General features: G+C 44.9%; 1 protein-coding gene across 7 annotated transcripts; it reads right to left on the bottom strand.

The window, feature by feature from the left end:
• LOC102177047 (ankyrin repeat domain-containing protein 26) lies at positions 51,073–117,690 on the bottom strand. 7 transcript variants are annotated; one of them, XR_001919167.1, is made up of 14 exons: positions 117,587–117,690; positions 110,263–110,425; positions 79,907–79,972; positions 77,067–77,257; positions 76,287–76,439; positions 71,669–71,806; positions 69,333–69,397; positions 66,711–66,744; positions 65,528–65,597; positions 62,410–62,470; positions 62,121–62,320; positions 52,542–52,588; positions 52,132–52,292; positions 51,073–51,413 (listed from the first exon to the last, which is right to left on the bottom strand). XR_001919167.1 is itself a non-coding variant. In XM_018058601.1 (13 exons), the coding sequence occupies exons 5-13, from the start codon at positions 76,352–76,354 to the stop codon at positions 51,410–51,412; spliced, it is 687 nt and encodes a 228-aa protein (XP_017914090.1). In that variant the 5' UTR covers positions 76,355–76,439; positions 77,067–77,257; positions 79,907–79,972; positions 110,263–110,425; positions 117,587–117,690; the 3' UTR covers positions 51,073–51,409. The 7 variants fall into 7 exon arrangements, 2 of the variants coding, with proteins under 2 accessions (XP_017914090.1, XP_017914089.1); XR_001919164.1 differs by lacking the exon at positions 52,132–52,292 and adding an exon at positions 58,766–59,692; XR_001919163.1 differs by lacking the exon at positions 51,073–51,413 and adding an exon at positions 58,766–59,692 and having other exon boundaries at positions 52,250–52,292.

Raw genomic sequence — 121,896 nt, forward strand, 5'->3', positions numbered from 1 at the left:
GACTCATTGGAAAAGACTCTGATGCTGGGAGGGATTGGGGGCAGGAGGAGAAGGGGACGACCGAGGATGAGATGGCTGGATGGCATCATGGACTCGATGGACGTGAGTCTGAGTGAACTCCGGGAGTTGGTGATGGACAGGGAGGCCTGGTGTGCCGCAATTCATGGGGTCACAAAGAGTCGCACACGACTGAGCGACTGAACTGAACTGGAATGTACACTCATATTGTTTATTCTTACTTCAGTCCATTTCATCCCATTTCTATCTCATAGCATTCCAGTGTGTTAAACTAACAATAGTGTTTCAAACCTAAACAGGCTTCACTCTATCCTAGTCACTAATGACTTTCTACTGATGGTTTGAAAAAAATCCTGCCAAAGGCCGTGCCCATATATTTTGTGCACCTCCATCAGCATGAGAGATTGAACACAATCGCCAAGGGCTCCCTTCTAGCTCCACCCCCATTTTCAGAACCAATTGCCTCAGCTCTTAAGGGTTGTGACATATTTATAAGGTGCCGACAAAAAGCGACTGTTGAGCCTGAATCGCATTTAAGCATAGTTTACCTCCAACAATGACTAGTCACTACTTTCAGCATGATGAGCACAATGAGGACACAAACGGGTTGAGCACTGATTCTGCAGCGTCCTGTCTCTGGGGGAGCAAGGACAACTTCCTTCTTCTTTTTTAATTCAGCAGTGGATTTTCCAGACATATAATTATTCAGTCTCTACACTGTGCTTTCTGCCAGCAACTCTCAAAATGTGTTCTGTGGGACAGTAGTTCCCTGGCACATATATGTGTGTCATAAGACAGAAAGGTTTCTCAGCCAAACTGCCTTGAGAAATTCTGGGCCAAATAATGATACAGGAGCTTGCTACTGCAGAACCCCTTAGAGCTTTCAATACACTACATATGTATAGTTTACATGTAGAACTTTCAATAAGCTATATATGTAGTTTATTATTATAAATAGATTATATATAGATTATATATAATAAATAATATACTATGAATATATTATATATTATTTATATTATAAATTATATTATATATAATAAATTATATATAGTTTACAATTATTATATATAGAGAGATTTTAATAAACTATATATGTAATTTACTCTAGCATTTTATTATATATAATATACATTTATATAAAAAACATATATCTTCCTATAAATTCTTGATTCTGTATATAACTTTAACTATCTATTTTAATATATAAGAAGCATCTTCAACTTTAACTTGGACAAAACATACATTTTGAATCTTCTTTCCACAACGCTCAATCTTCTTCTTGAATTTTTCCTTACTGGCAATACCATTTTCCAGGTGCTTAGGTTAAAATCTTTAGTATTATCTTTGACTACCCTCTTTCTGAGATATAAACTCAAAAAATTAAATTTCTGCCATTTCATACATTCAAAATAAACCCCAAATCCACCCCATCTGAACTACACTAAATTACCATCATTCTAGCCTGTGCTAGTAAAATAACTTCTAAATGGTCCTGCTACTTCTAGAACTGATCTTCTTTTTTTGATTAATTTTTACTGGAATATAGTTGATTTTTTACTGGAGTACAGAGGAGAAGGGGGTGACAGAAAACAGGATGGTTGGATGGCTTCACCAACTCTATGGACATGAATCTGAGCAACCTCCAGAAGATAGTGAAGGACAGAGAAGCCTGGCACACTGCCATCCATAAGGTCACAGAGTCGGACACGACTGAGTGACTGAAAAACAGCAACAAGTTGCTTTGCAATGTTCTGTCAATTTCTGCTGTAGGATGAAGGGAATCAGCTGTATGTTTATGTATATCCCCTGTCTTTGGGGGCTCTGCTTCCCATTTAAGTCACCGCAGAGCATTGAGTAGGGATTGACACACATGCATTGCTGATACTATGGACAACACAGAACTGACTCACTTCCCTGTGTGCTCCATGTGGGACTCGGAGGGGAGTCCTTTCACGACGTAAGTCAGCCCATTTCTACTCCTCTCAAGGCTGTATATCGTCACCCTGCTTATTTAACTTCTATGCAGAGTACATCATGAGAAACGCTGGACTGGAAGAAACACAAGCTGGAATCAAGATTGCTGGGAGAAATATCAATAACCTCAGATACGCAGATGACCCCACCCTTATGGCAGAAAATGAAGAGGAGCTAAAAAGCCTCTTGATGGAAGTGAAAGAGGAGAGTGGAAAAAGTTGGCTTAAAGCTCAACATTCAGAAAACTAAGATCATGGCATCCGGTCCCATCACTTCATGGGAAATAGACGGGGAAAAGGTGAAAACAGTGTCAGACTTTATTTTGGGGGGCTCCAAAATCACCGCAGATGGTGACTTCAGCCATGAAGTTAAAAGATGCTTACTCCTTGGAAGAAAAGTTATGATCAACCTAGATAGCATATTCAAAAGCAGGGACATTACTTTGCTGACTAAGGTCCGTCTAGTCAAGGCTATGGTTTTCCCAGTGGTCATGTATGAATGTGAGAGTTGGACTGTGAAGAAGGCTGAGCACCAAAGAATTGCTGCTTTTGAACTGTGGTGTTGGAGAAGACTCTTGAGAGTCCCTTGGACTGCAAGGAGATCCAACCAGTCCATTCTGAAGGGGATCAACCCTGGGATTTCTTTGGAGGGAATGATACTGAAGCTGAAACTCCAGTACTTTGGCCACCTTATGCAAAGAGTTGACTCATTGGAAAAGACTCTGATGCTGGGAGGGATTGGTGGCAGGAAGAGAAGGGGACGACAGAGGATGAGATGGCTGGATGGCATCACGGACTCGATGGACATGAGTCTGAGTGAACTCTGGGAGATGAGGATGAACAGGGAAGCCTGGTGTGCTGCGATTCATGGGATCACAAAGAGTCAGACACGACTGAGTGACTGAACTGAACTGAACTGAATCATAATCTTTCATTTTTTTTTTTCATATTTGGGGTAAAATTCAAAACTGTGGCCATAGATTTCAAGGGCCAATATCATTTGGACCCTAGCTACCTCTCTCACCTGATTTCCTGCTAATTTTTTTTTTCCTTCCGTTGTTCCTCTCCTCTTTTCACACGTGCCAACGGCTCTGCTAAAACAAGGATTTTGTATCTGCTGTATTCTGGGCCTGTGATGTGCTTTTCCTTCCTATTTTTGTGTTTCACTCCCCTTCTTTATTCAAGGTTGCTTATTCACCAGTTTTCCCACCAAGCCTGTCTAGAATCTCATCTTTCCTTACTCTTTACCCCCTTTTACTGATTTAATTTTTCTTTCCTTCAGATTAACTCCTACCCTCCATTGTTATTTCTTGTACCTATGCCCAATTTTTGTTTGTTGTATCCTGCCAACTAGAATGTAAGCTCCATGAGAACAAGGACTTTTATGTGGTATTAACAGCCACATTCCAAGCTCCTAGAAGTAGACCAGAGACATAGTAGGCATTTAATAAATAAGTGCTGAAAAATAAACAAGCCCCATGTGATAATTTGAATTCTTTAACACAACATTTTCTCAGCAAGTTTGAAAGAAATGCCTGCCCTACCCCAGAAGAGCTCTCCCTCCCCCCGACCCCTGCAGAGATCCTTCTTTTTAATTCTTCTCTAAGTCCTCAGCCTCCGCTTCAAATAAAATTACAGGATGTGTGCTTTGCAGGGAAGCCAATTTTATTACTTTATCTAGAGTGACTGCCTTGGTCCAGCTTTATCTGTCCTACACTGACTTACACCACACATTTTAGGTCTATGTAATCACCAAATAAAGCATAGAATCTTGCTAAGAACAGTCGCAGTCCATTTGTTTTTGACGGTCCTTTGTAAGAATGTGATGAATATAAACCTTGAAGAAGGTTGTTAGGTGTACCTTCTTTCTTCTCAGGGAATACTTTAGATTACCAAGGGTTTTTTTTTTTTAAATCTCTTTTGAAATAAAGCATGGAAATAAATATGGAAATAAATCCATACCGATTCTGCTCTCTCTCAAATGATGGAGACAATCACAGGAAATGGTAATGTGTTAGAGGTTGAGGATTTGAAGAAGTGGAAAAGCAAGAGGCAGGGAAGGAAAAGGAACAGAAGGAGGAAGGAGGAAGCAAAGGAGAAGGAGAGAGAAGGAAGGAGGAAGGAAGAAAGGGAAGAAGGAGGGAAGAGACTAAGGTGAGCAGAAGAGAAAAACAGGAGGAAATCTTGAAGGAACTGTGAAGAGTGATGATGAAATAATAATTTTCTAACAATGACAAAAGGAAGAAGAAAGGAGTACATTACCTTGAGAGAGGAGATGATAAGACAAAAAACAGAGGAGAGGCAGAATCTCTTCTTATTCTACAAGGTCCCGCTTCCTACAAAATCATTACAATAGTCCTAACAGACTAACAGCAGTCTCTGAGGAGGGAAATGAAGAGCAGGAGAAGGGCATGTTTTGTGGAGGAGAAAGCTAGACTCGAGATGTTCCTCCCACAGTCTGTTGCAGCAGAAGGTGGTTTGAGATAGAATTTGAAGTCAGCTGCCCCCGTCTACAAAGCTCCTATTTTCAGTGCTGTATCTACCAGCTTCCTCTCATTTTCACACACAATAATTCACTTGAGTCTCCAGAAGCTGAATCTGTTATATAATTAATAGGAAAACAAACAAAAAACAACCACCTTCCAGTGGGAAAAACAGAAAGCGTTCATGGCTGATTTGTCAGAAGGAGGAGACAAAGGAGCCAATGAATCCAGAACCACTAGAGGAAGCGAACAGACAAAAGGGAGGAACCCCAGAGACTACACTGGCAGATGGGTTCATTAAGCAACCCTGCACTGTATGAAAAGGATGCTAATCACTGCAGTATTTCCACTCCGAACGAGGAGAGTGAGTTGCATACTAAGTCCGCTCCACGTGAGCTTTTAGAAAAGGCTGATTCTTCTTAGACACCATCAGAGCTGCCAGCACTCACCCTTTGGAAGCCACGGTCTTCTGCAAGGCAGCCCAAGTCCCAGCTCTGATGCCAGCTGTCACACCAGCGAGTCTGCTTCCTTTCTGGAAAGCTCAGAAAATGCTGGCTGTGCGTCCTGGAGGTGGAGGTGTGAAGAGGATTTTTTCTGCATGGTCGCAGCAAGAAATTGGAAGAGGAAGAAGACAAGGGTAAGAGGGAACCTTGTATCAATTGCGTTTAAAATATCTAGCACACATCGTACTATTTCCGAGTTGACATTTGTCTATTGCATAGGCAATAGACTGCCGGGAGCCAGTGTGAGGAACTCCGCCCGTGGCAAAGGTCATGAGAAAGGAGGCTCAGCATACGCAAAGGCAGAATCAAGCCTCAGGAGACCCCCTGTTACCGAGCATCTACCCCCAAAACCAGAGTCTGCCTGCTTTACTGTGTTATGCTTTCCACCTACTCTTCTAACACTAACAGGGGGCTGTTCCCCCACCACCTTTTTCTGGAAAAAGTTAATTTAGAGCTTTTAGATAATAAGTCTCCTGGGCATAATAAGAGTGTTTCAATGCAAAAACCCCTCTGATGGCTTTCTAGCCTGCCTGCTGGACTCTTACAGCTGCACATGTGATTGTTTGTGGCCTCCTGACCGCGAGAGGCACAGGAGGCTTAAAACATCCTAGGAATGTAGGGGCTTCCAAGGAGTCAAAATAATTAGAATAGGACTCATTAAGGGTTTCATTTGTTGAGCCAATACTTGCTGCCAAGTTTTACTATCTTTTATTTGTAGATATAGTTGGAATATAGAAAAAACAGGTGGTAGCCCTGGTATTAGCAACATTAGATCTTTGAGTTAAGTACTTTCTTTGTTATAACCCATTGCATCTTTATTCTATAGGAATTTAACTTTATTTAGTATTTTGAGGGTGATGACGATTAAGGAAAAACACTTCAGGGGGAAATGAGTTTTCTGGTTGATAGACATTTATCTAGGAAGAGAGCCATAAAAATTTTAACAGGCCTCTTGGCCAGAAGATAATGTAAACCACCTGAGACCTTTTGTATACGGGAAGGTATGCAAAAGGAAAGCCTGGTCTCAATAAGGGTCAGGACTGCTGCCCCTGCATAACTCTGCATATTCCATTATTTCTTTATGTACAACTTGGGGTATATAAGCTGCTTCTGAAAATAGGGTCTTGGGTCTGGCACCGATGCTTGGCTGCCCCATGTCGTTCTTTTCTCCCTTTTCTGGTTGAATTCCCATCTGGAGCGTGGAGGCTCATCGAGTATACTTATTTGCCCTGGCTTCTAAGACCCACGTGAGAGGGAGCCCAAGGCAGGGCACCCTCCACTATTCAAGCGGGCACTGGTGGCCTACGTAGATGGTGCAAGTTCCTTGTCTTGGAACTTTATTGGTTTTCCACATAAACCAACTTATTCAGCCTCTTTTCTCCACTAATTTTCCTACTACACTATTCTTCCCTAATCTCTCTTTATATTTCTAAATAAATGTTTTTCCTTGCCAACTCCATCCCCGCTTTGAATTCCCTGGATCCACCAGGGCTGGACCCCAGCAAATGTGGTAACAGATCTAGTACCTCTGTCAAGCAAACAAATGAGTAATATAAATATGAATAATCAACTACGTCCTTCGTCCTTCATAGTTATTACTGTCCGGTTTTTGCTTTGAGAGGAATTGAACTACTCATTGTTAAAGAGAAATGATCCTTTCCTCTCTGAAACGTTTGTGAACCATTCAGTTGGGTGTGGTGAATAAAATACTTAAGGATCTAATACATAAAAATGCAATAGGCAAAGCACATTATTTTTTCACTCCCTTTCTCAAAGGATGGTATATTTTGTATTTGCCCTGATTTTATGTCTTGACTTCATGTACAATTGTATATAGATATTTTTAGTTGAAATAGAGTAGGACTAAAAATATTGATATAATACTAATAAATCATGTTGGTATGTGTGGTTGTCTTCTGCTTCTGTTAGGTCCATACCATTTCTGTCCTTTATCGAGCCCATCTTTGCATGAAATGTTCCCTTGGTATCTCTAATTTTCTTGAAGAGATCTCTAGTCTTTCCCATTCTGTTGTTTTCCTCTATTTCTTTTTATTGATTGCTGAAGAAGGCTTTCTTCTTTCTCCTTGCGATTCTTTGGAACTCTGCATTCAGATGCTTATATCTTTCCTTTTCTGCTTTGCTTTTCCCCTCTCTTCTCTTCACAGCTATTTGTAAGGCCTCCCCAGACAGCCATTTTGCTTTTTTGCATTTCTTTTCCATGGGGATGGTCTTGATCCCTGTCTCCTGAAATGGTATGGACCTAACAGAAGCAGGAGATATTAGGAAGAGGTGGCAAGAATACACGGAAGAACTGTAAAAAGATCTTCACCACCCAGAGAGTCATGATGATGTGATCACTAAGCTAGAACCAGACATCTTGGAATGTGAAGTCAAGTGGGCCTTAGAAAGCATTACTACAAACAAAGCTAGTAGAGGTGATGGAATTCCAATTGAGCTGTTTCAAATCCTAAAAGATGATGCTGTGAAAGTGCTGCACTCAATATGCCAGCAAATTTGAAAACTCAGCAGTGGCCACAGGACTGGAAAAGGTCAGTTTTCATTCCAATTCCAAAGAAAGGCAATGCCAAAGAATGCTCCAACTACCACACAATTGCACTCATCTCACATGCTAGTAAAGTAATGCTCAAAATTCTTCAAGCCAGGCTTCAGCAATACATGAACCGTGAACTCCCTGATGTTCAAGCTGGTTTTAGAAAAGGCAGAGGAACCAGAGATCAAATTGCCAACATCTGCTGGATCACGGAAAAAGTAAGAGAGTTCCAGAAAAACATCTATTTCTGCTTTATTGACTATGCCAAAGCCTTTGACTGTGTGGATCACAATAAACTGTGGAAAATTCTGAAAGAGATGGGAATACTAGACCACGTGACCTGCCTCTTGAGAAATCTGTATGCAGGTCAGGAAGCAACAGTTAGAACTGGACATGGAACAACAGACTGGTTCCAAATAGGAAAAAGAGTATGTCAAGGCTGTATATTGTCACCCTGCTTATTTAACTTCTATGCAGAGTACATCATGAGAAATGCTGGACTGGAAGAAACACAAGCCAGAATGAAGATTGCCGGGAGAAATATCAATAACCTCAGATATGCAGATGACACCATCCTTATGGCAGAAAGTGAAGAGGAGCTAAAAAGCCTCTTGATGAAAGGGAAAGAGGAGAGCAAAAAAGTTGGCCTAAAGCTCAACATTCAGAAAACGAAGATCATGGCATCTGGTCCCATCACTTCATGGGAAATAGATGGGGAAACAGTGGAAACAGTGTCAGACTTTATTTTTTGGGGCTCCAGAATCACTGTATATGGTGACTGCAGCCATGAAATTAAGACGCTTACTCCTTGGAAGAAAAGTTATGATCAACCTAGATAGCATATTCAAAAGTAGAGACATTACTTTGCTGACTAAGGTCCGTCTAGTCAAGGCTATGGTTTTTCCTGTGGTCATGTATGGACGTGAGAGTTGGACTGTGAAGAAGGCTGAGCGCCAAAGAATTGATGCGTTTGAACTGTGGTGTTGGAGAAGACTCTTGAGAGTCCCTTGGACTGCAAGGAGATCCAACCAGTCCATTCTGAAGGAGATCAACCCTGGGATTTCTTTGGAGGGAATGATGCTGAAGCTAAAACTCCAGTACTTTGACCACCTCGTGCGAAGAGTTGACTCATTGGAAAAAACTCTGATGCTGGGAGGGATTGGGGACAGGAGGAGAAGGGGACGACAGAGGATGAGATGGCTGGATGGCCTCATGGATTCGATGGTCTGGGTGAATTCTGGGAGATGGTGATGGACAGGGAGGCCTGTTGTGCTACGATTCATGGGGTTGCAAAGAGTCGGACATGACTGAGCGACTGAACTGAACTGAACTGAACTGAACTGTGTGGTTGTCACATAGGATTCACAGGAGATTTAAATTCACCATTTGCAACGTAAAGGATTAATGCTATTTAGCTTCTTCATGAATCTATACCATGAATGAAGAGCTTGTCAACATATTTCACTGAGGGAACTACAAGGATGATAGGCATAATACTATGCTTCAACTCAGGGATTTCTAAGCATTGCTCACAATGCAGATCAGATTTTCAACATCAAGGTTTTTCCAGTGTCGTTGAACATCATTTGTTTTGCTGTTCAGTTCAATTCAGTTCAGTCGCTTGGTCATGTCCGGCTCTTTGTGACCCCATTGAACCACAGCACGCCAGGCCTCCCTGTCCATCACCAACTCCCAGAGTTTACCCAAACTCGTATCCATTGAGTCGGTGATGCCATCTAACCATCTCATCCTTTGTTGTCCCCTTCTCCTTCTGCCTTCAATCTTTCCCAACACCAGGGTCTTTTCAAATGAGTCAGCTCTTCGCATCAGGTGGCCAAAATGTTGGAGTTTCAGCTTCAACATCAGTCCTTCCAATGAACACTCAGGACTGATTTCCTTTAGGATGGACTGGTTGGATCTCCTTGCAGTCCAAGGGACTCTCAAGAGTCTTCTCCAACACCACAGTTCAAAAGTATCCATTCTTTTGTGCTCAGCTTTCTTTATAGTCCACCTATCTATTCTGTATACAGAAGAAAAACACTCATGAGTATAAAACTTGTTCACATAAAACGAGTGTATGAATTGTTATCTTCCCGATCCAGGCATCAAACCCGCATCACTTCCATCTCCTGCACTGGTAGGCAGATTATTTACCCACTGTGCCACCTAGGAATCGATATACATTTCAAGAACCACTGCCATCAGCTTCTCCTGTTCATGACCGAAGCAGGAGAAAGAACACTGGAAGAAGTACTCGTAAGTGTGTTATTTAGTCAAGGAACTGTTATGCCGGGTACTCCAGTTATTACTGGGACAAGTCAGTTCCTCCAATGATGATAGGTGTACCTGAAAAATTCTGACAAATCCATGGGATGCGATGTCTACATGATAAACGTGTTCATCTTATGCTACTGCTTCAGGTATGCTGCTTCAGCATGAAGGACTGCACTTAAATGGATGCCTACTATTCCAGCTCAAGCAACAGATACTCAAGTGCAGATCATTGTCCTTTGTTGAAAATGATCAGCGGTTTGTCAACATATTTAACATACCAGAGCAAGCCTTGGGATGCAACTCTAACAACAGGTCAGGCCCTCTTTTTGCCAAGCCCTGCAATAAAATACAAATCAAAAAAAGAAAAATAGCAACGATTTTGTCAGGACTTCCTCACGTTTTCTTTCTGGATGGCAGGAAGCAGACACTGAGGCCAGATGACAACAGCATTTAATTGTGAGCTAACATTGGTTGGGGTGGAAGCTCATCACTCTAGTAAGAACGTGGCTCAATTAAACCATCTGACTTTCATTCACTTCATGTACATAGAGTTCTATAATTCTTCATTACCTCAGCTTTGCTTAAAACTGTATCCACAGTACCTTAGTTTTGCTTATGAAATTTAACAAGCAAACAAAAACCCAAAACAAAAAACCCCACCAAATTCTATCCAAAAAAGGACATAAAATTTATAACATGAACTTTAAAAAATTATAAATTTAAACTGTGAAAAACCTTATTCACAAAACTTAAACACAAGCCACAGAAAAATATATTTACAAAATACATATTTGATAAAGGATTGTACTCCAACTATACCAAAAAATCTGGAACAAACAACCTCATTTAAAATGTATAAATCTGAATGCCTGGCCAAAGAAAAGATACAGATAGTAAGTTAGCATATCAAAAATACTCAAAATCATATATCGTTAGGAAATTACAAATTAAAACAACAGTGAAGTAGCACTGCACACCTATTAGACACAGTAAACTCAAAAACGCGGGGGTTGGGGAGAGTGGGGCTTCTCTGGTGGCTCAGTGGTAAAGAATCTGCCTGACTATGCAAGATCTCAAGATCGAACTCAAGTTCGATCCCTTACCCAGGAAGATCCCACATGCCAGAGAAACTTAGCTGGATTTTTCCACAGCTAAACAAGGCTCACCTGTGACCTGAATACTACATGTCCAGCACTTACTAAACAGCTTTGAAAAAGTGTCCAGACAAAAAGTATCACACAATTATACACAGCAGCTCTACTTGTAACAGCTAAAAACTTTCAAATATCAGGATGTCTTCGGTAGATGACTGTGTAAGCAAATTGGGATACATCCAAAGTGAAGGGGAGCAAATGCTACCCCCAAATATACCTCTTCAGCATGAGAATTAGTGGGACTTAATTAACTTTTTTAAGAGGACACATGATCATCTCTGACACCCAAGTCCAAGATGGCTCTTCTGTGAGTCACATTTACAAGAGAAATCTCATTTGAAGGGAATCCTCAGTATATACCAGACAGAAGGATGACAGTCTTGTGAAACTCTTTTTTTTAATCAATAGGGAACGCTAAGACGTAAATCTGTACAACAACCATACCCTTCCTTTCCTTTGGTTTAATTTTTAAAATATTTACTTGTTTTTTTATTTGGCTGCGCCAGGTCGACCTCAGTTGAGGCAAGCCAGATATTTAGTTAGCCACAGCATGCAAACTCTTCGTTGTGGCATGGGAGATCTAGTTCTCGGATCTCGGAAGGAGGCCAGGAACCTGGGCCTCCTTCTTTGGGAGTGTCCAGTCTTAGCCACTGGACCACCAGGAAGCCCGTGTTTTTTGTTTTTAGATGAAGATGGTATCTAAGGTGATATCTTGGGCCATTTCAGTCACTGACTCAGTTTCCTGAGTTTCTCTAAAGCACGCACAAGGTACACATTATTAAACTGGTTTGCAAAACATGTAAAGGTAGTTCATACTACAACACTGTATGCTTACAAATATTTAAATGGTAAATGGCATGTTATTTATTTTTAATTACTATGGGGAAAAAAAGAATGCAGGATTCATACATATTACAACATGAATAAACATTAAAACCATCTTTAGTGAAAAAAATCCATATAGAAAAGGCCACCCAGATCCAATATTCACCATGTCTGCTTTAAATCCACCAAGTTTGTCCAAATAACTGAGAATCTCAGTAACACTCTTTAAAAAAAAAAAACGGATGAGGAAAACCATGGGAAGAAAAGATATATTCATACAATTGAACAATTGCTGAAAGGGAAGTGGGGCTGTGGATTACATTATAATGTAAAAACCATATAATTTCCTGATTTTGGAGGTTATGTGCTGGTTCTGCAGGAGAAGGCGCCCATTTTGGATAAAACACATAGAGTATTTCAATCTGAAATGAAGATCCAATATGACTTGATTACTCAGAGCTTTTGTGTCATAAAGTTTTATTAAAGTATAAAAGAGATAGTGAAAGCTGCTGACACAGACTTCAGACAGGGGCAGTAAGAGTACCCCCTGCTGGTCTTTCAGTTCAGTTCAGGCGCTCAGTCGTGTCTGACTCTTTGCAACCCCATAAATCGCAGCACACCAGGCCTCCCTGTCCATCACCAACTCCCGGAGTTCACTCAGACTCACGTCCATCAAGTCAGTGATGCCATCCAGCCATCTCATCTTCTGTCATCCCCTTCTCCTCCTGCCCCCAATCCCTCCCAGCATCAGTCTTTTCCAATGAGTCAACTCTTCGCATGAGGTGGCCAAAGTACTGGAGTTTCAGCTTTAGCATCATTCCTTCCAAAGAAATCCCAGGGCTGATCTCCTTAGCCAGATGTTATACAGCCACTAGCAGTCTGCTAAGGAAAGAAAGGCAATGTCTCAGAGAATGGCACCAGGCCCCTCACCCACAACATGCATTGAGATAACATTGGCAGCGGGTGAGTCATCCCGGGCCATAAAATGATTGACATGAATCTTGAAGAAAGGCAGATTTCCAGGCAAATATATTGTTTCATTAACATAGATTAGGAGAACAAGGTATGAGTAAGACATACTGGTTTGTCAAGTCAGTTCTGAGCCTTTAGGGGGAACTGACCTGAAGAGAGAGTCTAGCGGAAATACACAGTAGTTAACATAGCTTAAGACAAACATTTCCTTATGAAACAATGCATCGCTTAGCTTAAGGTTTGAGAAAAGTTAAGTTTAGGCGGAGCCAGGAGTCATCTTGGCAACACAGAATTTTCAGAGAAACCTCCTTTTAAATTTGTATCGAGAAGGGGAAAAAATGTAACACTAGTTTGTTTCCTCCTCCTGCTTGAGAGAGAAAAAACGTCTGACACTTGCAGCCTATTCCCTCTGTCTGGAGAACCCCCAGCCTTCCTGCCTGTTACCCTCTCCGGGCCTTTAGGAAGCAATACACAAGCTGACCCTAACATACACGTGGAATGACAAGGGACTCCAAAGAGTCAGAACAATCACGTGAGTCTGCAGTTCTAAGGTCCTCTGGTGTGCTGTGTTAAGTCGCTTCAGTCATGTCTGACTGTCAGAGCCCGCCAGGCTCCTCTGTCCATGGGAATTTTCCAGGCAAGAACACTGGAGTGGGTTTCTGTGCCCTCCTCCAGTGGATCTTCCCAACCCAGGGATCGGATTCCTGCACTGGCAGGGAGGTTCTTTACTACTAGCACCACCTGGGGCAAAAATGCCTAAACGGAGATGAGGGAAACCCAGTTAGGAGAAGGGACTCAGAGGAAAGGAAGTGAGGGAAGGAGACTCAGTCACACTCAGAGAAGCCCGGCAGGGAGTTCTGCAGGTGGAAGAGGGGAGGGAGCAGGCTAGAGCTGTGTAGAAGATGAACGAGGGAGCTAAAGCAGGGGCCCCCAACCTCGAGGATCTAATGCCTGAGGATCTGAGGTGGAGCTGATGAAATCATACTAGAAATAAGTGTTCGGTCACTCAGCTGTGTCCAACCCTCTGTAGCCCACCAGGCTCCTCAGTCCTTTGAATTCTTCAGGCAAGAATACTGGAGTGGGCTGTCATTTCCTTCTCCAGGAGATCTTCCCCACCCAGGGACTGAACCTGGGTCTTCCGCACTGCAGGCAGACTCTTTACCAACAGAGCCACCAGGGAACAGAATTAGAAATAGAGGCACAATAAATGGACTGCACTGGAAACATCCCCAACGTTCCCCACCCGTCTGTCAAAAACTTGTCTTCCAAAACAACTCCCAAGGTCAAGGAAGGAACGTCAAGTGTACTAGACTGTCCCAGGTTGCTGGCTTAGGGAGATGCTGAAGCAGGGGTGTCCCAAGAGGTAGAACCTCCCTTGCGTGGGGTCCTCAGCAGACCTCCGATAGCCTTGGTGATGAAGGGAGAGATTTGTTTCATTTTTAAAAATACCCTTGTGAGATAAACTTAAAACTTAGCAATCCTCTTACAGTCTTCCTAATAAAATGTTTTCTTTCGTTACTGATCTGTGAAGTACCAACTGTGACAATCACTGTTCTAATACACCTCACAGTTTTGCTGATGCTATGGATATAATTATGTGGAATTGAACTTATTCAATAAGAATGATGAAGCATCTGCCCTGTGCCCAGCACTTTCCCAGGGTTGGGGAGCACAATGAAAATACTCCATAAGATGCACAGCTGGTAGGCACACTCTTTAAAAAAGCCTTTTACATTTCCACCAATAGTTTATTCTCAATGTCCACACTTGCCAATTAATGACCATGCTAGCTGGGAAGCTCATTAAAAACCCAGGAGCCAGGGTTCCTGGAAGGATATCCCATCCTCCCTTGGACAGTCCTCCACCCTCTGTGGCTCTCAGTTTCCTCATTGGCAAAATCATGGACAACTGACTGTAATTCATCCCTGGAACCCAAGCCTATTGAGAGGGAGGGGACATATTACTCCAAGGCCTGGATGAGAGACCAGATTGAAAGAAAAATAAGTCTTTGCTGGTTTTCAGTCAAACAGACAGACACAATGAAGGAAGGAGCCCCTGGCCCTGCAGGGTTTGCCCAGGGGTCTAGTCTGGGAAATTCTTACACACAAGGAGACGGCTCCGAGCTGGATTTCCACCAACAAGAACATCCATGCAAAAGACAAGCCTGCAGAGCTCTGTGCCCATCAGCCACATGAAGAGACTGCCTCCCGACAGCCAGCAGCATTTACAAGTGACCTCATAAGGCCTTCGCCAAACTACAGGGGCACCTCTGGGCTTTCTGTTTCCCTCACTTTTCTGACTCTTTTCTTAAAAAAAATGCACATTTCTTCATAGAATGCCACAGTGGAAGGAAAATGGGCCTTCAATTTTTAGACCTCAATTTGCAAAAAACTTGGAGCTTTTTTTTTTTTTAAATTAAAGCACCACATAATTTAAAATTTTTACACGTTCTAATTATTCAGTTCCAAAACACCAAACTTACTGCACAGGGTCCCCATGGAAAGGCCCCCTCTCAGCAGGACAGCCACAGATTCCACCATGAAAGGGCAGCAAGGTGCCCTCATCCCTTCTCTTCTGCCTGGGTGGCCACCAGGTGTTTAAATCCATGCACCCCACTATGTTTCTAGGGTGCAACTCATGGTGGTCAAGGGCCTGCTGGGCTGCACAGTGCCAGAAGCAGGGCTGGGCCAGCCGGCCAGAGTAAGGGTTATGAAGTCCCCGCAGGTGAAACCACCAGGCAGGATAAATCCCTTGGACTTCCAGCAGGCACTAGGCTGCTTGGGAAAACCTGCCCAGGTCTGAGCTTTATGCGAAGGGGTAAAGCGGTCAAGGCCTTGACCCCAAAGGCGAGGCCTTTCCGCGACCGCCACGTTAGGGGGCTCCGAGACTGTGCCAACAGAGAGGGCGGAAAACGTGGTTCCCTGCTCCACCCAGTCCCAGTTCCCTTACCTGAAGCCCGCACCCCTCCACTCCGCTCACTGCATGCCAATCCATAGAGACCCAGGAGCGCACGAAATGGGGGTTCCCAGCCGCAATAGCGACCCCTGAGAGCACTGCTGGGACGCCCCGCCTCTGAGGCGCTCCTCGTGCGTCCCCTGCCCGCCCCGCCCCCACGCCCACTTCCAGGAGAGGCCCACGGGCCTTGCTACAGACGCCAGGTGAAACACAAGGACGAGCAAATCCACCCCACAGAGAAAATCCAAGGTTTTTATCAGCTGATCTGTCTATGATTCAGGGATAAAACTATGACTACAGAAAGGAAAGATGACCTGACCTAGGACGGCCATGATATTCTATAGAGCCAGACAAAATTGGTTACAAGGAAACTTCTTTTTTTCTTGGAAACGGAAAAGCTGGGTTTTTTTGCATATGCAATTAAAAACAATTAGCTTGTTACAAAGACCTGCCTAGGGCAAGGCTTGAAGTTAATCCTTGCCACAGAATTCAACAATTTCCCTGGTGGCTCAGACAGTAAAGCGTCTGCCTACAATGCGGGAGACCTGGGTTTAATCCCTGGGTCAGGAAGATCTCCTGGAGAAGAGAATGGGAACCCACTCCAGTATTCCTGCCGCCACCTGCCTCCCCCCCACCTCAAAAAAAGCGGCTCAAAGAAATATTTTAAATCTCAGGCGGAAAACTAGAAGATCCCTTGTCTGTCTGTCTGGATTTATGTATGTCTCAGTGTGAGTCTTCTGTTTTTTTGATAATATTGCTCAAGTTCTGAGTTCCTATTTAAATGGTCTCAAGAAAAGGAAGCCCTTACAAATCAAACCGTTGGAAATACAAGAAAACATTGACCTAAATGAATTTCAGATTCATGTGAACTGGGAAATAGTCAATATTAAATATCTAGTTTTTTTTTGTTTGCTACTCTACTATAGACATGTGTAAGAGTCATTAACACTAAGCACAAAATTCTCATAGTGCCAAGGTTTATTATAAGTTAAAAATTGCTATAGTGTTATATCTGTCAAAAGCTTGTCAACAAGAAAGTGCCTCTGCTGCTGCTGCTAAGTCACTTCAGTCGTGTCTGACTCTGTGCGACCCCATAGACGGCAGCCCACCAGGCTCCCCTGTCCCTGGGATTCTCCAGGCAAAAATGTAAAGGTGATATGAGCTTTTAGATAAACTATTAACAATAATTATACTCTAAAATTTGTATTTTTATAAATATATTATTATTATATTCTAAAATTTTTTCTCAACATTGAAACTCTGGTGTCTAACACAGCAGCTGCCTCATGGCAGTCACTCAACAGTCACTTGCTAAAGACTGGACTCAACAGTTCTACAAAATGAGGTGTGTACTGATATAATGTCATACATGTCCACACTCCATGTAATATCCATGGACTGGAAACAGTGTAACTACCTATCCACAGGGGACTTGATTAAATACACAGGAAGGCATTAGGACAATGGAATACGACGCAGCTGTTTACACCAACTTACACGTCTAGATATAGCAACTGACATGTCTACTTACATGTACCCACTTGTGAACAAAGCAGGGCACAACCACGTGTGCACACTGCAGTGCCATTGGAACCAAAAGTGTGTGTTAGTCACACAGTCGTGTCCGACTCTTTGTGACCCCATGGACTGAAGCTTGCCAGGCTCCTCTGTCCATGGGATTCTCCAGGCAGGAATATAGGCGTGGGCTGCCATGCCCTTAAAGAAGACAGTGAATCTTGACTGGATTTTTTTTGGGGGAGAATACTCATTGGAAGCTTACAAAAAACTGTTAACAGTGGTTATTCGTTTGGACGGTAGGTGGGAACTGGGTGGATGGGTGTCAGAGGTGGGAGAAAAAAACTCTACCGACTACCATTTTATACTTTCAGATTTGGGAATCCACATGAACACGGTTTATAACTCAGTACGTGAATTTTTAAGTGCTCTGTGACCAGAACCCAGTAAAATCTGTTGAATGAATTACAACACACATGAGAGCGTCCCCATCATCTGTTCCCCTCTCCACCACCTACCCTGGCACCACTGCCCCCACCGCCACTGCCCTGGGAAGACACAGGAAGCTTTTTAAAAGCTGCATCTTTAAGTTTTAAAGCCACACTTTCTAACTATCCATTTATAGTCATAAACCCCTCCATCACTCTTTACAACTGACAAAGTGCTTTCAAACCTATGATCTAATTGGGTCCTTAGGACAACCTGAGACAGTTTATATGTTTTGAAAGTGAAAGTCGCTCACTGGTGTCCGACTCTTTGTGACCCCATGGACTATACAGTTCATGGAATTCTCCAGGCCAGGATACTGGAGAGGATAGCCTTTCCCTTCTCCAGGGGATTTGCCAACCCAAGGATCGAACCCAGGTCTCTTGCACTGCAGGGGGATTCTTTACTAGTTGAGCCACAAGGGAAGCCCAAGAATACTGGAGTGGGTAGCCTATCCCTTCTCCAGCAGATCTTCCTGACCCAGGAATCAAACCAGAGTCTCCTGCATTGTAGGCAGATTTTTTACCAACTGAGCTATCAGGGAAGGAGAAAACTGAAGTTTTGGGAAATTAAGGGTTCTGCCTGGGGTCACACCTCTGAAAATGGTACAGCCAATCCTGATTGCCTGATGAGGATGGCACTTCCCTCACCATCCTTCCCAACTCTAAAAAGGGAAAAAAGAAAGATGACAGGAGGTCCTTCACAGATTTTATGTCAGTCCCATGGCACTCTAGGTCGGATTGATATATGTGTGGGTCATTCTGGGTCGCAGTCCCGAGGGACAGGACTTGCTGAGAGAAGAAAATAGCCAACTTCTGTTTTGATTGTTACACTCACCCAGCAGGGAAGAAAAAAGGAAAAGAAAATGTTCTTGGCTGGCGTGGAGAGAACCCTGCCAGATAAGGGGATGCATGCTCTAACTTGCCAAAGACATCCCCGGAGGCCCCATTAACACCATGATACTGAACCAGAGAGATGCTGAACACTTAGGAGTGCTTCTGATTCCCTGGCAACTTTTGAAAGCAAGCTTATGTTTCCACTGACTGAAGCAAGGGGCGGGGTCGGGGTGGGGGAAGTGCAGTGGGTGGAGGCGGGAGGGGTGGGATGTCTAAGGATGGAATTAGAGAATGGAGGATTTGGCTGCTGAGGTCGGAGTTGCAGGTTGTCCTGGGTATGTATCGCAAAAAGTTTCCCTACATCAGATTTTCCTCTGGTTCCATTTCTTAACCTCCGGACTGACCCTAGAGTCCCAGATTCACGCGATGCTGCAAGAGAATGAGAAGGAGGAGATGCACCCTTCACGACCACGATGTAAACACACTGTTTGAGCCGACTGGGGACTTAGGGAAGAGCAGCAGCAACAGTGGAAATGATGAGAATTCATCAGTGTGCCCCCGGAAGTCATCGCCATCTAAGACACGGCATGTGATATAGGGAAACTGTGCAATGTGCGCCGTCCAGGGCCATTCATAATGGTCTCAGAACAAATGAAGGGGTCACATGTTCCCATTAGCAAGAGTCTAACTGGAGTAAAAAGGTGACCCAAACAAGCTCCTCTGACCCCGTCTCAGATGGAAGACCCATCACCTTAGGAAAAACGGACTGTGTCGTAACATGATTTATTTACCCTGCATAGGAGAGAAAGCAGGATACTCACCTTCACACAGAAAAAGCAGAGAGGACTTCCCTGGTGGCACAGTGGATAGGAATCCATCTGCCAAAGCAGGAACATTGGTTCAATCCCTGGTCCAGGAAGATTCCACAAGCTGCAGATCACCTAGGCCCGTGTGCCAAAACTAGTGAGCCCACAACCCACAACTACTGAAGCCCATGTGCTCAGAGCCTGTGCTCTGCCACGAGGGAAGCTACTGCAATAAGAAGCCTGTGCACAGCAGCAAAGAGGAGCCCTTGCTTGCCATTGCTAGAGAAGAGCCCTCATGGCAACAAAGATCCAGCACAACTGAACTTTTTTTTTTTTTTTAAGGCAGATAATTTTTAGTTTTAGTTTTGTTTTTTTTTTTCAAGAAAGGAGCAAGTAACTGTCCATAACTCTTCATCTAATTCTGACACCTTCAATTCACAACTATTTTAATCACTGCAGAGAAAGTAAAAATTTCTCAAGAAATATCATAAAATATAAATGCTAGCGCCTTAGTTTTATTTTAAACCTAAATTCTCAAATGAACTAGCTAATTTAACTCAGCTCTGATGTGGTACCTTTCAAAGTGGGCAGAAGAAGGAGCCAAAATGTATTACCGACATTCAGTTAAATGACTTCAAAACTTATCAGTAAAGTGCTGTATAATGGAAATTATAAGTGGGTCCGAAATGAGCTAAGGCTTTTTGCTGCCTATAAAGTCTGCAGGGCGCTGGATCCCAGGAAGGTGTCCGCGAGCCTTGGAGAGGAAACTCACAGGAGGGACCTCTGCCAGGCCCTTCCACCCCGCTTACCTGTTCATCTTGTCCCTGTCGTTCAGGCCATTCTTTCCCAGCAACAGAATCGGCTGCACTTTTGCTACGTTCCCTACAATGGCAGCTTTGTGGATCTTTCCGAGGTCCTTGTCTCGGATGCGATACCCGGGCTAGAAGTGGATTCTATGGCCGCCGTCTCTCCCCGGACTGATGGAGGAGCCTAAGGGCGACTAGCCTTTCTTACTCCCGAAGCCAAAAATCTTCACCACAGAACCCGCGGGCTTCAAACACACCTCACCTCTCCCTCGGCTCTTCACTGTCCCCGAAACCCAATACTAATGCTACAGATAAGCCTAAGCCGTTCCCCCACAATATCCCAGTTGGGAAGCTCTGCGGTTTTCCAATCTTTCAGCCTGGAAGAGTCGTAGCTAAGCGACGCCGCTAAACACAGTGCGCCTGCGCCCCTCGGAAGCGGGCTTTCCCGCGTGCAAGCACAGAGACCTGTCGGGCCATACTGCCCAGGATGCATGTGCTAGGCCCCGCGGCTCAAGTCTGAGATTGCCTGTGGGCGGTGCTAGGCACATTTCAATCAAGTGTGCCAGTTGGCTAAGCGTTTCTGGATGCTTAACTAAAGCTAGAGCAGGTGAGAAAGGCATCTTTGCTGGAGCGGCGAGGAGCTTCAGGATGCTGAAAGCCTGTCCCCCAGAGCTTTTTTAGGGCTCTTCTAAACAACAACAACAACTCTAAATCTACTTATCCCTCAGCTTATTCCTCTCCACATCCCTCTTGGACCAGCAAAATTTAGCAAGTGTAACTGCAGAAAACTGTTTTTATGGTTCCAGAAATTGTGGTAACAGGTATTATCAACTACAAATTGAGGGGAAACCAACTCAGGTTCTCTAGACGAAACGAAACCGCCTTTCCGCATCCCTCTGATCCTCCCGTGGCCCAGCCTCCATCTACACATTTTCTTCATTTTAATTTTTTGCTTTTATTTTCCCCAAATCTTTAATCAGCCTGTCAGGTGAGTGTATGCTCCTCCGTTCTTAGTCTAGTCACAACAAAGGTTTGGAGTGACGGACATTAAGGCCCCCTCGGAGTGTCACAGCTCTCTGCCCTTGGCTCTTTTTATGTTTTTTTCTTCCCCCTGGGCCTGCCCTATGCAAATTGGGCTTAGTCAGGAGTGCCGTTTTACCTGAAGTCCTCACCCCGGTCCTCAGACCTTCCTTTGACCTTCCTCTGTTCTGTTTTCCCGGGCTTTTCCGTCGTCTTTTAGCTACCGCCATTTTGGGCTCCTTTTCCCTATTCTAACTAGCTAACAAACCTAAGATTTATTTTGGAGCATAGTGTAACACTTGAGAACTTTAAAAAAAAAAAAGATCATTCACGTGTCTGAAATATCCATCTTTTCTCATGTAGTTTAAAATACCACTTTTTAACTCTGATATTCTGTTTCTGGGGTTTCCATTCTGTTCCATTGAATGGTCTGCTGCTTCTAGCAAAGTTCCTCCCCTTATTTGTCCTTTCCAGCATTCTCTTGGCAATGTTTATTTCTACATTATTTGCGATGACTTTTTAATCACCATGCCAGTTAAATTCTCAGTGAAATTTGTCTTAATTAGGTTAAGAGAAGTAATTTTAACTTGACAATCACTTGTATCAGTATATCCAGGTAGTTGTTATGTCTCTGTCTTATTTTATGTCTTTCATTAACCTTTGGAAGCTTTTTTTTTTTTTTAATGAAAATCCTATACCCTTCTTGATGTATTTATATCTGGGCTTTAAAATTGTTTTACTGTGATGGTACATGATTTTTCATTATAATTTATGAATGATTACTGTTTTGATATCTGGGTATTCTTTTAACAACCAGAATGAAGAACTTTTAAAATTATAATCTTGTCGTAGGAAGAAAGAGTTGAGTTTCTGGTGGTACTTAAGGAAGGCACAAACTGTTGGTATAGATTTCACCAGAAAGATGTAATACTGATAATGTGCAAGATTGTAAAAAATCAAACGAATGCAAACAAGATAGGCTTTTTAAAAAACTGAAGTGTAAGACCATTGCTACAAATTAAAAAACATTTAATATAGCTAAACGTCACTAAAATCCTACTGGCCAGATTTTTCAGTAATTTGCTAACTAATGTGTGTGTGCACGCGCTCAGCTGTGTCTGACTCTAGGGACATTTTTTTGTTTCCTCTTAATAGTCTCTTTGTTCATTTGCTTTATTCACCCAAATCTATTTCCCACTCTGAAGTGTGTGTCATCATCATAATGGCCTTGCAGAATATTATCAACTCCATTTTTATGAGGCATCTTATGCTCTATACTTGTTCCATCCTCTTTAACATTTCCCAAACTTTAAATAATCTTTTCCCTTGTTTCCATTTGTCTGCAACTTGTGTGTTTCCATCTTTATTCCATTTCTTAGGAATAAAGCAAAACAGGTTGGATCCATACTGGCATTAACAGGTGAGTATATACCGAAACTTCTTTTAATGTAGTTATTGATCCAGTAGTTACAGTTGGACTAAACCTAGTATTGTGGGTGAAGCAGAAGCAGGCTCACAAGTTAACAGAAAACAGGCTAACCCAAAACTCGCCAAGTTCCTGTTCCATTTGTTAATGATTTGAAGTTAATGACTTTAAGACTTTTGATTTACCAAATTCAAAAGGAACAGATACCTCCATTGCATGAGATGCACCAGCAAAGTCTGAATGTATGGCAGCCTTATTTTACAGCAAGACAAACTAATTTACATACTTATTCTTCAGAGGCCATTTAATGCCATTTTGTTCTTTGTAGACTGAATGAATTGACAGCAAATTTTGGGGATTTGTGACTCAGAAGCCAAGTGTCCAGACCTTCAGCAGAAATTGCTGCTGAAATGCACCAAAGAACTCTGAAGAGAAGCTGGGCCCCTGTTGAAGTGATGTCTGGTTCCAGGACAGCATTTTCACTGATGAACGAGCAATGAACAAAAATGAAAACAAAAAAGTATTTCTCAGGGCTATCCAGCTTAGCTACACCAAGTGGTTTTGGTATGTGTGACTGGTATCAATTCTTGATCACCAAGCATTTGCTTCCTACAATAGCCCAACCAGAAAATTATCTTTTGTCTTCTGCCTTCACAGTATTCTCCAGGATAACCTATGAGACCAGTAAAAACTATAGTGATATCTGAAAAAGACTTGACACTTCCTGAAGCAGCCTGGAATGAGGGTCAAAGCCACTACCAAGCTGCAGGGAGATTAGAACTACACACCAGGACTTCAGGTAGGTTGTCAAGATTCGGATAGCAGCAGCAGCAGTGTTTTTGTATGGACCAAGATACTCAAGGAGTCCTCATTAGGTCATCTCTAAACTTCTGTATTTCCTTCGTCAAATGCTGTCTGGATCCCCAAGCAATGGAAACCTAAGATTTCCCATTCCCAATTTCTATGGAAACAGATGCCCTCTAGAAAGTTGTTGCCTTGAATACCCACAACTAAGACTCCTACTAAGCCTATCTAAGATTCAAATAATGCCCTGGCGATGAATAAGCATATTACTGGAAAACAATATAGAGGTGAGAACTTATTAATATAACAAAAACTACCAAATCAATGAGAAATGATATGGATTATTAATAAATGGTTTGGGAAAAATCAATTACTGATAAGAAGTAACTACACAACTCAAGGTATCACCAAAATAAACTCCAGGTTCGTACATGTTTAGTCTTTTTAATAAAAACCATTAAATATTTTAGAAGAAAATATGGATGAGTGGTATTATTTATGTTTAGAATATCTTTCCCAAAAAATGGAAATTAGGAAATATCAGTACATTTGGCCACATGAAACTTGAGACCAAAAAGTTTAGTATAAATCCAAATATAGAAAAGGAATGAAAAGACATAATTAATGAAACAATCTTAGCTTACAATTAAGGAACTACTTTTTTTTTTTTTAATGATCAAAGGATACCATCGGTTCACAAATTAACTATGGGTACCAGAAATTTTCTACTCTTACTTGACATGGATAGCAGTTCAATTTCATCATCTTGCCTCAAGACATTTGCTCTTCAGTTCTGTGATAATTTAATCCACTGGGATCTTGATATTCTCACAGCCTTACAGCTCATCAAATTTACCCATTAAGTGGATGACTTCATACTGATGGTACTAGGTGCATAAGAAATAGGATATAGTTTGAAAGTCCAGGTAAAAATTTATGTGAGAATTTATGTTAACCCACTTTAAAAAAAACAAACCAGCATTATCCATTTAAAGAAATACTTACCCCCCAAATTAAGCACAAATCTAAACTATCACCTTGGCATCACAAATTTTTATAAACTATATATTTACATAATATAATGTTAACAGTATAATCAGTTCTAACAGTGACCAACAGCTTTGGTGGATAAATGAACTTTGTGATTTAGGATAGTGAGAAGCATAGTAACAACTCACTTTTCTTAAAAAAAAAAAAAAAAAGGTTTATTTTTAAAAGGTCTATTTTTTTAAAATAAAATCTAACCAAAGGAGATATTTTATTTTCTATATATTCCTCCAACAACTGTTTCTTCAAATTATGTATGAGGATTTGAGATTTTATGACACCAAGAAGCAGCATGAACTTAAGAATCTTAAAATCTAACAAGGATGAAAAAGCATACAGAAAGTGGAACCAAGCCACAGCACAGGCGAGCACTTCCCCATCTGTCAACTTCTCAAACAGGGAAAAAAAAATCACATTGAAAGTGAGTGTTAGTCACGCAGTCATGTCTGATTCTTGCAACCCCATGGACTGTAGCTTACCAGGCTCCTCTGTCCATGGAATTCTCCAGGCAAAAATACTGAAGTGGGTAACCTTTCCCTTCTCCAGGGGATCTTCCCAACCCAGGGGTCAAACCCAGGTCTCCTGCATTGCAGGCAAATTCTTTACCATCTGAGCCACCAGGGAAGGCCAAAGTTTTGCTAAAGTTTAAAGTTAGTTTCCTTTGTGCTATAACAGTATAAAACACTATCTTTCACCAAAGTTAAAAATTAAAAATTGTGAACCTTTGCGCCTTGCATTGTTAATACTGACAACATGCTTCTACCTGGCAGGTGCTATGCTTTCTCCCCACCAGGGAACACTGCAACAGGCTTTGCAAAGTTTGATTCACAAATTTCTTTACAATCATTCAGTTATTTTGTATTTTTTATTATAGTGGATTTAGGTTTCTTTTTGAACAATGATGCTTATTTCCTAATAATATAAAGAGTGTCTTTTGTTCTTCCTGAAATTCTTTAGCAGCCATCTTCTTCAATCCTGTTTTGTCTTCTTCCTCCATCTTCTCCAGCCTCTGCGTCCTTCATCACCTAGTTCAGAATTTCTAGGAGAGCTACACAGACATCACTAACATCTCAAGTTTACTAACAACTGGTCTTTAACATGTGAAAGGAGGAAACTGGTTGATAAAAGATGAAATCCCTCTTGTGTGAAATCAACCCATAATACCTTAAGGAATTTCACATGCTACAGGTCTTGAAGTTATCGTTTTATCCACTTAACAGATCCTTCTATGTACAAGATACTGTTAGCCTGGCACTCAATCCTACCTTGCATATTTTATCTTCTACTACTATGTATAAAATAAATAAGGACTTACTGTATAGCACAGAGAATTATACTGTATCTGGTAGTAACTTATAATGGAAAGGAAGCTGAAAAAGAATATAGATATATATAACTGAATCACTTTGCTGTACACTTGAAACTAATACATTATAAATTAACTATACTTTGTAAATTATTTTACATTGTAAATTAACTATACTTCAACAAAAACTTAGAAAGTACAAAGACAGCAGAAGCTTTGTTAGTTTTTCACACATGTATCCCATATATGATTATGAAGGGAAACTACAAATAGTTCGATACTGAAAAATCTTATGAATTGCATCACCCAAAAGTGTTCAAACAAAAATCTGTTAATATATGTAATCATTATTTTTGACTCATGAATATAATTAGAAGGCGACACCCTCTCCCACTACCCTTTGAAATTTTCACAGAGGTTCTTCTCCCAACCCAGGTTGAAAAACCTTACTCTCAAATAATAAAAAGTCCAGAATTGCTTTCACTCAAAAAGTACTTAAGAATAATTTCCAGTCTCTAACTATAAAAACACCAAGTGAGGCTTAACCACCTCAGGCAAACTGCAGGATGCCCAGGTGCAGTAGGGGTGGAAGGCAGGCATGGTCCTCTTTAGCTTTCCTGCCTAATTCCATTCTTCCTCCTTTCAGTTCAGTTCAGTTCAGTCGCTCAGTCCTGTCCGACTCTTTGCGACCCCATGAATCGCAGCACGCCAGGCCTCCCTGTTCATCACCATCTCCCGGAGTTCACTCAGACTCATGTCCATCGAGTCCGTGATGCCATCCAGCCATCTCATCCTCTGTCATCCCCTTCTCCTCCTGCCCCCAATCTCTCCCAGAATCAGAGTTTTTTCCAATGAGTCAACTCTTCTCATGAGGTGGCCAAAGTACTGGAGTTTCAGCTTTAGCATCATTCCTTCCAAAGAAATCCCAGGGCTGATCTCCTTCAGAATGGACTGGTTGGATCTCCTTGCAGTCCGAGGGACTTCTCAAGAGTCTTCTCCAACACCACATTTCAAAAGCATCAATTCTTCAGTGCTCAGCCTTCTTCACAGTCCAACTATCACATCCATACATGACCAATGGAAAAACCATAGCTTTGACTAGACGGACCTTAGTCGGCAAAGTAATGCCTCTGCTTTTGAATATACTATCTAGGTTGGTCATAACTTTTCTCCCAAGGAGTAAGTGTCTTTGAATTTCATGGCTGCAGTCACCATCTGCAGTGATTTTGGAGCCCCCCAAAATAAAGTCTGACACAGTTTCCACTGTTTCTCCATCTATTTCCCATGGAGTGATGGGACCGGATGCCATGACCTTCGTTTTCTGAATGTTGAGCTTTAAGCCAACTTTTTCAGTCTCCTCTTTCCCTTTCATCAAGAGGCTCTTTAGCTCCTCTTCACTTTCTGCCATAAGGGTGGTGTCATCTGCATATCTGAGGTTATTGATATTTCTGCCGGCAATCTTGATTCCAGCTTGTGTTTCTTCCAGTCCAGCATTTCTCATGGTGTACTCTGCATGGAAGTTAAATAAGCAGGGTGACAATATACAGCCTTGACATACTCCTTTTCCTATTTGGAACCAGTCTGTTGTTCCATGTCCAGTTCTAACTGTTGCTTCCTGACCTGCATACAGATTTCTCAAGAGGCAGGTCAGGTGGTCTGGTATTCCCATCTCTTTCAGAATTTTCCACAGTTTATTGTGATCCACACAGTCAAAGGCTTTGGCATAGTCAATAAAGCAGAAATAGATGTTTTTCTAGAACTCTCTTGCTTTTTCCGTGATCCAGTGGATGTTGGCAATTTGATCTCTGGTTCCTCTGCCTTTTCGAAAACCAGCTTGAACGTCAGGGAGTTCACGGTTCACATATTGCTGAAGCCTGGCTTGGAGAATTTTGAGCATGACTTTACTAGCATGTGAGATAAGTGCAATTGTGTGGTAGTTTGAGCATTCTTTGGCATTCCCTTTCTTTGGGATTGGAATGAAAACTGACCTTTTCCAGTCCTGTGGCCACTGCTGAGTTGTCCAAATTTGCTGGCATATTGAGTGCAGCATTTTCACAGCATCATCTTTCAGGATTTGAAAGAGGTCAACTGGAATTCCGTCACCTCCACTAGCTTTGTTCGTAGTGATGCTTTCTAAGGCCCATTTGACTTCACATTCCAAGATGTCTGGCTCTAGATTAGTGATCACATCATCATGACTATCTTGGTCGTGAAGATCTTTTTTGTACAGTTCTTCTGTGTATTCTTGCCACCTCTTCTTAATATCTTCTGCTTCTCTTAGGTCCATACCATTTCTGTCCTTTATCGAGCCCATCTTTGCATGAAATGTTCCCTTGGTATCTCTAATTTTCTTAAAAAGATCTCTAGTCTTTCCCATTCTGTTGTTTTCCTCTATTTCTTTGCATTGATCACTGAGGAAGGCTTTCTTATCTCTTCTTGCTATTCTTTGGAACTCTGCATTTAGATGCCTATATCTTTCTTTTCTCCTTTGCTTTCACCTCTCTTCTCTTCACAGCTATTTGTAAGGCCTCCCCAGACAGCCATTTTGCTTTTTTGCATTTCTTTTCCATGGGGATGGTCTTGATCCCTGTCTCCTGTACAATGTCACGAACCTCCATCCATAGTTCATCAGGCACTCTATCTATCAGATCTAGGCCATTAAATCTATTTCTCACTTCCACTGTATAGTCATAAGGGATTTGATTTAGGCCATACCTGAATGGTCTAGCGGTTTTCCCTACTTTCTTCAAGTTAAGTCTGAATTTGGTAATAAGGAGTTCATGATCTGAGCCACAGTCTGCTCCTGGTCTTGTTTTTGTTGACTGTGTAGAGCTTCTCCATCTTTGGCTGCAAAGAATATAATCAATCTGATTTTGGTGTTGACCATCTGGTGGTGTCCATGTGTAGAGTCTTCTCTTGTGTTGCTGGAAGAGGGTGTTTGCTATGACCAGTGCATTTTCTTGGCAGAACTCTATTAGTCTTTGCCCTGCTTCATTCCTCATTCCAAGGCCAAACTTGCCTGTTACTCCAGATGTTTCTTGACTTCCTACTTTTGCATTCCAGTCCCCTATAATGAAAAGGACATCTTTTGGGGGTGTTAGTTCTAAAAGGTCTTGTAGGTCTTCATAAAACCGTTCAACTTCAGCTTCCTCAGCATTACTGCTTGGGGCATGGTCTTGGGTAACTGTGATATTGAATGGTTTGCCTTGGAAACGAACAGAGATCATTCTGTCATTTTTGAGACTGCATCCAAGTACTGCATTTTGGACTCTCTTGTTGACCATGATGGCTACTCCATTTCTTCTGAGGGATTCCTGCCTGCAGTAGTAGATATAATGGTCATCTGCATTAAATTCACCCATTCCAGTCCATTTTAGTTCGCTGATTCCTAGAATGTCAACGTTCACCCTTGCCATCTCTTTTTTAACCACTTCCAATTTGCCTTGATTCATGGACCTGACTTTCCAGATTCCTCTGCAATATTGCTCTTTACAGCATCAGATCTTGCTTCTATCACCAGTCACATCCACAGGTGGGTATTGTTTTTGCTTTGGCTCTATCCCTTCGTTCTCTGGGGAGTTCCTCTTTTGGTATCCTATCATATTGCCTTTTCATACTGTTCATGGGGTTGTCAAGGCAAGAATACTGAAGTGGCTTGCCATTCCCTTCTCCAGTGGACCACATTCTGTCAGACCTCTCCACCATGACCCGCCTGTCTTGTGTTGCCCCGTGTGCATGGCTTAGTTTCACTGAGTTAGACAAGGCTGTGGTCCTAGTGTGATTAGATTGACTAGTTTTCTGTGAGTATGGTTTCAATGTGTCTGCCCTCTGATGCCCTCTTGCAACACGTACCATCTTACTTGGGTTTCTCTTACCTTGGATGTGGGGGTATCTCTTCATGTCTGCTCCAGCAAAGCACAGCTGCTGCTCCTTACCTTGGGTGAGGGTTAGATGGCAGTTTATGGTTTCCAACCCGCTGGGATCAAAACTGCAGAAGTAGCAGAGTTACGGGAGATGGTTTTGAGCAGTCTGTGCCCGCAGCTTTCTCACCTGTAACGCCATTGACCTAAGTGTATGTAATCCACTCTGGTGACTTTTCTTCTTAGCTCTTAAGGAATCCAGAGCACCATTTCAGATTATCCTTTTCTGGGGCCCGTCCACACCTCTAAGTGCCCTTCTGTATAGTGTCTAACGTGGATCCCCCAACATGGCTCACTTTCCTCTAGACCAAGATTTGGTCCTCCGTAAGCATTCAAAAGGAATTTGTCAAAGCAAATGTAGAAAATGCAGAACAGTCTCAATACACTACCAGTTCTTCTCCCGTCCTGAGCCAGAGTTACAAGCTTCTTTAGATTCCAGGCTCCCTGGGCATGTTACACCTGCTTCCAGAACTGCAGAAAATTAGATTCCTAACAAGCTCCCCAAACTAGGTTTTACATCCTCTCTCTCTCTGTAGCCCTCCCTCTTTGGCAGCTCTGTAACTTTTTTTCATGAAATGCATTCTCAAATTTATAACAGATTAGCCACCCATTATATTCTTGTTTGAAGCACTGATACATAACTAAAGTAAGTTCCTATTTTAAAAGACAGGAGGGGGTATAAGGGAATTACATTCTTGCCTAAAAGAACAGGGATTAGTGTGACAGAATAGGAGGCAGGGGAGAATTTGCATAGAAATAAACAGCTCAGTTCAAACATATCAACTCTCCAAAGTTTATGTCCATGACTAAGTGTTGTTTCTTTCAATCCAAAGATCAAGTCTACATTCCAACATATTTTATTAAAATATTACATACTTATATTAAAAATATGCTTATAACTAGGCAGATTGAAATAACTCAGTATTTACTTTTGGAATGAGTATGAACAAATACAAATAATATCTAAAAATAAAACACATATCAATTATCAAAAGTAGGTATAGGTTACTTGTAAAACTCTGGCACTGTGGTAGCTTTGAACAGATAGCTTTGAAATGTTTGAGTCCTCTTGAAGTCTATCCTTATGAAGTTAATTTGGGTGGAATGTGATTCAGAATAAGATGGAAAATTCACATTCAGCATGATGAGGGGAGGAGACTGATGAATCCTTTCAAAAAAAGTGGCTATAAATCTGGACAAACTGTTGAATAAAATAGCCATCTCAGCACTCTGGAACTGAACTGAATATCTACAACAAACTACGAAGTGCTTACTCCTGACAACCAGTTCAGGAAAGAACCTGTGAGCCTGTGGGCTTCCTGTGTTGCCGCATCCTGACCTTCACAGGCAGCAGTTCAACCAGGGTGATGGCAGATCTGGGAACAAGGCCTGCTGCCACTGCCAGAAGGGACTCACCTGACCTGATGTGCTGTAAAACGGTGAGCTCGAGTTGTAAGCAAACAGGGTTCACTGAGGTGATAGTCCTATGTGGGGCAAAAAACAGAGTAGCGAGGGATTTCACTGGAAGTTCTGGGAGGGAAGACAGCCATCTGGGTCTGATAAGGACTTCCAAATACTCTGGATTTACAGGCATGCAAAGCGGAAACTGAGGCCATCCACATACTCACAGTTGCCCAAACCTGCACACATGCACAAGGGAGAAGGAAAAAGCCCACCAGAAAGCAAAGACCAGACGAGACTTGCAAATGAGCAAGTGGAAACGCTCATGTGGAAAGGCTGAGCAGAGACCAACGACTTAAAAGACATTCTTCCCATTATATCATATTTCCCAGTTGTATGGTGCCTGTCTTGGAGGTTCTCAATGTGCTATGTAAATATTAAATCAGTCTTCTTTCTGTCCCATTGGGAGGCAGGAAGCCAGTATTATTTCACAGACAAAGAAGCTGAGTCCCAAGGGTTAAACGCTTTGCTCCAGTCACAGAACTACAGGCAGTTAGGGGTGCTGGGAATGGGGCTTGGGGTTAGGAATCCCTGCCTGGGGTCCCTTGGCTCCCAAACAGCGCCTTCCTTAAAGATAATTCTGTATTCACACTCTGTGGGAATCTTGTTCTGTAACAGGGAAGTTGTGGGACTGCTGACATGCCACATACATTCTCCTTCCCTTGCCTGTTCATACAGAGTACATTTTCAGAAGGCAGGTTTAGGACATGTAGGCATCCAATCTGGGGACCAATACTTAGCCTAAACAACCGTTCTGGTGCTGAATCCATGGCAATTCTATCAGGAGAAGGTAGAAACAAGAGGGATGGACTCTTGATAGACATCTCACTCTAGTTTTCCAAGTTTGCTTTTCAGAAAAAGAAGGAGCTAAGGGTGGAGATGACAAGCACCTCGCAGGAACGCATCACTCTCTTAGGTGTTAAACACTGCGCTCGCATTTTTTCCTCCCTCTGTCACAGTGAAGACTTGGCCAGACCCCTTTTCACAGTTGGCAAAACAGAAACAGGGGGACTCGTTGGTTTTTCCAGAAGCTGAGCTGAGGGTCTTTCCTGTTGTCATTTTAAGTCTATCGAACCAAATCTCCACCGTCCTCTCGTGTAAGTTTCTAGACGCCAAATGGAAGTGGTTAGGCATAGATTGAGCATCTTGACACTGTTGTCAATGACAGGTACGTTTCAACAAATAACTTGCAACATTTCCCTTTCAACTGCCATGTGTCAGGCACTATTCTAGGCTCTGGGGATACAGAAGTGAATAAAACAGAGCACCCTCCTTTTGGGGGGAATATCTACCAAAAGTCAAATTGGTGCCATCAACAGGTTGGGGAGAGAAAGGCTTGCCTTGGAAGACACAGCCTTTATCTAGGGAAGAATGGCTTGAGAACCTTGTTCAACGTCCTCTGAAACACCTTCACTTAAATAAAGTCCACCGACCACGGTTAAGATTTAGCATGGGTGGGGCTCAGATGGGTCTCTAAGGAACCAAGTTCCCCCTTATATTTCAGAGCATAACCAACCCTCAGACTGAGAGCAAGGTGGGTTTCATTGACATCAATATCGCATTGTTCCCTTTCACATCAGTGTCCTTGGAAGCAAATGGAAATAAGCCACAGTTGAGAAGTGGAGAGAGGGTATCTGTGATTATTCTAATGCTGCTCTGACTTTCCCTGAGGTATTATCAATGAGTGGTTCTTTCCCACAGGAAGTGAAGTCTCCCAGGGAGGTAGGAGAGGCCACGGCAGGCTGAATGGGACACAGTTCTTCAAAGGGAAGAGCCCTCCTGCTAAAGAGAAGACCCACAGCTGGGTCCACTCTCTAGACTGTGAATTCACACACTGTGTTTCCTGGACCAATTCTCACCTCCGAGCACCTGCCTGATTCCTCAGCTCTTCAGTACCTGTCCTGAGAATGAAGCTGACTGAATAGCACATGTGGGAAATTTCATTAAGACCCAAGCATACATACCACTGTGCGTTCTCAATTTGCTGGTTCAATGTTCAGGCCAGCTGCGCAGAAGAGTTAAAATCCTGTTAGAAAGCTTGCTGAGAAACAGGCTTTTATTCCGGAGGAAGGATCTCACAGGATTTTTGGCTTGATGGGACACTGTGATGACTGTTGAGAAATGAACAGGAAAGTTGGAAGCAGTTCAGGGATTCTTACATTTACTGTGAAAGCATTGGAATAACAGGGTTAATAAATACAACTGAAACATAAATAATACTAGACTGCAGCCCCTTTTCTGGCATCAGGAAAAAGTCCCACAGGTTCATTTATAGCAAAACTCCAAAGGCATCACAATTAGAATGTTTTTTTCCCGATTTTTGTTTTTTCAGTTGCCTTTGGCACGTATTAACCTTTCTATCTGTGCTCTCATTGCAAAGGCATAATGTGGTCAGTATTTCAGCAACTTCTACCTCTAAGATAAAGTACATTGCAGAAGAATATCTTTTTTTTTTTTTTCCCAAATTTTCCATCACTGACTTTTTTCCATTTAAAAATTCTATGACTTACTGCCAGTGACACTTCTTTACCCATTACAGCCTTTAAAAATAAGCTTTCTAAATTTGCATTAATAATATGAACACTACATGTAATGACAAGCAGTGAGCAGGCACTGAATAATTGTTAAATGAATGGACAAATATATACGTTCTGTATCTATAAATGTACAAGCTTAGCTGAAAGTTTATCCAACACTGAAACAATTTATTCAGTTTAAATGTCATCTTTTCATGTATTAAATTTGTGTGTTCAAACTAAAAACAATGTGGGCTTTGGGAGTAGATTATAACTATAATATAATATAGCCATACATGTTCTACTCTTTATTTACAAAAAGGAGTGCTTTGTGGAAATACCTAAGCTTAACACTCAGCAATAGAAGCAGGTAACTCTTCTGGAATAACTCTTTTAAAGAAATCCACTTGAAGTACAGTACGTTCCTTCGGATCTCTCTCCTCTTCTCAATCTCAGCTTAGTCTGACACGAATCTCTAGATCTTCACTCCAGAGCTTCTCATTCCACTTCAATCCTTTCCTGGAGTCAATTCCCTCCTGTTTCTAGTAACAGAGTTTGGGGAAAATGGGCTTTTAAAAACCCTTACAGCTATTTTTTTTTTAGCAATAACTTCTGAACTTCAACTTGGAGGAGAGCTCATTCCTGTAACCAGCTTCTATCACAGTTGCTAAAGCAATGTGCCCAGATGTGTGGCTTCCTTTGCTCAGTTCTTATCTCCTCTCCAAAGGGGAAACGTGAGAGCGAAATATAGAGGGATCTGCCCTCTGAGCACAACACCTACCTCCTTTCACTGCTTTCTGACCAACCAGCTTCCTATCACCTAATGGATGGATTCTCTCCAGTATGACGGACACTGTAGAGACAGGGGATTCTTTACTCCTCTTTCCCTGCTTTACTACTTCTTCACCCACTCCTTCCTGATGATGTACTGATTGTATTGCCCAGCGCCCAGGACGTGCCTCAGGTCACACTTGCCAGGAGCAGGCTCACGGTGCCTCGGAGGATTACACGGATGGGGAGAGCTTTCTTGTCAGCCTCCTCCTGCACACTGGGCAGAAGCTGTCTTCACAGAGCATTCATTTCTGTTCTCCGCCTCTCCCACACTTTACGATGGCATGCTAAGTGGGCCAGACTTCTCTTTAGTTCTCTCCCACCCCAAAGTTACAACTGAGTGGGTTGCACCAAGATTCAGGGTGAAAAACAGAAGGTCCTCTTAGACGGTGAGCCTGAATCATATACTTCAACTCAGCTTCTACCAGATGGTTAAGCCCTGTCTGGTCCTAGGTTCTGTTCAGTTATAAATTGAGTGGTACCGGAGTGCCTCTCAATATATGAGAATCCAATGTCTGGGTTGTTTAAAAGAAGCAAAACTGTTTAAAGAAAAATTATTCATTAATAAACTGACTACGTATAAAACTGATGTCTAACTGAAGACATTCTTTCAAGACATTAGTATCCATCCTACCAACATTATAGCAGATAATAAATTCAAGGACAGTGAAAGTGAAAAGAAATTGTAAATACTGCAAAAGGTGCAGGATTTCATGGAGTTGATGAAGGCAATATCATAGAACTGCTTGAAATATGTCAAGCCAATAGTAAATGAGAATATACACAGCTTGTGAAGGTGGTGCTTTAATCACTAAGTCGTGTCCGACTCTTGCAACCCCATGGACTGTAGTCTGCCAGCCTCCTCTGTCCATGAGATTCTCCAAGCAAGAATACCAGAGTGGGTTGCCATTTCCTTCTCCGGGATATCTTCCCGACCCAGGGATCGAACCCGGGTCTCCTGCATTGTAGGCAGATTCTTTACCAACTGAGCTTACAAGGGAAGCCCTTATATACCACTTGACCAGTTAACAATTTAAGAAGAGGAAATAAAGATGTTGACAAAAATACAGAGCACATGGGTTAAAATTAAAATTTTGAATATTTTTGCAAAAGTAGCCCTTTTCTGACTATATGGCAAAAGTCAAACGTGAAGTCAAAAATGTTTTATCCTACCATCATCCAAGTGCATCTAAAACCATTAGTGGCTGGTTTGGCTGGTCTGCTGCTGCATAAGAAACCACCCATATACTTACAGACTTAATAACAAGGTAACATTTCTCCCAGCTCCTCTGGATGATCTGGTAGTTCTGCTTTACATGATACCTTTAAGATTCTTAGAAGTTTTCTTGTTTAGCTGAGAGGACTGCTGAGATACTCTTTAAATCTTGCTCATGTTTTAACACAGATGTTGACCTGAGGTCATGTTTTACTAACAGCACTCTGGGTTTCATCTTCAAACCAAGGCCATTTTTCACTTTGAGAAAATTTCCTTGGAGCGATGAACGCAATTTTATCATCAAACCCACAAGGTCTGGTGCCTTTTTAGTTCTAAGTGAAAGTGAAAGTGAAGTCGTTCAGTCGTGTCCGACTCTTTGCGACCCATGGACTGTAGCCCATCAAGCTCCTCCATCCATAGGATTCTCCAGGCAAGAATACTGGAGTGGGTTGCCATTTCCTTCTCCAGGGGATCTTCCCGACCCAGGGATCGAACCCAGGTCTCCCACATTGCAGGCAGATGCTTTAACCTCTGCACCACCAGGGAAACCCCCTATTAGTTCTAAATTTGCTTGAAATCTAAACATTTCCTTCTTTAGCTCAAGAAGCTCCTCCTGGACTTTACCACAGGTGTCTAAAAGGAGGCAGATGACACTTTCAGCATCCTGTCCAGGAATCTCCTTAGCCAGACCCCACGTTCATGAGGCGCCTCTTCTCGTTCCCATATTTCCACCGGCATAGTTCTGGTAACTGTTCTGCGGCTACATGACTCAAGTTCTCTTTCCTGCAGCTGCCGGTAGGATAGCCTCCACTGCGTTTCAGCCTCCACCAAACAGTCTCTTCGTCATTCCTCCAAACCTCTCCACTCTTCCACCAGACACAAAGTCAGTGCCGCCTGTGGTGGCACGACTCCACATGGCTCTGTTTTAGCGATCGTCTGCTGCATAACACATCACCCCAAATTTAATGGCTTCTCACAGTTTCTTATTCCTTCCTACAGCTCTGGGGTTGACCACAAGGTTACCAGGCTTCAAGAATGTTGCTGGCTTTGAGTTGGATGTCTAGAAGATCTAAAATGGACTCGTACAGATGGATGGAAATCAGTACTGGCTGCAGGCTGGGAGCCCAGTTGGGAGTTGGCTTAAGGCCTCCATCCTCCTCCAACTGGGCTTCTCCACATGGCTGCTTATGCATCTTCACAAAAAAGGCAGGTGGACTCCAAGAAAACAGAGCCCAATGTGCAAGGACTTACCAGGCTTTCACTTGCATCACTCTTGCTAATGCTTCACTGGTCAAGGCTCGTCCCATGGCCAAGTCCAGAATCAGCGTGTGAGGGGACGCCCGGCACACGTTAAAAGCAAGCCAGAATACTGAAGTGGGTAGCCTTTTCCTTCTCCAGGGGATCTTCCCAACCCAGGGACTGAACCCAGGTCTCCCGCATTGCAGGCCGATTATTTACCAGTTAAGCCACAAGGGAAGACCACGGTGTATATGAACCCTCTACCACGGACTTTATCATTTAACCATTGCAGCACTACAAGGTAAATATTATTAGCCTCATTTATTGATAATGAACTAAAACAATAGTTTAGAGAGGTTCTATTAACTTGCTCAAGTTCTCAGGGTCGTACTGCTAGTAAAGGCTGGAGCCAGCATTTAAACCTTCTATTCTATCTTCTCAATTAGTGATGGAAACCAAGGTTAATATTCCTCTTAGGGAGATACCATAGTTCTGCAGTGGAATGCTGACCACATTTTTGACCAGGACTCCCCTGCTTTACAAGGGGACTTCCCTGGTGGCTCAGACGGTAAAGCGTCTGTCTACAATGCGGGAGACCCGGGTTCAATCCCTGAGTTAGGAAGATCCCCTGGAGAAGGAAATGGCAATCCACTCCAGTACTATTGCCTGGAAAATCCCATGGACAGAGGAGCCTGGTAGGCTACAGTCCATGGGGTCACAAAGAGTCGGACACGGCTGAGCGACTTCTCTTTCACCTTTCCCTGCTTTACAAAGGCCAGGTCGACATAAGACATGGTGTCTCAGCGTCGATAGTCAATGGAATATCTCAGAACAGAATTGGGAATACATGTGACCCAGACATCCGAACAACCTCACTGGGATTTCTAATTTATTTGTCAACTTTTTTCTAATTCACAGTTCCTAGAGCACTCCCAGATGACAGAGCAGTACCCAAACTTGAGGGATTTAGTGGATTATGCTACTTCACTCACCAAAAAAAAAGGGGGGGGGGTATTGGAGCCAACTTGTGGACTACTGCTGGTTTCTTAGACACAACTGGTCTGAGTTGGAGTCCTAGGAGGACAAATTGATGCAAAAACACAAATACAGAAAATACAAGGACAGTAAAGTGTAAACGGTACTATCTTTTCCTGACGATCAAATCTACCAAAACCAGGTTTCTGCCTCTTTATAAATGAGGTATTACTTCAGACGTTGCTCGACTATAAATGCCACAATGACAGGAAGCATGGTGTCCCAGTCCCTGCTACATTGCTGCACCCTGAAAAGTCGTGGCCACACTGTCAGCACTCAACAGACAGTGAATGGGTCATTGTGTGATCTAACCGTGCATGGAATTTCCTGCTGATTTAGAGTAACCTGTTCTAAACAAGGCATGTGGTGTGTGAGCAAGGATGAGAGTGGAGGCTGGTAAGCCTCTCCCCCGGGCTCCTGCTGTGGGCTCTGACACCACTGCCCGCACTGGGGATCCACTTCTAAGTCTCACACTTCTGGAAATGTTTGTGACGTGAAGAAAGCTGCTTTGATGCTGCCTGAGGAACCAGTTTCATCCTGTCCATTTGAGTTACAGGCAGAAGAGACTGGAGGAACTCTCTGTGACACGCAGCTCTGGGGTTGTTTCAGGACACCCAAGTGGAGCGCATCGTGGCTCTATTTCTGGGTGGCAATCTTACACATGGGGACTTTACCAGGTGGAAGTGGCCTCTGCAAGCTTCAGTGCTTTTTGCTCCTGTTTTGCTCCAGCATGTCTTACATTAATTTTCTACTAGCTTCCAGAAAGTCAGATAAAAGAGACTTGCACCTTTGGGCATGACACTATGATGGGTTTTATAGCACAGTAGCTAAACAATTGGTATTAGACACCAAAAAAAAAAAAAAAAAAAAAAAGAGAGAGAGAAAGAAAACGAATACCACCAAAACTTAATGGATGGAGCAAAAGAAGTTCTCAGAGGAAAGTTTATAACAATAAATGTGTACATTATGAAAAAAGAGCGCTCTCAGATAATCAACCTAATAAGGAACCAGAACAATAAGAACATACCAAGCCCAAAGTTAATATAAGGAAGGCAAAGAACAGAATGGAAATAAATAAAATAGAAACTAAAAAAATAACATAAAAACAATGAAACTAATACACTCTTTTTTTTTAAATATAAACAAATCTTTAGCTAGACTCATCAAGAAAAAGGACTGAAATAAAATTCTAAATGAAGGAGAAGACATTACAAATGATAAGATACAAGAACAAAGGATTGTTAGAGACTTCGATGAACAATTATATACCCCAAAAATCGGATAACCTAGCAGATACAGACAAATTCCTATTTGTTCTCATATATCCAAAAGTTCCTCAAATACCTAAAACACTCTTACTGCAGGCTTCTATGAGACACTATGTAAGGTGATTATTATGTGACTTAGGTCTCTTTTACATTTCTTTCACATTAGAACACTCCCCTTCCTTTCCTATGTCATTGAGTAGCTTGAAAAAACTGGGCTCAGAATCCTGAAGGACTTGCCACACTCTGAATAAGTTACAAAGCCATTTCTTAAGCTGTGAACCACCTCCTGGCCAGCTAGGACTTCCAGAGGTGTATCGTTTGATATTGTGGACAATCTGCATTGTCTCACTTAATGAAACTGGTGCGTGTATCATCTGTGCCCACACCACCCTACTTCTCCCCTGGATCCACTTAGAACCCCAAGCAATAGCTTTCCTCTCTAGGAGGTCCCTAACAGTTTTCCAAGGAGAGCTGAAAAGGAGAGTAGTGTTTCCACAATCCAGAGAAACAGAAGCCTAGGGCTGTGTAGGCGCTCTGCTGGCAAAGAACACAAGTTGATTGTCTCAGGAAAACAAACAGCCAACAGGATCTGTGTTCTGGAAGAGGAAGCTCCTCTCACAAACACATGTAGAGGACTTGCCGAGGCTCAGCAGCAGAGCTGCCGCATCTCTTCTTGGAAGGCAGGCATCGAGCAGCAGGCTGGGGGGCTCAGGTGGATTTGCATGTGAACCCAAGTCGCTCCTTTCCTTGTGCTTACACGCAGCCTGCATCAGCAGGTTAGAAACAATAATAGGGATGAAGCGCCCGCGGCTCCAGCTCGGAGCACCTGGGAGCCAGCACCTTGCTCTGGATGCTCAGGCTCCTGGGCTGGGGGACTGGAAGCTGGCCAGGGGGCCTCTTCTACACACCAGCCCAGCAGCACTGGCAGCTCGTCCTGGCCACATCTTGCATGGCTGCTTCAAGGTTCTGAACTTCAAGGCAAGAACTCATGGCTTCTGAGTTTCCACTCACCTGGGCTACTTTCAGGGTCCAGTTTCCTCCCAATAATCCAGGGGAGCCTGATAGGAACCCCTAGAGGAATCATAAATGAAAAACTCTAAGATACTCCTTCGGATGAGCTAAGAGAGCAGCTCAAATGCAGACATGCACGTGCTTCAGTCTGGATGAACACACGCTGGCTGGCTGTCAGCTTTGAGCCAGGCTTGGCGCTTGGCACTGAGGCATATGGAGAATATTCCAGACTACTCCAGACTGGAATATCCCACTCCTCCCAAAGCTGTCAATCTGGGCACGGTAGTGTTCTATCCATCCCTGATTTTTTTTTTTCAAGTATTTTCAGAATGGATTCTTCTTAAATTTTTCTTCCATAGCTTATACTCCTCTTGCTACTGCCTTACACTATAAACAGATATCAAATTATACTAACTAAATACCATTAGCATCTTTGAAGCCTTTTCAGGTGGCAGAGTGGTGAAGAATCTGCCTGCCAATGCAGGAGACGCAGGAGAGCTTGGGGTGATGCCCTAGAGGAGGGAATGGCAACCCACTCTTCCAGTATTCTTGCCTGGAAATTTGCATGGGCAGAGGAAGCTGCTGGTCTACAGTCAGTTGGGTCTCAGAGAGTTGGACAAACCTTAGCAACTGAGTACTCACACAAGTATCTTGTCCTGTGCACAGGACATTACGACACTTCACAAACACTGGCCATGAGTAGTAAATTAATCTGTAAATTGATCCAAATTCACAGATGGATAGTAGTAGGCAGGTGTGTAAAGTCGACAGGTATCAGAAAAATTCTGACTTACCATTAATAACTTGCATTATGATCTCAGGCAAGCCCCTCCACCTCCCTGGAGCCCTGCGTCCTCTCTGTATGCAGCACTGGCAGCTGAAAATAAAATGATCCTTGGTATTTGAAACTCTGGAGAGGTGACTTTTATTCATCCTAATAATAGTAGCAGAAGCATTATTGATATGTAGACACCAGGGGTCTGGATGCTGTTTCTCCTGTACAGCAAAGTTTCACAGAAATCGATTTTCCTGCTCCAAATGCCAGGGGAGGTCATTTCACCTCAGTCCTCTTTCACCCTTCCCTGCTGGACAATCTACGCACGTTGGTCATTGACAATGAGCCTGACTACTCAGCAAGTGGAGCTATGCTCAAAAGGAAACTGGAGAAGGCAATGGCACCCCACTCGAGTACTCTTGCCTGGAAAATCCCATGGACGGAGGAGCCGGTAGGCTGCAATCCGTGGGGTCGCTAGGAGTTGGACACAACTGAGCGACTTAACTTTCACTTTTCACTTTCATGCATTGGAGAAGGAAATGGCAACCCACTCCAGTGTTCTTGCCTGGAGAATCCCAGGGACAGGAGAGCCTGGTGGGCTGCTGTCTATGGGGTCGCACAGAGTTGGACACGACTGAAGTGACTTAGCAGCAGCAGCAGCAGAAGGAAACAGCTGGAGCCAATCCACGAGGACAGGTCGAATAAGTCCAGGTAGCTGAACTCCTGGCCATGTGCACACCTGAAATTCCAGGTAGTCTTGGAGAGCCACCTTTGGGTGTTTATAATGCCACAGTCCTTTCTTTAGTAAATGACGTCTTGTGTGTGCTAAGTGAACTAAAATTATTCAAGTGTTTCTGACTTACAGATCGACTCCTTAAAGTCCTAAGGAATCAATCACCCTGTTGTTCAATTGTTGTTTAGTCCCTAAGTTGTGTCTGAATTTTTGTGACCCTAAATGCCAACTAACTTTACAACATTCTTAAGGGCTGTCTCAAATGAAATACCTCACATTGAAGAATAAAATATAAAGCTACAAAGTCGGAGTAATTAAAAAAAAAAAAAAACTATGAATGCACTTAAAAAAAAAAAGGTATCCTCAAAAGTTTTCCAAAAAATGACACAAAAGCATAGGTGAAGTCAACTTAGTCAGAAATAACTATAAATTTAGGCACTTTGAGGTAAGTTGAAACAGGTTTAGTATTTCTCTTGGTTTCTAAGTCAGTGTCTTTAAATTAAAAATAAAACTAAAGTTAGATGACTGGTGTTTTGACATCCAACCAAGTTTTATTTCTGGTACAACTCTCTAGACTAAAACACCACTCACAGCAAAACTTGTCCATTTTTATGTGAATGTTTGTTTATACTCAGCTCTCTTAGCTCCACATCATCATGTCCTGTTGTGTCCCACGTACGTGGAAGTACACTTACGTGTTCATTTCGCCTTGCTGTAAGTCCTTTCCAAATGTCTGACAGAGATCCTGGATGAAGTGTGAAGGCCCCAGACGGTAGCCATCAGACAAGGACCACGTGCGAACACCCACCACTCTCTCCAGGGTTATATGGTCAGTAAGGTTTCTGAGTGGGCCACCCCAGACTCAAAAGATTCCAGTTGGTTTTCTTTGACCTTGGACTTGCCCGTGACGTCGTGCATAAGGCGAAGAGTCTGAAGACAGGTGACCTGCTTCCAGATACTAACTCCACCATTTCTCGCTGTGTCATCACAGGCAAACCACTTAAATCCTCTGAGCCCGTTTCTTCTTTCTACCTACCTGTCCATCCATTCATCCATCCATCCATCCATCCATCTTCTACCTTCATCGATCACAGCAGGTTGTGGTAAAGAGGAAAAGAGGAAGCATAAAGAGGGAGGCACTTTGAAAATTGCAAATGCACAAATTAATAGCAATCGTTCAGATGATGATAGATGGACAAGGGCTGAGGGCCTAGGCCTAAACTTGGGCTTTCTATTGTCTGAGGGTTTCTGGGATTTGAGGCAAGAGTGAGGCAGGGAGCATGGGCCAGGGGACGATGACTCCCCAGATAGTTCCATGAGGTGGTCCCAGGGCCAAGTCAACATGATTGTCATTAAGTGTGAAAGAAATGAGTGCCACATGTGGGAGGAGGAGACAGTGGTAACGTGGAATATTAAGCTGGGAGCTGAGGACCTGTTAGACCTGGGTCCTGCACTAGAAGGAGGGCAGTGGGAGGAAGTGTGGGAAGAGCCTGAACCCGACCACATGGAGCCCTTTCTGGACCCTGTTTCTCCATTCTCCTTATGTGCTGCTGGATATAGAGACCTTCCACTTCCTGCTTGGTCACCCCTCAAAGTAACTCTTGAAACTGTGTGTCTCTTCAAATTATTCATTTGTGCATCTTTCAAAATGCATAGAGACACTATCATTTGACAAAAAAACAAAAACCACTATATGTCTCTTCACATGTGCTGAAGTTAACATCTAAACCATTTCTTCATCAATTTAAATCGTTGCAAAGGATATAATCTCTGGTGAATCAGAAATAGTAAATTTAAAAAATAAAATCCTAATATGACTTCTTCACTGTTTCCAGGACAATCTAATAGCACAGCAATTTGATATCTACCATAATTCATTTTAATATACACCTACAAGTTCATCTTTAGTAGGCAAAAATTATTTCATTTACTCCTTAAACTGGTATTTCCACTCTACTTTCTCCACATAATTTTATGTTAATGTAATATATTTTATGCCTAAAATCCTTTCATTGATCATCCATAATTATCTGCAGCAAAAACATGTATAAACTTAAATTCAATTTTGTACATTTTAATTTGAGGTAATGTTTAAATCCTGTAGCCAAATAGCTCTAGATATTAAAGGAATAATTCTAAGCTGAATTATCACTATAGATACTATTAATATATGATTTATCACACAGGATTTTATTAAATATAAAAAGTAAAATTTTATTGGAAAAAAGTTTTCATCAGACTTACTAAATTAAGATGCATCTATTTCCTAAAATAGATGGCAATCCTCACCAACATTAACCTCATCTTACAATTATTGTTCTTATGTGTGTTGTACACACTATGAAACATTTTTCATGAAAATGAACAAGGAAATGAAAGGAACTTTATCATAGCAATGTCCGTTACCGAGCTCCCTCTGATAGGGTGGTCTATCATCAAGATGATTTTTAATGATCTAATTTCTGATGGCTCAATTAGGTCTTCCCTCAATTTTCATGAAAGCAAAGTATTAGAAATCACCTGAGTTGCAAAAAGATTTAATACTAAATCAACAAACTCTTTCACTTTCTCAAAAAAACACATTTTATCTGGCATCTGGGAGATGTGTGGGCCCTGGAGAAACTTATCATAGTAATCAGAGAGAGAGAGAGGCAGGTCTCACTTTTATGGAGAGGTCTTTGTGGAAAGCAAGACCCTCAGCCCACCTGGGACCACTCACTGCCCCTCAGCTCTCGGCAGAGCAACATTTGGAAAGGGTGCACAGGCAGGCTGTGGATCTTCAATTTTTTTTTTTTTTCTTTTAAATCCACGTATTGCTGTAACCTTAGCAAGCATTCACATACCGCCAAGCATGTGGGGGTCCAATTGCGAAGGCCCTCCACCCGCAGACTGTCTGGGAGCTGATTCCCACTGACCTGGGAGCTGAGTCTCCGCAGAGCTGGAAACCCTGAACAGCGGGGATTCCCTGACCTCTCCAGCTGCCATTCTCCAAACTGGGTTGGGGCAGGGGTGGGGGTGGGGGGGCATTTGTGTGCATTGAAATGTGAGTGATTCTCAGTGAAGATGGAATCTAAGTTGAAAAACATTTGGGAAAAGCTCCCTTTTATTTCCCCCTCTTAGAGATTTGCAATCAAACCAGGATATTAAAGGCTAAAGAAAGCTGTATAACTTTCTTTAGTGCAGAATTTTGAAACCAGTTTGCTGCCCCACCCCAATCTTTTCTCCCAAAGAACACACAGTTATATAGAAAGAGACTTTAAATCATCTGCTCTGATACCCAGAGTGCCAGACTGAGTCTCCTATGAGATCTATGTGGTCTGACCTGTTCGTGACAGCTACAGGCCTCCCTAGTTTCCAGGGGACCTGAGATTGGTTGGTTTCCAAGGGCTGTTAACCTGCTAGGGCAGTGTTACCTTCTGCCCCAGTCTTCCGACTGACGTTACCCATGTTTAGATGGACGTTCTGGTACAACAGGAAGGCTTCTGTGCTGCTGATGTAGGGGCAGCACCCACTGCAGCCATGAACTTGAAGCCTGATGACCAGCTCTCAAATAACCAGCAGTGGAGGGTCGGTTTGGTGCCTCCCTAGCTGTCTTTCTGTGCCCCATGGTCCATGGTGGTGCGGGCCAAGTCAAGAGAGGAGTATAAGTAGATGCGGAGTACAATTAAAATCAAACATATATGAGTGGAATGTGTGTGTGAGAGAGCCTGTGTCTCATCATATGACTGTCTTTATCACATCCAGAGCCACGTGCATTACAATCATCTGGTTTGAACTGTCCATCTTTTCATTGCCAAGCACGAAGAGTTTTGGTGTGTTTCTTCTTGTCCTCTACTTGTATGACAGTCATCTGAAATTCAACTATTATTAGAACTGCAAGAAAGAGAGGACCAGGATCTTGCCTCCTGGAGCTCGCGTGGCAGTACTTTTATCCACCTTCCCTGGTCTCACGTCCCCTTGAGCTCTCCTTTCTCTCTTTCTCCCTCTTTCATGACCCACTTTTTTATTCTTTTTATAGGTTTTTCTACAATATTTTCTCTTTACCTTTTTTTTAAAAGTATGTTTCATCACTTCCATTCTTTACTGTTTAATCTTTCTCAGAAGCACAAGTACACACACACACACACACACACACACACACACACACACACACAAGTTCCCACACAAGCTCTGTGTTTAGGTGCTGTTTGACTGGGCTGTCTGTGTTTGACTCACTTTTTCATATTCCACAACATAACCACATGCCAGGAGAGGCAACCGTTTTCCTGTCTGCTTCTCCTTTTGACCCACATTACACTAAAATGAAGCAAAAGGAAGGGTCGCAGACAGACCACTGAATGCTTTAAGATGCTGGCCTTTCAGAATTACATCTCATGTTTTCCAAAGCATCAGAGCCCTGGCCAGTCATTTGGCGCCTTCTGCAGGACACAAAGAGACACAGGCTGGGAAAATCAGATCTGATTTAATAAATCTGATTGAATTCAAGGTGGCCACCACATACCTAGACCATTCTGAATAAACTGTTTCCTGCTGTCAAAAATAACTATACTAACCAAAGCAATCTACAGATTCGATGCAATTTGTATCAAATAACAAATGGTGTTTCCTGTAGAACTAGAACAAAAAATTTTACAGTGTGTATGGAAATACAAAACACCCTGAAGAGCCAAAACAATCTTGAGAAAGAAGAGCAGGAGCTGAGAGGATCAGGCTCCCTGACTTCAGAGTATACCATAAGCTATAGTAATCAAAACAGTGGTACTGGCACAAAAATCAAAATATATTGCATAGATCAATGGGATAGGATAGGAAGTCCAGAGAGAAACTCATGCATCTGTGGTCAATTAATCAGGACAAAGGAAGCAAGACTATACAATGCAGAAAAGACAGCCTCCTCAATAAGCAGTGCTGAGAAAACTGGACAGCTACATGTATAAGAATGAAATCAGAACACTCCCTAACACCATCCACAAAAATAAACTTAAAATGGATTAAAGATCAAACTGTAAGGATAGACATTATAAAACTCTTAAAGGAGAACATAGGCAGAACACTCTCTGCCACAAATTATAGCGATATCTTTTTTGACCCACCTCTTAAGTGTAATGAAAATAAAAACAAAAATAAGCACATGAGACCTCATTAAACTTACAAGCTTTTGTACAGCACAGGATATCATAAACAAGAGAGAAGACAACCCACAGAATGGGGGACAATATTTGCAAATGATGCAACTGACAGATTAATCTGCAAACTATTCAAGCTTTCCAGGAGTCATGTACACATGTGCGAGTTGGACCATAAAGAAGGCTGAGCACTGAAGAACTGATGCTTTCAAACTGTGGTGCTGGAGAAGACTCTTGAGAGTCCCTTGGACAGCAAGGAGAACAAACCAATCTTAAAAGAAATCAACCCTGAATATTCGTTGGAAAGACTGATGCTGAAGCTCCAATACTTCGGCCACTTGATGCAAAGAATCAACTTATTGTAAAAGACCCGGATGCTGCGAAAGACTGAGGGCCAGAATGAAGCGGGTGACAGAGGATGAGATGATTAGAAGGCATGTTTGATTCGATGGACGTGAGTTTAAGCAAACTCTGGGAGATGGTGAAGGACAGGGAAGCAAGGCGTGTTGCAGTCCATGGGGTCACAAAGAGTTGGACACGACTGAGTAATGAAACAATAATATGCAGAGGTTCACAGAGAAATGTGACTGTAAGGGGTGACTACAACTGGGGGTTGATTATTGGTCAGTTCACTTCAGTAGCTCAGTCGTGTCCGACTCTTTGCGACCGTATGGACTGTGGCACGTCAGGCTTCCCTGTCCATCACCAACTTCCGGAACTTATTCAAACTCATGTCCATCGAGTCAGTGATGCCATCTAACCATCTCATCGCTGTCATCCCCTTTTCCTCCTGCCTTCAATCTTTCCCAGCATCAGGGTCTTTTCCAGTTAGTCAGTTCTTCAAATCAGGTGGCCAAAGTATTGGAGTTTCAGCTTCAGCATCAGTCCTTCCAATGAATATTCAGGACTGATTTCCTTTGGGATTGATTTGTTGGATCTCTTTGCAGTCCAAGAAACTCTCAAGAGACTTCTCCAACACCACCATTCAAAAGCATCAATACTTCGGTGCTCAGCTTTCTTTTTAGTCCAACTCTCACATACATACATGACCACTGGAAAAACCGTAGCTTTGATCAGACAGACCTTTGTCGGCTATGTCTCTGCTTTCTAATATGCTATCGAGGTTGGTCATATATTTTTCTTCCAAGGAGCAAGCATCTTTTAATTTCAAGGCTGCAGTCACCATCTGCAGAGATTTTAGAGCCCAGAAAAATAAAATCTCTTACTGTTTCCATTGTTTCGCCTTTATTTGCAGTGAAGTGATGGGACCAGATGCCATGATCCTAGGTTTCTGAATGTTGAGTTTTAAGCCAACTTTTTCACTCTCCTCTTTCACTTTCATTAAGAGGCTCTTTAGTTTCTCTTCACTTTCTGCTATAAGGGCGGTGTCATATGCATATCTGAGATTATTGATATCTTCCCAGCAATCTTGATTCCAGCTTGTGCTTCATCCAGCCCAGCATTTTGCATGATGTACTCTGCATATAAGTTAAATAAGCAGGGTGACAATATAAAGCCTTGATGTACTCCTTTCCCGACTTGGAACCAGTCTGTTGTTCCATGTCCAGTTATTGCTTCTTGACCTGCATACAGGTTTCTTAGATGCACGTCAGGTGATCTAGTATTCTCATCTCTTTCAGAATTTTTCAGAGTTTTTTTTTGTGATCCACATAGTCAAACGCTTTGGTGAGTCAATAAAGCAGATGTTTTTCTGGAACTCTCATTTTCTCGATGATCCACTGAATGTTGGCAATTTGACCTCTAGTTCCTCTGCTTTTTCTAAATCCAGCTTGAACATCTGGAAGTTCAAAGTTCACATACTATTGAAACCTGGCTTAGAGAATTTTGAGCACTACTTTGCTAGCGTGTGAGATGAGTTCAATTTTGCAGTAGTTCGAACATGTTTTGGCATTGCCTTTCTTTGGGATTGGAATGAAAACGGACATTTTCCAGCCCTGTGGCCACTGCTGTGTTTTCCAAATTTGCTGACATGTTGAGTGCATCACTGTAATAGCATCATCTTTTAGGATTTGAAATAGCTCAACTGGAACTTCATCACCTCCACTAGCTTTGTTCTTAGAGATGCTTCCTAAGGCCGTGACTTCACATTCCAGGATGTCTGGCTCTAGAGGAGTGATCACACCTTTGTGGTTATCTGACTCATCAAGATCTTTTTTGTATAGTTCTTCTGTGTATTCTTGCCACCTCTTCTTAATATCTTCTGCTTCTGTTAGGTCCATACCATTTCTGTCCTTTATTGCGCCCATCTTTGCATGAAATGTGCCCTTGGTATCTCTAATTCTCTTGAAGAGATCTCTAGTCTTTCCCATTCTATTGTTTTCCTCTATTTCTTTGTATTGATCACTGAGGAAGGCTTTCTTTTCTCTCCTTGCTATTCTTTGGAACTCGGTATTGAGGCGGGTATATCTTTCCTTTTTTCCTTTGCCTTTCACTTCTCTTCTTTTCACAGCTATTTGTAAACCCTCTCAGACAACCATTTTGCCCTTTTGCATTTTTCTTGGGGATGTTCTTGATCACTGCCTCCTGTACAGTATCATTAACTTCCGTCCATAGTTCTTCAGGCACCCTATCGGATCTAATCACTTAAATCTACTTGTCACTTCTACTGTATAATCATAAGGGATTTGATTTAGGTCATACCTGAATGGCTGCAAAGAATGTAATCGATATTATTTCAGTATTGACCATCTGGTGATGTCCATGTGTAGAGTCTTGTCTTGTGTAGGTGGAAGAGGGTGTTTGCTATGACCAGTGCATTCCCTTGGAAAACTCTGTTAGCCTTTGCCCTGCTTCGTTTTGGACTCCAAGGCCAAATTTTCCTGTTACTCCAGGTATCTCGTGACTTCCTACTTTTTCATTCCAGTCCCCTACAATGAAAAGGACATCTCTTTTGGGTGTTAGTTCCAGAAGGTCTTGTAGTTCTTCACAGAATGTTTAACGTCAGCTTCTTCAGCATTAATGGAATTCCTGGGAGTTGATATACTACTTAATAAATGATAGGGAGTAGGAGAAAAAGGCATCTTCTAAATAACAGGTGACTTGGGCGAGGCACTTATGGGAGAACAAATAACATTTAGGAAGGATAAATGGTACCTTAGGAGGATATATGGGAGTTAGGGGAGTTTTGTGATAATGTCTGTCTGGTGCTTTCTCCAAAAAAAAAGTCTTCCAAGACTTTTTCCAAAAAGCAAAGCAAAAATAGATAGATTGGTAGATAGGGAAAGATAAGGTGAAAAGTCTTAGGCAAATCTTATTTATCCAGAGGAACTTTCTCTAATTTTAACACTGTCTCCAAAAGTAAACCAAAAGTCAACTAAAACTGACTCAAATGCATTCTTTTCTCTAGTTGAATAATACACAGCTTCTTTACCCATTCACCTGTTGATGGACATCTAGGTTACGTCCATGTCCTAGCTACTGTAAGTAGTGCTGCAATGAACACTGAACATGTGTCTTTTTGGAATTTGCTGTATGATGCAGGGAACCCAACGTTGGTGCTTAGTGATAACCTAGAGGGGTCGAATGGGGAGGGAGGTTCAAGAGGGAGGGGCCATACGCATACCTATGGCCAGTTCAAGTCAATGTTTGGCAGAAACCATCACAATATCGTAAAGTAATTATCCTCTAAGAATAAAAATTATAAAAAGTTAATTCATTTAAAAGGCAAAAACTCAGGCAAATCTTATTTCTCCATGAGGAAAGGCCTATGAATCTGTGTTTAAAGTTACATACAGTAAGTTTATGCCACTATTAACAATCGCAACACATCAAAACATTGACAGAAGACGTAAGAGCAGTATCTAAATATCTAGGTAGTGACAAAAACTGGAAAGTACAAAAATGCTACCAATCAACACAACTAAATATGAATGACAAGTCTGCCTGTTTGGGTGCTGTTTAAATAGCTGGTATTAGAGCTCAGTCTGAGTTTGTAAAGGGCGTCCCTGGTGGCACAAATGGCAGAATCCACCTGCAATGCAGGTGACCTCAGTTTGATCCAAGGATCTGGAAGATCCCTTGGAGAAGGGAATGGTTCCCCACTCCAGTACTCTTGCCTGGAGAATACCATTGACAGATGAACCTGGTGGGCTACAGTCCATGGGGTCACACAGAGTCAGACACAATTGAGTGACTAATACTATCACTTAGAATCTGGAAAACTCAACAGTGCTGATGTTTAAATCTGCTAAAAAGTAAGTTAGATGCAGAAAAACATCACTTAAAATGCTATATAAATTTCCATCACATACACATAATACAGAGATATTTTCCTTTAATAAGGATTTTCTCATTATGTATAATGGGAAACAATGAAATGTCATGGAAACGGTCCAGTAGAGAAACTTTTCCTATTTATCTTTCTAAATCATGTATTTTTCCTTTCAACTCTGTATATCTTGTTCTTCTGTTTACAAAAGTAGGTCATCACACACATTTGACCCATCTGTAGATCCTCGAGAAGACACTCTAAAGGCATCAGATGCAAACTGGGCATCACCTGAAAGAAAAGGAAAGAATTATATTCTTTACCTAAAATACTTGGGTTAACTGAGATTAGTAAAACAAACAAACAAACAAAAAACCTGAGACCTTTCCTAGGATTCTGAAAAATGAAATATATCTATAGATGACACAACATAAAATACTAATCAAGATTCCAATTTTGTCATCTGCTTATGGTTGCAGTGAGGCTGAGTATCAGAGCTCCTGGTTTTCTCATTCTTCATTCATGTACTCATGCAATTGAGTGAATTGATGAATACTCCTGTATTCATGCAAAGGTTCTGTGACAAGCACTGGAATTACAAGATGAAGGTGACCCAGCCCACCCTGAAAAATGATATGCCCTAAACTGGAAAAACAGACCAACAGGCAGTGTCCGTACAGAGTCACAAATACTAAGATATAAAAGACGGCACAAGGAACACTCAGGAGGGGAAGCCAGCTTTGTGTCAATACTGCCAGCTTTTTGGTGGAGGTGACATGTATGTAGCTACCTGAAGGACAGGAAAAAGTACAAGAGACAGACGGGAGAAGCACGTACAGAGAGCGGAGGTGAGCAGGCGACTCTGTGGGTCCTACACAGCCCAGCTGGTTAGATGCAGAGCTAAGCGGCAGAGTAAGCTGGTAAAGAGATAAAGCCAACTACTTTGGCAGGACCCAAATGTGGGTGTTTGGAGCATTTCCTGAGGGTAAAAGAGAAACTGGTGACGTACCAAGTGACAGCTACACAAATGTGACTGCTTGAGTCTGGGTTTCCTAGCCTTAACCACTACCAGACACTTGAGAAGTTGATGAACACCACATTTTCTGAGAATCGTGTCAGGGTGGAGGAAGACAGCTCCACAGGGATGGAGGAAGTAGAAGAAGGATACAGCTAGAAATAAAAAGAAATACACAGACCTTCAGAGACTGTTTTTCAAGCCATGGTACATGATGAATACATGAAGAAGGATATTTTTCACTATGACTGCTCATGTTTTCACATTTTTCATTAGCTATGTATATAAAAAAAGTTTTAACATAGCATCTGTTATCCAAACAATGGAAAAAGATGCCATTTATTTTTTACAATGTATTTCGGAAATCAATGTCTAAATTTAATTCATACATTTTGGCAACATACCTTCTCTTTGTTCTCCAGCTATGCTCCTGGTCCAACTCCCGTTGGATCTGAAATAAGTCAAATATTTATCTTTAAGATAAACAAGTTATATGTTTATAACTTATTAAATGTGACTTTTAAATAAAACTTTTGGAGACTAGACCTAACCTGACGATTACCTCAATAGAAAATCACATTAAAAAAAAGAAAATGAATTTCTACTTATTCTGCTTATAGATAACAGAGAACATATATATGGAATGCTATTTAATCTGATAAAAGTACAATAAATATCAGTCTATCAAGTACACATAATTTCAGAGAATTAGGGAATGACCCATAATCCTCGGAATGACCCACAAGATGACTATCTTTTCCCCTAAAAGCTCCTGGCCTAAATATGTACTTCTGAGACTTTATTTTGATTTTTAGGTGAGGATCCTGTTCGAATGGAGGAAGTAGTTTGAGTCGAATGTTAATAAGGAGAACACACCTGTGATTTTCTTTAAACTTTTCCATATAACGAAAACACAGAAAGGTGAGAAAATTATATACAAGAAAACAATGTGCCAGCAAGATTTAATTCTGAAGATGTTTAGCGAGAAAGATTCTCTCATAAGTGTTAGTTTCCAAACTACGTCCCATAGAAGGGGAAAATTGAACAAGACAACTTAAGAATAATTCAAGAGGATGGTACCAGTTTTAAACCACAATGTTTTCTTTTCTTCATAATGGTCTTGTTTTTTACCAATTGGTCTTATAAGTAAAAGGATTCTCTAGTGAGAATCATTCTGAAAGGTCAATTTAGTGATAACTGTGATGGAAACTGAAATATTTAAAGGGAAAACAAGTGCCCCCTTCCTTCCAGAAATCTACAAAACTACCTGCTCTAAGGGAGGCAGAGGACACACATAAGCTGTATGGATCCAAAATGTAATGTGCAGTGAAAGTGAGTTCAAGCAGATGAGAGATCAGCAAATGAACCTGCAGACACAGGCTGCCTTCCTTCCACTTCTCTGCGAGCTCCCGGCTCGCGCTGTCTGCAGGCTCCTGCTCACGCTGCTCTGCTTGCCTGCGCTCCACCATACCCATTTCTACGTGGCTTCTGAGGGTCACTGCTTCTTGCTCCAACTTCTTTTTCTTTCTAGTTTTTTACATTTCTTTGGCATTAGTTTCATAGATAACAACTCCTATTGAAAAACTTGATTTTTTTTGCATCTAGGTGCAGACATTTTGAAGATGCAGTTTCCAGCTCTGCTGGAAAATCATCAGTCTTCAAGAATAAAATGATACGGTTTGCTAATGAAGAAAGGGGACTGAGCACAGCCTAACTCAAACCCAGGATCAAATAAATATGATGCTATCTGTATTGTAGACTGTAGGACCAGGGATTACTCAGAGAATCAAGAATGAAGTTCAAACCACCAAGAGTCACAAAATATATTCTTCACTGCCATCTTTGTCACACAACAATTGCACTTGATTTTAGACTTTTATTGTTCTACAATAATATTTTTCTATCTTTCCTCATAAAAGGACTACAAGTCACCTCTTAGTAGAATGGCTCTTAATCGCCCCCCATCTTAATGTCCCAGGATTTTAAAGAAGTTTGAGGGATACTATATTGAGTTATCTAGGGCTAAGTTAATAAGTCCCTCCCAAAAGAAGGCTGTGATAATAAGACTCTAGTTAATAAATCTTGTAAATATGGATTCTAATTCCATAAGCCTTTTTCTGAAGTACAAAGACTCTTTGCTAATTTGAATTGCATTTCAAAGGGAATTATTTGCAAAGTTAAAGAAATCCCATTTCCTAACAGTTTACAGCGATGAACCACACATTTTTCTGAACAGCAACAACAAAAATTGCCTCATTCTTGTAATCCTTTGTTACTGTCCATTTATGCAAGACAAGTGCTGTGCATATCAATAAATATTCCGTCACACCAATGTATACTTAGCCAAGATTCCCCCTCCTGGAAGAAATGTCAACAGTGTAAAATTAGGGGCTAAACTGTTCCTCAGAGACTAGGTAACAAGCGCTGATGTGAAAAGGCTCCAAGAGCTCGACAGTCACGAAAGCTCCATGACGGAGGAGAGACTGGGCGCCAGGTCTGAAATAATGAAGGACTACCCAAGAGGAAAAGAAACTGTAAAGACAGAAAGGAGAGTCTGAGCAAGGGCCAAGAAAAGGGAAAATCAGCCAGCTAACTCCGAGGATAAGATCCCACCACAAGGAAACAAAAACATGTGCACACAGAATCCTGGAAATCAATGTTCACAACAGCATTATTAATAGTCCCAAAGCGGAAACAACCCAGAGCTCCATCAAGTGATGATGGATACATGGCTTAGCTTACTGTTGACGACCCACAGAAATGGAAGACCTGATACTTGTTATCACACGGATGAACTGTGAAAACATGACATCAATGAGCAAAGCTAACCCCAAAGGAGCATACTGCATGATTCCATTTATATAAAGTACTGAGGACAGGCTTGTCTAGAGACAGGTATTAGACTGGGGGTTTCCTGGGGCTGAGGGAGATGGGAGGCCACGGGTGGTGGCTAAGGGATGCAGGGATTCTTTTAGCGGGTGATAGAAATGCTCTAAAATTGACCGTAGTCACTGGTTACACCTCTCTAGACTGAGAGATACTGAACTACACATGTTGAGTGGGTAAATTCTATGATACGTCAATTATATCTCAATAGCTTTTTTAAAAAATCCAATGGCAGGATTCAGATAATCTTCTTAATTCTCTAGTTTGGATGTATGTATTCTACACCATCTGAGTACCTCCATGCTTTTACAATATCCTTAAAATGAAGAGGAAAGAAGGCAATGCCTAAATTTCAACTGGTTTGTATAATATCCTTTCTGCACAAGTTATTCTGAAATCCATGAAATAAATATATACAGAACTCTACAGCCATTCACAAAAGGCAAGATGAGAAATGATAATTTTCTAAATGTTCCATTAAACTAATATTATCCTCTGATATTAACCTGGCTTGCCTCATCATGGTAATACAGCTATCACTTTAAAAAGTATTGTTTCAAAGAAAAAAAAAAAAGGCTCTCAACTTCTGTGAATAATGAGGCACAATTCTCAACTTTCCTAAGGGTAAATAATATAAGAAAAATGTAATATAATGCAAATGGCGGGATGAAAGTCAGAGTTTAAGAAACGCGTGCATTATAAAGATAAGAAAATTGCAGTAAGTTACTTGTAACAAAAATACAGAAGAAAGCTGACCATGAAATCGAGTGTCCTAAAACACTTTATCCTACATATTAACTGTTAACACGTTCAATTTCATACATATGCGACTTGTGAGTTGATGTAGCTGTAGTTCACAATTGTTCTTCAAATCCTGTGCCTCAGCTTCTAACTTAGCACAACATGACATGACTTTCAGTGAAGCCTCCAACAGACTCCTTTTTAACAGTGTCATCCAGTTCTTGTTGAAGTTGTCTCACAGCTGCCTAATAAGATGCTCTGTCACTGAGTTTATCAAATCACTTTACTATTATGTTAATAATAGATAACTCCAACATATGGACTTTGAAAACTATCACCACAGACAGCAACTCACCTTCTTTTTCCTCCTCACTGAATCTGATTACAGACACAGAAAGGGCCACCCTCTAGCCTTCCTGATATTAAGTTACTCAGACAAAGGATGTGGCCCCACTGTCCATGCCCTGCCCTCCCAATAAATCTGCAGAGCTTCACCACCTCACGTCCAGAAAGAAATGAGTGTGTAGGTGGGAAAATGATGGAAAATTCCACACTGTGGAGACATTTTCCTTTCCTTTTTTCTTAGAAGCTTCGATTAACTCAGAGATCGTCACATATTCCAACCAGTGCTCAGATCTTTCCAACAGATTCCTACCTCAGCAGAAAAATGAGGCCATTCCCTTGTGGCTTATCTGTTTTATATCTAGTAGTACCTCTATGTTAATCCCAAACTCCTAATTTATCCCTCCTCTCCACCTTTGCCCTTGGCTAACCACTCTACTCAATATTCTGTAGACACCTACCTGGGAAAAGGAACTGAAAAAGAATGGATATATGTACACCTATAACTGAATCAATCTGCTGTACATTTGAAACTAAGACAAAATTGTAAACCAACCATATTCCAATATAAAAGAAAAATGACACTTAAAAAATGAGGTTGCTCCCATGGCCTTCAAGGAGCCTCGATAACCTGGCCTCCACCCGTCTCCAGACTGCAGCCCCTAAAACCCTCCCCATGACTCACTCCATTCCTGCTGCTCACGAGTCCTGCCATCCTTCATTTTTAGAGGACAAGCTGTATTCAAATGATAGTAACTGATACTTAAAATGAGCATTATGAGCAAATGGTCTGTAAGAATGTTAAGTAAATCATAAATAGCAGTGGGAAGATTAAATCAAGAATAGTTTTGCTAAAGCTCACCACCTCAGTCCCAAATTATGATTTGATGTTAAGTAGATGCATTGATCAAATTGCCAACATCTGCTGGATCAGGAAAAAGCAAGAGAGTTTCAGAAAAACATCTATTTCTGCTTTATTGACTATGCCAAAGCCTTTGACTGTGTGGATCACAATAAACTGTGGAAAATTCTGAAAGAGATGGGAATACCAGACCACCTGACCTGCCTCTTGAGAAATCTGTATGCAGGTCAGGAAGCAACAGTTAGAACTGAACATGGAACAACAGACTGGTTCCAAATAGGAAAAGGAGTATGTCAAGGCTGTATACTGTCACCCTGCTTATTTAACTTCTATGCAGAGTACATCATGAGAAACGGTGGACTGGAAGAAACACAAGCTGGAATTCAGATTGCCGGGAGAAATATCAATAACCTCACATATGCAGATGACACCACCCTTATGGCAGAAAGTGAAGAGGAACTAAAAAGCCTCTTGATGAAAGTGAAAGAGGAGAGTGAAAAAGTTGGCTTAAAGCTCAACATTCAGAAAACGAAGATCATGGCATCTTGTCCCATCACTTCATGCGAAATAGATGGGGAAACAGTAGAAATAGTGTCAGACTTTATTTTTTGGGCTCCAAAATCACTGCAGATGGTAAACGCAGCCATGAAATTAAAAGACGCTTACTCCTTGGAAGAAAAGTTATGACCAACCTAGACAGCATATTCAAAAGCAAAGACATTACTTTGCTGACTAAGGTCCGTCTAGTCAAGGCTATGGTTTTTCCAGCGGTCATGTATGGATGTGAGAGTTGGACTGTGAAGAAGGCTGAGCGCCGAAGAATTGATGCTTTTGATCTGTGGTGTTGGAGAAGACTCTTGAGAGTCCCTTGGACTGCAAGGAGATCCAACCAGTCCATGCTGAAGGAGATCAGCCTTGGGATTTCTTTGGAAGGAATGATGCTGAAGCTGAAACTCCAGTACTTTGGCCACCTCATGCAAAGAGTTGACTCATTGGAAAAGACTCTGATGCTGGGAGGGATTGAGGGCAGGAGAATGGGACAACCGAGGATGAGATGGCTGGATGGCATCACCGACTCGATGGACGTGAGTTTGAGTGAACTCCGGGAGTTGGTGATGGACAGGGAGGCCTGGCGTGCTGTGATTCATGGGGTCGCAAAGTAGGACACGACTGAGCGACTGAACTGAACTGAACTGAACTGAGATGCATTTGAAGAGTTGAGAGGCTTTAAGAATAAATGATTCAAGGCTAAAATGTTTCCCACATTAACTCAAACTGACATGAATAAAAATAAAATTGTACCAACAAATATAACAAAAAGCTATGACAAGCTACTGAAGCCAAAGTACAATATATAAAATATAGCCTCTGGGAAACCTGGAATTGACTATCAAGATAATCCATGTAACTGAAGCTTCATTTCGAAATATTCATTTCAGGTTTGAGCATTTCATTTATCTGCTTCATCACGATAGTGAAATGTCATAACATAAAGATTAAAATTAATACCTTAATAGTAAGAGTAAATTACTAGTACCTGTCTAGGTTAATAATTTAGAACTAAATCTCTTAACATTTCATAAACACCACAATGTCCCTACTCAAAGTGAAGCATTTCTTCAGTCTAAATGTTATTTGCTGAATACAAGGTATGCTTTTAGGCTGGTTTAGAGACCATAGATTCACAGCCTGTGTATTTTTTATACTCAACTAGATTCAACATTTAGCCAGAATCAAGAATCACTATGAACTTTCTTTCAGGAAGTCTGAGAATTATTTCTCCTTCTGGATACTCACTTCTCTTTCTGCTTTCTCTTTTTGGTACTGACACATTCTCTCTTTGAAACGATTATACTCCTTGATGAACTGCTTATTTCTTTCCTCCATCAGACCTCGCTTCTCACGTTCGGCCTGCAGTTCTCTCGCGATCTGCTGCAGCTGGTCTTGGACGCTCATGACTGTTTTCTCTACTATCAGCTCTGCTTTGTGCGTCGTCCAGCTGCTGTCTGAGCAACACGTTTTCACTCTGGAGCTGAGATAATCTCTTTTCTAAGGATTCTTGCTTTCCAAGGTATTCATTCACTTTGGTGTGTTCGTTCTGATACATGTGTTCAATTTCCTGCTTTTGACACTCTGGCTTAGGTCTCTCTGGACACGTTCTAACATCGAAGTCTTTCCTCTAAGATCACCTATCATGTGCTGCAGCTTGATTTTCAGCTTATTGAGTTTACTTTCCGCTATAGATAGCTGCTGGGAAAATGTCTCGGCCTTATCTTTTAGATTAGCCATATGGGACTTCATTTTGTCTTCTGCTCTTTGGAAGGCAAGTTCCAGGTCTCTTTGTGATGTCTGACCTTGATCATGATCGCGTGAGGCAGCAGCCAGTCTAGAATTGTAGGATTCCACTTCCCTTTCCAGTCTTTGTTTGCTTTCTTCTTCGTTCTCCAGCTTGGAGGTTAGCATTCTATTCTCGGCTGTCAGAGCGTTCAGCTGGCGTGTATAGTGGGATACAGTCTCTGTTAACATTTCCTCACTCAGTTTTCTCGCCCTTTGAAGATCATCATTCTTTCCTTTGAGAATTTCCATGTCCTCACAATAGTTCTCTTCCTTTTCCCGGTGCTGACGTTTCAGTGCATCTGTCTCCAGTCTCAGGATGGCAAGTTCATCCTGCAGCATTTGGATTTCACACAACAGGTCTTGTGCTTCTTCCCAACTATCAGAAACCTGAGTGAAACAAAGGAAACTTTTAGCTAGTACTCAATAAAGTGACATGCCATGATTTCCTCTGAAATGAAAGACTAACCTCTATGTTTATACAATGAAAAGACTGCACCAAGTGTGTCTCCAACAGGGAAAAATAAGGTTCAGTACAATCCTCAGACTTTATACAAGCACATTCCCAAAGGTTCAAATATTTAACGGAAGACAATGAATCCACGAAAGTAAAAAAGAAATCCCAAGAGACTTTTCAAGAAGCTCAGAACTGGAAAGGCTTCTCTCTGAACTACAACAAACCTAGAAGGCTTAAAATAAAAGATTCATAGATCTGACTACACTTAAAAATTGCATCTGATGTGGAATATTTACATCATGGAAAACTAGTAAGCCATAAAAAAGAAGGAAATAATGCTATTTCCAGCAACAGGGATGGACCTAGACATTCTCATCCTAAGTGATATAAGTCAGACAAAGACAAGTATTATACCATACTGCTTATATGTGCAATCTAAAATGAACTTATTCACACAACAGAAAGACTCATGGACACAGAAAACAAACTTATGGTGACCACAGGGGAAAGTGGGGTAGGGGAAGGGATTAATTAGGATGTTGGGATTAACATATACCCACCAGTAGATATAAAATAACCAACAGAAATCTACTGTACAACATAAGGAACTACACTTACTATTCTGCAAGAAGAATCTGAAATGGAATATGTGTGTACATGTGAGTGTATGTGTGAGTGAGTGTATATGTGTATTAGTCACTCGGTCATGTCCAACTCTTCGCGAGCGCATAGACTATAGCCTGCCAGGCTCCTCTGTCCATGGAATTTCCCAAGCAAGAATACTGGAGTGGGTAGCCATTTCCTTCTCCAGGCTGCTGCTGCTAAGTCGCTTCAGTCGTGTCCGACTCTGTGTGACCACATAGATGGCAGCCCACCAGGCCCCCCCCGTCCCTGGGATTCTCCAGGCAAGAACACTGGAGTGGGTTGCCATTTCCTTCTCCAATGCATGAAAGTGAAAAGTGAAAGTGAAGTCACTTGGTCATGTCTGACTCTTAGTGACCCCGTGGAGTGCAGCCTACCAGGCTCCTCCGCCCATGGGATTTTCCAGGCAAGAGTACTGGAGTGGGGTGCCATTGCCTTCTCCACCTTCTCCAGGGGATCTTCCCAACCCAAGGATTGAACCCAGGTCTCCTGCATTGCAGGCAGATTCTTTACAGTCTGAGCCAGCAGGGAAGCCCCATTTATATAATATGCACATACATATACATATGTATCTGAATCACTGTGCTGTATACCTGAAACTAACAGAATATTGTTAATCAACTATAATTCAATAAACACCACCACTTGCTAGGTTTATAAACACTGCATTTGATACCTCCTATACATCTACTTCACAGTATTTCCTCTTTATTTTCAGAAAGATCTAAAACACCCACCAAGGTTATAGCAAACAGTAAGATAAATTAGATAAGTACGTCAAGTATTTAGCATCGGACACGACTGAGCAACTGAACTGAAGTTAGAAACCACAAGAAACAGAAGGGCCATAAATTCTTAATTCATAATACATCTCCAAAGGCCTAAAACAAGGCTCATCTTGAATTGCCTCTAAACGAAAAGTTTTGCTAGATTAAATAGAAAACATCGCTTCATTAATTTCAAAGTGAGAATTTCTTTAAAAAGAGAAATCACTTCAAATTTAAATGAACTTCCAGAGGGAATTATATTCTATATATAATATATATATATATACACACACACACACACACACACACACAAGTATAAACAAATCACATTGCTGTACACCTGAAACTTACACAGTATTTTAAACTGATTACACTTCAATTCAACGAAAAAACAAGAACCACCACCAACCTTGAACACAACCATCAAAAAAAATAAGGAACACATATTTTTTAGTTCTTCATAAAAATCAGCTATATGTCATTCAAAAGAGTATGAGCATTGTTTTTTTACAACCTCCCTTTCTCTTCCTAAGTTGAATTTGAAATAACTTCTCGCATATTTCTAATATAGAGTTCCTGGTCTGACTGACCCCCATGATTTCTGTTGTGTTTTTATATAATATCTGTCCCATCTTCACCCTCATTCCATCTTATATTCATCTTGTCCTTCTTAAAGGAATTCTTCCCCTCATCCTCCTGCCCATCTTCATACTCATCTAGTTGCTTTTCCCCAGTGCTCTGTGATTCTTTTCTTTCATAACAGCCCAGTTAGTACGCCAGTATTTATAAATCTGAATCACCCACATGTACGGCTCTTATTATCACACCATTTCGTATCGTGACTTTGAGGGCTTCTATTTCTGTGGCGGGATCCTTTTTGTCACCATAAGGATCAGGGGACTGGCTTGTGAACAAACACAGGGAAAGAAGAGTTACAGACAGAACACCTTACCTTTGCACGACCGAGGCCTGCTGCAGACTTGGGAAGTTCTGAAACAGGCTCAGGTGTTGGGAAGGCAGGACGGCAAATGCCCTCCAACCAGGGAGATGGTTTGGGAAATGTTCCAACCATGTCTTCAATGTTACTGTCAGAATTACTGTCCTCTGACAAAGTTGTACTCTCTGGTCTCAAAATGCCACATGTTGCTTCTACTGCAGTGAAAACAGGAGAGAGCACATGAGAACGTGTGTCATTTCAAATCAAGGAATACCACCAGGAGGACAGTCCTCAAATAACTTACTGTTTCTCTTGGATTGCTGAGAAGCCTTCATTAGCTTCGGTAACTTTGATTTCAAGACATGCTGGAGAAGAAAACAGAGCTTGAAGAATATAACAAGTATCAACCTGAATAAAGAATTATAACAGCCCCCATTCCTCTATGATCTAACACAGAGAGCACAGGCTCTGGAGTCATTCAGATGTGGATTCAAATCCCAGTTCTGTCACTGACTGACCTGCTCATGGGGCAAGGATTATGACAGATGACATCAGAAGCCCCAGACGTTCCTCCCCTTACCCCTAACTGACTGCTATACAAACACTAGGCCACCCGCTAGACTACTTTCTCTTCCAAAATGTTCTAGAGTAATCATTTATCCTCGGCAGTTTAGAGCACTATTGAAAAACTAAGACATTCAAATTAATTGCTATATTTTGAAATTTGCTTCCATGACTAATATATACATACATTATCACTTGTGAAGGGAAATATGGAAGTTTAGGTTTTAACAGAACCTTATTTAGATGGGCTAGAACTGCAAACAGGATAAGCTACTTCTATTCTGTTTGTCCAACAGCTAGAGACCAATGAAACAGGGGAAAAAATTCAGCTGCTTCTATGAAACAGGGAAAAAACAAGGTTAAACCCACAGGGCAATGATCATGAATGAAAGCCACACTCTAAATAGAAAGCCATAAGCAAATATGTTCATAATAGAGACAGAGAGAGATGGACTGAAAGAACAGACACTGAAGAAATGTGTTCTGCAAAGAAAAATTAGGTTAACAGTAAAAATTAAAAAAAAAAATAAGGTAGAGGAGGAAGAAGAAAGGAAAAAGTGAGACATTTCTAGTCAAGAAAAAACTTTACGGAAAAAAAAAAACAAGTATAATAAGGTATGTGGAGAAACACATTTAGAATTTATATACAATAGATCAGTAAGATATCAGTGTTCTTAAGGATATACTATGAGCAAAGCCTCTGTTTCATATGATTTTATTAATATATTTTTATGCATCTACGCTGTTCTTCAAATTTTATGAAAATATCAACATGAGTTCAGGTCAGTTCAGTTGCTCAGTTGGGTGCGACTCTTTGCGATCCCATGGACTGCAGCACACCAGACTTCCCTGTTCATCACCAACTCCCAGAGGTTTTACCAACTCTTGTCCATTGAGTCGGTGATGCCATCCAACCATCTCATCTTCTGTCGTCCCCTTCTCCTCCTGCCTTCAAACTTTCCCAGAATCGGTATTTTCCAATGAGTCGGTTCTTCGCATCAGATGACCAAACTATTGGAGTTTCAGCTTCAGCATCAGTCCTGTCAATGAATATTCAGGACTGATTTCCTTTAGAATGGACTGATTGGATCTCCTTGCAGTCCAAGGGACTCTGAAGAGTCTTCTCCAATACCACAGTTCAAAAGCAGCAATTATTCGGTGCTCAGGCTGTTTTATAGTCCAACTCTCACATCCATACATGACTACTAGAAAAACCATAGCTTAGACTAGACAGAACTTTGCTGGCAAAGTAATGTCCCTGGCTTTTCAATCTGCTGTCTAGGTTGGGCATAGCTTTTCATCCAAGGAGCTTTTAATTTCATGGCTGCAGTCACCATCTGCAGTGATTTTGAAGCCCCCAAAAAGAAGTCTGTCACTGTTTCCATTGTTTCCCCATCTATTTGCCATGAAGTGATGGGACCGGATGCCATGGTCTTAGTTTTCTGAATGTTGAGTTGTAAGCCAACTTTTTCCTCTCCTCTTTCACTTTCATCACGAGGCTCTTTAGTTCTTCTTCCATTTCTGCCATCATGGTGGTGTCATCTGCGTATCTGAGGCTATTGATATTTCTTCTAGCTATCTAGATGCCAGCTTCTGCTTTATCCAGCCCGGCATTTCTCATGATGTACTCTGCATATAAGTTAAATAAGCAGGGTGACAATTTACATCCTTGATGTACTCCTTTCCTGATTTGAAACCAGTCTATTGTTCCATATCCAGTTCTAACTCTTGCTTCTTGTCCTGTATACAGACTTCTCCAGAGGCAGGTCAGATGGTCTGGTATTCCCCTCTCTTGAAGAATTTTCTACACTTTGTTGTGATCCACAGAGTCAAATGGTTTAGCACAGTCAATAAAACAGAAGTAGATGCATTTCTGGAACTCACTTGCTTTTTCTATGATCCAGAGGATGTCGACAATTTGATCTCTGGTTCCTCTGCCTTTTCTGAATCCAGCTTGAACATCTGAAGTTCATGGTTCACGTACTCTTGAAGCCTGGCTTGGAAAATTTTGAGCATTACTTTGCTAGCATGTGAGATGTGTGCCATTATGCAGTAGTTTGACCATTCTTTGGCATTGCCTTTTTTGGGGACTGGAATGAAAACTGACCTTTTCCTGTGGCCACTGCTGAGTTTTCCAGACTTGCTGGCATATTCAGTGTAGCACTTTCACAGCATCATCTTTGAGGATTTGAAATAGCTCAACTGCAATTCCATCATCTCCACTAGCTTTGTTCATAGTGATGCTTCTTAAGGCCTACTTGACTTCACATTCCAGGATGTTTGGCTCTAGGTGAGTAATCACACCATCCTGGTTATCTGTGTCATAAAGATCTTTTCTGTAGAGTTCTGTGTATTCTTGCCACCTCATCTTAATATCTTCTGCTTCTGTTAGGTCCATACCATTTCGTCCTTTATGGTGTCCATCTTTGCATGAAATGTTCCCATGGTATCTCTAATTTTCTTGAAGAGATCTCTAGCCTTTCCCATTCTATTGTTTCCTCTATTTCTTTGCATTCACCACTGAGAAAGCCTTTCTTATCTCTCCTTGCTATTCTTTGGAACTCTGCATTCAAATGGGTATATCTTTCCATGTCTCCTTTGCCTTTTGCTTCTCTTCTTTTCTCAGCTATCTGGAAGGCCTCCTCAGGCAACCATTTTGCCTCTTTGCTTTTCTTTTTCCTGGGGATGGTCTTGAGAACTGCCTCTTGTACAATGTCACAAATCTCCATCCATAGTTCTTCAGGCACTCTGTTTATCAGATCTAATCCCTTGAATCTATTTGTCACTTCCACAAGAGTAAATACTACACGAAACTAATTTCAGAGCAGGAAAACTAATTTCACAACAGAACACTTTACCTTGGTTTTAAAATCTAAGACTTCGTTGTTTGATGTAGGCCCTAAATCAACGCCAGGTTTGTTGGGAAACCTTTAAAGCAAAAACATACAATAAAAATGAGTGAGCTCATGTCCTTGAACAAAAAATTAAAAAAGGGAAAGTTTGTATATATATTAAATGAACTTTCTTGACATGAATAAAATTTGGCCTGTTTGAAAACAGCTCTTTTTTAAAATTTTTTTAAAGATGTCTTGATGTGGACCACTTTTAAAGTCTTTACTGAATTAGTTCCAATGGTGCTTCTATTTTATGTTTTGGCTGTCTGATCCTGGGTCATGTGAGAGCTTAGCTTCCCTGACCGAGTATCAAACCCACACTGCCTACACTGGAAGATGTCTTACTAACCATCTTAACCACTGCACCCCCAGGGAAGTCTCCAAAAAAGTTTTTCATTACCTATTTCTGCATCCATCTCTCCCAACCTATGAAATATCTAGTTAACACTCATTCTTAGTTTCCATAACAGAGAGTGACAGCCAATGTACTGGCAGATCCTAAAAATAATTTGTTTTCACCAAAAGTTCTAATAGCTGAACTGAAAATCCCACTGATGGACTGAAATAATTCTTGCTTGTCCAAACTGGAGTAAACCTGACAACTTAAAACAAAGCGGAAGAATAGGCTTTCCTTCTCCATTGTCTGTTCATGGTTCAGAGACGAATCTGAGTCCATCCAGAATGGGACTCTTGGTCCGTCAGCAGGGATACTACTTACTGAGATGGCACCACTTCTCTCCTTTACTCTAAGGGAGTACAGGGAGTTTCCCCACAATGTCGAAACTTAAAATGTACTCAAGTCAAAGAACTAATTTATATCTTTAACTTATATGCTACACAGGTACTTCTCAGTCTCTGCTGAGGCCATGGGAGTGGACGTGGGAGCCAGGAAGGCCAACTGTCAAATCACAGGTCAGCTCATTTTAACCAGGGTCAATTCACTAACCTCCTGAAACCACAGTTGCTTAATTAAGTAAAAATAGGACACAGCTACTTTACAAAGCTGCTCTGATGACTCTATGAGATCACAAATGTTAAGCACGTAATGCAGTGTCTAACCCAGAGTAGAACATGCAACAAACTTCAGTTTCTCTTCTCCATGTTCCCTTAGTTAAACATATAATTTTAAACATCCATAAAATCCTACCTCCTTGATGAGTCCTCTTCAGAACTTTCAACCACTATTAAAGAAAAAAAGCAAGATACATTTTAAATCAACGGAAGAAAAATACAGAATATTAAAACCTTAAGACTGAGGCTCTGTTTAAAAGTATTCCTTTTAAACCACACCTGGAGGCCACACTAGAGGAAGGGAACAGCCACTAATGCCTAAGAACCACTCCTCCCCTTTATAGTCATCAAATGCAAAACAAAACAACAAAGAAAAGAACTGCTCTTCACAACGACCATAATCCTAACCAAACTCCAGGAGACTGACAGAAAATGATACCATACCATTAACACAATCAGTACTACAAGCTGACAACGGCACGCCTGAACAGCGCAGTGTTTCTGGATCTCTATCGCCTGGAGCACTGAGCAGAGACTAGAGGTGTCCTGCAGGGACACGACGACTTCTCTGGCTCTTCAGGTCACAGTGAAGACGCCCTGTCACAGGGAAGCCTGGTCAAAGGCACTGAGCCTCAGAGCAAGGGAAAACATCAGAAACAAAAGTCTTCTCTTCCTGGCCTTCTTTCCAAAGGCAAGAGAAGTATGAAAGATGTAGTGATTCCAGCTTTAGAAAGGATAATCTCTTGAAAGTCAGGTGGGGGAGGGCAAACGGGTAAAGGGGCTCAACTCAGTGGTGAGAATGGGGACTAGACTTGTAGTAGTGGTGAGCAGGAAGTAGGGTACACAGAAGCTGAACTTTTTAAAAAGTTCTCTCTCTCTCTCAATATATATAGTTCCCTATATATATGGAGAGAAATATATATATGTATAACTTCTTTAAAAAAGTTCAGCTTCTGTGCATATATATATATACACTAACATGTTTAAAAAGAATCTCTTGAGACTATCTCCTTTCATTGCTCAAGAGTATCTGGACCACACAGGATGGTCCAAAGAGTGCTGTGTACTAGTGAGGGACATCATTATATCAATCCTTCCCATTATACGTCAAATGTTTATAGAAATCATGCTTTTTCAGCTTGGAAGGCATACATCATCACATCCTAAGCTGATGAACAAGGGGAGGGAGGGAAGGATGGAGGGAGCCACAGACTCTGGTGCTGTTGGAAACATTTCCCAGGGCCGTCATGATCTGATGCTGGAGGGATGACTCACACGCAGTGACTCCACGGGGAGAGGAGCACTGCAAGCTTGAGCAAGGAGAGCAGACGCAGTTATTTTTCAATGTTTGCACCCTGTGACATCAGAACAATGCTTAGTACAGAAGAGACACTTGAAAGTTATCCGTTCAGTGAACAAATGAACAAACAAATAAGCATGTTTTCTTCGAAAATTTTCTTTAGAAAAATACAGAAATTAACCAGAGAGAACTCTATTCTGAGCGTATTGAAGACCAAGACACTGTCATCTGTGTCTCTTCTGACTAGTGTAATAAACCAACCTACCGTTTTTGTTGTTCAGTCACCAAATCGTGTCTGACTCTTGTGACCCCATGGACGACAGCTCCCCAGGCCCTTCTGTCCATGGGATTTCCCAGGCAACAGTACCAGAGTGGGTTGCCCTTTTCTTCTCCAGGGGATCTTCCCAACACAGGGATCAAACCGTATCTCCTGCGTTGGCGGGTGGATTCTTTACTACTGAGCCACCTGGGAAGCCTCCTTTGATTAGATCGCGAAGAGTCGGACACGACTGAGTGGCTTCACTTTCACTTCACTCGGTTAAAGGAGTCGTTGGGTACCCTGTACAATGTCCTGGATGCCACATCCAGTGGACCTAATGCCGTTTCTGTTAATGGAAAGTATTTTTGTGCTTTTATTAGAACCTGCAGAGTCCCACGTTGTTCTATTTGAATATCTATTATGATAATCTTTAACTGATGGCAAGAGAACATCTCGTTCTTACAAAACTATACTCTCATGACAACTGTCCAACACACCAAAGAAAATATCAGATCCTAATGAGGTCAACCTATCTCACTCTCTCGGGATCTGTAAGGAATGGAGTTGGTAATCTAGACCTGCTTGGTACAACAGGCAAAACAACTGGTTCTCAACCAGGCATTGCTTTTCTGCCTTCTGTACAATTGGTAGGTATCTTTCAGAAATAATCTCTCATGACTATGCTGCACACTGGCTCAGCTTTGCAGTTACTGTTAATCATTTCTTCTCTTACCAGGAAGGGATTATTCAAGTTCCCAGTTTTAATGATGGTAACTATTTTAGTGAGACTAATCACTACACAGTAACTACTAACTATGCACTCACTAAATGCAAACCATTTCTAACAATGAAAGTTCACTTTCATAAGACGTCCCATCTGCGATACTATGACTACAGATGAAATGTACAGTATACTCACTTAAAATTTTTTTTTTTCTGATTTACACAGAGATCTAAGGACTTTAGGGGCCATATTAAACAGATGGATTTCTTTTCAGACAATACTGTCTTTGATGTTAAATCACCTACAGTTAACTTCTTAAAGAATCTTGAATACTACAGTATAAATAAATTTAAAAAATAAAATACATGTGCAATTTACATTAATTTTTTCACAGTTCTTTCATTATTGAAACTTCCTCATTCCTACTTTATCTATGGTAAAATCACCAAGAGTAATTCGGTATCAGATGACATACCTGTGTTGCTATTTGCAGAAGTTTCAGATGTCTTTTTCTTATACGCAGAAATCAGTTGGCGAAACCTATGTATTAAAAATGCGATAAATAATATTTTAACACTGATATGAAAAACAACTACCAAATTCTTAGATCATTTCAGACAATGTTAGAGATAATATCAAAACTTCAATTGTTGCATACATTTCAAGTTTCTAAGTTCTATAAACTTTTATTTAGCATATAGTAAAGGAGAAAGTAAAGGTATACTGTCACCCTGCTTATTTAACTTCTATGCAGAGTACATTATGAGAAACACTGGGCTGGATGAAGCACAAGCTGGAATCAAGATTGCCAGGAGAAATATCAATAACCTCACATATGCAGATGACACCACCCTTATGGCAGAAAGTGAAGAGGAACTAAAAAGCCTCTTGATGAAAGTGAAAGAGGAGAGTGAAAAAGTTGGCTTAAAGCTCAACATTCAGAAAACAAAGATCATGGCATCTGGTCCCATCACTTCATGGGAAATAGATGGGGAAACAGTAGAAACAGTGTCAGACTTTATTTTTTGGGCTCCAAAATCACTGTATATGGTGACTGCAGCCATGAAATTAAATGATGCCTGATCCTTGTAAGAAAAACTATGACCAACCTAGACAGCATGTTAACAAGCAGAGATATCACTTTGCCGACAAAGGTCCATCTAGTCAAAGCTATGGTTTTTCCAGCAGTAATGCATGGATGCGAGATTTGGACCATAAAGAAAGCTGAGCACCGAAGAATTGATGCTTTTGAACTGTGGCGTTGGGAGACGACTCTTGAGAGTCCCTTGGACTGCAAGGAGATCAAACCATCATAAAGGAAATCAGTCCTGAATATTCACTGGAAGGACTGATGCTGAAGCTGAAACTCCAGTACTTTGGCCACCTGATGCAAAGAACTGACTGATTGGAAAAGAACCTGATGCTGGGAAAGATTGAAAGCAGGAGGAGAAGGGGACGACAGAGAGAAGGGGACAAGATGGTTGATGGCATCACTGACTCGATGGGCCTGAGTTTGAGCAGGCTCTGGGAGATGGTGGAGGACAGGGAATCCTTGTGCCCTGCAGTCCATGGGGTCGCAAAGAGTCGGACACGACTGAGTGACTGAACATCACTAAAACAGTTGCTTAACAGGATTCTCAAACCCAGTATATCTAGAGTGAAGCTGAGTGGAAACTCTTATTTCAGCAGAGCCTGGCTGGGTTCGCATTCAATTGACTGTGGTCGAAACCAGAAATGATTGGCTCGGCCTCCCTCAGACTCACCGCAGAGCTTTGGGGCACAAGGGCAGCTGTCACTCAGGGAAACAGTTTGATGTGCGTGGTTAACCTAACAGCCTGCAGATCTTGGGGCGAGTTTTACAAACTTGATCATACCACTTCCCTCTTTAAAGGGGAAAGGTGCAGTAACATATGGCAGAGCCTCATGACTGATGCTCAGAAAGGATATGCAACATTACGGCAGCGACGCCTCTGAAAGCGACCACGTGCACAGGAAGAAGCGAGGGACTCATGGAAAGGGTCAGGAGTGATAACCTCTGTGGATGTGAAATGTTCGCTTTTATTTTTCCTTGTGTGTGTATTTTCTAAGTTTTCTACAATGAACATGTATCCCTTAACACTTTTTGCTGTTAGAATAACCTAACACAACTGCAAACGCTATTTCTAAAAACGTACCAATGACACCGTGCTACTCATGCAGCAAAATCCAAACACTCACATGGCCCTCGAGGCCTTGTGTCCCCCAACCAGATTCTTGGATAGAGATAACGAGGCTCCAGTTCTCTGACTCAAAGAGAACTTCACGGAGTCCCTTCGGGGTGGTCGGGAGAATCAGGTCAACCAGGCTAAGACCAACGCAAATCCATTCTCAGCTCCCCGACTGATGGCCTGAAGCCAGTCGCCGTTGGCTTGTGGGCACTTGGGGAGGGCAGTGCTGGAGGCAGAGGAAGAGCGTGTTCAGTCAGGCTGCCCCCAAGCGGGGAGCCCCATGAGCCCCATGTGCGTCCAGGGGGGACCCAGCACCTCCCCTGTCTGGGATGGAGCTGAATGCAGCCACAGCAAAGAACCACAGGGAGGCAGGTGACACATCGAGAGAGAGGGAAAGGCTTTCATAAAGGCCAGAAATGCTTTCCTCTCTTCTGTCCACCACCAGCCAGCCGGGCTGACTCTGCGGGAGTCTGCTCAGCCCGCTGCATGGGTGATGCCTGGTCTGCAGGCTCCCTGCTGAGGGCTCAGGTGAGACAGCAGGGCCTCAGCTGGCAGCAGCCTGGGTCCACCATCCGCCCTGGCCCAGGACCCTGGCAGGACCTACCTGACCTCCTCTGCGAGCTGCTCCAGGGCAGAGTGCGGGTCGTCCGTCTTCTTCACAAACTCCAGGTTCCTCTGCTCAGCTTTCTCCAGGTCTTGCCTTGCCTTATCTCGCTCCCTGGCCATCTGCTCCACCTGCTCCCTGCAGCAAGGAGGGAAGGATCACTGGGGACACTGCTCTGGGCCTCGCGAGCTGGTCTGAAGGAACAAACTCAGCTGGCCTAAGAGTGCTGAGCAGTGGCCAGCGCTGGGCTCTGACCCACCTCCTGTGCATGCGTGCCAAGTCGCTGCAGTCATGTCCGACTCTATGCAATCCTATGGACTGTAGCCCTCCAGGCTCCTCAGTCCATGGCATTCTCCAGGCAAGAATACTAAACTGGGCTGTCATGCCCTCCTCCAGGGGATCTTCCTAACACAGGAATGGAACTCGCATCTCTCACGCCTCTTGCATTGGCAAGCGGGTTGCACTAGCATTGACAAGTGGGTTCTTTACAACTAGCGTGACCTGGGAAGCCTGACCCTCCTCCTACCAGGATGCTTTCTGCAGTTATTGAGTCTGTTTTACAGAAGTACATACAGCAAGAAGCCAACTGGCTTGCAGTGGGGTTTCTAGCAGGTTTCTGAACCAAGAGGTTCGAGCCTGGGGCTTGCAGTGTTCACCCTTCCAGACGGCCTTAGAAGAGGTGGGAAATTATCCACGCTCCCTCTTGCCTGCAGCTGGGCCTCAGGCCCCAGGAATCCCCAGCACCTAACCTGGGACTGGACGCATGAAGGGGAGAAGGCTGGCCACCCATTATCCTGCCTGGTCACAGCCTTGCCAACTGTAGCCTGGCATCTAAGTGCCAGCGAGCTGCCCAGAGCAGAGGAGACTCCTCTCTCTGTCTGGTCACCCCAGGCCCTGCCTGAGGCTCAGTGCACCAGCTATCCTGATGCCTGTTTCTCCAACTGGAGAAGCACCAAGCTTGTCTCCCTTCCTCATCCTCCCAAAGCAGTCTTCCTTTGGGCCCCTCTGCAGAGTTGCCTGACGTTAGAGGTCTCATCTGTCGGTACCTAGGTACGTAACGAGATGCGAAGTCGTGAGGATGGATACTGGAATTACTGCCAACCTTTTCTGTAGCTTCAGCACATCAATAAAAATACAATAACAATCTCTGTGCCAACAGGCTCAGTAGACGGATGGCCTGAATATCCAGCTCAACTGGAGCCAAACCCAATTAAAAAGGATCGCATTCTGGGCCCAATCTCCATGCCGTGCTTTGTGACCATGCTGGAAGCAGCCTTTCTCCTCCCGCAGGCTGCCCATGTCCTGGGCGAGGAGGCCAGCCTGGCCAGCGGCCCCACACGGCCCCCACAGCAGGGCTCTTACTGGCAAAAGCTCAGCTCCTGGTGGTAGCAGGCCAAGGCTGCCTGCTGGGCGGCCCCGCCCACCACCATGAGCTCAGTCTCCAGGGCCCAGGTCAGCTCCAAAAGGTTCACCTTCTCGTCCACACTGAAGTCAAGGCTCTGAAAACAGAAAGGCCCATCAGGCAGGCAGGGTGAATGGGTCTTCAGACATTTGCTGGCCCAGACCTCACTGTCCCAGTACCATCCTTTTCTGTCTGCAAAGTCTCCACCTCTTGAATGGAGCCTCTCCCCTGCTCCCATCCCTCTGGGGTACCTCTCCCCAGGTCCCTGTCAACACTGATGTCCCCCTCCCACTGTCAACATACAGATCCTCCCCTCAGTGTCCCTGCCTCCGAGGCGGGCATGACCCAGGCTGGACAGAGTCCCCCTTCTTGGACAAAGGGACAGACACAGAAGGGGGCATATGCAAGCAGAGGACTTTGGAGATTGATAGGGAGGCTGGAGAAGGGCTTTTCCTCTGTCCAATCAAGTGTTGTATAGACCACAAGGTCCTGGGGAGCCATGCAAGGGTGCTAGACCTGAAGCCAAGACCCAGAGGCCAGGAGAGTCCTGACAACCCCTAGAGCTGGGACCCCCAGGCCTAAACATCCTCCTTCTTCCCCAGCTGGTCACAAAGATGTCCTCCTCTTGCCAAGTTTGAGTTGAGTTCTTGCCATTTCAAACACAAAGAATCCTTAATACATCTCTAAATAGCACGAACAGACATAGGAACAATGTGGGTTCTGTTGGTGGAAAGGATTGATAGAGCGATGAGCCACAGCCAAGCATTTCTGAGAGTCACAACCATTCCCCCTCAGGATTGGGGAAGGTAAAGTTAAAAGAACAGGAAAACTGTGCTTTCTGTATTCTACCACAGTAAGATAAAGAGTAGGCTGGGAACGCCCGCGCACCTGCTGGTGGCCTAGTGATAACACTGGTGCCGTGGCTGCTCTCTCAGTGACTGGTGCTTGTGACTACAAGTTGCAGACACACGGGTGGGGCAGGCACGTGGCAGGGCCCATGGGGAAGCCCTTCCTGTAAAGCGGGAGAGGGGACTTGAATCTCCACACTTCTCTACAGCCCTGAGGGCTTCTGGGAGAAAAATGACAGGACGCTAAAGCGTGCGGAGTGACCAGGAAGCTGCCGCCACAACAAGCTGAGAGCACACTTCTCAGCAATGAAATCACGGAGGGAGCAGAGGACAAAGAGGTCTGGGCAGCAGCTTCCAGATTAGAAAAACCGCATGACACGTGTGGGCGGCGCCTCCTGGTGTCCACGCCCACGTGCTGCAGTCAGTAAGAGGCCCTCTAGCCCTCCAGGACCGAGGATCGGCTCGGAGGCCGACACATACTGCAGGATGAGTCTGAGATACTGAAACCTACCTCTAAAGGATTTGTTTCAGGCTGTGGGCTTTCTCTGCTGTTTACTTATTATGTTTCTAAGTTAAGAGGTCCTACATATTGATATCAAAAAATAAAGCAAAAAGTGATGATGAGGGGCCTTCCCTCCATGAGGCCTGTGTCTGAGGTTCTCTGTCCAGCCTCCCTCATGGGCAGCATCTCCCCCCAATCCTCCCACCCAGACACCTCTGCTGGGGCAGCCACGTGACAGGCCCACACCTGCAAGACCTCACTGCCATTGTGAACGCCTTCCTGGGCCCACAAGGAGATGATCTGCTCCAGGAAGGCAAAGCCGCTGCCGTCATCCACACTGCAGAAGAGGCGGGGGCCCGAGCACACGGACACGAGGGACGACGTGGTGGTCTGGCCAACACTCTCCTCCAGGACCTGCACACGGGGACCAGCGCTGTGAGGGCCACGGGCCTCCCCGCGCACCTTCCGTGACATCACCACCTGTGCTCGGCAGGCACAGCCTCCCCCTGATTCCTGCTGCAGGGAACAGGGTGCTCGGAGGACCTGTGGGAACTGCAGGCTCCACGGAGGTGACCCAAGCCCAGGGCTCAGGGCCGTCTGCCTGAGGCCGTGCGGGGGGATGCCCCAGCACCTGCAGGGCCCCTCGAGGTAACTTCTCTCTGAACAAGGTGGCTTCCCGCCTGTCCTCCCAGAGGAAGAGCCTGGGAAGGCACAATCCAGCCGAGGGAAACCCAGCCTAGGCAGAGAAACCCAAGATGGGCTTCAGAAAAGGCGGATTGGCCCCAGCAAAGGGCACGTGTCCTCAGGATTCAGGGCTGGAGACAAGGGCAGAAAAATCCCTCGGCCGGAAAGCTGACGGGTGAGGCTGAGGTGCGGCCAGGAAGCTGAGCTTCCCACCCCAGGGAGGGCATTTGCTGTTGGGACCAGAACAAGGAGGAGCAGCGGGCCCCTCCTCTCTGAGGTTGGTGTCCCCAGACCACCGCACCCAGGGGCTCCCCTGACGGAGCAGGAGAACCTTGGTCTGCTGCGTGAGGCCCCACACCCGCGGCCTGGCCACACCAGTGTCCACATGCAGAGGACGTGGCCCCGGGGCCATGTCAGCGCTTCCTGGGCAGGAACGAGGGGCCGAGGCCCCTGGGAGGAGCCCTCCTCCGCGGGCTGTGGGCACGACTGCAGTCCCTGCCCTCAGGTGGCCGGGCACTGTCCTCACTACCCCGACTCCTTCCCCATCTCAGTGGCTTCGGGGGCAGAAACGTGATTTTCGGACGCGCCCAGCCCAGCAGAGAACAAGGCCACTGTTCCTGCACCACCTCCCACAAACTACGGGATCAACCACGGTGCCAAAGAGGCGGCAGCAAGACTCCCCAGGACAACCATGCCCCGCGGTGGGAGAAGGAGCCCTGACCACCCTGAGACAGAGATGAACCAAACGCACTGGCCAACATCACAGTGTAAATAAAGTCTGCTTGACTCCAGCTGGCCTCGTGCAGGATGAAAAATGGGAAGGACACAGCTCCAGGAGAGCCTGGAGGGCTACTCCCAGGGAAGGCATGGCCCTGATAGTGACTCTGCCCCCAAGGGAGGAGCGACTGGGTGCTGTTGGTGGAACGCAGTGTACCCCAGGGAATCCACATAAGACCCCTATGAGGTGCGTCCACTTTACAGATGAGGAACCTGAGGCTCAGAGAAGGTAAGCAGCTCACCAGTGGTGCATAGCCAGGCAGAAGCAATGTCAGGTCAGGTCAGGTCACTCCAACCACCTCCTGGGCACTCACTCCCCACTCTGGGAACCAGGCAGAGAGCTCAGGCCTTCAGAAGAGTGATGGCAGTCACCCTGGGCTTCAAGAGTTAATTGTCCCACCTTACCTGGTAATGAGACCAGGACCCACTGGGTTTGACAAGTGGGGCCAGTTCCAGCGGTCAAGGGGACCCATGATTGAACAGGCCAACCTGGAGCTCCTCCAGACTCACTCCACCATCCCCATCTTGGTCCAGCTTGTTGAACAGGTCTTCAAGCTCCTAGAGAAAAGCACCTCAGGCATCGGCTCAGAGGCTCCTCCCGAGTAGCCTTGACCACCCCGCCCAGGCCCGGCCCCCACCTCACCAAGCAGGCGGCTTGCTATCCCAGCACTGGCTTCCTGGCTGGGCCTTGTGAAATCCACACGCCTGGTCAGTTTCCACCCAGCTGAGCATCCCGCATCTCCCAAACACCCACCCGAGTCTGCTGTGAGGGAGTCTGCTAGACAGTGGGACATGTATGTGTGGGACACGTGTGTACGGAATCCCAGCGGTTCGGGGTCAGCAAGGCGGGGCCCATCCCATCACACTACCCCCTCCTCCCTGGGTCCCGAAGGAGGGAAGGGCTGAACACAGCTGCCGGGGTCACAGCCAGATGCTATGGGCACCACCTTTGGGCTGGGCGGTAGGCCTAGGGAGACCAGAGAAGGGAGAAAGCTCCAGGCAGAGGAGCATCCTGCGCGAAGATGGCCCAAGACGGACCCTCAGCACAAGCCCTGGGAGTCAGCACAGGATTTCAGGCCAGACAGTGACGACTGAATCTGCGTCTGAGGGTGAAGGGGTTTTCCAGGCCTGGCACCAACCACAAAGACCCAGCCCTCTGAGGCAGTACGTCCCATCACCTCTCACCTCCTTCGCCAGGCCCTGGAGCCCGATGCTCTGGCAGACTAGGGCCAGCTCCTCCTCTGTGAGGTGGCCGCTGCTGCCCACACCCAGCTCTTCCCAGAGGCCCCAGACCCGGCTCTCGGCGGTGTCGAAGGAGTGGCTGCAGGGCTTCTGGGGGCTCCCGAAGACCTCAGAACCCCAGGTTGGCAGCTGGCCTGAAGCAGGGGAAACACACCAAGGCGGTACTTTACCCTGAAATCAGATGGACTGACAGATGGGCAGAGGGACACACGTGAGAGTCAAGCTTCCGAGGCTGGCTACACGGGGCTCACTGTGCAATTCTTCCAACTTAATTCTATGCAAAATTTCACAATAAAAGGGGGATGCTGCTGCACGTGGGGAAGGCATTTTCTGAAGGGAGCCTACAGACGCTGTGGCACTAGGAGCATACCTGAAAGCTTTGCACTTAGAATAAAAAGGCCAGGTATAAAAAATTAATGTCTAGAAGGTCTTCAAACCTGCCCAAAGCAAACAGCACAGTCCAACAATGACCCTGCCCCTTGGGCAGCCTCTTGCCCTGGTTTCATCTACCCGTTTGTTCTTGCCCATATAAATATATATATATATATATATATATTTGGTAATATTTATTTGGCTGCTCTGGGTCTTGGTTGCTGCACGTGAGATCTTTTTAGTTGTGGCATGCAAAATCTTAGTTAAGGCATAGAGGCTCTAGTTCTCAGACAAGGGATGGAACCCGGGGCCCCTGCAATGGGAGTGCAGAGTCCTAAACAATGAATCACCCCAGAGGTCCCGGCCCAAGAATTTGAAGGCAAATCCCAGCTGCCGTGTTCTCACCCGAGTGTTTCATATGCACTCCTGACCCCAGTGCGATGATGGCCCTACAACCTAACAACGACGTACCAGTTCTCTCCCAAGTCTCCCGACAGCTGATTTCTTCAACTCAGCATCAACACAGAATCCTCCCTGTGTGTGTGGTTACTCCCTCAGAGTCACTGGGTCACCTCCCTCCCGCCCCCTCACCACCCCCCGGCCTCCTGCCCTCCATCCTTAACATCTCCTGTAAACTGGAACTTAGCACCAAAGGCTAGTTTGCATGCAGGTTGAGTGTTATCTTTTTTTTTCCTCCCCCAGTAAAAAACGCTCCAAGGTGGGCTGTTTTCCATACCACCTCACATCAGGAGCCACAGGGGTCTTTGAGATGCAGACTCAGCAGCGAGTCCGGGTGACAGCCGGCCAGGTTTCATAGCCTTTCTACATTAGCCAGGTGGCTTACTGAGATTTCTGAAGCTTTGCCAGAGAAACACCCTTTGGGAGAGGACAGACCCTGGGGTGCCCACAAAGAGCTCTCTTTAGATAAGCAAGGCTTCAAAGCAGAGCTCCTTCCACGCCCAGACTGCACCACCCTGCCCGACACAGGACAAGGGTCACCTGCACCTGACCAGACCCCGGCTCCCGGTCAGTGGTCTGGAGCTCTCCAGAGAGGAGTCATCTTGGCGTTTACTGTGATAACCCAACTAATAATCAGAAAGTCCTTTCCTGAGGAAAGCCAGGCCTCCATGCTCAGGAATGATGCTGTATATCAGGTTGAGGAAAACACAAGGAAAGGGCCACTTCCAAGACCCCTTCCAGCTGAAAACATCTGAAAGTTCTATGGAAAAATGGAAAAACAGGGACTTCTCTGATGGTCCCGTGGTTAAGAATCCACCTTGCGATGCAGGGGACTCGGGTTCGATCCTTGGTCAGGGAACTAAGATCCCACGTGCCATGGAGCAACTAAGCCTGTGCCCTCAACTAGACAGAAGCCTGTGCACCGGAATGAAAGGTCCCAAATGACGTATGAAGCTCCTGCATGCTGCCACTGAGACCTGACATAGCCAAATAAGTAAATTTTAAATTAAAAAATAAATAAATAAAGGCAGGAACCAAAAAAGGGGAAAAGCAGTTCTGACACCAGGGTGTGTTCTCAGGGCTGGCAGAGAAGGTCAGTCCTGTGCGGTCTGACGTTAGTGTTTGTGCACGAGTGTCAGTTCTAACCTGGATGGAAAGAAGCACCCAACCTGTCTCTGGGCAGAGAGCCCAAAATCACTCAGTGAATAACCTCCCCGGAGCCCTTCCTCTCGTCCCCTAGATTTACTCTGAGTTCAGGGGATGGAAGAAGTGATTTTCGGACACAAAGAGGTCCATCTGCTTCATCCAATAGCGCTGACATTTGGTTCACTCGCCTGACGTCCCGACGCTCAGCACTGAGCCAGCAACAGCCTCGGCCCCTGAGGACCACAGTCTGGACGGTGCTCAGCACCAGCACAGACCTCTCACTCAGGAGAAGCTCCAGGTCAGTTCTGGTCTCCCGCTGGAGCCATGGTCCTGCACATTCTGCCCTGTGACACACGCTGGTGAGAGGCGTCCTTAAGGAACCCACACACCCACATGCTAATGCACCCAGCTTTGCTAAGCACACCTGTGACTGCCTTCCGGGTGCTCCACCAGGTTCCCAGGACCAGAGCCACGTCTCGCCCTCCACAGGGGCACAGTCAGGACCTGTGGTGGGTGGGGAGGCTGCTGGCCCAGGCCCAGCACCTTAGGAAGGAGTCCCCTGGCCCATGCCTGCCGGTCAGGAGGATCACTGTGACCCTAACCAACTGGCTGCTCTCTTAGCCAGCAGCTCCTGCCCAAGGGTCTGATCAAGAATCTCAGACCTGGGACCCCTCCCAGGAAGAAAGGTACCCTAGAGAGACCACCCACACTGGGCACCTCCCAGAAAATTCTCTTTTGCTGGCAGCCTGCTGCCTGACAGCCCAGCACTAACCAAAGGGGGCATTCACCACAAAGCCAGGCTTTACCTTGGGCTTTAACAATTCATTCTGAGGCTCCTTCGTGTTGTCGGCTTCTTCATCAGACTTGAGACTCTGTGGAAAAAACAGAAAGAGAAAGACATCAGCCACGATTAACCTGCACGGGTGGATCTGCCCCGTGGATAGACTTTCTGACACGGAGGCCTGAAGGCTCCCACAGTGGACAGCTCAAGGAGTCTCACTGGGGGCCCCGGAGGCATCCATCATGAGCCCACCAAGTCGTACAGGGTGAGCCTTGATCCAAGTGCTGGATGGGGGTAACCGTAGCTATGGCACAGCTGCCCTTTCTACCCTCAGCCAATTAACCTTTCCCTCCACCTGCAGGGCCAGGGGAGGGTGGGGATGCTCCGAGACCCCTGTTTCTGAAGGAGGATGCTCTGTGGCCAGAGCTGCCCTGCAGACAGTGAGACCCAGAGACACCTTAAAACCAAATGTATGTCCCCAAATAGCCCCTCTTCCAGTGATGAGATGCCCTCTCCCATCCTCCTGTGTCATGTCATGTGAGCAGTGATGGGGGTGGTGGTGGGAAGGTGCCAAGGCAGGCTCCACCAACCTCCACGCGGAGCGGCGAAGCTGGCTCCTCACACTGGGTCTGGCCGGCTGCTCCAGTAAACCTGGGGCTCCTGCCACAGGGCTCAGGCTGGCTCCGATGGCCATACTACTTAGAGCCGCTCACGTACTTTGGGGGCACAGCCTGGGAGGCAACTGGAAAGCAAATGGGAGGTGTGTGGGGCTCCTTAAAACAGACTCTGGGCCCACTTGTGCTTACAAAGATGCAGATTCGGAGGTGTGATGTGGCTCTTGGGGACAGAGAAAATGCCAGAACGCAGGGAGTGGCCAATGGGGGGCTGGGGCTGAGACAACTAGGCTCGGAGACAGGACTTTCCATCCTGAACTCTCGGTGTTTCCAAGCAAAATATGCTTGTGTTATGTGATAGAAAACTAATTTAAAAATCTAGCTTTTTACACAAAGAAATAACCTTCCAATAATCCAAGTGCTCTAGAGACCAGAAGGTCATTTCCCACCCACCCGACCCCACCTCAATACAGGACCCCGCCTGGACAGGACACAGAGGGCAAGGACCTCAGCACAGCCAGGAAGGCTCAGAATCCGCATGAGTCTAAAGTCGGGGGCAGAGGCAGGTGTGGACTTCAGCTAGGGATTCATGAGGCTCCCTTAAGCCCTGATACACCCCTGTACTTCCTTCTTCCCTCCTTACCTGCCCACATCTGCGGAGCAATGGGGACTCCGCAGGAGAAGAAATGACACTGCCTCCGCAGGAAGCTGCATGGCCAGAGACTGGGGAGTGGGGGTGCGGCCTGGGCTGTGACCAGGAGAAGAACACAGGTTCAAAGGGAAGGAACCAGAAGGGGACAGTGGGAGAAAGGCCTAGGGTCCCAGGAAGCAAGGCCAGGCCAGGAAAACAGACTGTTTCACACAGGTGGGTCATGCTCCCAGGGACCAAGTACCACCTCCCTTCTCTCCCCCTCCCCCGAAACTGGCCCACAGATCCTGACCGTGGGAGCATCAGAGGAGGAGGCTGAGTCCAGCCGGGCCTCCAGAGGAAACAGTGATGCCGGAGACCCACAGAGACAGGACAAGGCAGGAGTCTGGGGGCAGAAGATGCTGAGTCCCATGTGACAAGGACATCTAGGGCAGGCTGACCATGTTCCTGGGCCCTGTGAGGTTATCATGGGCAGGGTCTGGCCCTGTAAACTCTCCCTATGTGGGAACTCCTGGGGCTGCTGGAGAGGAGGGGGCGTTCTCCCTGACAAGGAGGAACCTGAAGCTTGAGCACCCCATGCAGGGAGCAGGGGCCTGCATGCAGGCTCTGCACCTGCTCTGGTTTCTGTCTGCACACAGGCTGTGGCTGGTTGCTGAGCGGGGAGCAGCAGGAAGAGAAAGGCTGTGTCAGGTGGGAGTGGGCGGCGGGGACACACTCGGGAAACCAGGTGCGCCTGAGAGCACACGGACCCCCGCCTGGGGCCCTGCACTCGCCGTTCACCGGAGGTCGTGAGCCAGCACCACACCGGCGCCCTTGGCCTGACTGGGCTTCTGCCTCTCCCCTCCTGAGATCCCCAGGTCCGTGTCTGGAGGCCCACCCGCCCTTGATGTGGTCCCCGCTTTCTTCATTGTTTCGGCTGCTCAGTACTTTCCTCAGAGCAACGAGACGCCCAGAAATCACACACATTAGGACTGGTTCATAAATATTCTCTGAAAGTGTCACCTCCTCCCTCCACCAGGGGGAAATGCGTCTCCAGGAACGTGTCCACGCAGCAAATCAGGCCAGGAGGGGGCAGCGTCTCACCACCCACAGAGCACAGAGCTGCAGCCTCTCAGTGGGAAGCTCTGGGGGCCAGTCCCCACCCGCTGCCCAGACGGCCGGCAGACCACAAGGTCAGCCGCGCCCTGAGCCTCCTGTGTGTGCGTATTTATTCCTAAGAGCAGAATGCCAAACTCTAGAAGTTAAAAATACATTGGATTAGGATCTCCCTGGTGGTCCAGTGGTTAGGACTCTGCACTGCCAATGCTGGGGGCAAAGGTTCAATCCCCAGTCAGGGAACTGATATCTTACCATGCTGAGTGGCATGGCCAAGAGATTAAACAAGCAAAAAAAAACATAAAAACCAAGAAAAATATTTTGATTATGTGTTCTGTGACGGCCTTCACTGAAAGAGCAGAACTACTGAGAAGCAGAATGTTCTTCCAAAACCCCAGGCATTTGGCCCCAGGGTGCCAAGCACATCCCTGAAGCATCAAAGCACACGTTTTCAATCATGTGGCGTGAGTTGGTGGGAAGGACCAGCAGGCAGATTAGAAAGCCATAGAGGGATTCTGTGGGCTGGCTGGGGAAGCAGGGATGACGCCCACGGGGGAGACCGGGAGGGTGGCCCTCCTGGGAAGCACACAGCCTGGAGGGCGGGAGCAGGGCTCGCTGGGCTCTCACAGCAGGGGCCGCCTGTGTGCACCAGCCCTGGCCGAGCCACCTCAGGCAGGCCTGCGACTGACCCACCAACTGACTGGGTAACTGAGGAAAGCTCTGAAAATTTAAAGAAGAGAAAAACAACACAAAACAAAACCAGGCTTGGTACAGAAAAGCACCAGTCACGAAGAGGACACAAGTTGTAGACGCACAGGAGGTTCCAGCACAGAAAAGGGAGCGATGACGAGAGCATGGCCCTTCTCAGGCACCTTCATGCCCGGGGTCACGCGATCACACCCCAAGTCAGGAAACACGAGTGGCCTTCTTCCCACCTCATGGAAGAGAAACGTGAGACAAAGCAACCAACAACCTGACCCTTCAGGTCCCAGGGCAGCCGCTGACAAGCTGGCTCCTCCCGGAGTCAGACTCCACTCCCTTCAGGCTCCTCCCCTGCCAGACTCCACCCCATCAGGCTCCTCCCCCGCCAGACACCACCCCCTTATCAGACTCCTCCCCCCGACCAGACTCCACCCCTTACCAGACTCCACCCCACCAGGCTCCTCTCCGCCAGGTCAGGGCTCCCACGTGGCTCCAGCAGGAGGCAGTGGGACACCAACCGATTTCAGCCCCAGGGGAGGCCGCAAGTGCTTCCCCAAGGGCCTAGCTCCAGACTAGAAAACCTCACCTGAGTAACGGGTACGATCAGCCACAGGATTCCGGGGGTTGGGGGTGGGTTGGGTGGGCTGACTGGAATCTAAATGAAAGGTACATAACCCCCAAACCTCCCAATGGCACCCACTGCCCCAGTCATGCACCTGCTCCCGACCCGGGGTGTGTGAGCAGACCAGGGGCCTGTGTGGGGCAGACGCCTCGAACCCCTGCCCCGTGGGGAAGGAGGGACTCGCTGGCCACTGCACTCTCCCTCCCAGCACTCCTCAGATGCAGCCCCGACCGGTCATCCGGCCAGAGCACGGCAGGCGCTGCCAGCCAAGGAGTTGGCCCATCTTCTAAGGAGCACGTCCGCCATCACCTTCCCACTGGACCCACAGTCCATACCCCCAAGCAGGCCTCCCTCCAGAATTCTCCCTCCACCCTCTGACCAGTTTCAAAGCCCCACTTCACTTCTTTTGAACTATTACCTTTGTTCCACTGGCCCCACTGGAAACCAGGATTCTAACAAGTCCCAGGAGCACAGAGCACTATGGCCTGAGACAGAAGACTGGCGGAGGGCTGCCTCAGCGGGCGGCATCCTGCTTGCTCCAGAAGGCTCCCAGCCTGGCCAGCACCTTACACCTGCCCTGCGCTTTTGAGGATCAAATTCTTCCACTCCTCCACACACTCTTTATCTTCTTCACACCCTTTGCTGTAAGGACAGCACTTGATATTACTTGGTATTTTTGAGACTGTGACTTATAATAAATATGAATTTGGTCTTCCTCCCATCCCTTGCACAGCTTCTAAAACCCTCGGAATTTCCTAAGTGATGAGAGCAACCACACCCAAGTTTATGCTGATGAAGTGACTTTGAGAACCACACCTTGAGATGGGCTGGTTGCCAGGGAAACCAAGGATGTGATTAGAGGTTGGAACTTTCAGCCCTCCCCCTGACCTCTAGGGAGGTCAGAGGCTGGATGTTGAGTTCAATCGCTGATGCCCCATCACTGGATCAGTCATGATTGTGTAATGAAGCCTCCATAAACCCCAAAAGGACGGGATTCAGAGAGTTTCTGAGTTGGTGAACACGGGGAGACTGGGGAAGAGTGAGGGCTGGAGAGGGCGTGGGGGCTCTGAGCCTCTTCCCACAAGCCCATGCATCGCTCACCCTGAGTTACATCCTTTTGTAGTAAACAGCTGATCCAGTAATGGGTTTCCCTGCATCCCATGAGCTGCTCTAGCAAATTAACTGAACCTAAGGAGGCCGTGGGCACCGCCGATCTTTAGCTAGTGGATCAGGAGCACAAGGTGACAAGCTGGACTTGAGATTGCTGTCTGAAGGCAGTGTAGTCTTAGCCTGTGGGGTCTGCAGCTGTGTCCAGGGAGATGGTGTCAGAATGGAGTTGAACTGCAGGACACTAGCTGGTGTTGCAAAATGGCCTGATGCAGGGGAAACTACAGAGATCTAGTGACCAGAGGTGCCAGGGTATGCAAAGGATTTTGTGCAGAGGAAAACACAAGACTTTTCCCTTACAGAACTACTTAACAAATAAGGAAGCCAAAGAAGAAAAAACCCAGGTGCTGGTCCCAGTCCATGCAGCTGGGAAACACAGACCTGCTGAGCTATTCAGGTACAACATCATACTCCAAAAGTCACAGAATCATGGAAAGAAAGGTAAAGAAGACCAGAAAGGCCTCTTACCCGACTCCAAAGACCCACTGTCTTCATCTGTGGAGGCAAGACCTGCCTATGATGACAACACAGCCACAAAACCATCCTTAAATTCCTCAAAGTTAACCTGTGAATTTGAGAAAAGCGGTCAACACTGCTTTCTACGCATACGTAACACACTGGCCTTTGGGGTTTTCTTAGATGGAAGATCTTATATTGCCTTCAGCACTGAGGACATTTATTTTTTCGAATATTTCAATTCAGTTCAGTTGCTCAGTCGTGTCCGACTCTTTGCGACCCCGTGAATCGCAGCACGCCAGGCCTCCCTGTCCATCACCAACTCCCGGAGTTCACTCAGACTCACATCCATCAAGTCAGTGATGCCATCCAGCCATCTCATCCTCTGTCGCCCCCTTCTCCTCCTGCCCCCAATTCCCTCCCAGCATCAGAGTCTTCTCCAATGAGTCAACTCTTCACATGAGGTGGCCAAAGTACTGGAGTTTCAGCTTTAGCATCATTCCTTCCAAAGAACACCCAGGACTGATCTCCTTTAGAATGGACTGGTTGGATCTCCTTGCTAGTATTTACTTAAGGTTTTAAAAAACTGAAGATACAGTAAGGCAATTAAGAGTGAATCATAAGCCCTTCACCAAAAAACACTATTGACAGCTCCATAAAAGGAAATTAGATAACATAGTGAGAAAAAATGTGCAGGAAAGAGGTGTCTGATGACCACAAACATTAACACATAAAGAAATATCCATGCCTTCACTACCCACCAAGAAAGAGAACATGCCAGCACCTAGGCTAGTCCTCCCCCAAGGTTCCTTTCCTGATTAAATCCCCCGCCCCTACACTGGGGGGGAAAAAAGCTCTGAACAGTCACACATCTGTCCTAAGAGTTTCTCTGGAGTATACGCACCTAAGAATGGGATTGCTGGGTCACAGAATATACATTTATATCCTCTCGGTAAATTCAATCTTTTGTCATTATACAATGCTGACCCTCTTCAGTTCAGTAATGCTTTTTACCCTAGAGACTAGCTTTCTTATGGAGCTTAAAAGTTTCATATTAACCAGTTTTACCCTCTTCAGGGACAACACAGAGCCTGCCTGATACTTTTGTGCCTTTGTTATTTAACTCCTTTCAAAATATTTTTGTTTTATATAGTCAATGTTCATTTATAATTATTCAAATATTTGCCACTTTGCTTTTCATTTCTTCCTTCATTTCCGACCTTCTGCCTGGGATAGTTTTCCATCTGTTTGAAATAGATCTTTGAGACTTACGTGTTTTCTTAAGTATGCTGGTGCTAAGCTCTTTTAGTGTGATTGTCTAAAATGCTTTAACTTCACTTTCATCCTTTTTTCAGCAAAACCATAATTTATTAAAATAATATTGGAAATGATCTAAAGAAAATGGGTAAATAAACTGTGATTCAGTCAGACAATGAAAGATGACAGGCGGGGGAAAAAAACACTGACAGAGATGACATACTGACCCTGCCCTGCACTATCTGAATACAGACTGCAGACGCAACACTGAGCAAAAGGACCAGAGGACGCACTGAGCATGCGCTGTATATATCCACCTGTGTGAAGGTCAGAAATAGGCGAACAAATCGATGCTGTTCTCAAGACAGTGGTAACTGCTGGGGCCAGAGGGACCACGGGGGCACCTGAGGAGGGATGCGGGATGCTGGAGGCCCAGCTATGCTCGGAATGGATGTTCACTGAGCTGCACACTTTCCAACTCTCTCCTCTGCCTGTGCTTCACCTGAAGTCACACAGAACGAAATCAATGCAAGAGATACTTGGAGGTCAAAATGTCACCGGTATGTGCTAGAAAAGCAGGCCTGGGGCTGTAGGTCCAAGCATGCTTCCCAGACCTGGCACAGAACTTGAATGAGCACATTTCTGTTGCTGCCTCTGAGCACTAAACGCAGCTGTTGGCTGTGGAATGTCTAGGCCTGGGTTACACATGTATCAGACTTGAAGGTGGACTACTTATATGTGTTTATTTTCTGGCTCCTCAACTAGCATGTGGTCTCATGGCTAACACACTGTAAATACTCAACAAATGTCTATCAGATGTGTTGGTCTCTACATCCTTTCAAAAATGAGCAGAATTCACTTTCTCAAGGAAACATTCTTTCACCTTTCTTCTTTTTTAAAAAAAAGTCCTGTTGGTTTATTTTTGGCTGTTCTGGGTCTTCACTGCTGCAGGCAGGCTTTCTCCACGTGTGGCGAGTGGGGCTACCCTTCCCGGTGGTGTATGGACTTACCATTCTAGTAGCCCTCACTGGAAGGTGGGCGTGAATTTGCTGCTAATATGACAGCATCTGAAGCCTCTTCTCTCTTCTTTAGGACAATGCATCAGTTTCATCAGGTGCATCTATTGATTTATTGTTGCTCAGTCACAACTCATGTCCAACTCTTTGAGACCCCATGGGCTGCAACACACCAGGCTTCCCTTGTCCCTCACCACCTCCCAGAGTTTGTCCAAGTTCATGTCATGTCAGTGATGCCATCCAACCATCTCATTCTCTGTTGCCCCCCTCTCCTCCCTACCCTTAATCTTTCCCAGCATCAGAGTCTTTTCCAATGAGTTGGCTCTTCCCATCAGTGGCCAGAGTATTAGAGCTTCAGCTTCAGCATCAGGCCTTCCAATGAATATTCCAGGTTGATTTCCTTTAGGATTGACTGGTTTGATCTCCTTTTGATTCAAAGATCTTCTCCAGCACCACAATTCAAAAGCATAAATTCTTTGGCACTCAGCCTTCTTTATGATTCAACTCTCACATCCATACATGACTGCTGGAAAAACCACTGCTTTGACTATATGGACCTTAACTAATCTCATATTGAAAGGGCTGTGTCCAGACTTTTGCCATGTGGATCAATACTAGAAAGAATATTCTTGCATAGCTTTCATCTCACAGAGATATTGTACTGCTTTCATTTTACACTCCTAGCTTCTAGATGTTGCCCAGCACATAATAAGTGTTCAAAAATACTTGTTGAGGGACTTCCCTGGTAGTCCAGTGGTTAAGACTCCAAGCTCCCAATGCAGGGGACCCAGCTCCCAGCTCCACTGCTGGTCAGGGAACTAGATCTCACATGCCGCAGCTAAGAGTTTGAATGCCCCAACTAAAGATCCCACATGTCGCAGGGAAGACTGGTGTAGCTAAATAAATAAATTAATATTAAAAAAAAAAAAACACCTTGTTGACTACATGGGAGCAGAATGAAACGGCCATTTTGTTTGATCCAATCTCAGATTTCTCTTGTGTCTTTGATAATACTTATCAGCTTTCTTCTGTGCCATCAAACAGGAGGGGATTTGGGAATTCTCTGGTGGTTCAGTGGTTAGGACTCTGCCCTCTCACAGCCAAGAGCCCCAGTTCAATCCCTGGTTGGGGAACTAAGATCCCACAAGCTGTGTAGCATTACCAAAAAAAAAAAAAACAGGAGGGAATCTGATGGCTGAGTGTGCTGCTGTTTTATCTGATACCATCTGACTGTGTTTCTGTGTCCTCTCCCATCACAGCTCACAAAAGGAGGAAGGGCCAGGATAAAAGACATCAAGGAAACCAGATAACTTGTTTACGCTGTTTTAACCAGTGTTGATTTTCACAAATGTGCCTTTTGCTCACTTAGCCCTCGAATACAATTCCAGGCGATATTAAGAGAGGCTAGGCCATGAGAGATCAAAATCACATCCGTTTTTTGTTTTTTTTTCTGGCCACCCCACAAATGGCACGTGGCGTCTCAGTTCACCAGCCAGGGGTGGAACAAGCTCCCCCTGCAGTGGAAGCGCGGAGTCTTAACCACTGGACCACGAGGGAAGTTCCCACACCCGAGTCTTAAGTCCATATAAAGCAGTAGAGGGGAAAGTGACCAAGGAGGGTGAGGTGGGTGTGTGAGGCAGAGTCCTACTCACTGCAGCAGCAGCTCTGCTGACAGCACCGGCCACACGGGCTCTGGGGAAAGTAACAGGAGTCAGATTCACCTAGAAGCTCCCCCTGGGCCAGCAGGGAGGCGTTTCAGGTTGTTCTTCATTTGTTTCTGCCCAAGAACCAACTCAGGAAATCTTTCCAGGCTAGAATTTTTTTTCTCATTCAAAATGAGACCAGTTTTATTGAGTTCTGTGGGGGAAAAAAATACTCTTCCTTCAAACGTAAGATGACCAACACGACTACAGGCACTGCTTTTTTGTTTCTGTTTTTTTTTTTTTTTTTGCAGTCTGTGGGATCTCAATTTCCAAACCAGGAATTGAACCCGGGCCCCTGGCAGTGAAAGCCCAGATTCCTAATTACTGGACCACTAGGAAATTCCCAGGCACTGTTTTTAAAATGAACATGTGTACCTCCCTGGTGGTCTAGTGGTTAAGAATCCGCCTGCCAAGGGAATGGACGTGGGGTTCGATCCCTGGTCTGAGTAGAGTCCTCATGCTGCCAGAGCAACTAAGCCCAAGCACCACAACTACTGAGCCTGCACTCTCGAGCCAGGGCTCTGCAACAGGAGAAGCCACTGCGATGAGGAACGAAGAACAGCCCCCACTCGCTGCAACTGGAGAAAAGCCTACATGTAGCAACGACCCAGGGCGGCCAAAAAAAAAAAAAATTCATTTATTACAAGTATAAAACGAACATGCTACATCTGGACACATTTAAGAAACAGGAACACTAAGAAGCTTCTCAGTGCTCCCGTCAGGAAAGCAAGGCGTGGTCCAGGCTTCAGATGACCTTTCTCAGTTCAGATCAGTTCAGTCGCTCAGTCGTGTCTGACTCTTTGCGACCCCATGAATCACAGCACGCCAGGCCTCCCTGTCCATCACCAACTCCCGGAGTTCACTCAGACTCACGTCCATTGAGTCAGTGATGCCATCCAGCCATCTCATCCTCTGTCGTCCCCTTCTCCTCCTGCCCCCAATCCCTCCCAGCATCAGAGTCTTTTCCAATGAGTCAACTCTTCACATGAGGTGGCCAAAGTACTGGAGTTTCAGCTTTAGCATCATTCCTTCCAAAGAAACCCCAGGGCTGATCTCCTTGCAGACCTTTCTATGGGACCTTGAACTTCCTAGAGAAAAGAATTCCACGCACTTTCTTCCTATCTGGGACAGATACATTCAGAGGGCACCTCTGAAGGCAGGGAGCCTTCATTCTTGCAACAGCAACGCAAGATGTTTTGTATAGCTGCTGGACAAATTTCATGCTGGGCAATTTTATGAGACAATCTGCCTTCGAGGTACTTTGAAGCTGCCTCTGAATGACCCAGCACGTGAGCTGCACACAGATCACTGTGTTTTGTGAACCATCCATACCAACCTTCCATTCCCCAGACAAATCAGCCGTTAAACATCTTTCTGGAAAAACGGAACAAAAACAAATCTCTGGAAGTTACTACACTTAAAAAAGGGCAATTTTAAGAAACCTCTTTCTACAACACAAGAGTTCCTTAAAAGGAAAAATAGCATCCCATTTCCTCCTAGCTTTCCTTTGATGAGTATCTCTAGTCAACTGGTGTTTCTCAGACACCCACAGCTGTCACCAAAGGCTCTCCATGCTTTTCTCTGCGAGAATGAAGTCCAGTACCCAACCTGGCGAACTGTCGTTTCCGAGAAGTGTGTGCAGAAGGACAGGCAGCCGTTTTTCCGGATGGAGCTTCAGGCAGAGCTGGGTGAGCTCCTCCCGGTCCAGGAAGCCTGTCCCCGTGGGGTCACAGCTGCTGTAGACGTCCCTAAGTTGCGAAACGTCGTGGTTCTCTTCCTCCTTGTCCACCCCATCGCAGGCCGCGTGCAGGACAGGAAGACGCCATGCTATCGGACTGATCCTCACCTCCCTCCACCGTCCCGGGGCACCGGGCAATGTGGTCCAGGGCAGGGTAGGAGCTGGGGTGTGGGCACCAGGGTCCACTCAGGGTGTGTGAGGCTGGAGAAGGTCAGTGAGGCTAGGAACGTGTTTGCAGGGAATCCGTCCTCTACTGGCTTGAAAAACCAGAATTACTTTGTTCTGTTTAAAAAAAAAAAAAAAAAAAAAGTACCTAATACAGAATAATCAGAAAGAAAACAGGTAAGTATAAAGACCAAAATCATCCAAAATTTCATCACCTAAAAAAATATCATTATTACTATTTTGGCAAATATTCACTCTATGTTTTTCTCTATGCACTTACACACAGGACCTGCTGGGCGCCTGGCACTCCTGCCCTAGGATTCCAGTCGGGCAGAACTCTGGTGTGGGGCTGGGGGTCAGAGGGCACCGAAGGCCCTCTCAAGAGCAGTGACGAGCCAGCCCCATCCTGAGGGGGCTTGCTGGACCGTGGCCCCCTCCCAATTCCACTCAAGGGCTGATTCAGGGGCGAGGGCCCCAACCCTTGGCCCACTGTCACCCCGGTCATGCCAGCTTTGCACATCACAGTTGAGTCCTGGCCATTCAGAAACTTCTTTTCCTCTCCTTTCCCTCATCCCTAGGAAACTGAGACCCTGACCCAACAGAGCCGGTGCTTTGTCTTCGGCCATCCAGGCATGTGCCATCGGTGTGATTCAGACCAGCCTTCTACAGGTCAGGCACAAAAGACCTTTCAGGCGCCCTTTGCTAGGACACTTCTAACCTCCATCCAAGGTAAGGGCCAGACCGGCTGGCGTCCCGGCCCTGCTCCCCAGCCGCCGGGGATGGGACCCGTGACGGGGGACACCCCCTCATCCCTCCATGCCCCCGCGGCGTGCTGCGGCCTTCAAGGGACCGAGCGTGGGTGATCGAGTGTCCTCGCTGTGGGCCAGAAGGGTCAGCTGGGTCCCTGGCGATCGCCTCCCCACTTCCTTGCTTTGTGGGTTGCCGCTGCCCCAGCTCCTTATACTGGCTTTAGGCTTCCCAGGTGACGCTAGTGGTAAAGAACCTGCCTGCCAATGCAGGAGATATAATTATGAGATGTGTGTTGGATCCCTGGGTTGGGAAGATCTGCTGGAGAAGGAACTGGCTGCCCACTCCAGAATTCTTGCCTGGAGAATCCTCATGGACAGAGGACCCTGGCATACTACATACAGTCCAAGGGGTCGCAAAGAGTCAGACACAACTGAAGTGACTTAAGCACAGCACAATACTGCTTTCAAAATGCTGGGGAAAATATTGGCAGAAAGGAGTCGCTGCTTCCGGTCACGGGAGCCCTCCTTCCGCCCCAGGATGCGGGTCTTTTTTCAGCCAAGATTCAACATGGCAAACCTCAGCACTGAGATGGGCCAGGAAGGTTTGGAAAAACTGAGAGGGTGCCTCCACCCGGTATATATGCCAGGGCTCAGGTCTGTACCACAACCACACTGATGTCCCTGGCCTCCCCAGGACTCGAGAGTCCTAGAAAAGGGCTGGACAAGACACTGGACATTCTAAACACCTCGGAACTATGACATCTTTTCTACTGTGCTCATCACACCACGAATCACAGCAGAATCACCATCCTGCACATGGGTCCCCAGGTTCCCAGCTGCTCAAATCCTATTTCCAGAAATGTTTCCTCTCCCTCCCTCCTGATGGGGAAAAGCAATCAACCCAAACACAGAACAAGAAGGTGAGAAGAAGGGCTTTACCCTGTCCCTCCCAGCAGGGAGCCAGGAGTATATTACTCCGACTCTGTTCAGACTCCCCAGCCTGTGTATGGGGTCAAAGAACGCTGTCCCCTAGAATCCCCACGCAGGACCCTGGAAGGGAGATAGAGGGGACCCTCAGAGGGGGTCCAGTGTCCTGCACTGCCCACGCCTGGCACCCAGGCCTACTCACCCGTGAAGCGCAGGCCTCGCAGCCAAGTGGTCCTTATAAATAATAGAACGTCCAAGGCCCTCTTCAGTTTCTCTCTTCACCCAAGCTAAATTATTTAATCCTTTCTGGATTCTACAAATACATAAAGGTCCGCGCATGGAAACCACCAGAAAGCCCAGCCATATTCAACATTCCAGATAGAGGAGCCCTTGGCTTATCCCGGTTTGATTATTTTGAAGTTGGGAGCTGTAGATTCTCAGCAATTTGAATGCTATAAAACTTTATTTAAAATTAGAGCATACACTTTGCTACCAGGTGAGGCAAAAACCCTGTTTTCATCCTGGGGAGAAAAACCTGCCCTCAAACAAACTGAATACCAGTTAAGAAACAATGGTTGACCAGCACTCTGCAGGACCACGCAGCCCTCTGGAGGCCATGAGGGAAGGTGTAGGTTTCCATTTAATTGGAGCATAGCGATGAAGGAATTTAATCCGTGGCTCTGGAAACCTGCTGGGTATCAAGACAGGGAGGACTATGGCCTCTCACAAGCAGCTGGGTGCGCTGTGTGGAACCAGAGCATTGCAACCCAGAACAACTCCAAACGAGGTCCTCCAAACAACCTTGTTAAAGCGTGCTGACCCAGAACAAGCAGCACCAAGGTCGCATTCTAGATGGCATGTTCTGTATCTGAAGAGACGTTACAACTCTGATTAAATATTGAAGCCCAGCCTTGGGTTCCAGAAGAGCAGGTCTGGGCACCATGTCAAATAGCCTTGGGATTGGTAATCAAACTTCACACTTCAGCACTTCTGAGCTTTAACGATTAATCTCTGCATTAGCTGTTTTCATGGCTTTTTTTCTTATTTTTCAAAACTTATACTATTCACTTACTTTGCCAAGCTCAGCCCTATCTCAGTGATAAAGCTTGAGAGGCCAACACTTTCATCAAAGGGATTTTCCAATCCCAACAATATAAAAATAAGCTGATCCATCATTTAATTGGCAATTAATAATATAGTCTTTGCTCTTCCTACAAAGTAGGTATTTAGACTGCGCAAAAACTACACACTTCCTAAAGTTTTTTTTCTTTTTTTTTTTTATTTATTTGGCTGCACCAGGTATTAGTTGTGGCACGTGGGAATTTTTAGTTGCAGCATTTGGGACCTGGTTCCCCGACCAGGGATCGAACTCAGGCACCCTGGAACTGGGAGCAGAGAGTCCTGGCCACTGGACCATCAGGGAAGTCTCCCTAAAGATTTTTATAATCACATGTACTTATATTCGTGCTGTAGACCCAGTGGTTACAAAACATCTATATAATCAGTTGGTTGTATACATGAGGTTATCCACATAAGGTTCTACATATAAAAATGAGTTTCTCTATGTGAATCACTACATGTATGCAAATACAGAAAACCTTACTCTCAGTGTCAATATCAGCTTCTACCTTAAATTCAACTAGAAAATTCTACCATAAAGAAAGCAAGTTTCTCTTCTTTACTAAAAGTAGCCAGTTACAGTGTGGAAGAAATGACAGAACTGGAATACTACAATTTTGAATCCCTAGTGTCATAACTGATAGGGTACAGATCATCAATGTATGAGTAAACACAGCTGGGGTGGGGGGGGACTTCCCTGGTGGTCCATTAAGACTCCTAATGCAGGGGGCACATGTCACATTGCAAGGCCAAAAAAATTTTTTAATGAGAAACAGTGGGGAACAGTGACGTCATGCAAAGTGGCAGGGAGGAAACTCCACCAGAGCAAAACTGAGCCATAAAGAGGGACTAGAAGGAACTATTTGAAACTCTAGAACCAGATCAGACACAGCAAGGTGGTGAAAACAGGCTGCTGAGAGCGGTGAGCAGTAGCCAGTCACTACACTCGACGCTGTGGGGACTGGAGCTGTGAGGACAGCGGCCCAAAGTCCTTTGGCTGGAGCCAGAGTGAGCAATCTGGACCATGTCACCCAAGCCCTGGGACTGTGTGTTTTGTTGGTGACCGAGGACCTGGAGCAGACTCTGGCCTTGGGGTCAGCTTCCTTGGGCTGCAGGAGCTTCCCGCAGAGCATCTCTGTTATTGCTGTTCAGTCACTCAGTCATGTCTGACTCTTTGTGACCCCATGGACTGTAGTCTGCCAGGCTCTTCTGCGTGTGGGACTTTACTGGCAAGAATACTAGAGTGGGTTGCCGTTTCCCTCTCCAGGGGCTCTTCCTGACCCAGGGGGCCTGCATCTCCTGCGCTGGCAGGCAGGCTCTTTATCACTGAGTCACAAGGGAAGCCCTCGGAGCATCCAGGAGATGGCTAAGACGAACAGGAAGGCTCTGCGGGGCAGGCCTCTGTCAGGTCACTGACTGGCTCCACACAGCGCAGAATGGGAACGGCAGTCACCACCCACAAGGAACACACTTTGCAAAAATAGCTTAGAAAAGTCACAAAGACAACTGCAGTCCTCAACTAATAAAAATATTCATGTCTGAGGTGCGGGAGAATCAGAATGTCCAGATTTCAACAAAACCTTAGAGAGCATACAAAGACACACACATACCGGAGTCTTTTTTACAGTAGAATTTCTTTTTTATTTCAGACAGTGTGGTCCATTTAATTTAATTTATTTTTGTCTGCACTTCACGGCTTGTGAGATCTTAGGTCCCTGACCAGGGCTAGAACCTGATCCCACTGCAATGGAAGCACAGAGTCCTAACTGCCAGACTGTCGGGAATTCCCTCTACTAGAATTTCTAAATTTAACTCCCTGCACTTCTACCCAAATATAAACCAGCAGTTGCATGGACTAAGCGGTGATACATTTTCCTTCTGAAGGAACCACAGTGAGTGCAACGGAAGGGCATTTGCTAAAACCGACTTCTGATTCTAAAGACCCCCAAAATAACTTTGACACAGTTTAATCACTGCTGCCCAGTCTCCCTCAACATGGTGACTTTTTTCAAGGTTTAAAAAAAAAAATTATTTCTTTTAATTGGAGAATTTACAATATTGTCGTGGTTTTGCCATACACAGACATCAATCAGCCATGGCTGCACATGTGTCCTCCATCCTGAACCCCAATCCCAGCTCCCTCCCCACCCCACCCCTCTAGCTCGTCCCAGAGCACTGGCTCTGAGTGCCCTGCTTCACGCAGCAAACTTGATCTGGTCATCTGTTTTACATATGGTAATGCACATGTTTCAATGCTATTCTCTCAAGTCATCCCACCCTCACCTTTTCCCACATAGTTCAAAAGTCTGTTGTTTAATCTGTGTCTCTTTGGCTGCCTTACCCAGGACTCTTGCCTGGAAAATCCCATGGATGGAGGGGCCTGGAAGGCTGCAGTCCATGGGGGTCGCTAAGTCGGACATCACTGAGCAACTTCACTTTCACTTTTCACTTTCATGCACTGGAGAAGGAAATGGCAACCCACTCCAGTGTTCTTGCCTGGAGGATCCCAGGGACGGGGGAGCCTGGTGGGCTGCCGTCTGTGGGGTCACACAGAGCCAGACATGACTGAAGTGACTTAGCAATAGCAATAGTAATACTGTATTGCTGTTTCTCTGACTTACTTCACTCTGTATAATGGGCTCCAGTTTCATCTGCCTCATTAGAACTGACTCTAATGTGCTCCTTTTTATAGCTAAGTAATATTCCATTGTGTCTATGTACAACTTCCTTGTCCATTCATCTGCTGATGGACATGTAGGTTGCTTCCACATCCGAGCTATTGTAAACACTGCTGCGATGAACACTGGGGCACGTGTGTCTCTTTCAGTTCTGGTTTCCTTGGTGTGTATCCCCAGCAGTGGCATTGCTGGGTCATATGGCAGTTCATTACAATGAATTTTTAAAGAAATCTGTCATCTAGCTGCATTTGTTATAGCAGATGGACATTAAACCAATGTAGTACGTAACAGCTCATGATCTCAATGAGTATAAACCTGAATTTTCAACCCCGAGCAGGTCTGGCAGGCACGGTCCACCCTTGCTGTCCTCCTCACGTGGACTCTTATTGGCTGTTTTATGAGTGATTTCTGTAATCTTGTTATTCAATCGAGATTTCCCAAGGATAACCTACTTTGCCTGTGACCTTCAATCTGAGAATAATGTTACAGAATATCAGAGTCAGAAAACGGTGGTCCCAAAGGGTGCCATTCAATCACCCCATTTCACACATGAGCACAGAGGTAGATTTCCTCAGTCGGCTGAAGAACGTGGATGGAGCGGACAAGCGCGAAGGCAGGCTGAGAAGGGAACCTCTCCTGCCGCTCCAAGTGTGTGGTGCTTCCTTAGCCTCGAGGTGAGACCCTCTATCAGGGAAATCCCTGCCGATGCTGGTAACTGTATACACTGTATACAGCTCAGTGACCAAGGAGCAGCCCCATGGACTCCCCACGGTCTTCTTCTCCTGTCTTAGATTTTGATGGCTTTCAAGATGTACCAATGAGGTCAACCCAGGCAGCTGGAGCTGCTCATGCTGACCATTCACAGCTCCGTCCTCTGTCTCAATGGCATCAAGTTAGTAGGTTAAAATCTGCTCTGGGAGGACTATTTACACCAAAGCCATTGGAAAATGCTTCAAACTAGGACTCTGGGGGACAGTGAGAAAGCTTTGTAACTATATCACATCACTGGCTAAAATGTAAAGACTGATCATATCAAGTTTTGATAGAGATGTGGAGAAACTGGAATGCTCAGAACTTGTTAGTAGGGGTATAACTGGCACAACAGCTCTAAAAACCTGCTCAGTTTTATCTTCCAAAGCTAAACATATACCCACCCTGCTGCTGCTGCTGCTGCTGCTGCTAAGTCACTTCAGTCGTGTCTGACTCTGTGCGACCCCATAGACTGCAACACAATAGGTTCCTCTGTCCCTGGGACTCTCCAGGCAAGAATACTGGAGTGGGTTGCCATTTCCTTCACCAATGCACGAAAGTGAAAAGTGAAAGTGAAGTCGCTCAGTCTTAGTGACCCCATGGGCTGGAGCCTACCAGGCTCCTCCGTCCATGGGATTTTCCAGGCAAGAGTACTGGAGTGGGGTGCTACTGCCTTCTCCGCATACCCACCCTACAACATGGCAATTCAACACCGAGGTTCCAACTCCATAGAAACCATAGATTTGTGCACCAAAAGACATGCTTTCTTAAGCAACATTATTCATTGTACCTTAAACTAGAAGCAATTCAAATATCCATCAATAGTAAAAACGTAAGTGGAGACGTCCCTGGTGGTCCAGTGGTTAGGACTCTGCGCTTCCACTGCAGGGGATGTGGGTTCAATCCCTGGTTGAGGAACTAGGGTTCTGCAAGCCATGTGGCCAAAAACAAACAAACAAAAGTAAAAATAAGTAATTTGAGGCATATTCTGGGAAACTGTAAAGCCATGGAAAGGAATGAGCTACATAACAGCCCCAATCTGATAAACACGACGGAAGAAGCAGATATTGCAAGATTCCACTTGCATTAAGTTCCAAAGAAGAACAAATTAACCTGCAGTGTTACAAGTTAAGACAGCGAGACTTCCTTGGTAGTCCAGTGGTTAAGAATCCGCCTGACAATGCAGGGGACATGGGTTCGGTTCCTCATCCAGGAAGATTCCACATGTCATGGGGCAACTAAGCCCCTGCATCACAACTACTGAGCCCACGTGCTCTAGAGCCCATAATCCGCAACAAGAAAAGGCACCACAGCGAGAAGCCTGAGCACTGAAACTAGAGAGCACAGCCCCCACTCACCACAACTAGAGAAAGCCCACCAGCAGCAATGAGAACTCGGCGCTGACCAAAAAAAAAAAAAAAAAAAGGGAAGGAAACGCTATCCAAAAAATTGATTAGCCATATTAAAAAAAAAAAAAAAAAAGAATACCCATCTCATTCTTTTCAGCAAATTCCAGAAGAATCAGAAATTTTAACCAAAAAAAAAAAAAAAAGAGTAATCTATGAAACACCTAGAATGAAATACAACTTCTCTGTCATCCTTAAAAGAGTGGGAAGTGTGGGGAGTTTGCTTACAAGTCAAAATTTCTATGAACGAAAGAATACAGTCAGAAGATAAATACCAAATGACAACAACTACAACAAAACCAACAACAAAGTATTATACATTGGGTGACTTAAAACAACAGAAATGTATTTTCTCACAGTCCTGGAGGCTAGAAGTCCAGGATCAAGGTGCTGGCAGAGCTGGTTTCTTCTGGGATGTCTGTCCTTCCTGCTGTGTCCTCATGTGGGTGTCCCTCTGTGTATGTGTCTGGATCCTAATCTCCTTTTCTTATAAGGACACAGTAACACCAGACCAGGGCCACCTGCTGGGCTGCACCTGGAGGCCAACAAGTCCTGTAGCTCAGCTGTGGGACCAAAGAAAGACCGCAGATACAATGACGGAGACATCCACAGTTTATCGGACAGAGGACCTTTCAAGTCCAAAGCACAAGGTCCTCAGGAGTTCTGCTGCCACTCTTGGGATGACCCAGCTAGTAGGCCTGGTCATGAAGCAGCTGTAAGGCCTCAGTTAAAGTGCTTCAGCTCTTGGAGCCCAGGCTTCCTGAGACATCAAACAAGGAGGCCAAACCTCACAGCCCAAGGCACCTGCATCCTCTGACATCCTGGTTCTCTCAGGTCCATCACAACATCTTTGGGCTCCATTCATCACTGAGCAGGAGTCCAGGGAATGAGGTCTCAGGGACACAGGCCTCAGGGGCCACGCTTCTTACACCTAGAACCCTGGAGCCAGTCTCACCACAGACACTGTCTCCTGTCTCCCTCTGGCCTTTGCACAGAGTCTGGGTCCACATCTGCTCAGGCTCCCGTTCTCTCTCCCTCTCTTTTTCTGGACTGGAGAGAAGGCAACATGAATTGTTCTTTGACCTCCACGCAAACATTGGCAGAAGTGCATTATGCACCATTAGCAGCAAACCAATTACGTAACCAGAGGCACTGGAGCCCAGTGCACGGTGGCCAAACAGACCTGTCTTAAACACCAACAGGGCAACGCCCTGACACTTCAGAGCTCCAGAGGTGCCTGTTCAACTGCATTTGTGCCATTCTCTCCACCCAACTTCAGTGTCCTAAATGCACTGAAATGTTTTTTAAAATGTGCCTACATGGAAAATGCTGAAAGCCAGGTCAGTCTCAGGACACAAATGACAGTATCTATAAGACTCTGGCCCAGCTCACTGTACACATGGCCATCCACAAACACGTAGCCAAAGATGAAAATGATGTGGATCAGAAACGGAATCAAAGCTGATACAACAGTGAAAAAGAACATATATTAATAAACAATCCAACGTAATGTAACATAGGGCACTGCTCTCTCTTTTCCAAACACTTTGGATCATATCACATTTACTCAAAAGAAAACAGTCTAAAAAAAAGGAAAGAAAAGGGACTGCCCAACAGACACAGCAAAGTGAGTGTACAAAGCTACTGCCCTTAAGCCTTTTCTTTTCTCCCCCTCCCAAGTAAAAAATCTACCAGAAGAATATGTAATATGTGAAACGTAATGTGTAATCCTCTGGGTTTGTAAGGCCAACTGCTCCTTTACCCTGCTAATCACACACTGAAGTGGATTCCAGCGATTTTATTCCAGCTGGGTTGGCACAACTCAAGAGAGACACCATCTGCCCATGATCTGTGGGAGTCAGGCCTCCACGCCCAGCCATGGCCTTTGGGTTGGAGCCTACTCAGCCAGGCCTGGAAACGGCCCCTCAGAAGACTGAAAGAGGCCTCCCTGGAAAGATCTACATCCAGGAGAGATGAACAGGGGATGAGCAGGTCCTGGGAAAAGGAAGGAGACACAGAGGAATTCAACCAGTTCTCTGGTCGATCCTCACAGCTTCGACGGCAGGTTCGGGAAGGGCCCCCTGGTGCACTGTTAGCCTGGGGACCCAGCAAATGAGCAACTTCACCTCTGACAAGAGCCCCATGAAACAGGGCAGCCCCACACTGACTGATCTCCCCACTCTGCATGGGAGGATGCGGGCCTTGGGGACCTGCCATGCCTTCCTGCTATCAGATGTTATCTCCCATCCTTGATTTATGTTAGAATCTCTCTTTGTTTAATTATTATTACTTTTTAATTATGCATTTGGCTGTGCTGGGTCTTAGTTGAGGCACATGAGATCTTCGGTCTTTATTGCGGCACTCAGGATCTTTAGTTGCAGCATGTGGGATCTAGTTCCCTGACCAGGGATCGAACCTGGGCCCCCTGTATTGGAACCTCAGAGTCTTAGCCACTAGACCACCTGGGAAGTCCCTATGCGAGAAACTGGACTCAGAAGTACTTTGGGAAAAGAAGTGCGGGATCTAAGGCACAGGCTGGAGGAATGCCATTTTAAAGGGAGTCGTGCACTGATGGCCACGGGTGTCCCGACTTCTCTGAGCATCTGTGTCCCTAACCGGTGGCCTGTGGGCAACAACAGGGAAGGTATTTTCTCATCGCCTTTACAATGAGAGAAATTTTATGTATAACTGATCAATAGCTGGGCTGGGCTTTTGATGCCTCGCGCAGGCTTTCTCTTTGTGGCAACCAGGGGCTACTCTTCACTGCAGGGCGGGGCTGCTCCTGTTGCAGAGCCCAGGCTCCGGGTGTGTGGGTTTCAGCAGTTACAGCTCGCGGGCTTAGTTGCCCCTTGGCATGTGGGATTCTCCAGGACCAGGAATCAAACTTGTGTCCCCTGCAATGGCAGGCAGATTCTCATCCACTGTACCACCAGGGAAGTCCATTTAGAGACAACTTTGGAAAAAAGAATCATCCCATGGCAAAGATACTTCCCTCTGATTCAGTGGCGGTGCAAAATGGCCTGAAGTAAATCCAGCTGGGTTTGCATGAAAACATGGGTCATGAGGAAAGCCAGGATAAGACCTCAATCTTTTAAAGAAAAACACAGGCTGTGCACCCCAGATTGTGTGTGCCTGGGTGGAGAAGGGCTGGATGTTTTAGGCCAGAACCTAATGTTCTTTTCATTGGTGCCTATTCTACTTACTCTAAACACACTAAGTTTCCGTTAGTTACTACAGCTTTTATTTCTATAATTAATTCTTTTATAAGCCATTACAACCTTGTAACTATTAATAGTTCAGCTTGCTGACAACATCCTAAGTCAAAACCACACGTTGAGATGAATACAAATGTTGTTTGGTTCCCAAGAAGGCCAATTTCACTCACACACCAGGTGGAGCAGCTAAAACTTTGATAGAAAAAAACAGTTTTGATAGCTTGCCAAGTTTGGGGCAACCACAGCAACTGAAAAATGAGTGAAGAATCCTGAAAAAAAAAAAAAAAGACAGAAGGAAAGACAGAAAGCCCCAAATTCTGCAAATGCTCCCTAATTCACCAGACAACCCAACTATGCGTGTGTGGAGCAGCCTCCAAGCAGCGAGGCCAAGAATAAAAGAACTGACGGACTTCCTTGGTGGGCCAGGAGTCAAGAGTCCTCCTTCTGATGCAGGGGACTTGGGTTCGATCCCTGGTCAGGGAACCAGATCCCACATGCCATGGGCAACTCAGCGTGCGTGCCACAGTGAAATATCCCGCGTGCCACAACTAAGACCAACACAGCCAAATGAATACTTTTTAACAAAAAGAATACAAGAACTGAAATGAGATTTGAGCTGCTGCCCAGAGGCAGAGTTTTCAGTATGAGGCCAACAGCACTGCCTACTAAAACACACACAAATGAACACTCTTCAGAGGAATATAAGAGAAACTTCCTTTTCCATGATACACCTTCACAACGTCCAGGACATAGTCCAAAATTACTCACAAAAATGAAGAACCAGGAAAGAGTGAGATGTTGCAATTAGCTGCCTTAAAATCCTTTGCCAGCTTAATTATACTCAAGGATGTGAAAGAAAAGATTCTCCTAGAGTGCACATATTGAAAACCTCAGCAGAGAAATAGAAACAATAAAATAGCCAAGTGGAAATTTGAGAACTAAAAAAACCCGTAATATCTGAAATTTTAAAATTCAAATAAAGGGCTTAATAGCAGAATGGATATGATAGAAGGAAAAAGTCAGAGAACTTGAAGACAGATGATAGAAATCATCCAATCTTAATAGAGAAAAGGAAATTATTTAAAGATTAGCCTCGGGGATTAAAAAGATAATTTTCACAAGTCTAGCATACATCCTAGGAGGAGAAAAGAGGGAATTAGGCAGAAAAATGGACTGAAGAACAAATGGCAAAGATTATCCCAAATTTGGTGAAAAACAAAAATGTACAGATTCAAGAAACTCAGTAAACCCCATTTAGCATAAAAGTTAATAAAACTACACCCAGGCACATCAGAGCCAAACTGATGAAAAGCAACGTAAGGAGAAAATCTTGAAAACATCCAGAGAAAAACAACACATCACATATAAGGACACAATAATTCAAAACGACTGCTGACTTCTCAGAAATAATGAGCTCCAGAGGACTGTGTAACTTCACCTTTCACATGCTTAAAAACAACAACAAGAAAACTCTGTCCAACTATAATTCTGTACACCAAAAATTTCCTTCAAGGGATCTTATCTTCTTTGCGGCACGCGAACTCTTAGCTGTGATATGTGAGATGCAGTTCCCTGACCAGGGATGGAACCCAGGGCCCCTGCATTGGGAGCACAGAGCTTCAGACTCTGGAACACCAGGGAGGTCCCCAAATGCATTTTCAATTAAAAACACAAACTGAGAGAAATGCCAATAGCCCTGTGCTAAAAGAAATGCTTTAGCTGAAGAGAAATTATGCCAGATGGAAACTTATATTTTTAGAAAGGAACAAACAGAATCCAAAAACACAAATATCTGATTAAAATGAAAGAAAAAAGTTGTAAATTTGGAAAAAATACAATTAAAGTTAAAAAAAATATACCATTGTCTTGTCAAATTTGTAAGATACGTAGCTGTAATACATATAACATCTACACTATCAAAGTAGGTGAGATGGGGGTACACATTTGCAGGATTTCTATATTACATGTGAAGTGGTAGAATATTAATTCCAAATAAATTATGAAAAGTGAAGTCCACAAAAACACCTGCACACAAATGTTTAGAGCAGCTCAATTCATAATTGCCAAAACTTGTTGGTAACCAAAATATCCTCCAATAAGTGAATAGAGGGACTTCTCTGGCAGTACGGTGGTTCAGATTCCATGCTCCTGATGCAAAGGACATGGGTTCAATCCCTGGCTGGGGAACCAAGATCCAGTATGCCACACAGCATGGCCAAAAGAAAAGATATACTGGAGTACATCCATACAATGGAATATTATCCACCACTTTTTAAAAATGAGCTCGCAAACGTAAAAAGGCTCGGAAGAACTTTAAATGCACATTACTAAGTGAAATAAGACAATCTAAAGAGGCCACATAGTATAGAATTCCAAATATATGATATTCTGGGAAAAGCAACACTGTTGAGACAGTGAAAAAGATCAGTGGGTGGGGAGAGGGCATGGGGAGAGGGCATGGATGAACAGACAGAGCACAGGGGATTTAAGGAAATGAAACTTCTCTTCATGATACTGTAAAGGTACAAACATGTTATTCTACATGTCCAAAACCCATAAGGTGTAAAACAGGGAGTGAGCCCTAGTGTAAACTCTGGACTCTGGGTGATCACGGTATCGGTGCAGATTTGTCAACTATAACCACAGTGGTGAGGGATGTTGGTGGTGGAAGCTATGGGGTGGGAGAAGTATTGGGTTGGCTAAAAAAGTTTGTTTGGGTTTTTCCATAAGATATTACAGAAAAACATGAATGCACTTGTTGGCTAACCCAATATATGGGAGCTCTCTGCACTGTCTATTCAATTTTGCTGCAAACCTAAAAGTGCTCTAAAAAATAAAGTCCATTTTTTTTTAAAAGAAAACAGAAACAATGGTTGGATAAAATACTGAAACATGCTATAACATTTAGGACCCTTGAGAACATTATACCAAGTGAAAGAAGCCAGTCATAAAAACCACACATAGTATGATTTCATGCATATGAAATGTCTAGAAGAGGCAAATGTATAGAGACAGAAAATAAATCAGTGGCTGCCCTGGGCTCATGGGGGTGGGGAGTCTGAATGAAAAGGGGAATGAGTGCTAACATGGGATTCTTTTGAGATGAGGAAAATGTTCTGAGAGTTGTTGTGGCCATGGTTGCACAACCCTGTGAATCTACTAAACACCACTGAACTATACATATTAAGTGGGTGAACTGATGCTGTGTGAATTGTATCTCAATAAAACTGTCATTTTCTTAAGTAAAGCTGCAAATTTTTTAAAGTAACTGGTTAGAACCCATAGCATGCATACTTTAAACATTAGAATGCTGAAGAATACTGAAGAAGTATCTAGACTTCTAGAGACAGAAGATAGACTTCTCATAGTGATAATTCAGCAGGAAGGCATGTCATAAATATCCACATGCCTAACAACAGAGCCTCAAAACAAACCAAGCAAGAACTGAAGGAACCAAAGCCAGAAACAGATGGAAATTTTAGTTTCTTAACAGGTAACAGAAGTAGATCCAAAGTGTGTGTGTGGAAGGGGGTATTAATACTGTACACAATACCATCAACCACCTCGTCTAAAATAAATATGTTGAGGATTGACACATGTACACTACTGACGTATAAGAGAGGTAACTAACGGGAACGTACTGTATAGCTCAGGGAACTCTATCCAATGCTCTGTGGTGACTTAAGTAGGAAAAGAAATCTAAAAAAGAGCAGATATGATCCACTTTGCTGTACAGCAGAAACTAAAGCAAGATTGCAAAGCAACTCTACTCCAATAAAAATTAATTTTAGAATATGTTGAGTATAACAAGCAGGGGTTAAGCATTCACTTCATAATAATTTTTTGTCTCCTTGGAACCCCTAAGGATCTATCAGTGGTCTGAGATATTTCTTTAAGATTTCCTATGATCTTCCTTCCTCTATTCATTTATGTATTTACTCTGGGCTGGGCCAGGTCTCCGCGGCGGCACAGGAGCCTTCTCTGGCTGCGGCAAGGGGCGCCGCTCTCTGGTTGCGGGGTGCAGGCTTCTCACTGCGGGGGCTTCTCTGGCTGCGCAGCACTGGCTCTAGGATGCGCGGGCTTCAGGCGCTGCGGCCTGCAGGCTCCGGAGCACAGGCTCAGAGGTTGTGGTACACAGGCTTCGTTACCCTGCAGCATATGGAATATTCCTGGACCAGGGATGGAACTTGTCATTGGCAGATTCTTAACCACTAAACGAACCATCAAGGAGGTCTTCTGAGAGGAGGTGACCAAAGTAATTTGCACAGATGCCTTTTTCCTTCTTAACACCCTTTCCAAACATGAAGACTTATTCAAAACCATCCCATTTTCCCCAAGACACAATCCCTGTATTCTTTCCTCTTAGATGTTTTCTCTACTGCCTGGAACCCAGCTGGTTTTGACAAGAAGCCCTGCTCCCCTGCAGAAGTGTGCTGGGGGCCAATCACAAGCCGTCAGCCAGAGACAGACAGCAGCCAGGCAGGTGGGTCTGGAGTGCTGCAAACGGCACAGCAAAGGAAACGGACCTGGGCTGCACCCCCGTCTCATCACACAGCAGTGGCACCTGGCAGGCACCTGTTCATTTCCTATCAGCAAGCAGCAAAGGCGAGGCGCGGGCTGGAGCCTCCTGCTTTTCCCAGGAGGTGGTTTCACTGCCAACGCCTTGTGATGCTCTCCAGGGTCTTAGGCTCCATAGCACAGCTGCTTTTCAGCACTTACCTGCCAGCTTCTGACTCATGAGACCTGTACAACCTCCTTCAACAGACTGTGCTTAGTCACTCAGTTGTGTCCGACTCTTTGCGACCCCATGGACTGTAGCCCACCAGGCTCCTCTGTCCGTGGGGATTCTCCAGGCAAGAATACTGGAGTGGGTCGCCATGCCCTCCTCCAGGGGATCTTCCTGACCAGGGATCGAAGCTGGGGCTCTTACGTTTCCTGCCTTGTCAAGCAGGTTCTTTACCACCAGCACCACCTGGGAAGCCCAAGGATAGCAGGGGGAACATGAAAAGAGAGGAGGTGCCCGGTGTGGTTATGTACACCATGGGAGGATGTCAGGGACAACTTCTTTGTAAAAAGAAAGAAAAGCAAGTTGCAAAACTGTGTTCTTTCATCCAAGAAATATTTACCGAGGGAATTCCCTGGCAGTCCAGTGGTTAGGACTCCATGCTTTCACTGCTGAGGGCCTGGGTTCAATCTCTGATCAGGGAACTAAGATCCCACAAGCCATGCAGCAAGGTAAAAAATATATAGATATATATATATATATTTACTGAGCATGCACCATTCTAGGCATTTCAGTTCAGTCGCTTAGTCGTGTCTGACTCTTTTCAACTCCATGAATCGCAGCACGCCAGGCCTCCCTGTCTATCACCAACTCCCAGAGTTCCTTCAGATTCACGTCCATCGAGTCCGTGATGCCATCCATCCAGCTCATCCTCTGTCGTCCCCTTTTCCTCCTGCCCCGAATCCCTCCCAGCATCAGAGTCTTTTCCAGTGAATCAACTCTTCGCATCAGGTGGCCAAAGTACTGGAGTTTCAGCTTTAGCATCATTCCTTCCAAAGAAATCCCAGGGCTGATCTCCTTCAGAATGGACTGGTTGGATCTCCTTGCAGTCTGAGGGACTTCTCAAGAGTCTTCTCCAACACCGCAGTTCAAATGCATCAATTCTTCGGCGCTCAGCTTTCTTCACAGTCCAACTCTCACATCCATACATGACCACTGGAAAAACCACAGCCTTGACTAGACGGACCTTAGTTGGCAAAGGCAACACTAGGCACTTAGGACACTGCAACTAATGAAACAGACAAACCTGGCAAATAAGCAAACCCTGTCTTAAACGGTGATAAGTAACATGAGAGAAACAGAGCAGGAGGAGGTGGGGTATCGTCGATTCACAGCCTTAAATGGGGCAGATGGGGAAGGCCTTCCTGAGAAGGGGACCTTTCTGCGCGTCTGAAGGTCGTGTATCTTGGTCTGCATACATATGCCTGGTGCTTCCCTGGTGGTTCAGTGGTGAAGATCTGCCTTGCAATGCAGAGAACAAAGGTTCGATTCCTGGTTGGGGAACTAAGATCCCACACGCCATGGAGCAACTAAGCCAACAAGCTGCAACTAGAGAGTCCACAACGAAGATCCCACGTGTGGAAACTAGGACCTGACGTAACCAAATAGATAAATAAATATTAAATATTTTTGAAAAGCCAGCTTGGCCTCAAATGATTTCAAGAGGTCCCTAAACCCCCCAGTATTCCCCTGCCTTCTTCTAAAGCCTAAAGTTTCTTTAATGAGGGGGGAAAGAAACCTATTTAATTCCATTTAATTCTATTAAATTCCTATTTAATCCTGTACTACCAATGAGAAATATCTGATGGTTTTGGGAAAGCTGGCACACAGCACTCCCATGTCACCAGGTGACCGTGGAAGCGCATGGCTGAGGCCTGGACTTGGCTCCATCACAAGGGAAGGGGAGCACAAACCTCAAGAAGAAGGCGGGTCACTGAGTCAGAAGGAGCGAAGGCGGCCGTCAGACGGCACTCGTCCCGGCTCAGCTGCCTCTGCCTGTTTGGCGCAGGACAGGGCAGCTCTCTGCCGTGTGGCGAGCATGTCCTGTGACTGAAACCAGGCAATTCCAGTACGCTAACCGTGACGTTCACACAAGGCAATTTAGCAGTGACCAGGCACCCTGGACACTCACTGATCAGCAGCGCTACGCTGGATCCTCACCTCCTGTACCATCTGCACTAAAGCGAGAAGGGAGCTCTCTAGCAGACCCACTCTGAAAGAAAGGCTGAAGGAAATTCTTCCCATTCAAAGAGAATAATACCAGAGGGAAACAAATTTCCAGAATAAAGGAAGAGCACTAGAAATGGCATGTAGTACTGGAAATAACTATGTAAGTATGAGACTTGTGGTTTTTTGGTCTGCGCCATCCAACGTGTGGGATCTTGGTTCCCCGACCAGGGGTGGAACCCTTGCCCACGGCAGTGGGAGCGCCTAGTCTTAATCGCTGGACTGCCAGGGCGTCCCTAATTTTAAAGAAGTGGCCAAAGCAGCCAGCTTTTTACACTTATTTAAGAAATATTTATTTTTATGTATTTATGTAGCTGTGGCACTTGGGACCTTCCATCTTCAATGCAGCAGGGGGGATCTAGTTCCCTGACCGAGGATCAAACCCAGGCCCCGAGCACTGGGAGCACAGAGGCCTGGCCACTGGACCACCAGGGAAGTGCCGAGACTATTCTGTATGTATATACCTATGACAGCAGAAAGCAAAATTTCCAACACTGTCCGAAGCAGTTTCTGATGCACAAAGATATAGCACTAAGTGGTGGTGTGGCTTCCATGTTCCCCTTGACATGGCACAATCTTATTTCCAAGCAGACAGAGAAAAGCTAAATATGAATACTATAATCTCCAGAGCAACTACTAAAATAGAGAGATACATGGTGAAAAACATCAATAAAAATGATTAAAATGGAACACTAAGAATATAATCAACAATACAGTCAATAATAATGTAGGGGAGTATAGTCAGTAATAAAGTAATACCTTTCGTGCTGACAGATGGTAACTAGATTTACGGCGATCATTTTGAAATGTACAGAAATGTCCGATCACTATGCTGTGCACCGGGGAACTAACAGAGTGCTATAGTCAATTATACTCCAAAAATAAACAAGTTCATAGAAAAAGAGATAGGATTTGTCGTTACTGGAAGTACGCAGAGGGGTGTTGGGAGGGGAATTGCAACAATCTGGTCAAAGGGTACAAACTTTCAGAGCACCACCCAGCCGGGTCAGGCGGCCGGCCGAGGAGACCTGGCCCTCCCGGCCTCTGCCCCTGGAACCCAGATCTAGAAGGAGCCCCGGGGCCGAAACACCCTCTGCACGCCCGTCACCGGCCTACCAGAGCCACGAGCCCGAAACACCGAGGGGTGCCCGGCCAGCCCGGCTCCCGCCGCCCACCCGCCAGCCGGCCCCTGTCCAGGCGCATCCTCCCGTCCACGGGCTCACTGGAGACATGCGCTCCAGCAGGCGATCAATCGGAGCGCTCCAGAAGGGCACGCACCTGCTGCTAAGACAGACCCCCTTCTGCTGCCTGCAACTCTCTCATCCAACCAGCCTCCCATCCCTTCCCCTGCCCTGAGAGACTGTCTCCTCCTCTCCCACCACAGCTGCCCAGACCAGGAGAGCCATGCCCGCCGTCTCTAAGCCCCCTGGAGCCGACATCAGCCACCAGTTAGGTCCCAAGAGTAAGCACCAGGACTCGCAGAGAGAGTCTATCTTCTCCTGAGTCTCCTTCTCCTCTCCACTCCTCCCCCCATCCCTGCTCCTTCACCCGCAAGAGAAATACCTGTTAAATTCACTCATGGTGTGGACTTCAGTTGGCAAACCCAGGCCCTGTTGGCCCTGCAAGAGGCCGCAGAAGCGTTTCCAGTTCGTCTCTTCCAGGATGCCTGTCTCCTCTCCTTACACGCTGGCCGCATCATGCTCTCCTCAAAGGATGCTCAGCTGGCCTGGAGGATCAGAGGCCAGGATAAGAGACTGCCAGGGAAATAGGAAGTGCCACCAGAAGACTTTTGATATTGTGTGTGATGAAAATGATTAGTGAGGGTAGATATTAATAATGGTGCAGTCAGCCAACTGAATTCAAACTAAATGGAAGAACCAAGTTCTGTTGTTTGATACATTTTAACCCTTTGGAAAAACCTTTTCCTGTTCTACATCAACTCATTTTTATGTAAATACTGGAATAAACCTTATCTATGAATACACTTTTTTTAAAAGGTACAAACTTTCAGTTGTAAGATAAATAAGTACTAGGGATATAATCTACAACACAATAAATAACAATTAATAAACACTGTTCTATGTTATATATGAAAATTATTAAAGAGGAGAGTGAAAAGTTTGACTTAAAGCTCAGCATTCAGAAAACGAAGATCATGGCATCCGGTCCCATCACTTCATGGGAAATAGATGGGGGAACAGTGGAAACAGTGTCAGACTTTATTTTTTTTTGGCTCCAAAATCACTGCAGATGGTGATTGCAGCCATGAAATTAAAAGACACTTACTCCTTGGAAGGAAAGTGATGACCAACCTAGATAGCATATTCAAAAACAGAGACATTACTTTGCCAACAAAGGTCCGTCTAGTCAAAGCTATGATACACAGACTTACATCCAAATATATTAATGGTCACATTAAATGTAAATGGTCTCATTACATGTAAATGGTCTAAATGCACAGACTAAAAGAGGAGGACTATCAGACCCAAATCCACGCTCTCTTCAGGAAATCTACTTCGTGTTTTAGTAGAAGGATGGGTGAAACAAGCCATACAAACAATATTTCTTTCTGTAGAGTGACTGTATTAACACCAGAAGAAGCAGACTTTGCAGGAAGGAAATTACCAGAGATAAAGAGGGGCAATAAATGATTTCAAAATGTCCACTTACCAAGAAGATATAATAAGCCTAAATGTAGATATACCTAAGGAGTATGTCAAGGCTGTATATTGTCACTCTGCTTACATAACTTATATGCAAAGTACACTATGCAAAATGCCAGGCTAGATGAAGCACAGGCTGGAATCAAGATTACCAGGAGAAATATAAATAACCTCAGATATGCACATGACACCACCCTTACGGCAGAAAGCAAAGAAGAACTAAAGAGCCTCTTGATGAAAGTGAAAGAGGAGAGTGAAAAAGTTGGATTAAAACTCAACATTCAAAACACTAAGATTATGGCATCTGGTCCCATCACTTCATGGCAAATAGATGGGGTAACCATGGAAACAGTGAGAGACTTTATTTTCTTGGGCTCCAAAATCCCTGCAGATCCCAAATCCCATTTGGGCTCCAAAATGACTGCAGCCATGAAATTAAAAGATGCTTGCTCCTTGGAAGAAAAGCTATGACCAACCTAGACAGCATATTAAAAAGCAGAGACATTACTTTGCCAACAAAGGTCTGTCTAGTCAAAGCTATGATTTTTCCAGTGGTCAGGTATGGATGTGAGAGTTGGAGCATAAAGAAGGCTGAGTGCCAAAGAACTGATACCCTGTGGTGTTGAAGCTGATAACTGATATACTGTGGTGCTGGAGAAGACTCTTCAGAGTCCCCTGGACTGCAAGGAGATCTAACCAGTCCATCCATAAAAGAAATCAGTCCTGAATATTTATTGGAAGGACTCATGCTGAAGTTGAAGCTCCAATACTTTGGCCACCTGATGCGAAGAACTGACTCATTGGAAAAGACCCTGATGCTGGGAAAGATTGAAGGCAGGAAGAGAAGGGGACACAGTGGATGAGATGGTTGGATGGCATCACTGACACGATGGACATGAGTTTGAGCAGCCTCCAGGAGTTGGTGATGGACAAGGAAGTCTGGCGTGCTGCAGTCCATGGAGTCACAAAGAGTTGGATATGACTGAGTGACTGAATTGAACTGAGATATACCTAAAAATAGTCCAACAAAAAACACGAAGCAAAAATGAACAGAACAACCGCTTTTTCGCTTTCACAGCTTTCCTGGGGCAGAATCCTCCAAAAGCCAGTAACTGGTAGAACCACATAAACAGTAGTTGACAAATGCTGGAGGCTAGAGGTGGCGAGATGAAACTTAAAACTCCTGAGCTAGGGGGAGGGAAGGGGGATGACACGCTTACATGAGTTTTATTTCCAGGAGCCCCATGGGATCTTCATGATAAAGACTTGAGAAAAAAAAAAAAAATTACACTTTCACTATTTAGACAGGGAAGAGAAGAAAACTAACAGTTTAGAAATGTACCCAGAGAAAAATAACCATTTTCAAAAACATCCACACCAAAGGGTGCTTCTTCCCTCAGAATAAACTACTTTATCAGACAGAGCCTTATCAGACATGGGGGAAGGGCAAAGAGCACCTTGACAATTGGAACCTCTTCTAGCCTTCCTGTCTTACAACTGGGATGAAAAAAAAAAAAAGGATGGGTGGGAGCTAAGAAACTTCTGAAGGGCACAGCCCAGGACCTCATGACCACAAAAACAGTCTAACTCATAGGAATGCCTCCCTCACCCAGCATCTCTCCACCACATGCTCGGGGCTCTGGTAGAAAAGCCAGGCATTATTCCACGGGCGCTGCCAGACACAGACTCCGTTTCAGATAGAGTTTCTGGGAAAACCCAGAGACAACAGGGAGACAACAGAAGACACCTGAAGCCTCTGAAGCCTCTGACATCTACCACAAATCCAGCTTTCCACACAAAGTTACAAGTCAAACTAAGGGCAAGAAAAAGCAGACCTTGAGGAGGCCTGAGAAAAAGCAGGCATGAGAACTTGGCTCAGGTATGGCAAAGATTTTGCAATTATTAGACTGAGAGTTTAACTATGATTAACATGCTAGGGGCTGTAAAGGGAAAAAAGTGGACAACCTACTAAAAAACCGGTGGGTAATATAAGCAGGGGCTTCCTCGGAAGCTCAGTGGTAAAGAATCCACCTGCAATGCAGAAGATACAGGTTTGGTCTGGGAAAATCCCATGGACAGAGGAGCCTGGCAGGCTATATAGTCTATGGGGTTGCAGAGTCAGACATGACTGAAGCAACTGAGCATGCATGCAATATAAGCAGAGATATGGGAACTCTAATAAAGAAGAAAAAATAAATGCCAGAAATCAAAAATACAGTAACAGAAACAAAGAATGCCTTTGATACATTCATCACTAGATGGGACATGGCTGAGCAAAGAATTCAATAAGCATTAATTTATATCATAGAAACGTCTCCAACTAAAAAACAAAGAGAAAAACTAACGGGGAAGGGGAGAAAAAGGAATAGAATATTCAAGAATTGTGAGACAATTAAAAAAGGTGTAATATACGCATAATTGAAACATGAGACGATGAACCAAAGAAATGAACAGAAGAAACACCTGAAGTCACAAAGGCTGAGGATTTTCCAAAATTAATGGCAGATCCCAGAGGACACATCCAGGAATTTCAGAGAACAACCAATCAGGACATATCACCAAAGGACTACACCTAGGCACATCATATTCAAACTGCAGAAGACCAAAGACAAATCCTTAAGGAAAGCCCGAGGGGGGAAAACCACCTCACTCGTAGAGGAACAAAGTAAAGAATCACATCTGTCTTGTCAGAAACCACGAGCAAGAGAATGAAGTAACACGTCTGAAGAGGTGAATGAATAAGCCACCCACCTATGGCTGTATATCCAAAGAAAGAAGAAATAAAGACTTCCTCAGACAAAAACTGAAGGAATGCATTGCCAGGAGACCTGCCTTGCGAAAACTTGGTTCTTCAGAGAAAAGGAAAATCATATATACTAATAGGTCAGAGATTCAGATCAACATTTAAAAAGGGAAAGCATTAGAGAAAGAATAAATGAAGGTAAAAGAAAGCATTTCATTCTTTTTTCTTTCCTTTTTTGTTTTTGGCGACGCCTCGTGGCTTGTGGGATCCTCGCTCCCGGACCAGGGATTGAATCCACACCCTCAGCATTGAGAGCATGGAGTCCTAACCCCCAGTCCACTGGCAAATTCCCTCATGTTTTCTATTATTAACTGATTCAATATATAACTGTTCAAAATAAAAACAGCAACAAGGCGCTGGTGATCATAGCTTATGAATGAGTGAAATGAACAACTGCAACGTTATTAGGAACAGGAAGGAGGAACTGAGAACACTCTGTTAAGAGGTACTTGCACTATCTGCAAAGTGAAACAGAGTAATTTGAAAGTGGACATAGATTAGTTGCAAATGTGTATTGCAAACTCCAGGCCAACCATAATTTTTTTTTCAAAAGAAGAATTGATATGCTAAGAGAAGAGAGAAAATGAAATCACATAAAATGCTCATTAAAGTCAGAGAAGACAAGAAAAAAGAGTGGAGTATATTTTAAAAAGGTAGCAAAGAATAAGTGCAATGAATGGAAGGTTCCTTTACAAACAGAGTAGATATTAATCCAACTGTATCAATAACCACTTCAATGTGAATGGTCTAAATACACCAATCAAGAGTCTGTTAGAGTGGATTAAAAAAATATGACCCAACTATATGTAGTCTACAAGAAACGCATTTTCATTAAAAAAAAAAAATTTAATTGCAGCATGCAGGATTTAGTTCCCTGACCAGGGATCAAACCCTGGCCTCCTGCATTGGGAGTTTGGAGTGTTAAATGCTGGTCTACCCAGAAAGTCCCCCAGGGGGTTATATTACAGGGCCAAAGGCAGAAGTTTTTTAAAAATGACCTCTCTCTCCCTTTAAAAAAAAAAAAAACTGCTTACACAAAAATTGACCCATGTGTGCATGCATATATATGGTTCCAAGAGTTTTAACAGGCACAGATGTGTATAACTGTCACCACAATGAGAACACAGAAGAGTTCCATCACCAAAACACACGCTGACCTCAAACAGTCCTAACACTAGCCATGTTTGCTGATCCCACAGTCCTGCCTTTTCCAGAATGGCATATAAATGGATCCTTACAGCACATGGCCTTTCTGAACTGACTCTCTCTTTCAGCATCGGCGCGGCTGCACGGATGGTTGTCGTTTCACAGAGGGCAGTGCTCCAGGTGAGGGTTGCCACAGTGGGTCCAGGCATTGACCTGATGGACGATGTTAGGATTGTCTTTCTAAAGACAATCTTTTTGATCTTTCTAAAGAGCCCCCATGCTGCAACTAAAACTCAGTGCAGCCAAATTAAATAAACAAACAACTCCATCCTTTGATTCCAATTTAAAAAAAAAATCCTGGGGGATCCTGCTGGCACAACACACCAGCAAAATCCTGGCAAGGGAACACCAAGATCTGGCACCATCTTCGAATGGAAAAAACAGAAGAAATACATATTGAATCTCAATACATTATCCTGCGGCAGGTTTATAAATGCTAAGGTATATACAGCTACTTTGATCAAACAAAATCACTTCAACTTACTTCAGAGGGTCTGTCACTGACTTCCCAAGGAGTCTCAGCCTTCCCCCAACCTGAGCAACAAAAGTGTGCAATGTGAAGCTGCAATTCCCTTTTGTCCCACATGCAGCCTGTAACAGTTTCTGAGGCACTGGAACGGGACAGGCCCCAGTAAACGGAGGTGGGTGGGTCACCTCCTCCCCGAATGCCACTGTGGAGGACAGATGTGGGTGCAGACACGTTTCCAAAAACAAATGAGTAACCTACATTTCTCTATCTGAAGTAAGAGGCAAGAGCACGCTGCAGCCAGCAGCGAGGAAGGCAGAGCAGACCCAAGGGTGCAGGTCCCGGGACACTTGTCATTACAGAAATGTTATCACTGGTCACAGAACCGGCTAGTTTGATCAGCGTTTTGATTCTCTACCGAAGCTAGAAATTCCAGAAGAGACTTCACGTAAACCTTTTTGTTTCATTTCCAAAATGTCTGAGATCCCAGTGTTAAGTGAATGGGTATTAGTGTGACGCCTCCTTGCTCACACGTGAGTCCAAGAACAGACCAGGTCGGCACAAAGTACCCCTGCTGCTGTCTGCAGGGTTCCACACCTGCCAGAGCAATGTCCTCAGGATACCCAGGAAGACAGGCTGATTCTGACAGGCATGAGCTTGCTTTCTTCATCAAATAAGTAAACCCTTAACAGACACAGTCTTGCTAATATCAACTTACAAAACAGTCACAACCTAAAAGTTGAGAGTTACGGTTTTTTGGTGGGAATTTTTAGGACTTCAAGCTTAAAGTAATCTCAAGTAACCCTGGGAAAGGGGGGGTAGGGTGTCAGGTTATATAGGTTTGCAACAAAGCGCAAGTAGTCTGAACATCAAAAGTTATTTTTGTGAATTAATGAAAACCAGATATCTCAAGGAATTTAGCATTTTTCTACATATGGGAAGATGCAAGAGTCTGGGCCCACTAAAATCATTTCTCTCACACGCATCTCAGCTATCTGGGGTCAGTATCCTACGTTTTTTCACATCCTGAGTTTCCTCAGTGCTCACGGTAAGGAATAGTGCAACTTCATGGCTGCCTTATTGCAGGCGTTGTTCTTCCCCGGTGCCCTCGGAGTTCAGAAATCCACATTTGGAGGGCTGGAACTGCTGATGGCTCTGACAGCCTTGTTTACTGATATGGCAGGAAATACTCCATCTCTCACTAATCACTAAAGAAACCGGACTGAAACAACTCAAGCAACAGGTTTCCATCGGTTTCAGATCTCCCCGGTCCTTCCTCCACAAACCACCGGTCTCCTGGGAAGCACAACACACCAGCAAAGTGAATGGCTAAAAGTTTCACTGTATTTTTCCAGGATACTTAAGAAACAGACCCTTGAAGGGAGGGGGTGAGGGGGGTTGGTCTGAATGAAATAGGTGCGCCCAGCCTTAGGGAAGGAGGTGGCAACCAAGACTATCTGAGGGATGTGAGGAGTCTGGGATCTGCCAGGGTGGGAGGTTGGGAGTTAAACCGATAACCTGGGAAATTCGGGGGGCGGGGGAGACAGATCCGCGGGAGCCGGCGATACCTACTCGCAGACGCCCTTGGTAAGGGTTTGCTTTGGAAAAGTGGCAGGGGACCCAGTTCCGGGGAGTGGTCGCTGAGGGGTCTTGCGGAGGCTTCGGACAAAGAACAGCCGGGGCCGTAGTCACTGGAAGGTCGGGACCCCGGCGGCCCCTTCCCCCCACCCCGGGTCGAGGGGTGGCTACCTGTTGAGGAAGGCGTTGCCGAAGGCGTTGAGCTTGCGGAAGGGCCGGGTGGACGACGAGCGCGTTGCCGGGCACCACGCCCCCGGTGGGGCCGTGCATGACCGCGATGGTGGGCTCGGGCCCGATGCGCATCCCCGGGAAGTCCTGGCTCCATCAGGTGCTGGATGAAGGTGGTCTTGCCCGTGCTGTACTGGCCCACGAGGAGCACCATGGGCTTGTTGTCGAAATCGGCGTCCTCCAGCGCGGCCGAGTGGAACTCATGGAAGCGGCAGTGCTCCTCCAGGGGCAGCAGCTTCTGCGCGTACAGCTGCCGCAGCCCCTCGGACACCGTCTGGAAGAGCTCCGGCTCCTTCTTGCGGCGGGCATCCTTGCTGACCCAGCTGAACATGCTGCTGGACACCGGGCTAGCTGCTGCAGGGTAAAGGGGCGGCTGAGAGCCGAGCCAGGACGCGGAGCCGAGGCTGGGCCCGGCGGGCCGGCTGAGGGGGCGGGGGGGGGAGGGGAGCGGCCCGCACTGCGCAGGCGCACGGCACGGCCGACCGAGTGCCCTTCTGCACAGTGGAACGCGCGCCTAGCCGTGCGCTCTTCAGAAGGCCCGGCCGCGCGTTTGAGCGCGCGCGCCGCCGCCACTGGGGGCCGCGGGGAACTGGGAGAGGGAAGGAGGAGCCCCGCCCGCGCGCCCCGCGCCACGTCCTCCCCTCCCCCTCCTCTTATGCCCAGGCCCGGGTGCCGTGGCAACCGCACCTGTTTCGCCCCGCCCCTTGGGGGGCGACTCGCGGAAGTGCTGCGGTCGCGAAGGCGGCTGGCCCGAGTGCGGCGCGCGGAGGTCCCAGGGTCTGCACGTCTTCCTCCCCTGCGAGATTCCCAGTTGGACGCCCCACCGCAGCTCCCTGAGTGGGCGGCCCTCCGCCTCCCACTCAGAATCCCCAGAAGCAGGGGAGAACCCCGGGTGCCGTGCGCCCCCTGTCTGCACTGCCCTTCCTCGCCTCCTCTCGCCCCTGCCTTCCCCTTTGCTTCTCATCCCCTCGTCTTCTGTCTGCTCTGGGAGAGGGAGAGGCAAGAATGAGGTAGTGGAGAAAGCTGAGAGAGTAGACCATCCGAGGCGGGGTGGTGACCGGGGAAATAAAAATGGGAAGGGAGGAGGCTGGTGGGGAAAGTCTGAGCCGTCGCAAGGGACCTGAGCGCCCCACAGGCCAGGAATTGGGAGCTGGACACTAGCAGTGGAGGACACATATGACATAGGACACGTGAGGGAGAAGAGAGCGCCTCCCTCAGAAGGCTGCTTCTGAGGGTGGGGAAGTGGGGTGAAGAGGAAGTTAGGCCCTCTGGCCCTTGGAGTTTTGAGGAAGTTAATCAGAAATTCCCTATGTAGGGTGGAGGGGAAACGTGGGGCAACAGTGAAATCTTGTGGGAACTCGGGGAATTAAAAAACCCAAATCCTTCCGCCTTCCTCTCTGGGTCACCACCAGTTACCATGCTGTACTCTGACCTGTGCCCCCTGCCCTTACCTGTTCCTGGCTCTTCCGTTAGGCTCATTCCCCCGCCATCATCCCGGGCCACACATAGGTCCCCTTGGCTGTCCAGGCTGGTGAGAATCTTCAGCGGGTGATGTCAGAGCTCGGGACTGTGGTGGTTATGTAACCGGTATCAGGACACCAAAGTGGCGGGGGTGGTGGTGAGGGGGGCGCTCCTGGATAGATCTAAAATGCACCTGGGAGCGTGAAGGTCTCCCGTCCAACTTTCTGGCTGCTGGGAAATGTGGGAACCTGGAGGGCTGGGTGCCTGTTATCAGGCACCTGTTATCAGGGAATAGAGCAGGCTGGCAGGCTAAATGGACAGATGCAGGAACTCACATCTGAGAATCAGCAGAATATCAGGGGAGCTGAGTCAAGTGGGAACCAGAGGGGGGCCAGATGGGAGGTTTGCTCACCCACCCCTTGTAGGATCAGGTCTCAGTGTCTTCTGAGGGAATAAACCACATTAAATTGATTGCCTTCCCTCCACCCCCACCTCACCCCATTAGAGAGCCGCTGAGTAATTCCAGCCCTGTCTGCAATCTTAGCTCTCTGACTTAACTGCTTTTATTTGGGACTTCATTAGCATTCTTTTCATCAATCACAGTCAAACACAGAAACCACGAGACTCTGGCTTTCTCCTTAAAAGAGGATATTGAGACTCCTAGGCAGGGCTGTTACCCATCCAGACTTCCGGGGCCAGCCTTAGAAGCCAAAAGGACTTGCTTCCTCCATAGTACTTTGAGGGGTCCGACCCGGAGATGCAACTTCTGGGGTGTTCCAGGGAAGGGCCTGAGGCGGAGGATCCTGAAAGAGGGAGGTGAGCTGGCCCCACCTCCCTGGCCCCGGGCAGAGGTGGGGAGGAGAGGGCTGACACTCCCACCCACCTCCCAGGGAGGGGCCACTGAGAATGTTCTGGTCAGAGACCCCACTGCACACCCATCCCACCAGCCACATAAAGGAGCAGTGGCGGAACCAAGGGGTGAAAAAACCAAGGGGTGTGCTTTCATATCCAAAGGGAAAGACAAGAGGAAGCCGAAAAGTTTTCATAGAATGCTATGTGAAAGTTCCTAACTCTTCAGGAAAAAACTAGAAGCCTAACCAGAGGGAACAACTCAGCACATCAGGTGTTTTGTTGTTGTTGTTGTTTTTCTTTTTTTGGCCTCACAGCCTGGCAGGAAGGATCTTAGTTCCTCAACCTGGCAGGGACGGCACCCATGCCCCCTACATTGGAAGCAGCGTCTTAACCACTGGACCGCCGGGGAAGTCACCAGGTGTATGCTTTCAACAGCAGTGAAAACAGACAGACCTGTAAACTGCATCATTGCACAAACCTCATCTTGAAAAAAATAAAAAAACTGCAGAAATTAGCAGAACAAAGCAGAAATCTAGTACACTTTTCGACTCCACGCTCTGCTTTCCTCCACAGCAGAGGCAAGGATAGAGCCTGCAGGGTAAGGAGAGCATCCTGGTGAATATATTCTTTCCTTAAAGTTAATCTGTGTTTATCATTTTTTGAAACGTCTGCATAGTTTGCCATTCTGAGTAGTTTCTCTTTGTAGGATAATTGTTGCAATTTATTTTTATTTCAGTCAAATGACCTTAAAGGTTGAGAGAGAAAAAGTAAAACGGGCTCCAGGAGATTTTCTTAAAGCCCTGCTCCCAGCAGTGCAGGCACTGGGGTCTACTTTCTGCGCACAGTCAGAGCCACAGGAGAGATGTCTCGACCTTTGACACCTCCACAGGATGCTCGCTCTTGCTAAATAACCTTCTGATAATACAAAACTAGTATTTCTTGAGCACTCATCTTTTAATGGGCACATTTTCCTAAAACTGAGGAATTTAGCCTTGTGAAGGAGGTGCTGTTATCATCCATATATATATGTATGTATATATATTATCATCTTGATATTAAAAGCAAGGAAACCGAGGCATAGAGAGTTTAGGTAATTTGCTCAAAGTTGCAGAGTTGGTAAGTGAACACATACTGAGGTCTAACTACACAGAACTACCGACCTTTACATCCTGCCTCATGCCTACTGATAGCATATAAACCCACAAAGCAGTTTTAAATACCAAAAAAAAAAAAAAGTTTTTCCATGAATAAGTTGAGGAATCTGAAATCCAGAATATATGAGAAAACATCCTTCTAGCTCTAAACCAAACCAAGAACGTCCTAATATACACAAGAATTTTATATTAGGAAACCTAATTATAAGGAAAGAACATTAACTTGGATAGTCCCCCAAATTAAAAGCATTACTTTCACCAAACGCTCTGTGTCCCAGTCCATTTCTATTCATCTGTCAAGAAACTTTCCCTTTGCCAGAACCTTTCTCATTTTGTGTTGGCAATAAAGAACTCAAGAGAATAAAATAACAAAGACTACAAAATCTATTTAAAACCCTAGGAACAATTTGCCCCTGCTCAGTGTTATCCAACTTTCTTATCTTAAATTCCAGCCGAGTCCTTAGGAGCCTAAAGGCAAATCACACAAAATTGCTGGTCTTCTTTGTTTTCTTTGTTCTCTAAGTATTAGTCGCTCAGTCATGCCCAACTCTTCCCAGTTCTTTGCGACCCCATGGACTGCAGCTCACCAGGTTCCTCTGTGCATCAGATTTTCCAGGCAATGATACTGGAGTGGGTTGCCATTTCCTTCTCCAGGGGATCTTCCCAACCCAGGGATTGAACCCAGGTCTCCTGCACTGCAGGCAGATTCTTTACCAACTGAGCTACAAGGGAAGCCCTCTTTGTTCTCTACACATATTTAAAAGTCCACAGAATTCAGCAAAACTC

This window comes from Capra hircus, chromosome 14 (assembly GCF_001704415.2).
Source record: "Capra hircus breed San Clemente chromosome 14, ASM170441v1, whole genome shotgun sequence".
In the NCBI taxonomy this organism is placed as follows: domain Eukaryota; kingdom Metazoa; phylum Chordata; class Mammalia; order Artiodactyla; family Bovidae; genus Capra; species Capra hircus.

What these genes read in the sequence shown, in the direction of transcription:
- LOC102177047 (XM_018058600.1), bottom strand. Translation starts at nt 76,354, where the DNA reads ATGGGTCCCCTTGACCGCTGGAACTGGCCCCACTTGTCAAACCCAGTG. An exon ending in GGTCCTGGTCTCATTACCAG is followed by an intron (nt 71,807 to 76,286) that starts GTAAGGTGGGAC and finishes TCCTTGCTGCAG; the next exon opens with GGAGCAGGTGGAGCAGATGG. An exon ending in TCAGCAATCCAAGAGAAACA is followed by an intron (nt 62,321 to 62,409) that starts GTAAGTTATTTG and finishes TTTTCACTGCAG; the next exon opens with TAGAAGCAACATGTGGCATT.